The sequence below is a fragment of the Perissodus microlepis genome, chromosome 10 (genome assembly GCF_051167445.1).
Source record: "Perissodus microlepis isolate ML-2025 ecotype Zambia chromosome 10, ASM5116744v1, whole genome shotgun sequence".
NCBI lineage: Eukaryota > Metazoa > Chordata > Actinopteri > Cichliformes > Cichlidae > Perissodus > Perissodus microlepis.
In genome coordinates, this window is record NC_140470.1 from 12,095,040 (window position 1) to 12,206,898 (window position 111,859).

Here is a 111,859-nt window from a genome sequence, read left to right on the forward strand (position 1 = left end):
AGGGTCAACTCTATGTTGTGTTGCAATGCCGCCCGCCCGCAGTAACTACACTCTCCGGGGCTCTGGCTTGCGTTTACAGGGTACAAACAAAGATGGCTTTCTTGATGTAGTATTTTTGACACTGGTAGATTTTCCCACATTTAGAAACTTTGATTTGTCACTAAGCGTATAATTGTGACACTGCTACGTGCGCGCTGTTAGACGCGAAGACAAATGCGTGTGTTTTAATCCTGTAGGTAAAAACTTCCACATAGTTTACCGCCCTCCCTCCAGATGTTCCTCACCGACTGACCCAGCCCTCGACTCACATCTGAAAGGACACAAGTACCTGGCTGTGAATACTCGTGTTTGGCCGTTAATCAGTTGTCATTGTCAGTGCGTAGAAAAAACAATTAAAGTCTTCCTCACCTTTTTTTTCCATATTTAGTTCGAGGTGTGCGACCTTTTTTTTTGTAACAGACTTGTCTGTGGTGCCAAAGTTTTATGTGTGAATGGTGAGCTTCACCCGCACGGTTAAGGACCTCTGTCACCAAGGTAACACAAAGGTTGAATCAGTTTTGTTGTTTTTTTTTTACAAATCAACCAGCCACTTATCAGTCTGTTTTTAATCCTGAGTGGTAAAAATATTTATATATCGATTCAGCACTGCCCACTACTTCTAGCGTTTTTGGCCAATACCGAGAACTTTAACAAATCCATACAAATACTTGTTCCACTTTTATAACTTGTGTTACTCTTTTGGTTGTGGTGATCTTTTATAATCTCTTTGTTATTCCTTCACCACAGCTCGTCTAATTGGGGATTACCGAGATTCTCTGACTGTACCTCATAATCTCATGTCCGAGCAGACGCAACAGTTGGTGGCAAAGCCCCTCGGGGAGTCTGAGAATGGTTCCCGAGGAACACGTAAATAAAAGCTGTAGATTGCGGTAAATATTTGTGTATTCAAAACTACGTCAGCAGCAGTCAGCGGCAACTATTCCTCTCTCATGACACACAGCGGTAGTTACGAAATGTTTCTCATCTGCCAATCATCTAAAATCTGCCAAGTATTCTGTTTTGGTGAATTACGGAGACTCGTGTTGTCTCTTCTGGATATTTTATAAGAACATGCTGATGAAAAGGAGGCACAGAAATTGCTCAACAGAACTCTAAGTGTGGGAAATGATGCTGTATGTACAATCAGGATAGCGATTATAATTACAATGGAAAAGTATTGTATGTATTTTAAATCTATTGATACTACTTTGATAATGATGTAAAATGTACAAAGGCTGAACAGGAACTATAGGTATGTAAAGTATACTGTGTATAGAGGAGTTTGCTCCAGGGGTGGGATGGGCATGGGGTTCATTCTGTTCATGGCGAAATTGTTTAAAACAGAATATTGATGATTCTTGTCTGTGATGTAGACAACGTCAATGTTTTTTGTTTTTTTGATAAAAAACAAAGATATATGGGAAAAAATCTGAAAAATGTGTCTTTTATTGACTGTGTGTCTGAAGTTAAATATCAAAATTTGACGGGCTGTTGTGGTCAACTGAGTCTAGACTGAGTTTTAAAGGATAAGACAGTGGACAGAGGGTGTGTGTATTTAATCCTGGGTGACTCAGTTTAAACAGATGGCATTTTGGCACCAAATAAGTTCATATAGGCAGTGCTTTCTGTTATTTTACTTCTCTAAGAAGAAGAAGAAGAGGGGGAAATGACTGATGGAACTGCTAATGCACATTAACAGCTAAATATCTCAAAAATCTTAATTATCAGTTCAAAGTTCCTCCGTGGAGCCTTCGCCTTTATGAAAAAATACAACAGAGATAAAGAAAATGTTGATTTCATTTTTTAAATTTATACGGGGAATCACACTTAAAGCAAATAATCGTTTGTTGCAGTTTCTGTCAGAGCTCCACAGGTTGTTAATGTTTGATGTAGAAGCATGAAACAGCCAGTAGAGGGCGCATGATGATAAGAACTTGAATTGGCCAGCTGTTTTTTAACCCAACAGCCATAAAAGGCTGATGGGGTATTGTCGTCACGCAGCGTGGACAACCAAGTTTGTGAAAGCGATGTGATACCAAGGGTACATCTTCTAACAATCTAGGATGAGTTTGAATCTCAGTGACCTCAACCTCAAGGTCAAAGGTCAAGTTCTCTGAAAATCTTTTGAACACATAACTCAAAAAGGAAGTCACACAGGATTTCCAAAATCTTGTGCAATAACTGCAATAACTTCAGAACAAGGCAAAGCAGGATTTTGAAACTGATGCTATAGCTGTGTATGCTGGTAGGCTGAGGGATAGCACTGACGGTTGCCAGTATTTTTGTGCCGTTTTGTGGTCAACATAGTGCTGCCACCTTACAGCTTACAGGCCTTCTGTGTGGAGTTTGCATGTTCTCCTTGTACCTGTGTGGACTTCTTTTTACAGCCCCAAAACATACATGTTAGGCTAATTTGTGAATTGAAAATGGCCATGGATGTGAGGTTAATAGCATCAAGTGCTGTGTGAGAATGTATGGTTAAAATGTGTGACTTATAGTTTAAAATGCTTTGAGTGGTCAGTAAGACTAGGAAAACACATTACATTATATAATTATATACATAGGAACCTTTAATTAGCCAAAAATGTAATTCAGCATCATCATGTACAAATCAAATGTGGGATTTAAAAAGTTTCCAGTTTATCAAATTGCACTTACTGAGCATTTCTTAGCTTTGAAAATAATCTCTCATCTTCCTCTCCCGTGCTCTTTCTTAGATCATCCTCCATCTCTCAGTGTCGTACATCAACGTTTCCTTTTCTCTCCCTGGCAAATACACCTGCAGGCATTTAGCTAGCAGACGCATTTTATCACAAATGTTTGTCACAAAGTGTTGCTGAGAGCTAAATATACATATTAGTACATACTCATCCTGTTTGTCCAGCTGTTTGAAAAAAAGAAAGAAAACAACGCCAGGCTGCAGCATACGACAAATGAGCTAATTCGTCAGTAATACTTCATCAGCATTAATCTGCTTATCAGACTTCAATGCTCATTAATTGAAGGTGTGCCGGCCCACTTCAACCCCTGAGCTATAGATGAGGTTTAAACAATACAATTCAATGCAAGCTTGTGTTTAATGGAGACTTTGTAATGTTATGCTTGGGGAAGGGAAGGGACTCCTCTAATGATACAACAGGCATAAGGCAATTATAGAGTTAAGAGCCCAGATCTGCAAGAGCAGCTGTGATTGAGAACACAGTGTTCTGAGACATTCTTTGTTCTGATTTTCTGTACGATTCTTTTGTAGCCAAAAGTGTTTTTCTCTGCTAGATGGTTTTCTGAATCTCTAACATGGTGTGGGAGATTTATTTCTCACTTGCAAAAGAAAAGTGTACAGTGACTTCTAGTTGGAGTTTACAACTAGAAGTCACTGTACAATAGTTACAATAGCGTTACAATAGGTACAATAGTTACCAGCGACTTATTGACACATTGAAACATGTGGAAATGCAGTATGAGAGTTTGCACAATTCTATCAAGCTTGCAAGTCAATATTTGGTATTGCTGACTGACCGATAGTGACTGATCGTGTGTTATTGTATTTTTCTATCCAGGTATACTTTTCCTTCATTGGCATTGTGTTTGGAATCATTATTAAGCTGGAGAATCAAGCTGTTGCCGGTGAGACATTTCCCAGATGGTGGTACTGTTGTACTCCTCTCATGACCTCCTTCATATTGAAATTTTAATTAATCACTCCATTGGACATGTTGTCACAGATTTTCAGTACAGTTCTTGTGTAATTTGGCACACCTCAGCCTTTTCCCCCTGTTTCCATTCATTAAAAATTGCTTCTTGACAGACACCCTTTCTGATAAGGCTTCAGTGAACAGCAAACAGAATGGCCAGAGGTCAGGTCTAGGTGGATTGTTTCACCTTAATGACATTATTTTTATAATCTATCTATCTATCTATCTATCTATCTATCTATCTATCTATCTATCTATCTATCTATCTATCTATCTATCTATCTATCTATCTATCTATCTATCTATCTATCTATCTATCAAATGCACACAACTTCATACAACTAATGAAAGGAGAACAAATGATAAGTTTCAACGACAGTCTGAAAGTATCAAAGTACCTAAAGAAACAAATTAAAATCGGTTCTTTCCTAAGTTGGCTGTTACACAACACTGGTTTATCCCTTATTGCTTTTGCTTGCTTGAAAACAAAACTTTGACAGACCTTGAGAAAGCCTGGTGAAGTATTGCTCAAGAACCATTCCAAAAATACAAGAAACTCTGGCTCACTGGAAGAAAAATACGGAGAAATGATGGATGTTTTAATATTTTCGTATACAAAAATAATAATACAAAAATAATTTCATCATATACAGAAATAAAACCAAAAAACTATTTCTTCAATACTCAGCAACTCGATGGGGTGTTTAAGTTTATTTTGAAAAACACGAAAGCATGTGAACCGGAAGCTTTACCGGTTCTTCTTGTGCCATGCGGCTCCGTGTCAAAGATCCCGAGAAAACTAAGAGGACCACTAAGTATCACTGACGGCTTCTGCATCTTGACATCTATTTAACATTTACGACTATATAATAACCATGTAACGCTACAATGTAATTTTTAAAAAGTCAAATTACAATACAGAATTTGCAAATTCTGCTTAGTAAGACTGCTAATTTTCTGAGCAGAGTCGTTTGGTGACGGCAAGTTTCGTCCCTGGAATTTAGAGCAGAGAGGGCGCTCTCAACTTTTCATTTTCTCCTCCAATGACGCAACCTCTGTACTCTCCTCATCACCTCCCAGGATCGTTGATGAGCAATGCATCGATCATAGTGCAGACAATGAGGACAGGCGCTGCAAATGAGATAGATCAACGTTGAACGGTGGCCTGCTGGAGTAAATTAGCATGATGTTAGCTTTGGTTAGCAGCTCCCTGAATTAACGTATGTCTGACACATAGACTCCCAAGTTAACCTCACCTACAGAGTTTACCTCGAAGCTCTCCAGTAAGGTTTGTATTCTGAAATGACCGTACTCCGTCTATCTGTTCAGCTCTCAGAGTGAACCCACGCTGTAAGGTCATCAAAGCAGTAAGTTTCTTTTGATAATTTCAGCGTGTTGGATTTTATTGATGTTAACAACCTAAGTTATCTCTCATGCCTGTTGGACTTTTGGCTCTACCCGTGGCATACAGCATACATGTGTCATTTTGTTTTAAAGAAGCGGGGGAAAACAGATGTTTAATTTATGCCACAAAAATAACATTTACCAGCCTCTGCTGGTGACGTGTGAGCTGAGATAGGCCAATGACAGTAACGTTGGAGTCATGTTTCATCAGCTGGGGAAGGGTCACCACCGTGTCCTTAAAAGTGGGAATAGATAGTTTAGTAGCAGAGAGGGCAGCTGTGAACCACTCATTTAGTTATAAATGCGCTCTGAGGTTTTAGATTGGCACGCATCGAGACCACACAAGGCTTAAAAGACAGGACTGAACTTGCTTTTGGTAAACAGCAGGTAAAGTCTGCTTTTCCTCTCCACAGGATCCACTTTTTTGCGCTTTTCTTAATTCAAACGTAATGGTTTTGTTGAACAAGCACTATGTTTTAACTCTAACTCAAATGCAGAAGGGATGGCAGTGCTGTAAGAGAGCTGCAACCCAAGCAGGACACTTTTGGTGCCAGTGAACCATGGCAAACCAACCAAGCTAATCTAACCTTGACTTTTCTGGTCATTGATTCTAGTGGTCAATAATTTCCTTCGTGGATAATACTTATAGTCGTCAAGTTATAGAAGGAAATTAAATAAAGTTAGTAGGACAAGGTTGAAATGATTTGGATGTGTTCCAAGGACATGCCAGACAAAGGATGTTGAATATAGAGTAACCAAGCGGGAAGGAAAGAAGACCTTAGAGGAAACTCGTGGACGTAGTGAAGGAGGGATAAAGTACATGCGCACAGCGTGGAGAAGAAGATCATTTGGAGTTTAGAAAAGGAATGCCTATGTAGCACTGAAGTTTGCAGTTGTGCAATTATGGGCTTTGTTTTATTGCTTGATATCGTCTAACAGTCTACAGACAAACTGAATATTTCTTTCACTTTGCATTGTTTTATGTCCCAGGTGTAAAAGATGTTAAATCAATGCATAAATATTGTTAGCTGGCTTGGTAGAAGAGAGTACTGTTTGACTGTTTTGGCATCGAGTTTTTCAAATCACAGGTTCTTTATAACCACACACCACAGAAGGACTTTGAGAAGGATTTTACCTTTTAAACATACCGTCAGATATGCATCTTTATAGCTGTATAGGAGTTTTGGGTGGGAAAAAGTTTTATTTTACACCCCAAAGTGCAAAATCGGATCATTTGTGCCCTATTTTTAACATGCAAGCTCATAGAAAGGTCTACCAGCGTCTTCACATTTTATTTATTTTCACATTTTGAGCAGTTCTGGTTGAAATTACAACTAATTTAGTGTAGTAGTAATGAACCCAGGTGCTCTTTTCTCTCCGGGGGATCTAATCCACACATAATTACAGTGTGAGGGGAACAGGGGAACAATGAACTGATTATATTTTTTACTAAAACACACCATTTATAGGTTTCTATTTTTTCCCAGGTAGCTGAGAGGAGGGGAGACCTTTTCTGAACTACCATGGCTCCACATCCAGTAGTCCAGGCCATCATTGATCTCTCTGCAGGAGCCACAGGTAAATGCAGTAGCCTGTCACTTAAAACTCTTTCTACAGTAGCCAACATAAACGTGCACATGCACTCTTTAATGTCTATGAAGTAATCCTGTTGCTGTTTAGTGCTGACAAAACCTCACCACCTATGTCAGACTGAAGGATGTTTTGATGACTCCTATCTTTTTCTGGCTCATTTGTTTCAGTGTTTCTGTTTCTCGCCCGAGCCCGCTATGATACTAATCTCTTCTCGGCACATATTGGCTGGCTTTTGTCAAAAGTTTGCCTTTCCTGTAGTAACTCTCTATATGTGCCGATTCACATCTGTTATTTACTGTTTTTGTACTTTCGTCCTCGCCAGGGGGAGCTGCGTGCGTCTTCAGCGGGCAGCCTCTAGACACAGTAAAGGTCAAAATGCAGACCTTTCCTAAGCTGTACCGCGGTTTCATCCACTGCTTCATGTCTACCTACAAACAAGTGGGCCTGCGTGGGCTCTACCAGGGCACTAGTCCGGCGCTGATGGCCAATATCGCCGAGAACGCCGTGCTCTTCATGAGTTACGGCTTCTGTCAGCAGGTCATCCGCTTCACAGCCGGCCTGCACAGCGAGGCTGTGCTGAGGTAGCTGTTCTTTATGTTAGCACAAAGCCAGCCCTGAGTTTGTGTGTGTCTGATCTCTAACCGCCTGCTGGTCTTTCTGTCTTTGTTAGTGACGTGCAGAAAGCCTGTGCTGGCTCAGTAGCGTCCATCTTCTCATCGCTGGTGCTCTGCCCCACTGAGCTTGTCAAGTGCCGACTACAAGCCATGCATGAAATGGCATCATCAGGCAAGATTGCCAGTAGCCAGAAGTAAGTAAATAGCCTAACAGTAGGGCGGGTGTTTCTCAAGCGCAGTTTGTTAATGAGCAGTTGTTTTTAAATATTCATCTACTAAAAAGCTATTTTAGTGTCTCGTGTACTGAGCAACCGTTCCCTCTGCTCTGTCTGAAGCACTGTGTGGTCAGTGGTGAGATTCATCATAAGGAATGAGGGACCACTGGGCTTCTTCCAGGGTCTGACCACCACTATAGCCAGAGAGGTCCCCGGTTACTTCTGCTTCTTCGGTGCCTACGAACTCTGCCGCACAACTTTTGCAGACTACATGAAATGTGGCAAGGATGACATAGGTACTGCTGTAAATGTTTCCCTATGTTATTAAAAGGTGTTCTGGTAAAATGTGGATGTTAAATAAAGTGAAAAAAGAGTAGACACAAATTATATACTTTATTAACTTACATATGTTATTAAATGTTACTTCTTATAATATAATGTGCTTATATTTGACTTGTGAAGTGAAGAAAATTTTAATCCGGTCCACATCTGTGAACGAGATTTCTGCCTATGTCACCTTCGATATATTGACGGAAGTGATGAAGCTAACTACTACCCTCCTTTCAGTGTCATCAAACTACAAATATGTCTCTGTTAGGATATTTCTCTCAGTACATTTCCATTAGTACACCATGTAAACTGCATACCTGCTTGGTGCATACATGTTAAAGGTGTTGCAAGTCAAACAGAGTAGGCTGCATGCTCAGTTACAGCAGGTACAACATTTGACTGTGGCTGCTGGAATAACCTTTTCTTTTTCAGCTTTCTGTTGTACATTTGCTGGCATGCTTGGAAAAACGGTCCTGTTACATGACTCTGTTTCGATTGCTTCACATTTGAATCTATAATATTTTCATATACAGAGGAGTTAATGGTTGACTTAATGACTGCAACCTACCTAGGTCATGTGGCGGTATATTAAGCCCAAATCATCACCCCTCCTCCACCGTGCTTGACAGTTGTTATGACGTTGGTCGACTTTGGTCTCCTCCTATTGGTCCAGACGTAGTTCATTCAGATGCATTTTTGATAACCTATGATCTTTTTAGATAGAGCACGTTTTCTCCTGGCAGCCCTTCAAAGCAAGCGTTCTGTTTTTTTATTGTACTGTCAGGAACTTTAATATTTAATATGCTGTGTATTTTGGAGGTGTGGCTCCAATTGTGTTCAGCGGCGGTTTTGGAGGGGCGTGTCTGTGGTTGGTGGTCTACCCTATGGATTGCGTCAAATCTCGTATTCAAGTCATGTCTATGACGGGAAAACAGGCGGGCTTTTTCAAGACCTTCATGACCATCACTCGCACTGAAGGTAAGCAGATGAAGGGTTTTATAGTATTTTCTATAACATGTTTAGAAAAGCAGTCTTGGTGTAAAAGACTAAAGCTTTCAGCAGTTTCAGTTTTCACACTGTAAGCTCAGCTGTTTCTTGTGTTTAGGTGTGAGGGCGCTCTACTCTGGTCTTACCCCCACCATGATCCGCACCTTCCCTGCTAATGGAGCTCTGTTTCTGGGTTACGAGGCCAGCCGGAAGCTCATGATGAGGCAGTTTGACAGCTAAAACGGTCCACATCCTTAACACAAATGAAGAAACGGCGAACTGAAAGTGAAATATTATAGCCATATGACCTTATACGTGGGCTCTGAAAACTGCCACACTCCATCTCCTTTGAGACTGAAGCAACTCGCTTTTGACGCAGCGTTTGCATCACAGTATTACTCTGGTTCTTACATAGAAGAATTTTTAGTTTTAGTTTTTTTAATACTTCGGCCACTTTGTTAGGTACACCTGTTCTGCTGCTCATAAACCAGCCAATCGGATGATCTGATGTCGTCGTGTTGGTGTTGTTCCCAGATCATCATGAAAATGTTGTTCCAGGTTCAACATTGCAAGTGACCAATCACATTGTTGTGACGTTATTGTTTTGCGCGCCAAGCCATTCGTGCATTTATGAAATTCCAATGTTGCAAGGACAATATCAGTTCTGCTTACCGTTTATTAAAGGGTTAGGGTCAGGGTCCGTTGATCGGAGGACAGAGGCGGTTTCTCGCAGTTTAAGTACAGTTGTTTGTTTTACGGCGGTTTTTCCCGAAGTCGCAAAAGTATGACGTCACAACATTCTGATTGGTCACTTGCAATGTTGATCCTGGAACAACATTTAGTATGATGATCTGGGAACAACACCAACACGACGATATCAGATCGTGCCCAGCGAATCACATTCATAGTTCAAACTGCGCATCAGAAGACGCATGATTTTGGTAAGTGTGAACACGGCGTGGTTGTTGGAGTATTTCAGAAACTGCTGATCTGCTGGGATTTTACTAGCAGGAATTTGCAAGGTGTACCTAATAAAATGTCTAAGTATAGCACAGTATTGAGCAAACAGCCTCTTTACAAGGTACTGCCAGTTTTCTCTTCCGTTTATTTTACCTCTACCTCAACAAGGTTATCGTCACATGTAACGATTCTTTCACATGGGATCGGTTACCCAGTTAAAGAGGAGAGTTGTTGTGAAAGCCCCCTGTGGTCATACAAGCAACGCTCGGGGCTCTTATCCACTCCACCTGCACTACTTGAAGGCACAAATACATTCCTGTCTCGTCAAGTTGTGCAGAGACATGAATAAAACAGCTCCTTTAGGTTTTGAGATTATATTTAGGGCAAAACTTACTATGACTATGTTAAAGATAGTAAAGTGGCATATGCCATTTCATTAAATTTTATTAACTATTTTTAAATTTTATTAACTATTTTTAAATTTCATTAACTCATTATAGAATCATTGGCAGCTATGTGGACACCTTAATTTGGGATCTCACCTGGGTTTGTCTGTATGGGTAGTTCTGCTCATAAATTCTGCTGCTTTCAAAAGGAACATCGATATGTTTTAAATCATAGGCTGATTTTTCTTTGTCGTGGTTGCCTTACTGTACTCCACTCCGTGCTGTGATTCTTCAGTATGTTGAGACCCAGCATTAATCTTTTTTTTTCTTGTGTAACCTTTGCCTGATTATGTGCCATTTCCCATATTTTTCCCCTTTCAATGCTGAGTTTGCAGTTCAGAATTCTCAATCCTGTTCTCTTCAGTTTTATTCAGAAGTGTAGATATTTTATCCTGGAAATGCTAACAAAAGATGGTGAACTGTTTGTACATCAAACCTGATATTTATTGTACTAATGCAGCTTACATTAAAAGTAAGATTTATTTTATTTTCCTCTGACTGTAATTACTTTATTACTTTGACTGTAAAGCACAATTATTCAAACGTCACATACAACAAAATGCAGTACTGAAACTGTAGCTGCAGCGTTTTAAACCAGATTATCTAAAACTGGCCATCTAATTGGTGTAAATCATTTCTACTGTTAAATATTAAAACGCACAACAATAATTTTAAGTTTTCTGTTAATATATGAAGCATTAAATACATAAAAAGTTATTTTATTAAACAGTGCAACTTCAAAGAGAATGTTTTATGCAGATGCAGACATGAAGTTTATCGTCATTCATCCAGCAGGGGGCGCCCATCAACTGTCAAACTCTCAGTTTATGTGAATTAATGAATACATAAAAAAAATAACCACATAATAATCCAGAGAGGAGAGGTGAAGTCTGAATTGTCTCTACATAAATCTGAGAAGTAAATCATTTTTACCTTTTATAAATTTTTTAGGCGATCTGAGCTTCCTTATTGCAGGTTCCACACAGACAGCCGAAGAGCCCGTTGATCATCTGTATGGCACAGAGGATCACCTGCAGGCAGCTTGTGGCCAGCAGAGTGCCGAACAGTCCAAGGTTGAACTCCACAATGTTCTTAGGCTCTGTGCATAAGCTCCATAATGTCTTGTCCGTCAGGTAGTGGCTGTCACTGTGCAAGAGAGGAGAATTATAAATGACTAAGAGTTGAGAAACGTATGAAATGTGTCACGAGGAAGTCACTCCTGTGCTTTACCCTGTGAGTTCTTTAAAAGGCGTTGTCCAGACCAGTCCGGTTTTGCAGAGAGGCCCATTCTGCAAGCCAAGTACTGCAACAATTATACTGTACAGGCCTCCTGCAACACCCACTGCAGCAAATGCAATTGATAAGAACATCTGCAGAGAGAGTAAATGATAAAGGTCAAATGCAATCATGATACAGTTTAAAGACACATTTTTTTTTCCATCCTGTTGATAAATAAATGGGTAGTTGTAGGTGCTCACTAAGCATCTGGTGACATTTTTCTTTCAGTGTTTGCTTTTCCCATAAACTGTAGATTCATCAAGATTAACTACAAGCCAAACTAAACATACTAAAACAGGTCTGTTACTCCCTCCACAGAGTTTTTTGCTAGTGTTTATTTCACTCTGTATGTAAACATGATACCTTAAAAGGTTTGAAATGAATTCTGATAAAACCTAGCGTCAGGTCATGTTAGCAATCCATTAAAATTTGGCTTTAAGGTCTACAAGGTTGACTTAATGTTTTATTGGCTGAAAATTAGGGGAAACCTTTATAATTTAGAAACCACCTTTCTTACAATTGTGCTGTGTATTGTCAGCATATAGAAAATACAGTATAAAGATTTAAAATATTTCATGTTTGACCTCTGACCTCTCCTTCAGGTCACAGGTCACAGTGATAGTAATCGTATAAATACATAACAAGTTGAATACATGTCCATGTTCGTGAACGGAACAAAACTAGTGATCAAAAACGTTTTCAATTAATATTTATTGCTAAAAATTTTAATGAAATGAATGCTACACTTGTAATCTAACCAGATTAAAAATAATATAGTCAAAATTATCTAAAAAAAAAGCTTGTAACAAGGCAGATGACAAAGGCTTGGACTTTTCACTTGTTTTTAATGTGCAAAGAAAACAATATGAATATATAGAAAATACAATACTGTTTCCCTTAAATGTAAATATTACCCAGAGAACAAGCTAACTCAGGTGCTACTGGTTGGTGCTGTGTTAGGTCACCTTTTTAATTTCTGTAGCAGACTCACATTTCACAGTGTAATCGTAGCTTAACTTTAGAAACAACGGTTCATTAACAGGACTACTTTAAGTTTTGATTTTATTCAAATCTATTAATAAAATGTGTTAGTCTATTATAATATTAAAATCTCTCAACCAGTCGCAGAAGATGGCCACTCCTCCCTGAGCCTGGCTCTGCCGGAGGTTTCTTCCTGTTAAAAGGGAGTTTTTCCCTGTTGGGTTTTTCTGTGTGTTTGTTGTTGTAGGGTCTACCTTACAATATAAAGCGCCTTGAGGTGACTGTTGTTGTGATTTGGTGCTATATAAATAAAACTGAATTGAATTACATGGATCAGTCCATTCAGTGTCAAGACAGTAAGATCATCTAAAAAAGTAGCTCAGCTGAAACTGGACTTGTTCAAATATTAGAAAACTGGTCAGCCTCAGGATATTATGATATAACAATTTTGTCTTAATTCTCCACACGCGATGTGCGTCAAATATCACATCTCTATAAGTGTTTTAAATGTACAATCACTTTCATATTTACATTTTCTGAGAGCTTAGATGTCTATGACTTTACTCTGCAAATATATTTAAAGAGTGTGTTTATTAACACAAAGTATTATCAAAGAAAAGGCATTATGCATTTTGAAATATGATGTAGTTTCAATCAATATCTTTTATAATAAAAATAAATTTGGTCCAGTGTTCTGATTTTTCCTTTTTGTCTATTTACTCCATTTAACAATCCATTGAGATATTTGTAATATTGTTTTATTTCGTTTAGTTAATTTTGAAAAACAAAACAAACAAACAAAAAAACACAGGTAACATATCCTGTACCAAACCAGTGAGAACTTGCAGTTTTAATTTGTTTTCACAGTCTTAGCAATGACAAAAATAAAGAACATTTTTAATTTCATGAAGTGAAATTGTATCTTTTCACTTCAGCTATTTTCCATTTAAACAGGTTGTATATGGACAATTACTACTGGGTTTGGGGTTTGGTACCAAAAGTCTACATATAATAATCTTTAAATGAAATAAACATATTATGTTAAGTAAATATCTGCATATGCATAAGGGAGGCTGCAGGGAATTCAGAGACACAACTTGTTAAGATTTTCAGCGTTACAAATATAAAATGATAAAATATAATTTATAATAAGAGAAAAACAACATTGGGTGTAGATTATTATAAGTAAGGCAAAGCAACAGAAATGAAAAATGTCAACTTTTCTAACTTACATGGGTAACGAAACTTGAACAGAGATGATTCGGGTCATGGCTTTTTTAGGATACTTGTAATAAAATCATCAGTGATCATTGTAAAAAAAATAGGTAATTTGGGATTCATATAATTGTATTATGCGGTAGAGTGGGGTGAATAATGTAAGAGAATTATATGTCATGTGTATTTTTTTTTTTATATATATATACATACAGGGAGTGCAGAATTATTAGGCAAGTTGTATTTTTGAGGAATAATTTTATTATTGAACAACAACCATGTTCTCAATGAACCCAAAAAACTCATTAATATCAAAGCTGAATGTTTTTGGAAGTAGTTTTTAGTTTGTTTTCAGTTTTAGCTATTTTAGGGGGATATCTGTGTGTGCAGGTGACTATTACTGTGCATAATTATTAGGCAACTTAACAAAAAACAAATATATACCCATTTCTATTATTTATTTTTACCAGTGACACCAATAAAACATCTCCACATACACAAATATACATTTCTGACATTCAAAACCAAAACAAAAACAAATCAGCGACCAATATAGCCACCTTTCTTTGCAAGGACACTCAAAAGCCTGCCATCCATGGATTCTGTCAGTGTTTTGATCTGTTCACCATCAACATTGCGTGCAGCAGCAACCACAGCCTCCCAGACACTGTTCAGAGAGGTGTACTGTTTTCCCTCCTTGTAAATCTCACATTTGATGATGGACCACAGGTTCTCAATGGGGTTCAGATCAGGTGAACAAGGAGGCCATGTCATTAGTTTTTCTTCTTTTATACCCTTTCTTGCCAGCCACGCTGTGGAGTACTTGGACGCGTGTGATGGAGCATTGTCCTGCATGAAAATCATGTTTTTCTTGAAGGATGCAGACTTCTTCCTGTACCACTGCTTGAAGAAGGTGTCTTCCAGAAACTGGCAGTAGGACTGGGAGTTGAGCTTGACTCCATCCTCAACCCGAAAAGGCCCCACAAGCTCATCTTTGATGATACCAGCCCAAACCAGTACTCCACCTCCACCTTGCTGGCATCTGAGTCGGACTGGAGCTCTCTGCCCTTTACCAATCCAGCCACGGGCCCATCCATCTGGCCCATCAAGACTCACTCTCGTTTCATCAGTCCATAAAACCTTAGAAAAATCAGTCTTGAGATATTTCTTGGCCCAGTCTTGACGTTTCAGCTTGTGTGTCTTGTTCAGTGGTGGTCGTCTTTCAGCCTTTCTTACCTTGGCCATGTCTCTGAGTATTGCACACCTTGTGCTTTTGGGCACTCCAGTGATGTTGCAGCTCTGAAATATGGCCAAACTGGTGGCAAGTGGCATCTTGGCAGCTGCACGCTTGACTTTTCTCAGTTCATGGGCAGTTATTTTGCGCCTTGGTTTTTCCACACGCTTCTTGCGACCCTGTTGACTATTTTGAATGAAACGCCTGATTGTTCGATGATCACGCATCAGAAGCTTTGCAATTTTGAGACTGCTGCATCCCTCTGCAAGATATCTCACTATTTTTGACTTTTCTGTGCCTGTCAAGTCCTTCTTTTGACCCATTTTGCCAAAGGAAAGGAAGTTGCCTAATAATTATGCACACCTGATATAGGGTGTTGATGTCATTAGACCACACCCCTTCTCATTACAGAGATGCACATCACCTAATATGCTTAATTGGTAGTAGGCTTTCGAGCCTATACAGCTTGGAGTAAGACAACATGCATGAAGAGGATGATGTGGACAAAATACTCATTTGCCTAATAATTCTGCACTCCCTGTATATGTTTCTATCTATCCATACCTACGTATATACACATACGCACATATACACATTTTCAATAACCCCATTAACACCTCAAGGATACACAACCTACAAATATATATATATACCCATACCAACATACCCGTGCACCCGCACACACATGAAAATATTAGACGAGAACACCCTATCAAATCTCTACCTTTTCCCTGTACCCTGTAAAAACCATATCCTTAAACCGCTTTTTAAACTGCGCCATGCTTGGACATTGCTTCATATCTTTACTTAGTCTGTTCCACAGCTTCACTCCACACACAGAGATGCAAAAACTTTTTAATGTTGTACGGATACGAGGATGTTTTAAATTTAATTCCCCCCTCAAATTGTATCCCCGTTCCCTTTTAGAAAACATTTTTAGAATATTGTCAGGAAGCAGGTTATTTATTGCTTTATATATAATTTGTGCAGTGAGAAAATGAACCAGATCTGGGAATTTTAGAATTTTTGATTTTAAGAATAGTCTTATTAATGAGCAATAATAAATATTCAAAAGAGAAAACAGAGGCATCTTAAAATGAACTGCTCATTTTCCATTTTAGAAATTGCAACATTTTTAATAATTTAAATAAATAAAATTTCAAAAAATTAAACCTTCCCATAGTATTCACATGTAATTTTTTTTAAAGAAATTTGTAAAGAAAAACATTTCTTAATGCAAAAATAATTAAATGATCTCAAGTATAGTAAAGTAAAATAAAATAAAGGTATACTTACAATTTAAACCAGGCCATAAAGTAAAATGACCTATAATGTGTCTTCTTGAAAGGCTTTCAAAGGCAAAAAAAGGTCTGACAGTGTTGTATCGCCTGATGAAGTAGATTTTGTGTGTGTGTGTTCATGTGTATTTATTTTTGTGCCTTTCCTTTTTTTAATCTGAGTGTTTAAGTGAATGAGTGAGTTTGTGTCTGTACGCCTTTAAAGGAGCGTGTGGTAGTTGTTCTGAACAAAAGTGAGCATGTCAGCATTGTGAAGTTTGCCCTGTGGGTTCATGAAAAATTTTGTGCTGCTTAAAATAAGATGTTATGATGGTGTAGATGTTAATAATTAATGTTAATAATAATTAAATATCCAACCTAACAGCCCTACATCAAGTTGTATTGACCCAGTAGAGGTTTTATGGCGATTACAAAAAAAAAAGCGCTCCTGTTTTGGATGCTAGAAACATGTTTTTATGATCGAGTTTTTCAAATTACTCATTGCTGCAGCCGTATAGCATTGACCCATTTTTATTCAAAATACATTATTTTAGTCACAATGACTCAAACTGTACCAAATCCCAGGAATGATCCACATAAGTTGCAGTAAGAGTGGGAGTCCAAACACTTTTCCTGACATTTACAGGATTCAAATCTCCTTTCAGTCGAGACGTGTGTGTATATGCATATTGATGCTTTACATTTAATGTGTTAATCATTAAACTTAATCAAGCCTGTCTAACCTGAAGCATCTTACTGTGCTCATGTCTGACTCACCCCACAGCGATTTCCATAGCAACCCTCTTTACCAGTTAAATGAATGTACAGTGCTGGTAGCAACACCTGTAGAAGGACAAAGGAGGTGATAGGACATAATATTCAGTCTGTCGTTAGTGGAATAAAAGACTCTGTAAACATGTAAACATGAGCCTTCATTCATGTTTTAAGAAACAGTTCGCACCAATGAATTCTGACTTTTGCACCCTGCTCAGTTTAGATGATTCTCATGCGAGTGTCAAACACACTGAAACAAATCTTTAAACACTAAACTAATTCTCAGAAAACGCATGGATTCAATTTAGATATGCGCACAGTTTTAGACTGTATATGTAAGTGTATATTTTTTTCTGAGACTCCAAATTTTCATAAAAGAAATCAGCTCTATCCTTTAGTAAAACACTGAAAAACAGATGACCACTCACCAGTATGCCCCCTCCAATGAGTCCCCCCATGTATTTCACCTCCTCGGTAATATGTCCGTCTTTGTCATAGGTGACGTCCCCATCAGGGAAGAACAGCACGATGTTACAGATGATAGATATGACTACTAGTGGGTACAGAGTAATAGCAATGCAGCGGGAACATTTTCCAGTGCACATGTCTGCAGATGGAGAAAGTTACTAACTTGGTGGCAAAGTTTGCGCTCAGATGCTAATCGCCCTTTATAGAAAGAGGCTCCACTCCAAAGTGACTGGGGATTCATACTGGGAAGATAAATTGATAAGTGGGAGGGAGGTTAGGGTGTGGGAGGTGTGGTGACAGGGCAATAGCAAAGGAAAAAAGGGTCTGGGACAGGCTGCGGAGGTGTGTCTGACTCATGCTTGCTCTGTTCGACAGTTGGAGTCGGCATGATAAGATAACCCCAAATTTCTGTTAATTTCTGTTGGTCACCTTAGTGACACATGGTGGTACTAATGATGCCACAACTAACGAGCTGAGTGATCACACCTCCAAGACTGTTTTAGGATTAAATACAACTGTGTTTCTTGTATGTTGTTGGAATGTAAAACAGCCAAGATTATTAGTGTCAGAGAGAAATTTAAAACCAGTGTAAGACATCCTGGGGATATGCTGTATTGTATGATCAAAGCACAGCTGGACTTTGCTTTGCTGCTGCTATAGCAACACACAAAGTGGAAGAAAGATCAATATGTCACTGGCACGGTCACTTTGTGCTTGGTTAAACACTCATCAAACATTCTGGCGAGCTGAAATATAAAATGAAAGAGAATAAGAAGAGCGCCTCCTGCCCAAAAAGAATCCTCCAAACAACACATAGAGTGAATCAGGCTACTTAACCCTCGTAAAAGTTGTAATTATAAGCTCTGGAGTTACCTCCCTCACCTGAAGAACAGTAATGTTTGTGTGTCCTAGATTGCATTTTGACTGATTATTCTTTTTAGAAGCAGAAGAGAAGCATCAGAAATACATAAAATCATATTAATGCACAATATATTGGTATGTGAAGTGATGAAGTCCCCATCTGTAAACAGGATTTCTCCCTGTGTTACTTTTGATGACTTATCATAAAAAAACTAATGAAGACAACGACTACACTGCTTTACAATGTCATCAAACTATAGATGTGTCTCGGTTTGGATGTTTCTGTCAGTAAATTTCAATTAGTACACCAGGTACACTGCATACCTGCTAAGAAAACTAAGCATTCCCTAGTTTTTTACAGGAATCTGAAAAACTGTTATTTTCCAAATGACTTTATCAGTCTCTCACAATATTATTGTAAAGAGGAGCCACTCTTCTTTAGCTTATTGATGTTTACAGGCATTTATTTATGCACAACTCTTTTTTTAAGGCTAATAACTTTTCCAACACCTCAATTCTTTTTCTTTTTTGCTGGCATGCTTGGAATAATAGCCCTGTTGCATGACTCGGTTTCAGCCGAGCGTTAGCGGGCAGACAGATGGCCTCACGTTTGACTCTAGAATACTTTGGTATACAGAGGACGACCGTGGCTCAGGGAAGCGCATCTGTAACCGGAAGGTTGCCGGTTCGATCCCTGGGCTCTCTGTCCTGGTCGTTGTGTCCTTGGGCAAGACACTTTACCCTACCGCCTACTGGTGTTGGCCAGAGGGGCCGATGGCGCGATATGGCAGCCTCGCTTCTGTCAGTCTGCCCCAGGGCAGCTGTGGCTACAACTTTCTAGCCACAGCTAGCCCAGTGTGTGAATGTGAGAGTGAATGAATAGTGGCATTGTAAAGCGCTTTGGGTGCCTTGAAAAGCGCTGTATAAATCCAATCCATTATTATTAGTTAATGGCCGACTTGATAATCGCAAGGTGCCAAAGTCCATGTGGCAGTAAAAAAAAAATCATCACCCCTCCTCCACTGTTAGTCACAGTTGGCAGAGGTATTTGTGTTGATACGTTGTGTTTGCCATCCATCCATTTTCTGTCACTTATCTGGGTTTTGGTCTCTGGGGCAGCAGTTTCAGCAGAGAAGTCCAGGCTTCCCTCACCACAGCCACCTCCTCTCAACCAGGGGGACACAGATCAGTACAGCATTCTCCTCACTGTAAACGCCGCCCCGATCCATCTGTCATTCTTGCGTTCACTTGTGAACAACACCCTGGGATTCCTAACTCCTCCACTTGGGCCAGTAGCTGGTCCCTATCCCAGAGTGGGCACTCCACTCTCTTCTGGCTGAGAACCACGGTCTCGGACTTGGAGGTGCTAATTTTTCTCTAATTCAATTTTCTCTTTAATCATAGGTGAGGGGCCAGGTAATCTCCCATGGGAAACCCTAATAGGGGGAAACTGCCCTGAACAACATCGCTCCTGGGCTCACTGAGGGACACAAACCTCTCCTTGATAAGGTGGCGATTCATGGAGGGGAGTTGTGTTTGATTTTCATCCAATGTGGGGCTGTGCATTATGGTTAAGCATGTCCACATTACAATTCTAAACCACACTGTAACATTCTTTATAGAGAAAATAGACTTTCTCCCTCCTCTCAACCCCAGACAGTCACAGCAGATGGCTGCCCTTCCCTGAACCTGGTTCTGGTGGAAGTTTCTTCCAAAATTTGAATCTGGATGTAGCGTGTTCAGTGGGAGAAACGTTTCGTCACTCATCCAAGTGACTTCTTTAGTCTCAGCTGACTGTAGGTTTCTCCAATCTTATAAACAGTACATTTGTACAATGACTGAAACTAGCTAACTAAAAGAACAATGGACTGTGAGATCAGTTCCTTGATCATTAATGTGCAGTTTGTCATGGTTGTTGATCAGTGGTCATGACAACCATTAGGGGACTGTTGTTATGATTTGGGGCTATATAAATAAAATTGAATTGAAATGAATGCAATTCAAATGTTAGTCTACTTACCCTCCTCGAGAGGAGAATTCTTATGAAAGCGCCCTCTGGTGGTGTTTGAAAATCATAACAATCCACTTCACATGCGCCACTTGTAGGTCATTGCTTAAAGACTATGTAAAAATAGTAAAGTGGCATATGCTATTTAATTTTAACTTACATAAAACCTGGTGTAGCAACTAAAATAATATTTTCATTATGGAATCATTGGCAGCTATGTGTCCACCTCAGTTTGGGATCACATCTTGGCTTGCTTGGAGAGTTCTGCCCATAAATTCTGCTTGCCACATTGCACTCCACTCTCTGCTGTGATTCTCCAGTCCCCAACATTAATCTTTTTCAATTCTTGTGTAACCTTTTTATTTATTTATTCATGTACGTCAGTGAAACCAAAACTGCCTGATTATGTGTCATTTTATCTAAGACTGGCTAACAATTTGAGATAACACTTTAATATTTGTATATCAAGGCTGGTATTTATTATAATAATAAAAAGGCATTTGTCATGTATTTTATTTTGCTCTGAAGGTTATTACATTAATTATAATAAGATATTAGTAATATAGTACACTACTAATGTAATATTAGTAATAGCCACTAAAACCTATCAATGGTGTAAAACACAATTATTCAAAAGATATACTTTTTAGAATTTTTTAAAAAAAACAACAAAATGCAATAGTAAAACTTTAGCTGCAATGTTTCAAGCCAGATTATATAAAACTGGCCATATAATTAGCATAACTCATTTCTAATGTCGTGGATTTATTATTACTAAAAAAAAGATTGCACAACAGTAAATTAAAATTTTCTGCAATATGTGAAGCATGAAATACAAAAAAGTTCTTCTTCTTTTTTAAATAGTAAAAAATCAAAGAGAATGTTTTATGCAGATGTAGACAAGAGGTTTATCCTCATTCATCCAGCAGGGGGTGCCCATCAATTGTCAGGAACTCTCAGTGTCTGTAGATTAAGGAATGAATAAATAATAAGTATACAGATAAGAGAAGTTAAGTCTGTAAGTTAAGTCTCTCCATATAAATCTGAGAAGCAAATCATTTGAGATGTAATTATTTTTACCTATTATTCTTTTAAGGCAAACTTGGTTTCAAAGCACTTCTTTGTTGCAGGTTCCACACAGACAGCCGAAGAGCCCGTTGATCATCTGTATGGCACAGAGAATCACCTGCAGGCAGCTTGTGGCCAGCAGAGTGCCGAACAGTCCAAGGTTAAACTGCACAATGTTCTTGGGCTCTGTGCATAAGCTCCACAATTTATCGTTCTTCAGGTAGTTGTTGTCACTGTGCAAGACAGGAGATTTATAAATGACTAAGAATTAAGAAACATATCAAAAGTGTCATGAGGAAGTCACTCCTGTGCTTTTTTTTTTACCCTGTGAGTTCTTTAAAAGGCGTTGTCCAGATCAGTACAGTTTTGCAGAGAGGCCCATTCTGCAAACCAAGTGCTGCAACAATTAAACTGTACAGGCCTCCAGCAACACCCACTGCAGCAAATGCAATTGATAAGAACATCTGCAGAGAGAGTAAATGATAAAGGTCAAATGCAATCATGATACAGTTTAAAGACACAACTCCCCCCTGTTGATAAATGAAACATTTAGGGAGGGACAAGCACTCTGTTTAGTTTTCTCATAGACTACAGATCACCTTAAGTTTAAGTACAGGCTGAACCAAACATACCAAAAACAGGTTTGCTGGTATTGTGTTAAGTCACCTTTTCTATTTCTGTTGCAGGCTTAATTTTTACAATGTAATCATAGCTTAACTCTATCAACAAAAAGGCCTTCGCTGTACGTTTGAAGTTTTGTTTTTTATTAAAATGCATTTCTGTACCACTAAGTCCAAAAACATTTCAGTGAGCCTTTTCCTGTGTCTTCAACCTTTAAACATTCTCTCGAGATCAAGAAAGGAGACTCTGCAAACAACATGATGTCTAATTAAATTAGGATGACATCTAAGTAAATTAGGAACCTAAAAAGACATGCTGTTGTGGCTTGCAAATTGCAGCGAATTTGGCTTCTTTTTTTTGGCTTCACTTGAATTTAGCCTCAGTACAAAAGTGGAGAAAATAAAGATTGAACTATACAAGGAATTTTTATAAAATAATCATTACTTTGGGCCAGTTTGTATGACACACATTGGAGTGACCTTGTGGCATATACTTTAACATTTCAGGTCAATAGCTATTTGTATTTCCACTGATCTTACTGATGTTATTTTTAACTATTTACTGACAATTTGCAGAGTTCAAATCTCCTTTCAGTGAAGATTGCATATGATGCATTAATCATTGAACTTAATCAAGCCTCCCTAATCGACCACTTGCAACATCTTACTGTACTCATGTCTGACTCACCCCACAGCGATTTCCACAGCAACCCTGTTTACCAGTTAAATGAATGTACAATGCTGGTAGCAACACCTGTAGAAGGACAAAGGAGGTGATAGGACATAATATTCAGTCGGATATTAGTGGAATATTTAAAAGACTCTGTAAACATGCAAACATGAGCCTTCATTCTTGTTTTGAGAAGCAAAGCCCACCAAGTGCATTCTGACTTTTGAACCTTGCAAATATACAGAATAAAAATGTTTAATTTCTGCCACAGACTGAAAAATAAAAAAGACCACTCACCATTACACCCCCTCCAATGAGTCCCCCCATGTATTTCACCTCCTCGGTAATATGTCCGTCTTTGGCATAAGTGACGTCCCCATCAGGGAAGAACAGCACGATGTTACAGATGATAGATATGACTACTAGTGGGTACAGAGCAACAGCAATAAAACGGGAACATTTTCCAGTGCACATGTCTGCAGATGGAGAAAGTTACTAACTTGATAGCAAAGTTTGAGCTCAGATGATTCTTGCTTGTTGAAAGAGGCTCCACTTAAATGTGACTGGGGAAGAAAAAGTAGCCAGTGGGAGGGAGGTTAGGATGTGGGAGGTGTAGTGAAAACCAGTGACAAAAAAGATATGGGATAGGCTGCGGAAGCATGTGTGACTCACCCTGTGGAATTATAGAGACACAAGCCTTGTGTTGTTCACTCGCTGGCATGATTAGATAACGACGTTGTTTGGTCAACTTTATAACTACACACTGGTCCCCTTATTGACACATGTTGGTGCCGAGCATGTCACTGCTGAGAAATAAGCTGCATGGTCAGAGTTCCAAAATGCTTATTGGGATTAAATACAAGAAAGTTTCTTGTACATTGTTTGAATGCACAACTAGATTAGTGTGAGACACATGTTTATATGTCAGAACCCAGCTCAGAGTATGTGACAAGAAATATGGAGCCCACACATAGACTTAGGCTAACGATACCAAAAATGGCTTAACCTCCTAGGACCTGGTGTCCACATATATGGACGTCACATTTTGGGTTATTTAGACCAAAATACTCAATTTTGCTCTACAAGGCCTGAGATCCACTTACGAGGACGTTATACTGCTACTATTCTATTGAAATTTTAAATGAATATCCTCATATGTGGCTCTCATTTTTCTTAGAAACAAAAATCAGGTAAAAAAAAAAAAAAAAAAAATCTGGTAATTCATTGTTTTTACATTCATTGGGCCCCAATATGCCCAAATATCAAAGAGAAATCAAAAATGCATGCCGTGGGAGAGTTCAGGTCTTCGGAGGTTAAAATAAAATACTGATACCAAAAAATAGTGTGAATGGTTGTCAGCATATCAGTGTATGTCTGGATGAATAGATGGTGTATGAGTCAGTCAACGAGCATCCACGAAGAAGAGAGGAGCAGAAAAAGAGATATTCTGGGCTTTTTATAGTGTACCTGAGTCTGAACTGCTCAGGTGTTCTGCTTCTAAATTTGGGACAGCTCTAACCACCAGTTACATGAAAAAGATAGACGCAGGGCAAATGGGGCTCGTCTGCAAAGTAATCTTGACCTTGTAAGATTTTGAAGTAAGTTACGTAAACGCTTGTTTGTATCACTTCGTAAGGTTTCACTTAGTGCTCTGCGTCTTCCACTTGCATAGAAAAATTTGGCTAGTTGTCTCTTTGGACTTGCCTTTGGAGGAAGTCTGTGATTTCATTAGTCTCAGGCTTGGTCATTTGTGATGAGATCCTATTCTTTGAACTATATTTGCTTAGTAATGGTTTTTAGAGATGGCTTAATATTCTCAGAGTGTTGAATATGACTAGACCACTTGTCTGTGTTTCTCTGCTATGAGTGGTGTTTTTTTCTTTTATTCTTCTGTCCATTGTAAGTTGTTTTTATTGTCTTTATTATTAACAGAAAAAACCCACCACTGAATAAAGCCAGGCTGTTGTGTGACCTTGTGGATGATATCCATGTTGGGGTTCACTGGGGTTCAGTCTGCTTTACCTATCCATGGCATAGAGGTGATTTGGGGAAATGATTTGGCTGGAAATCGGGTCTTGGCTGAAAATTGGTTACCCATTAAGTCTGCTATTCTGAATGACAGATGGGTGTAGAAGTCTGTCAGAGAATACAGGGTTAAGCCCTAATGACTTTTATGATCTTTAGACAAAAGGTATGAGGACCTTTAGCAGTGGGATAAGTGGTTATCAGATGACTCACCTGTGAAATTGATAGACCGTGTTAATGGTTTGCGGCAGACTCTATAGGGCAGGTCAGTTGACAAAACAGAACCTAAAAAAGCCGCAGGTCAAGATGAAACATTTGTGTGACCAGAACTCTGAGAAGTCTCAAGTGGGTGAAAGGGTGACCAGGACACCAACCCCTGGATCTGATGAAATTTGCAGGGTCGTCATTTTAAACTAAATTTGGTGGATCATATGCTAAAGTGCGGCAAGTGTCAGAATAGAATTGTCTGATTGCTACTCAAGACCAACTTTACGAATTGTTAAACGTGTCGAAACCATATAATGTCTTTGCTTTATCTCTGTGTATGTCAAGCTCTGTAGATTCTCCTTCCTCAGCAATGGATCCAGCTTTGATTGCTAACAGTGTGACGGTGCATTCAGACAGTCTTTTTATTTTCTTTATTGTACTTTTTTATTTATATAAGAGCCCCCAAAGTCTATGTGTGATCTATCTTTTCTCGTCACATACACATATTAAAAACGAGTGAGTTTCTTTTGTTGTTGGAATGTATAACAGCCACCACTTCTCAGTGTGAGAGACATGTTCAAAAAGCAGTGTAAGATAACAATGTCATACATCGACACTGTTATTGCATGCTCAACACACAACTTTGTTTTGCCGCTGCTATAGCAACACACCAAGGGAAAGAGAGATCAATATGAAAACCACAGGAAAACAGTGATAATATATATATATATATATATATATATATATATATATATATATATATTAGTATATATCAGTACCTTAGTATATTATCTAGGCACTGTACTGACAACGAGAGAGAGAGAAACTCATGCTGAACAAAACATGTTTGGTGTCTGGGCAACACTTAGGGTGAGGCAAGATTACTCAGCTGCCATAAAGGTTATCATGAGATCTGAAGTTCCCTTCCTCACCTTCCTCACACACAGCAATGTTTTGAGTGCTGTGGATTGTATTTTGATTGATTATTCTTTTTAGAAAAACCGTGAAGTTTGTTAATGCATCTGGAACATGAAATCGCATTTATACAGGATAGATAGACAGAATAAAGTTTGTGTGGAGTGAAACAAAGAGGTGCACTCTCAAATATCACTGCAGTTGTATTAGTATATTTTTTAGTGACTGTAATGACAAAACACAAGACAAATGTGTATCTGTGGACCAGAAGCATTTATTTTCAAGCAGTTTATTTCTATCTGACTCTATGATTAGCGTGAATTATTTGCAATACTGTACTCGTTTCACAGCGGACGCTAATGTGTATATGTAACAGCAGCCTCAAGCATATTAAAATACCCCAACAATACTTTTAGAGCAAGCATACACTACAGATGTACTGAAGGCAGGAACACTTCTTTTAGACTCCTCTTCAGATGCCTCCTGATCAGAAACCTATGCATGCTGTAATTTGAAAGAACAAACATCACTAAAATGAGGGAGCCGCTGGTGAGTGTAACTTATGAGAAACATCAATGTGTGGTCTTTTTACCTCACCTCTTTTTTGTCACAGGTTCCAAACAGAGTGCCGGCAAGGCCATTGATTATCTGCATGGCACAGAGCAACCCCTGCAGGCAGCTGGCTATGAGCAGAGTCATAAACAGCGCAGTATTGAACAGCACCACATTCTTTGGCTCACTGCACTTCGCCCACGACTTATAGTCAGTCAGGTAGGTCATATTGCTGCGTGAAGAAAAGAGGTTTATGAGCAACCAGAACTTATTGAGGATTTTAACAAGTGTCTTTGGAAAACTGCTTCTGCTTGTCACCTGCTTTGGAAATGTCTCTGCCAATCACCGGTTTCAGATTTGCAGAGGGGGCCATTTGTTAAGCCAAGAAATGCTGCAATGAAACTGTAAACGGCACCCGCCGCACCCAGTGCAGCAAACAGAATAGATAGGAACATCTGCCAGAGTTAAATGACAATGACAGGTCATAAAAACATTTCTATTGCAGATTAAGATATTTGGTATTAACAGTGAATTCTGAGCAGCTTTTAATATTTCACCTCTGTTCTTCTAAGATTTGTGTGAAACTATTATTTATAAGTTTAAGAAAGAAAAGCCAAATAACTGTCCAATGTCCTTTCTAGCTCCTATCCTATCACGAACTACAGACTGATGTCCCAACATACCTCTATTATTAAAACAAGATAATAGTTTCTAGTCAAGATTCACAGTTGTGCATGCATGTGCATGTCATAATGGTGCTTTGTTTTGCTTAACTGTCATTGCATTGTTCTAATCTCGATGCAAATCTTTCGTTAAGCTTATTGTTTAATTTGGCATATTGTTTGGCAAAAAATAAGAAGAAATGAATTGAGTTAGTATTTGTGGTAATTTGCTGTCTTATCTCACATGGACTTAAATATTGCGTAATAGTGATACAACACCAAGCATATTTCTTCTTTTTGGAAGTGTCTCTCAGCTTGGTCGCACACCCGTAAACACTTACGTGTGAACTGAATATATCTGCTTTAATGTCCTTCCTCATACTGCCATCCTACCAGTATATCTTGTAGCAAAGCAGTCGCACCACATGATGCTATCGCCACTGTGCTTCACCTCCAGATAATTTTGAATTCCAAGTATCCAAGTGTTCCAAGTAGTACAATCATTTTTCTTCGAACGCGATGATGTTGATAGCGCCCCCATGTGTACTTGCAAACTGTCCCCTGTTGTTGTTGTTGTTTTGTTTGTTGCAGTTTTTGCTTAAAGGCCTTTAAGGTTTTGTGAATACAGGACACTTTTTATCCTTTATATAGAGACTTTGGCAGTTCTTCCTGATCTTGCAAGTGGTCATTTAACAACAATTCCTTTACCAGTTACTGAGATGTACCTGTCACCAGAAATGTGTTCAAAGTTACTCACCCCTAAGCGATTTGCGCAGCACCCGTGCTCTCCAGTCAAGTGAATGGAAAGTGCTGACATGAAAACCTGTGGTGGTACACACAGAGTTAAACTACTCTGCATGCATCATCAACAAGAAACCAGTTCAACAGCACTTAAGAGGTTAGTTAAGTTCAGCCACTCTAAGCCTTTAAATAGCACCAAATTTTCAGTAAGATTTGAAGAGCTTCTAGATTAAACAAATTCCAGGTTGTTGGTTGTTGTTGTTTTTTCTCTCTTTTAACCAACGCACAAAATCTGTACTTGGAGTAAACTAGTCTGTAAAACCATTTATATTCTGTTCAAATTGAGGTTTTACGGGATATTTTAGAGTTTACACCATCTATCAGACCATCTATTAGATGTAATAATAATGATGATGATGATGATAATAATAATAATAATAATAATAATAATAATAATAATAATAAAAATAAAGACTTGGCTCCCACCCTTACAATCAGCACATAAGAGAAGTGAAAACTCACCAATAAACCTCCTCCAATGAGTCCCCCCATGTACATGACCTCTCCAGTGATGTGCTGTTCTTTCACATACTTGGCGCTGAGGTCAGGGAAGAACAGCACGATGTTGCAGATGATGGACAGAAGCACCATCGGGTACAGAGTATAGGCAATGATACGCGAGCATTTTCCAGTACACATGTTGTCACAGAGAAAACTAACCAACTGTGATTAAAGACTTTCTGTTCATCACGTTTTAGTGCACATCCTTCCTGTTTTTTGGGTTTTTTTGGTCTTCTTTTTTGAGAGGAAAGACGTCCTACATGAAAAAAAAAAAGTTTGAAGCATATTTGCATTGGTGGCTTAATTTTATTAAAAATAGGGAGCTGGTAGAGTGGTTTTGAGCCAAACTGAACGTCTTTATCAAACATTCATCCCCTGTGAAAATCGCAGGTTTCTTAATGGTGGCGTCATAATGATGATGGTTCAGTGGTAGGGTTGCTCAAAGTATCCGCTCTGGGGAAAACAAAAGGCCTAACTAATTAAACCTGGGCATAAAACCTCTGGAAATGTGTGATCATTTATGTAAAACCTACAGCCTTTATCTGTTTCAGTGATCTGTTAAACTCACATTTTGTTGATTTAGTTATCAAATTTTCACCAGCGGGAGACTTCCTACTTTTGATACCAAAATAAATTGCTACAAAGACTCAACAAAGAGCGATAATAAAAACTACTACTCGGAAATCTCAGCACCTCCTCATTTAGGACTGTTTTCTATCTGATTTTCTCCCCCACCAAAAATGGGCTACTCTTAAGCGAGAACACCCTGGGATGAAAACCAGATATGATTGTAGTCTGTTTTTTCATACCTGGGGAGTTTTTCTGTGCTATCTTGTAATCTGAATTCCAGATGTGTGGGAGGCTACAAGCAGGATTAGTACGTCACATGTTTTGGTCAACCCTCCAGTACACCCGCAGATAATGCCCTCTCCTACGAAGACACTGTTGTAGCTCAGCTATGAAATGAAAAATGTGAAATTTGTTTCAGAGCTTTAAGCAGAGCATGAGAAGTAGATGTCAGTTAAGTACTTTGCACACAACTGAATTCAGTTATGTTCAAACTGTGCAGTTCTCCAGAAACATCCCATAATTATAATAACCTCTTTACCATTACAACAAAGAATACAAAAGCTGGATAACTTTTTTTTTCTCTTGGAAACTGTGGTTTTATCTCAGAGGTCAAACGTCTGGCTCTTTATCCTCTTTGGACTCCACTGTAAACACTGGGAAACCTTTGGACCACTCCCCCTGTTGCTGATGATCATTCCTGGCTACGGCTGAGCCACCATGGCCACGTCAACCATCAAAGAGTTTCTTGTAACTTATTTAATGCCAGAAAAATGCTACTACGAGCTCTTCCTGAACTTTCACTTTCACGGTGAGGCTTCCGGCTGACACTTTCAACCGACCGGGTGAAATGGAAACTTAATTTTTCCAGATGCTCTATATGAGTGATAGCGGGGGCTGGACGGAGGGTGCGTGGGGACGAGAGAAAGTAAAGATGTTGTTTGTTTTTTTTTGCCTTTTGCCACCTACAGTGCAAACTTATTTGGAGATCTGACGTTGAGGTACATCTTCATTGTCTGAGAGTTTTCTTTTGTGTTACAGTGCCATGCCTAAAGTTCGTACTAAACAAAGCTGCCGGATTCTGGATCATACTGGACACATTCCTGGGTAAGACGCCGTGATTTAATCATGTGTTTCAAAGCAGATCACAGCATACTGTATCAATGACAAACGAGGTTCATTAACAGGGCAGTTTCACATTTAAGAAACAAAACAAGAAAAGACATACTAACGCAATCGCATTTTTCCTCCCTCTAACCCCCCTTTACACGATAATCATGATGGATAATAATCAAATCATCATAACATTTTGTAAGACTCCCTCATTACTGGTGCAGATAACATCTGGCCAAGCGGTTAAGCCACCACATTAGCATGTCGTCTTCATGCAAAATGCAGAAACAAATGACGGCGGGAAACGGATTCATGCCACAGCACAATGCACATGAATATTTGCGTATTTATGTGGTTATTACCATGTGGCTTTTTTTAGGGGGACAGTTCCAAAAATTCTAAATTTGTCACAGGCAGCTCTCAGTACAGATGAGCCAATCAGAATTGCAGGACATTTTCAGTCCCACCCATGAATTTAGAAATAATCCATGCACAAAATTATTAAGCATAAAACACTGCCCTGATGCAAAATGTAAATCTAGCTGAACAAATGGTTCCAGTATACTATTTAAAATGCATATCCCTCTTGCAAACCAAAATGGCATCTTTATCTACTCTCCCAACTTTTTAAAACGAATTCGCATGTTTAATATAAGCCAAAATAAGTTGAGTAAATCCACTTTTTTCTTTGCTTGCTTGTTTTTTGTTTTGATTTTGTTGACATAGGTCCATTTTAGTTAATATAATAATAATTGTGTCCCAGAACGCATGCACAACCTGCTTACTGTAACCTCTTTAGTCTGGGAAATGAAGAGTATGAATAGACATGATCAAGCCCACGTACAAACACCATGGGTACACCAAAGTTCAGTGCCAGTATTTTTCTAGTCTTTTGTGACCACACTGAGTGTGTCCTTTTGACCAATACAACCCTGTTACTCATATTACCAAAAAAGACAAAATATTTTCAGTTTCCCTCCTTTATTTATAGAACTACATTTATCCTTGACTTTCACAGGTCAGTGCATTCCACTTGTGTGGTCCTGGGGATTTTTAAGATTTTAGACTTTCAGGTTTTAATATTCTCTTTGATTCCTAGTTTGTTTAATGTTCATGTTTGGTTTGTGTGTTTTTAGCACATTTAGTCTAGAGTTTAATTTCTCCCTCATTGATCCGCCCTCTTCCCCTCGATTAGTTATCTCACCTAGTTAGTTGTTCCTTATGTTTTGGTTTTAGTTTTGCCTTCCTCGTCTCCTCCTGTGTGATCTGGATCAGTTGTGTCCCCCCCACGTGTCTCCTTTCTGCCTCAATCACACACAGAGAGGTGATTGTCCTTTATCAGAGTTTCTGTTCACTTCCCCCCAGTGTGTGTGTTCAAGCTTTATGATTCACTAGTGTATCGTTTTGAGTTTCCCCATTTTGACTTCGTGTTTTGCTTTCATGACGACCTGCAAACAGTCGATAAGCGGCTCATTTTTTTCTTTATCTCAGTTTACCTCTCTGCGTCTGCATTTTGGCCCAATTTTAGAATGACGCTGACTGACTCAGATGTTTGACTTGCAATGAGTGCTTTCTGTCTTTTTCATGTTGGTCCAGATATGGACCATTAATTTCTCCTCTAACGACCAAATGTCACCTGATTCCCTGTTGTTTCCATGCAGCACAACTGCCTCAGTTGATAAAGATGTTATGGGGAGGAAGTGCAGAGGGTCTGAGTCTTAGCGCCTTCTTCTTGCAGCTTTATGCTTTCTCATGTCCTGTTGTGTACGCTATGGCCAACAACTTCCCTCTCTTGTAAGTAAGCTGATGCGCAGATCACACCATTCGTAGTATTTCCCATTCATGTCATGCTTTACACCACTCAAGTTCAAATTCTCAGTCTGTTCATCATGCATGACTCACTTGCTCAAGCCCTGCATAGGCACACCCCAAATCTTCTCAACTTAAAACACAGTGGGTGACTTTATTTTTTTACCTTTTTTTTCTGTGCTACCTTAAATGTATTTCACTTGAACTGTTCAACAGTGCCTGGGCTGATAGGCTCTTCACGCTTGCCCAGACAGTGGCGATCGTCTTCCTCATCCTCCATTATCGCGGTGATACGGTCCGAGGTGAGCACATGCATCTGCAGATTTTGCAGAGGCAGGTACAAAGAGCAGTCCAACATGACATACTTTCACCGAGGCAGGCAGGTCCCTCCACACTAATACAAATAATTAAGCGGTGACAGTGACAGTTAAGACAGTTAAGACAGTGTCCCCCAGTTTTTACGTTTTCAATTTGATACTGATTTTTGGAGATTTAACACACAGTTGCTTTTTTTTGGCCCTATTTCTCAGGGGTAAAGGATTAATTAAAACAATGCCCGGATCTGGATTGACTCCAGGAGTTAATCAGTGTTGGGCTAAGGAGGAGTATTTACAGCAGCGGGTTAAGGCATGATATTTATGACTTGAATGTGAAACTATTGGAAATCTCCAGCACTTGGCTGCTTCTTCACAGAAATGAACTTTGAGTGACACTTTAAGGAATCAGCTGCGGTCATGCAGGGTCTGAATGCAGCAAAGAACCTCTGTGTTTTTTGTGGTCATGCAGAATCAGCCAGATTCTCCAAGTGTTATATTTGGAGCTGTTATATCTGAACATGGAAAAAACAACACAGTGATGTAGTGATTGTAGGGTTTGAACAAAGTCCCTCAAAGACAGGGTGGCTATGCTTTCAAATAGCGCCACCTTGTGGTGTTGCTGTATTCTTCATATATAATTGTGGTTTCTGTGTCTGTTGCAGGAGTTCTGCTCCTCTTTGCTCTCAGTGGTGTAATGCTCCTCCTGCGCTCCTATGCAGCAGCAGCAGTCATCTCAGTGATACAGGCCTCCAGTTTGGCGGCTTTCATTGCAAGCAAGGTAGCAACTTATCAACTTGCCTCATTTATGAGCTGTTCTATGATAAATGTGATCACTGAACTGTATTTTTTCTTTTTTAAGTGCACGGTGAACATATTTAGTGGATTTGTTATTTACAGGTTCTCCAGGCTACAACAAACTATCACAACAGCCACACAGGTCAGCTATCCACTCTGTCAGTGTTGCTTTCATTTGCAGGGTCTCTGGGTGTGGCCTTTGTTTCTTTACAGGTATGCAGTTAAGAATTACTAGCAGACATATGTGTACAACTGCATAGTTGTGGTTATACTAACTGGAACAACTTGAAACTTTTTTTTTATAGGAAAATGGAAACTCTCCTGTGAGTTTGTCACACATACTGTCAGCCTGTCTCAGCTGTGTCCTCCTGGCTCAGATCCTCTGCTACAAGGCCGGCGCTGTCAGCACTACAAAGAAGACAGTGTAGAGCACGGTGATGATGCTGCCTGTTATTATATTGTGCCTGAGGTTGGCCTGTCAAGTACGGAGCCAAAGTAGCAGTAAATGTTTACAGATTTTTCCTTTTTAATATGTCCAAATGCCACTGTCACGTGTTTTGTGTGAAATATTATGTCTGTTTTAGGTTATTGTGTCCTAAGGGGATAAAAAAAATACTTTGTTGACCACCAGGGATTCAAATAAAATGACTTTATTCTCACAGAAACAATTTTCACTGTGTCTGCAGCTATGACAAAATATTTTTAAGTAATCTGGCAGCTCTGTGTCTTTCTGTTGAGCCATTTCAAATTTGCATCAACATCAAACTAAAGTTTACCAGATTAAACTCGCTGAGTAAACCGTAAACCATTTCAAAGTGGGCTGAAGAGAACAAATACAGAAGCTTTTGCTGGAATATCACTTATTAGTCCCTACTTTGAGATTACAGGAATATTCATATGGTCATACTTTTATTTTTTTAGTTTTATTTTTTACAAAATAGAAAAACATTACTTTTGTGATAGATTTTGCTCTTCCTGTTGGTATCACATATTGATCATATTTTCATTATTTTGTATTGTAATTTGAGCGTCTCCAAAAATTTATACCCTTTACCCGAGGCACTCGCACAGTAAGCTCACAGTCAGAGTGCTTAAGTTCATATCTGCAGGATATTTACAGTCTAGTGTGTTCAGTAATCTAACTTGATCTTCAGGTATTTTTAGCCACCAGTGTTTGTTTTTGTTCAGGTAGTTATTTCCTAACTTTACTATTTTACAACAGAACACAAAAACCTATTATATAAACAATTTAATAACTATAATTTATGAGGTTCCTTATTTCAGTATGGATTTAAATGTAGTGCAAATTGAATTTTATTTACACTTGAGCCACTCATCCTTTTTTTATATTTTACCTCCAAGGAGGAAGACTTTCTTTTGGCTGAGGTATCTGAAACTACAGCAAAAATTTCTGGCACAACTTCACCTACTTCCAAGGTGCATGGAGAGGATGTAAGAATTCACAATGCAGGAACTCCAGCAACACTTAAGGGAAGATGAACAACTTTAATAATTGACCAACGCGTTTCGGCTTGTGGCCTTCATCAGGGTCATAGTAAAACATTGTAGAAAATTGCTTAAATACAAGACAGGAAACAGAAAAAAAATTAAAATTAACCAATCAAAACTTCATAGATAGATCAGATGACATATAACAGGTAGGTAATGATTAATTGGTTAAGTCACGCAAAAGTAAATACTGGACTAGATCATTAATGATGAGAAGGGGAGGAGACATAATCCCCACCTGTCTCAAAATAACACATGTGAAATACATAAGAAGAATACTATGAATATACAAAAAAAAAAAAAAGGGACAAGGCAGTATTTAATAATAAAAGGAGGTTCGTCCAGCAGTTGAATTAAAAAACAAGAGGACATCATCCCATAGGAACACATTTGTTAAAAGGTCCTAATTTATGTCTCTAAAATGTAAAATCTCTAAAATGTAGAGTTAAAATGTAGACTTAAGATGAGATGTCTAGAATGCTCCTTTGGCTGAAAAAATAAATAAAATTAATTAAATAAACATTACCCATGTGAGAATAATTTAACTGATAAACTTAGAATAAAAACGTAAAAAAGGTTCAGTTCACAAAAACTCATTGATAGATTCATACCTCTGGGGTGCAGACTCTTAAAGCGGAATATCCAAAATGCTTCTTTTTTTCTGGATAAAATTAATATTACCACCTCTTTGGTTTAGTTTAATGGCTTCAATGCATAGAAACAATAATGGTGAATTTGGATGTTTATCATTGAAGTGTCTTGCAACAGGGCTGGTTAGATCAATCCTTTCGATCAAACATCTGCGTTCATTAATTCGATCTTTCAGAGGGCGGGATGTTTCTCCTATATTTATTTTATTGCATGCGCACTGTATCATGTAGATTACATTTTTAGTTCTGCATGTGATAAGTATCTGAAACTACACAAGGACTGGACTAAAAATCAGTGGCAGCAGGTCTTATGAAGAGATGAAATCAAATTCGATATTCTATTTAGTTCAGATCATCAATATGTATGGACGAGGTTAGAATTGTACAAACTCTATTTTTGCTTTTTACACTGGATTTTCATGCGAGTTCCTGATTTTCACTAGCAAAATATGAAGAAATAAGGGTTGTCGTGAACTTTTGCACAATATTGTGTAACTGTGAAATATTGGTCAACTGTTTTTCTCAGTCATTTTTTGTAAACGTGTACAGTATTAAAGACACGCCACCTTCAGTCATCCTTATGCCAAAGGCCCTTTTCATATGTGTACACATAATTATCTCTACTTCCTGCAGTAGGAGTCATGTTGCAGGTTGACACAGGTGATTTTCATAACTATGATATCAGGCATTCACAGAACAGTTAACCTTAACTTCCAGTTGGAGGTGCAACTAACATCCAGTCATGCACAAAGGAAGTCACGCAGAAAAAAATATCCAGTAATAACTACTGTAACATTACCAATTAGAAAACGTTAGCATACTTCTTCATAAGTCCTCTTAAGTCACCTGCCAAGCAGGGCGATATTGTCATTTAAGAAATTTTGTCCAGCACTTTCTGTTCTCTACCAGCTGATGAGAAACGTCATCACTTTACCAGTTCTTCAATGTAGCGGTGAGAAGACGGCCTCATGAGTTCATCTCTTTTAAGGAAAAGAAACTCCAGCTAGCTGCTGCTCAACGGTGGGAAATCATGAAAATGAAATAAATGTACTACAAGACATATGCAGTAAAGTTTGAGAATAACACACAGGAAATTTTACATTTTCAACACTGTTGAACAAAGTGAGAAACCACCACACTGTCGGACAATAAAAGTCTGAGTTTATTTGCTCTTCACTTCCATTCCACATATCAAAGAACCATGTTGGAAAATTATTTTCTAACATTCATGAAATGGAACCAAGCTGCTCCATGAAATGACCGATAACACATAACTTTTAGAACTGTCATGAGGTTTAAACTTTGGCAAATATTGTATAATGGAGACACAGAGAAATGAGCTGAAAGATTTCCAAACAAAAGTGTTGATACATATACGTTTTTTTTGCATTTATAGTGTTTGAGCATCAACTTTCGCTCCCTTTCCAAGGCCTCTGTATCAATTCTAAAGTTTTTATTCCTAAAACTATCAACTAATCTTTCTATTTACTGAGACTGTAGAGAAAAGTCCAAACACAGGTTTGCATTCAAACAGCTCAGTTTGCTGTAATCTGACTTTATCATAACTAAAAGCTAAGGTATTGAACTGCAGTGTAATAAAATCGAGCTGGATTGGTGATTGTTAATGACACAACTTTTGTTTGACAGAAGTCTCATGAAACCACTGAAGTGACAGATGTGGAAGAATCCATATTCCCTTTGGGCTCCATGCAAAGACCACAGCACCATTATATTTTGATCCACCCTAAAATTGTTCCATCAGTATTTGGATATGCCGCACTGCTGCCTAGTACACCTATCACTACCACCTTAACAATTAAAATTTAAAGAAAAAATCATGTTCCCTTACAAAAAAAACCAAACTCCATAAGGAACCATATACAAAGAACAAATGAGCATAATTATATCAAGAAAAACACATTTAAAAACAGAAAAATTGCCAAAACTCAATTCTTTTAAAGTTCAAAACTTCATAATATTTAATAAACTTAAATAACAGTTTCCTGCCTTCTGTCACAAACTTCAGGGAACTCTATTCGTAGAGCTACAGTACATTTGTTACATGTCACATTGTGCTGTTGCATTCAAAGGTGGTCGGGAATAACTAATAATGCTCATATAAATAAATTCATGGGCATCCTACACTTATTAAGAAAGCATCAAAATCCACAAAGTTTTGTGGAACTTCAAAATGTTACCAACAGTTTCCATTTCATGGTAATCTGACTGTTGGGCTAAATTATGAACGCTTCATAGAACCAAAACTCAAGCAGATGGAGTCAGTGGACGAGCCTATAAACGTCACGTCGGTAACATATTAAAATGGACCGCTTTTATTCCTAAAGGTTTATTAAGGCACACTATTCACCAACTAGCTTCACCAACAGATTATGGCTTAACCAAGACATTTTAGCAGAGCAGCAGTAAGGTTTCTAACTCATGGCAATAATTAATTGAATGTTTGAATGTTTTGTCAACTTTAAATGTCACAAATAAATTAATATGACAGTGAAATACTTTAACTCGCGCTTGCACACTCAACAAATGTACCAGTGCAGTTATAGAATAAAACTCCAATAAATCCATTTACATTTAGAAAAAAGGGGCCAGTTCCCATCAGTGTTTAAACACAACACTTTTTATGAAATGTGTCATGTATGGCAATGAAAAATGTGCAGTTTTTTGTTGTTGTTTGTCTAATTTAATGGAGGAAGCCGCTTTGATGTGTATATTAAGAGTAACGGCTCCTGTTATTGTACAGTACCACATGCTTAGGGAGGGCATTGGCTTTCACATCCTTTTTTTTGGCAGATCCACTGGATACTCGCTTTGGTTTATGAGGCCTAAAATATTTCATGTTAGTGGAGTTTTCTTTCTTCACCCAAAGAGGAAATCTGTCTGCTGCAGAAGTCATTTTGAAACAAAGCCTTTGTCTTAGAGTTGCCTTTAACCACATTACATATTTATCCTTTTGTAAGGCTGGGAAACATTTTTCTCCACATACTGTTTGACAGTAACTATATTCTAGGATGCATTTGACCTACTCAAACTCAAGGCTCAATTATATACAGTTCACAAAACTTGAGCCTGGCATGTTTGCAGTCTTTAGAAAGTTTAGGAAACTCCACATAGACCTAAAAAAAAAGTTTAAAGAAGTTTTGGTTTTGCAACCAGCTGACTCACTGGTGAGTGAGTTATCAACTGGTTTTCATTGGCTTTAATGAGTCAAAGGCAAAGTTGTTTGAGGGAAATTGCTAAAGGCCAAAATGATTAACTATGTTGCTACAGTATAGAATACTCTTCATCACCTGAAAACAAGCACAAGGCTGCTGCAGGGAATTTGTATCACGATCAGATTTTCCTAATTCCCAGACACACAGAATAAAAATAGGACATTGACCTCGTATCCTCAGTACACAGGAGTTTAAGAGCTAGAGAAAAGGTGCAGTGTTGAATTTCCTCTGGAGGACATACAGCATACTGTATGGTTCTATGTGACAAGTGCAGTTAATATATCCTTCAGCAGCTCAATAATTTAACATTTTTACCTTCATTCTTGACACATTTGACTCTAAAGTGTTTTTTTAACTGGAGTGTAAAACATTACCTTTGCTCTAAAACACCTTCAGGTGTTTCCATCCACCGGATAATCATAAACTCATTAAACGACGATTCATTTAACCTTCTGCACTCAGAACATAATGAGTTACCCATTTTCCAGTGTCTTCGTCCCGGGTGTTATCTGAACGGCTGGTAGAATTTGCGCAGTTCATCCCAGAAAAACAACGAAAGAATGGTGTGTGGACCGAGTCGGAAATAAGACGCTCCCAGGCCTTTGTAAAGCCCCGTCAATCCCTCCTTCTTCAGGGTTTTGGAAAAGCAGTCAGTAAATCCTTTATAGAGATGACCCTAAAAAACAAGAGAATGATTGTTCTTGTTCTACACCCACCTTGTTTTTTTGTTCAAGCAATCTTTCTTGTCTAAACCTGGAGCCAAGCGACCAACAATTTCTCCCACACAAATGGGAGATGACACAATGAGGGATTCACAGAGGATGAATACAATGAAAACATATCAACCACGCCATGAGCTAGGATCTTCCCTTCACTTCATACTTCCCCAGTCTGGCCCCTGTGCTCACCTTGCCCAAATGATCCACGGGCTGGTTGTAGAGCCGCGTGCTCACCACATCAAAAGGAGTCATAGCCAGCATCACCACCACACTACTGATCATGCCGGCGCTGAGGGCCACCAGCCAGCTGTTTGCTGGAAACACCTTGGCAACAGAAGAAAATAATATTACAGGATGGACAGGTTTAGAGAGCGTGCACACGTGGGCCTGCGGTTGCAGTAGAAGTAGAGTAGAAGTAGAGGGATAAGTCATTATCAAGATAGCAGCACCTGTGCAGCCACTTCTAATTTTAACTCCTCATAATTGCACGGTTACGTGCAGCGAACCAGAGGAAGGAGGCTCTATTATTATCGAGGTCATTCCATCTCAAGTTACCGTGCACCTTCCGATTCACCTGCTAATACAGCCCAACGTTTGGATATATGAAATTTTATTTGTTTAACACATATTGTAATTTAAAAATCGTCCGTCGATACATTTCAAAGTTTTGTCACACTTTGAAATCTGAGGCAATCTTTAACACGAGTTTCTCAAAAACAGTTAAAGACAAAAGCCTGACATTTTCACTTGTCTTTCTTACCATCCAATATAATAAAGCTATTCTTTACAGTCCCATATTTAAGCACACCCTTTAAACAAATATCTAGAAACTATTTGATGTTTCAAGCTGAAATTTCTGGACTCCCCAAAGATATCCCCTTATTTGGTATTTGATGATGATGGAAGAGAGAGCTGTCTAATGCATAGTGTCAGCCCAGCTATAGCACAACCCATATGATGGAGGGAGCTTTGCACAACACCTTGCAATGTTCTGACTCAAAATCTAGCATGTCAGCATTTTTTTTTTTAACTCTACAGCAATAATTTTGTCTCTTCTATTTTTTGACAAAACCAAAACCGCATGTACCGCTTCGGTTCCCATCATCTGTTTGAAATCATTAGCCAGTTTGTCCATCCTTATGAAGCACACTGTGAAAGACGGAAAGCATGACTCACTGACGAGGACAGGAAAGAAAGACAATATATTGCCCAATGACCACAATAACACCCAAAAATAGTCATAGTCTGGACTGTCATAGAAGTTCAGCTATCGCTCTTGATTTTATACATTTTTCCAGTTTTTTCCATTTTTAGTTATTTTATTCTGGCACAGTTAGCGTGGACCACCCACAATTTTGCTGTACATGTACAATGACAACAAAGGGCAATTTTATTCTTTTCTATTCTAAATACAAAGTTCTTCTTCTTTGGTTTAATAAAGCTAATTATGCATGAGGTAATGGCTGAGATGATGGGAGGTATGTTCAAGTCCACCTCCATCCTTACTCACACAACCAACCAGTTGGGACAGCGTAAAGTAAGTCAGCCAAATCAAGGAAGTAGTAAATTAAAAGTATACACAAATGTAAGGATTTTTGCTAATATCATTTTTTGGGAATTTCTTATTAAGGAACTCTTTTTTTAAACTAGAGCTGGGTCACTGATTTACATCATGCAGACTGATACTCTAGTTACGCAAGCCTCGTGTTTTCAACAGGGGGCCAATAAAAGGTGTCGAATTTCCATTCCAGAGGAGTGGAATACAGAGCGCTTTGTCAGTGTTACAGTGGGTGCTTTAGGAGCCTGTAAACAGCTACTGACTGTAAATCACCTTCTCAAGCCTCTAGTTCTGATTTGGTCTTGTAATTAGACAAGAATGTAAATAAGGAGTGTTCAGATGTGTTACCCAACTGACACTCACTATACAAGCAGACTCTAAAAAACAGTCATGTTTATTTTAAACAGTGTGGACATATGGAAAATATGCACACATGGTGGAGTAGTGAAGAAACAAAACTCCCTCTGTGAGCCGCCTTCTACCTCATTTTCATGTCAAAAGCAAATTGAACCACACACCAACCTGCAGGTCAATGACGAGCTCCTTGGAGGAGGAGAAGGTGGAGAGCTGAGCGGCCGACCCCACGCTGACCCTCGGCACTGCAGCGCTAGAGCCCCTCCACAGTCCCAGAATGCCATGATTTTTGTAGATGGCAACCAGGGCGTGGGTCATCCCCTGTGGTGAAGAGGAGCAGCATTTTAGGACACTGTTGATGCCTCCCACTCATATTCGCACATTCACTTTCTCAGGTTACCTGGTGCTTGTACTGATGACCAACCGCGATAGAGGAGGTGGCCTGGCTCTGCAGGTGAGTCTTCACCTGTCAGTGGAGACAATTTAAGTTTACCATTGACCACAGGTGAAAGTCACAGTTCACTTTAAGGTCACGCCTGAATAACTTTTCACAAGGCAAGTGGGCAAAGCCAGCTACTGACCAAGTATATGGGGCTGCCCATCACAGCTCCCACCACTCCAGCCATAGCCCCTGCTACTGTGGTTTTGACAGCGTTGACCCTTCCATTGGTGTGGATGTAACCCGAGGACTCTATGATGGCGTACGACCCGAGCCTGACTCCATTCATAAAAAACTGATAGCATAGCCCGGGTACTAATCCTTTCTGTAATCCCACTAGTCCTTCCACTTTGCCGATAGTATAAAAAGCGTGGAAGACGTTGCGATAATAAACATGATAGGATCCGCGGCTCTTTAGCTCTCCCTGAAGCTGCATGCGAGTTTTGACGACCTCCAGCGGGTTGGTGAACACACAAGCGCCGCATGCCGCCACTCCGCTCAGCACGAAATCCATCGCGACAGACCGACCGAGTGACCACCGACGGGACGACAGATGTACGCTTGAGACCGGCCTCCAGTCTGTCTCGTCCTTCACATCCCTGGACTTTTGCTAAGCAGCTACTCCCTCCCACATACAGTACATCCGTACAAACCACGACTGCTGAGTACAATACAAAGAAGACATAAGAGTACTTCAATGCGCCTCGTAATCTCAAAATTTAGATACACGAAATAAGAAAAATCGCTCATCTGCTGAAGGCAGCAACAAAGCAGACATATCCAATTGCGGTATTTAGAGAATTTCAACTTATGCGTGATTTCATTTTATTTCTCTGTTCCGTGAAATCATGTTCACCCGTGCTACCAATTATTTTTTTATACACGACAACAACCATTTGGAGATTTATAAATGCGCAGTGAAATTAAAATAAAATAAATGGACATTAAAAAATATAAACAGAATGTCTCTGATGGATAGTTAAATATCTATCCATCAGTTGCATGTTGCTGCCTTGACATTTCATCGTACACTTTTTCTGGCCCCTAAACATCTCACGTTAGAGATTCTACTGGTGCGTGCTACGTAGTTCATGTAACGCGTCTCTGCTCAGCCACTGAATTTGGTCCTTAATCTTTGTGCTCGGTTAACAACAGTCACAATAGACAGACGTGATTGGATCAACGATTGCTGGCGCTAGACTGGATCGACCAGATGACCAGTTCACCCATTGTTTTGAATTACCTGATGTGATAGTTTTTGGATAAATCCTATCAGAGCTACTTGCATCCAGCCACAATTAAAAGGAAAAAATAGGAACTATTACCTAAGACAGTGTTTCTAAACCTTTTGGAGCCACGGCACATATTTCACATTAGAAAAATCACAAGGCACACCACCAAACAAAAATGTCACAAAAAGCATATTGATAATTTTTTCCCGCACACGAGGTATAGCGGAACTGGCTCGGTTTGTCCCCACAGTATACCTTTTTGCTTTCTTCTGAACACTACTCGTGCAAGGGCCTTCATCTGGGTCGGAATTTTCTCCAGGACCCAGGTCAGACGGACTACTTTTTCCTACTTTATCTATTGCTATTATGCACTGCGTCATCTCAGAATGACTTTTTAATTCTTCGTCTTCTTCTGTTTTACTGCAAGTTGCCAACCCATTTAATTAGAGAAGGTAGTTACACTGCCCTCTAGTGGAAGAGAATGTAATTGTTCTGCCCGTTATTCACGCCGATTGCTTACAGTACTAAGGTGGAACCAGATAATCTTCCACGGCATACCTGATCATTTCGCGGCAAGGTGGTTGGGAAACACTGACCTAATACACAGTTAACTTCAGATTTTTTTGTTCAATATGTTGTTGAAGCATCAATTACTTTTTTTTTTAAATAGTATGATGCTACAAGCTTGGCAGTTTCTCCCATTCTTCTTTGCAGAACCTCTCAAGCTCCATCATGTTTGATGGGGAGTGTTGTTCCACAGCTATTTTGAGATCTCTTCAAAGATGTTCAGTCGGGTTCAAATCTGGGCTCTGGTTGCAAAGCCACTCCTTTGTTATTATTTCTGTGTGTTTAAGGTGGTTTGAAGATGAACTTTGACCCACTCTGTGGTCTTTTTCCTTCCTTTTTCCAACCTTGACATTTTTCTCACAGTTCCTGTGGCTAAAAAACAAAACAAAAACATACCCATAGAATGATGCTGCCATCACTGTAGATGGAGATGTGGTGCTGGGATGATATTGGCCAGGAAAAAGAATTTGATCCTTGTTTCGTCCGACCAGATTTTGTTTATTGTGGTCTGAGAGTCCATCATTTGCCTTGCAAGGTTCTCCACAGAGCAATGCTGGAGCTCTGTGAGAGTGACCATGAGGTTCTTAGTTGCCTTCCCAATACAGGTCCTTCTTAAAGTCAAAGTCAGCTTTACTGTTAAAAACCATATGTACAGGTCATACACAGGAATTTGAAACTGCAGTGCTCCCACAGCCCCCAGTGTTACACTAAAACAACAGAAATCAATCTCAGAGCAATCTACCTCAATTGCTCAGTTTGGCTGGGAGGCCAGTTCTAGAAAAAGACCTAGTGGTTCCAAATTTCTTTCATTTGTGGATGATAGAGGCTACTGTGCTCATTGGGACTTTCAGTGCTGCAGATTTTTTTTTCATACAGTTCCCCAGATTAATGCCTCTATACAATCTTGTCTCTGAGGTCTACAGGCAATTCCTTGGACGTCATGGCTTGGTTGGTGCTCTAACGTACACTGTCAACGATAGGACCCTATATAGACAGGTATGTGCATTTACCAACTAATGTTCAACCAACTGAATTTACCACAAGTGGACTCCAGTTAGCTTGTAGAAATAATTGTCAGATGATCCGTATAAACAGGATACACCTGAGTATCGTGGCAAAGGCTGTGAACACTTGTGTACGTGTTATATTATTGGCAATAAATCTGTAAGAACTTCAAGCCAACTTTTTTGACTTTATCTTAATGCTTCTTCAAATAGTGTCTATAACTAAGGTCATTGCTCTGGTTAATATCCATGTCTTCAGAACTCAGAAGGTTTATGATACTATAGTATGTCAGATACACCAAACTGAAAGCTGTTTCCCTGAACAGCTACACTGAGGTACCCCTGAGCAAGGTACCGTCCCTACACACTGCTCCCTGGGCGCCCAGTGGCTGCCCACTGCTTCACTGAGTGAATAGGTTAAATGCAGAGAGGAATTTCCCCATGGGGATCAATAAAGTATATATATAAAAAAAAAAACTAAAAGAAAGGTTTCCATCCATTCTAAATGTACTCTATATTTCCAAAAGTACTTGCTTGTCTCCCTTCACATGCATATAAACTTGAGTGGCATCCCATTGTTAATCTATAGGTTCTATAGGGTTTAATAAGATGTGCCCCACCCTTTGCAGGCATAACAGCTTCAAGTCTTTCTTTCACAAGGTTTAGGAGTGTGTTTATGGGAATTTTTCTGGGAGCATGAAATTATCCAAAATGTCTTGTGAAAGAGTTCCTTTCACTAAAACTAAGGGGCTGAGCCCAACTCCTGAAAAACAATCCTACACCATAATCTCCCCTCCACCAAACTTTACACTCGGCACAATGCATTCTGACAAGTACCGTTCTTATTGCAAACGCCAAACACAGACCTATCCATCAGATTGCTAGACGAAGAAGCATGATTAATCACTCCAGAGAACACATCTCCACTGCTCTAGAGGCCTTTGGCGGCATGCTTTACACCACTGCATCTGAAACATTGTGCTTGGTGATGTAGCTGCTTCACTATATCACCAGATCTCTTAGATCAAGTGATCTTTTGCTTTTAGCCATACCAAGGTCGAGGCTGGTTCATAGGGACGATCAAGCATTTGCAGTTGTAGCGCCTAAGCTGTGGAATAATTTACCCCTACACATCAGACAGGCTCCTACTGTCAATCTTTTTAAATCTTATCTTAAAACACATTTGTATTTACTGGCTTTTAATACAGCATCAGAGTTATTTGTTAATTCATATTTGATGTTTGGTATCAATATTATAGGTTATTTTACTAGGTATTTTGTATTCTTGTACAGCACTTTGGTCAACGTTCCTGTTGTAATTAAATGTGCTATATAAATAAATAAATACTAATGGAAACAGACTCCATGAAGCTCTCTATGCACTGTTCTTGAGCTCATCTGAAGGTTACATAAAGTTTGAAGGTCTGTAGTGATTGACTCTTCAGAAAGTTAGTGACTTCTACACACTATGCACCTCAGCATTCACTGATCCTGCACTGTGATTTTACATGGCCTACCACTTTGTGGCTGAGTTGACAGTTGACTGTGGAATATTTAGTAGTGAGGAAATTTTACAACTGGACTTGTTGGACATGTGGCATCCTGTCATGGTATCCCCGCTGGAATTCACTGAGGTCCTGAGAGTGACCCATTTTTTTTAACAAATGCTTTCAGGAGCAGTCTGCACGCCTACGTGACTGATGGAAGAGATTGGAACTCCTGAATTCAATGATTTGAATGGCTGAGTGAACACTTTAGGCAACATATTTAATGACATTAAAGGATGTAAATCCTCTTTTGACTTATATGTTTACATTTTAGAATTTTTGCAGCAAACACAGATTTACCTTTCTGTTAAGGACACTGACCTCACTGTAAAATGTGTGTCATTGAGTTAAAGTTAGAAACACCAGGTAACCAGGGCAGCTCCGCTGAGCTCAATTAGAGATTACTGCGTGAGATAGAACAGTGACTTCCACTGCTGTTTTTAATCACATCTCTGTTTAATCAGATGAAGAACACTTACTGCTCAGCTGCGTGAGGATCATGAATATTCTAACAGCTCCAAAGCGTGTGCACTGCAAATATAATGAGATCTTAACACAAAATTAATTAAATGGTCTTATTGTAGTATTGAATATTGAATATATTGTAGTTGATCAAATTGTCTCGTGACAGGACAATGGAAGAATGAGCATAAAACCCGGATAAGACGGATGTTTTTCCAGACGATTATCATTTCTGTGACATCAACTTTGATTTCACAGATGAAAACATAGTGGTCAGATCCTCTAGACTGTCACGGTCTTTGGACTAATTTGATTAACCTCCCCGTCTGGGTCGGTGGGTTTGTTTGTTTTTCATCACAGAGCTGGATTAGACGTGACAGTAAAAACGGTTTCACCTCAAACCCTTTTAAATAGGATTTGTGCCGAGGGCGTTTTGATGCACACAGTGAGACTTAAAACAGCCAAACAGGCCCAGAATTTCTGTTATTACTGTTATTTCTTTATCGAGCCACTATATAGTCGTACAGAACTAGTGCTGTGGTGGCTGCACTATGCCACCACATCAGATCGTGAACTGTAAAAATTCCTCTCTGCTTATCTTATCAAATAAAGGGATGAAGGGCCACTCCCATATAATGCAAAAAATTAACAATTAAAAAATTAAGCTTTTGTAAGGCTGAATGCATTTATTTGTTCTTGGCACAAAGATCAATAGGGTAACAGTTTTTATATTGATATTAAATACTTTTGTAATAAAAGAAATGCAATTTCTTGCAGTCCCATAATGTAGTGAATGTGTAGTTAAGTCAACATTACAAGAATAGTATTACAACACACTAACTTTTCTGCTCAATCAAAGGCAATATTCCCAACAGCTACACTGTGCAAGCAACTCATTGTTTATTCTGTCCTCTTTAGGTAGATGATCTAAATCCTTCTTCTCCATTTCCCCAACAACCTGCCAAATCCTATCACCTGCCATGTGCCCACATAATCTCTTTCTCACCTGTTCAAGCGCATTAAAATGCTTCTGCAAAGATCTGAATTCAAATACATAATGAGTATAAATCCCGTTTACTGATGAAGCTAAGGTCATACAGAAATAACATTCCTCAAAGTTTGCATTAACAAATGCTGCGGTGTTTTGCTCTCGCATACACCCCGAGGAGATAATCCATTTTCTTTCTCTCCAGCCTGCTTCTTCTGCCAATCAATACACCGTGTTGTTGTTGTGGAATTTGTAATGATGATATTCACTAATTCTCATTGGTGTGATTCACATATGAAAATGTACCTTGGACAAGGAAAATAGGACAGTTATAAATAACAATATAGTCTGAAATGCTCACCCCAATACTCACCAGTGGCTTCTGCCAAGTTGCTCACTCCAATAATGTCAGGGTGTAATCCTCACCAGCAAGGAGGATTTCAGGTGCAAAGTAAACCTTAACCTGAAACACTGACCTGTCCAACACATCACACAGTGACGAGAGGAGGAGAGAGCAGGTTTATTCAAGACACCGACAGGCCAGAGCTGTACATTAGTGCTTATATTCTAATTAATAGAAGGCAAACAGGTAAAATAGTAGGAAAATATAAGTTGGATGCCGTTCAATTGGATTTAATTTGTTGGCCTCAAGCTCTGATTTAATTTGCTGCTTTAAAACAAGGTAAGTTGGAGTTCATCATGTACCTAGGTATAAAGTAAAATCTTTTTTTAAATAACCATTGTGCATTTTTTGATTGTGACAATAGTTATTGCTTTTAACGCAAAATGTAGCCTAATGAGATTTGCTCAACTGTCACATGATACATTAAAATTACTTTCTTCCAGTTGTTTGCTTCTACAAGCTAAGTTGCGGCGTACATCTGTGTCGGTTCAAGAAATTTACCAGGTAAGCACCAAATATTTGTAACATCAATTCAACTTTTAACCAAATTTGAAATACTGTCATGACTTCCTCTCCCGTCTCTGAGTTATCACGTTAATACATTTGCTTTTGCAGTACATTAAAAAGTCAGTGCTGGTGACACTTAAGCATAAAAATAATTAAAACCTGAAAAGTAATTATAAATAGCACTGAAAGAGTTACATTCAAAATTAAATGGGCCAGAAATATTATTCAGTGGCTGTATAGAACCATCAGATAAAAATTTGTATTGGCACTCATTCAATTCAATTCAATTCAATTTTATTTATATAGCGCCAAATCACAACAAAAGTCGCCTCAAGGCGCTTCATAGATACAGAGAAAAACCCAACAATCATATGACCCCCTATGAGCAAGCACTTTGGCGACAGTGGGAAGGAAAAACTCCCTTTTAACAGGAAGAAACCTCCGGCAGAACCAGGCTCAGGGAGGCGCGGCCATCTGCTGCGACCGGTTGGGGTGAGAGAAGGAAGACAGGATAAAAGACATGCTGTGGAAGAGAGACAGAGGTTAATAACAGATATGATTCAATGCAGAGAGGTCTATTAATACATAGTGAGTGAGAAAGGTGACTGGAAAGGAAAAACTCAATGCATCTTGGGAATCCCCCGGCAGCCTACGTCTATTGCAGCATAACTAAGGGAGGATTCAGGGTCACCTGGTCCAGCCCTAACTATATGCTTTAGCAAAAAGGAAAGTTTTAAGCCTAATCTTAAAAGTAGAGATAGTTTCTGTCTCCCGAATCCAAACTGGAAGCTGGTTCCACAGAAGAGGGGCCTGAAAACTGAAGGCTCTGCCTCCCATTCTACTTTTAAATACTCTAGGAACAACAAGTAGGCCTGCAGAGCGAGAGCGAAGTGCTCTAATAGGGTGATATGGTACTACAAGGTCATTAAGATAAGATGGGGCCTGATTATTTAAGACCTTGTATGTGAGGAGCAGGATTTTGAATTCAATTCTGGATTTAACAGGAAGCCAATGAAGGGAAGCCAAAACAGGAGAAATATGCTCTCTCCTTCTAGTCCCTGTCAGTACTCTTGCTGCAGCATTTTGGATTAGCTGAAGGCTTTTCAGTGAGTTTTTTGGACATCCTAATAATAATGAATTACAGTAGTCCAGCCTGGAAGTAATAAATGCATGAACTAGTTTTTCAGCGTCACTCTGAGACAGGATATTTCTAATTTTAGAGATGTTGCGCAAATGGAAGAAAGCAGTCTTACATATTTGTTTAATATGTGTGTTGAAGGACATGTCCTGGTCAAAAATGATTCCAAGGTTCCTCACAGCGTTACTGGAGGCCAAGGTAATGCCATCCAGAGTATGAATCTGGTTAGATACCATATTTCTAAGATTTTCAGGGCCGAGTACAATAACCTCAGTTTTATCTGAATTAAGAAGCAGAAAGTTAGCGGCCATCCAGGTCTTTATGTCTTTAAGACATTCCTGCAGTTTAACTAATTGGTGTGTGTTATCTGGCTTCATGGACAGATAGAGCTGGGTGTCATCTGCATAGCAGTGAAAATGTATGCTATGTCTTCTAATGATGCTGCCTAAGGGAAGCATGTATAATGTAAACAGAATTGGTCCTAGCACTGAACCCTGTGGAACTCCATAATTAACCTCAGTGTGTGAAGAGGACTCTCCATTTACATGCACAAATTGGAGTCTATTAGATAGATATGATACAAACCACTGCAGTGCAGTACCTGTAATACCTACAGCATGTTCTAATCGCTCTAATAGGATATTATGGTCGACATATGCATAGCTACATACATTTACTTAACAGAACTGTTTAAGAGCAAGGAGGTCATGTATAAGTAAATCCCCTGTATCAACAACCAAGATTAATTAAATTATGGAGGGTGTTGATACCTACGACACAGCCAGCAGTATCACATCAGTGTTACAGTATTTGTGAAGTGTACCAGGTCAAGCCAAATCCAGTCATGCCTTTTTTATTTCCTGTCCCATTTAGCTGCAGGGGCAAATTTTCCTAGTTTTGTTATATATTTCAGTAGAAATAAAATCAGACCGTCCGACGTTACAGTTTAATGAATTAATCTTATCTTTAGTCTTTGATGGTGAACAATCAAAGGGTTTTGGACGAACACTTAGCAATAGAGGAAGCTTAATTCAAAGGACAAATAAATCGCATGAACTGTAGAGTAAATACATCTAATACATTTAGAGCTCAATTTATTAACAAGCTGATATTACTGATTGATGTTAGCTATCTGCCGCCGATGTACTGTTATCAGCATTTATGATAGCCGTTAAATAAAAAATAATAAAGGAAGAAAGGCCCTGCGACAGACTGGCGGCTTGTCCAGGGTGTACCCCGCCTCTCGCCCTATGACAGCTGGGATAGGCTCCAGCGCCCCCCGCGACCCTGGAAAGGATAGGCGGAAGCGAATGGATGGATGGATGAAAGGAAGAAAGGGAAGAAGAAACATGCTTCAACCGTGTTATGAGTGTTGATGTTTTATAGTTTGTCCACCAGAGGGCATAAATGTTTGCAACGCCACAAGCATAAGAATGAGTTAATCTGAGCAGCCAGTCAGAGCATAAATGAGTAAATAAATAAGAACCCATACCAAATGTTAGCAAAATCTGTTTTTGCTTCATGTGTGTGAAAGAAAACCGGTGTACAAAATTGGATTTTTAAATCACCAAATATCTGTGTCGTTCTCAAAACTCATATTTCAGTTGAGCATAGATTTATTCGTTGATAGAGTAAAAAAATCTATTGAATGTTTGGAATAATAATGTCATACTTTTAATATGAAATTTTAATATCTGCATCCGTAAAGCATATTTTGCAGTTCATGTTACCCCTAACATAAATCTAAACCATCTACATCACTCTATAATATATAGAGATTTATGTCTATATAAAATGCAGGTCCCCGAAATCCTTTGCCTGTGTGACTGTATCGTCATGCAGCTGTAGCGCCCGAAGTTTAGCACTGTCAGAAGTCCTCATCATTCACTTTTGTCATTTTAACAGCAGGGTGCAGAATATATAACAGCATTTTAATATTTTCACCATCAATGATTCTTACCTACATACAACATACCTAAATGGATATAGAAACAGATAATACATTTTTAGGATCATTGTTTAGCGTTTACTTAAATTTAAGATGGCACACAGCTACTCCGACACTAAGATAACTTATTCTGATTCACTTCAACCTTATCGTGATGAGTTAGGACGAGAACAACAAAATGCTGAAACATTAAGTGGTAGTAAAAAGAAACAGCTGACTAAACACTGAAAAACTAATTAGGTTAACTGGCAACAGGTCAGTAACTTGATTGGATATAAAAAGTACATCTTAGGCAGAGTTTTTCAGAAGTAAAGATGGACATAGGTTCCAAGATTTGCAAAAGACTGCAGATTGTGTAACAATTTCAGAATAATGTTCCTCAATGAAAAATTGTGAAGATTCAAAATCTAGAGATATCTCTGTATGCCAGGAACAAGGCCAAAAACAAATATTGGATTACTGTGATCTGCAGGCCCTTAGCAGCATTGCATTAAAAAAAAAAGGCATTAGCACTGACTGGGTTCAGAAACACTTTCAGAGATCACTGTCTGTGAACACACTTCAAGTTAAAGCTCCATCACTCAAAAAAGAAGCCATTTGTGAACATGATCCAGAAAAGTAACCTTCTTCTCTGAGCCAATGCTCATTTAAAATGGACCAAGGAAAATGCAAAACTGTTCTGTGGTCAGAGAAATTGAAATTTGAAATTCTCTTTTGGAAAACATGGATGTCACATTCTCTGGAGTAAACAGGAGAGGCACCATCCAGCTTGTCTTCAGCTCTCAGTTTGAAGGCGAGCACTTCTGATGGTCTGGGGTGCATTAGTGCTTATGGAATTAACAGCTTGAAAATCTGGAAAGGCACCACAAATGCTTCCATCCAAACGGTGTCCTTTCAGGGGAAGGTCTTGCATATTTCAGTAGGACAGTCCTAAACTGCATACTGCATCTATTACAGCATTACAATAGAGATGTGCCATCAAATCTATATCTGCCTCAGTTTTTTTTTTTCTTAAACTGTACATTTTCTCAGTTTAAACATTTGATGTTTTATTTGGTCTATTGTGAATGCATATTGGTTTATGAATGTATGAAAATCATTGCATTGTTTTATTTGTATTTTAAACATTGTTGCAACTTGCAATATGGGTTCTATTTTTTTGTTAGAATATTTATTTAAAATTGTGCAGAATTGTAATATAGTCTAGTGAATGATATGAGAGTTTTCAAGACAGTGTTACAAAAGAGACTGATCTTCATTAGCTACCCCTTTAATGTAATAAAATCTTATTATCAGCACTTTTAATGACATTTTTGGTTTCATTTGCCAGACAAAGGTGTAGCCATGGACATCGGTGGCTTGGAGACTGTAGTGGCAAACTCTGCCTATGTGTCAGCCCGTGGCAGCGTGGATGGAGCTTCAGCAGCTGCGCTGCGTGACAAAAAGATGCGTGCCAGACTGAAACTCCCACATATCAGAAATTGTGAACACATGAAAACAACACTAGACACCACCTTTGACAGCATGTGTGTCAAGCAACCCATCGGCAAGCGTCTCTTCCAGCAATATCTGGAGAGTGATGCAACCCATAAAAATGCTGGAGAGTTGTGGAAAGACATTGAAGAATATGTCGTGTGCCAAGAGAAGGACAGACTGCAGAAGGCTCAAACGATAGGCAATAAATACTATCAATCAGCTTCAAAGAATTTTTGCACTTTCCTAGAGGAAAAGGCCATCATTCGAGTTAAAGAAGACCTCAAGAATGTCCGTGGTGACTTATTTAAGGAGAGTGAACAACAGCTGCTCAAGCACTTGGAAAAAGTGGCCGTAGATGGCTTTAAGAACAGCATGTACTTCCTGCGTTTTGCTCAATTCAAATGGATGGAGAGCCAGCCGTTTGATGAAGAGTGGTTCATGGACTTCCGGGTACTGGGTAAAGGAGGTTTTGGCGAAGTGTTTGCTTGTCAGGCAAAGGCAACAGGCAAAATGTATGCGAACAAGAAGCTAGACAAAAAGAGGCTGAAGAAACGCAAAGGCTATGAGGTAAAATGCTAAGACTTCACAAAGTGGCTCATTATGTCAAGAAAGCATTCAGAGTTGTAATGAACATATACAGCTAAACAGGTGTTTTCAGCAATGGTTGATTTGCTCTCAGCACAGGCTGCACATGCACATAGCTTTATGTACTTTACCTGCAACGTGTCAAGAAATCAGAATCAGAAAGTTAACCTTCAAAGCGTCCTTTGAAGTGTACAAAAGCCATTATGAATAGTATTCGTTGCTTCTCTAGGTTTCCTGCAGTAGTAAGACAGAATGTCATATAAGGGGAAAAAGGGGCAATGGATCTCTCTGGCTTACATGGACCTGTGTATAACAATCTATTATTAATTTATAGAAGTAAAATAATACAAATTATCTGTTTGGCTTGACATTAGATGTAGGGCCTCCTGACATTGCACATTCTTGATTTTGTTGCGTTAATCATGTTTGCTAATGTTTATTTTCTCTTTAGGGAGCAATTGTGGAGAAGCGCATCCTTGCAAAAGTTCACAGTCGGTTCATTGTGACGCTGGCTTATGCTTTCCAGACCAAGACAGACCTTTGCCTGGTTATGACCATCATGAATGGTGGTGATTTAAGGTGCTAGATCAAAATCAGTTACAGCAAAAATATGCACACATCAACCTAAACACTATGACTTGCTATGACGTGCTAGTTTCTGTAGTTAACATGGGTGAAGGATCCGCTCCCCTCATCTCGACAAATAAGTTTGTAAAAAAAAAGTCAATATTATTTCCTTTCTTGCAGGTTTCACATGTACAACGTCGATGAAAAAAATCCTGGTTTTGATGAGAAGAGAGCATGTTTCTATACAGCTCAGATCATCTGTGGGCTGGAACACCTTCATCAGCACAGAATCGTATACCGAGATCTGAAGCCAGAAAATGTACTTCTTGATGATGCAGGTAAGGAATTAAGTCTGCAACACTTAATCTGTTTTCCATTTGTCTGTTTATATTGTCAATTCACTGCCAAAATCTTTTAATCTCTGTCCAAACCTGTCCTGAGATTAGGGTTGTTTTTTTTGTTGTTTTGTTTTTTAAAGAGAAATCACATGCAGGTAGCGCCCAATCACAAAGCCCTAAATGACCAGCGTGTCTTACTGTAGTAGGTAAATGATGTCCAAACTCGTGTCCATATGCTACTGCTGTAATCAAAGCCTTTTTACTTAGGACATGTCCGCCTGTCAGATTTGGGTCTGGCTGTTGAACTTCCACCAGGAAAAGATACAACTTCTGGATATGCTGGGACTCCAGGTAAGTCATTTAACTCCTGTTATACCTGAAGATAAAGTTGCACTTATCAGCCTCCTTAGATACACCTTTGATATCAATTTAAAAATCTTATGTTCCCTTGTTCTCGGGTTTGTGCATTCACAAACTTGGGTGAATGCCCATCTGCCCACATAAGCCTTTCAGGGCTGAGTGGTAAAAACTATCATATTGGAGAAAAAAGTGTAGCCTTAAGGTTAATGCTGCCAGCTCAAACATCTTTACCAATATGCATTTCTGGACTATTGTGTGTGAAACTGTGTTACATGTTAATACAGGTTTCATGGCACCAGAGCTGCTTCAGAAGAAGCAGTATGATTACTCTGTGGACTACTTTACTCTGGGAGTCACGGTGTATGAGATGATTGCTGCCAAAGGACCTTTTAGAGTACGAGGAGAAAAGGTGCTTTACATACATCCTCTCTTCTCCTGCTTGTCCTTCTTGACGGTTCTCTGTGCCTAATAAAATGTATATAATGTTGTTTCTTCAGGTCGAGAATGAAGAGGTAGCTCGCAGAATTCTAAATGATCCAGTTTCTTACACACCAAAATTCAGCAAAGAATGCAAAGACATCTGCGAGGGCCTGATGGAGAAGGACCCGACTAAACGACTGGGCTTCAAAAATAACGAGTGCGCAGAGCTCAAGAATCAACCATTTTTCAAAGACATTAACTGGGGACGTCTAGAAGCAGGTGATGAAAAAATATCATCGACAAGCGCACGTATTTCCTAATTACATGTCTATCGAAAACGATGCAACAAAAAGATGCTCATTTGTTTATCTCTTGTGTTTCATCTAAAGGAATGCTACCTCCACCATTTGTCCCCGATCCTAAAATGGTCTATGCCAAAGATATTGATGATGTGGGGGCCTTCAGCACAATCAAAGGGGTGGTCCTGGATGACAAGGACGCTGAGTTCTACAATGACTTTTCATCTGGCAACGTCCCAATACCCTGGCAGGAGGAAATGATTGAGACTGGTGTGTTTGGAGAGCTGAATATCTGGGGAGAGAAGGGGAAGTTGCCCAATGACCTTGACCCTAATTATGTGGAAGCCAAAGGAGGGGGATGTGTACTGCTTTGAATTTAGATGGATGCAAAACAGATATACTTCTAATTTTTAAGATCAGTAATTTGTACAACAATCTGTTATTGATGTATTTAATTTATATTATATTGTTATTATTTATGTAGAATTTGCATGCAAATATTTTATCTACTTATGATGTAATATCTATAGTATTTATAGAATATATAGAAAAGTACAGCATGGTGAAATAACACATAGCTGAAATATAATGTTGTCAAAACATATGTTGCACTAATTGCATTGGTAAGATTTTTATTCAGTAATTATAGAAAAGCTAACTGTATAGAAATCACATGCAATGTAATCTGTATTGACACTGTAGTAATATGTTTTTATTCTTTATGTATTTATTATTAAGAAACAGGATTTAAGTAATTATTACAGGAAACATTTTAGATGGAAGAGTTAAAAGCAATCAATAAAACCTTCGGAAGGGCAAGAGTTGGTTCTTTTCATTTGTAACTTTCTGGCCTGCATTTGAATTTATATGAATATATACGGTGACAAAATATATAGCAAATGTCCAGCTTGTGCTTATGACAAAATGTGGAAGAGCCAAAAAAATTACTTTATTTGCCAATGTGAATGCAAGACCAAATCTTCCATCCATCAGTGTCTTTGGACTGTGGGAGGGAAGCCGGAGCATCCAGAGTGAACCCATCTAGTCAGAGGTAGAAGGTGCAAACTCCACAAAGAAAAGCCCCAGCCTGCAATCAAACCCAGGACCTTCCTTCTCTAAGGTTACATTGTTAACCAACACAACAGGACTGCCCGAGACCAAATCAGCAGATTAAATTTCATTACACGTTTACCAGCTGCAGCAAAACTGTGTTGACATTTCACTGATTATTTACTCGCTTCTACAAAGAGGGGGCTTGTTCTTACTGAGAAAAGAAAGACAAGGATTTTCTAGAATAGTTTTTTTCTAGAAAAAATGAATGACTCACTGTCGGTCAGAACAGTATGTTATTGAAGGACATTTGTCTTGTTTGTCTCGAGTGGAACACGTTTCTTACTGATACTGACCTTAATTACACCATTCTGGGTAATTATTGAAATAAATTATTAACCATCTGATAATGATGAAAATCATGATACAAATTTGATGACGTGTTCCCCGAACAAACCTGCAATAAATCTGTTTTCTTTTTGATGTTTTAACCAAACCCTACATCAATAGATTATCAATTATTTTATCTACTCAAATAATTTTCTCTGTTGCATTTACCTTGATTAACGCAGGATACGAATAACTGATTTTCCTTCAAATGAAAATCCATGCTTATCCATCCAATTAACCAAACTCGCATGTTTTCGGTCAAGAGGACACCGATGAAGATGAAGAAGAAAAAAAACAAAACACAAAACACAGAGAGAACATGCAAACGCTAACAGTTAATGCAGCTTACCATTTATTGAGGACAAGTAACTATCAAAAATGTAAAAAAAAAAAAAACAATTGTTTGTGAACAATTCAATATAAAAGAGAAAGACCAGAAGTACTCAGAGAGTGCAGCTCTTCACCAGAGCCGCTCATTGTCTGGGCAGTACTTTTAAGGCAATAGTACTGTATTTGTATCTCAGTTTTTCTTTGTTCTTTATAAACTATTTAACTATGTTACTTTAAAATTTCACAACTGGAACATTCTATTCTTTTGTACAAAATTAAAAACTATGGTATTGAGAAGGTATATTTTAAAAACCACTGCCATAACTTTCCTTTCTAATTAAGCTTCATGAAAAGTTCTTGTTTCATTAAAAAACAAAAACAAACAAACAAACAAACAGGTATGTTCAGCTTTTGGTTACTTCAACTATGTGATATTTTACAAGATAATTGGAAATTCCATCCATCCATCCATCCATTCGCTTCCGCTTATCCTTTTCAGGGTCGCGGGGGGCGCTGGAGCCTATCCCAGCTGTCATAGGGCGAAAGGCGGGGTACACCCTGGACAGGTCGCCAGTCTGTCGCAGGGCTAACACATAGGGACAGACAACCATTCACACTCACATTCACTCGCACATTCACACCTAGTGGCAATTTGGATTATCCAATTAACCTATCCCCATAAGCTTATGGGGTAATTGGAAATTCATGTATTATTAATTGTTGTTCTATCTTGCAGTGTAATGCTCCTGAAATGGATTGCGTGTTACCTTAACATGCAAATTTTCCACAATTTTTGCTATAAGTTTTGGAATATACGTGTTTCAGAGGAAATTTAACCTTGTACAGAGAAAGAAATTTAAAATCAATCACCCTGTAACTTTAATTTTACATAGCAAATGTTGCTTGACAGGACGATGAACCTACCACTATGTTGGAAGTTTTGTGCTGTCATAAGTTTAGCAAGTAATCAACAAACAAGTGCACCCGCACGCAGACACACATGCTGTCTGGTTATGGTGATTGCCTGTGGAAAAAAATAATAATGTGCGAGAGAGAAAGAGAGAGATGGGGAAATGTCGAGTACCGTACTAGTAAAACCAGTACTGACGCAGTTACTTCATCAAAATTCTGGTACCTTCAGCACACAAAACCTGACCGAGGTTTAAATATGCTGCATTGTTAAATGGCTTTTGCAGAATTTACTAGATTACCAAACCACATATGAATCATCCTCTAAATTTGAAACAGGGGATATTTTCAAAAGTTTTGTTCAGTTAAGTAATATTTTCAATTATGAAAGTCATTTAAATAGACAACCAAAGAAAATCACTTCAGATAGTCTCAAGCTACACATGCGAATTTTGTGCAGAAGCTACTGTTACAGTCACATCTTCTATGCAAAATTTCTTTATAAATGAATTTACTTCCTTACCTACTAGTTTACTTGAAGCAAAGCAAACCGTTTCAGAGCAAATTCATCCATATGTCAGTATATTACGAATAGTAGATGGTGGCTGGCACGGCTAGCTATGGAGAAGCATGGAACAATCTGTGCAATGCAGCTTATTAATTACAGGTCAATTAATCATTAGATGACCTCAATGCACCTGATAGAAATCACCACACACCCATACACAAGTCAGAAACAATGACTATGCTTTGATTTTGGCTATATTTAGATGTAAAATAATCATCCAGAAATAAAGTTAAGGAATGTCTCATTTACACCTTATCAGCAGTTTTGTCATTAACTGAGTGGTTGTGTTGCTCCTCATTGACTGCTTCTTTATGACATTTATAGATCTCTTCTAGGAACGGTGTGGAATAGGAAACCCTGCCTAGAAGCTAACTTGGATTTAAATACATTGACAGTGAAACAATATTTGGAGCAGAGTTGAAAGCCAGGGGTACAAAAGCATGGCACATATCCAGTAATTACAGCTGAAATGTGAAAGGGATATGCAACGCTTGCAGTAGCCGCACAGCAAGAAGGTCCTGAGTTCAATTCCACCATCAGGCCGGGGTCTTTCTGTGTGGAGTTTGCATGTTCTCCCCGTGTCTGCGTGGGTTCCCTCCGGGTACTCTGGCTTCCTCCCACCGTCCAAAGACATGCAGTTTGTGGGGATAGGTTAATTGGATAATCCAAATTGCCACTAGGTGTGAATGTGCGAGTGAATGTGAGTGTGAATGGTTGTCTGTCCTTGTGTGTTAGCCCTGCGACAGACTGGCGACCTGTCCAGGGTGTACCCCACCTCTCGCCCTATGACAGCTGGGATTGGCTCCAGCACCCCCCGCGACCCTGAAAAGGATAAGCGGTAGCGAATGGATGGATGGATGGAACGCTTGCAGTAAATTAACTTGCTATAACTAGGTGAAATTTAACACCTTCACTTAAAATCATTGAAATAATAAAAATAAAATTGTATCTTGAATTATTTTGTCTTGAATAAGAAAATGAAGGGATTAGAGTTAGGGTTGATTTTAAACATCAAGTCCGGCTACTTGTCTAATTCAGTTCAATTTTCCCTTTAAGCAAAGAGGTCAGTGCGGACACAAGTAAATCAGTATTAAAATTTATAGAGAGGAGGGCAGGGAGATAAAACATTAACAAAACATTAAAAGTGTAATTCCTCTTCAGTACTGTAAGTATATGACAGTACTTTGAACTATGCTTTTGATTGCTGGCAGCAAAAGAGAATTCCCATTTGATAAGATACAGACTTTAAGGGGTGATTTGAAGTTTCTTAGAACCTAAGAATTGCTTGAGTCAAAGATGGTAAACACATCACCATTCATTCTGAGGGACAGTCGGGGAGATTTGAACGTGCAAAAAATTAATTTAAAACAAACATACATTTCATATATATTATACAGTATAGATAAATTCTGGACTTTTTTATATTTCCATACATTTTTTCCTCATGTGTAGACACTAACGAATTACAAGGTTGAGTTGTAGCAGCCAGGCCTTTGTGCAGATTCTTTTAGGTGACAGCTCTGCACTTTTTCAAGCTAATGTTTCAACAGAACAGACATTGTTAGATCGATTTGCTGTATCACTTAAAAAAAGTATTTACAAATGTTAGGAATTTAAACGGGTCTTTTTTCCTGCTGCAAAATTGTCAATGTTTAACTAGTGCCGCAAAAAGATACTTTTCTGTCCTTTATAAATCACCTAAGCAGCTTCAAGTGTTTGCTTTACTGTTAATTCAGCATTTCCCCAATGAGTATTTGCCCATGGAACTTGAAATAGCCTCATTAAAATTAAAAGTTACCAACTCCTCAGAAACAGGACACAGACAGAAGGACAAGATTCAGAGATTAACAAAAAACTGGAACTGCTGCAAAACATTCTTAATAATACAAACAGTTAATGTTTTATGAACATGCTCCTTGTTTACTTACATTTCTATGGCAACTTGCCCACCATGTGTAATGTCATGTATTTTGGGCGGGATTAGCACACTTATATTGTAGCTACAGGCTATAAAGCAATGCGGATATTAGTCCAGGTACCAGTGCATGAGAAAAAAAATCCTGAGTCAGTTCTCACATTCCCAAAATGTGTATCAGATACTGAAGTCGCAACTAGAGCTCCTCCAATTATTATTACTTCTACTAATTATTAATAAAAATTACTGCCAAGATGAACACGCTCATTGAAGTTGTAGCACTTTTTCTAGGTTTTGTTAGTTGGATATTGACTCTTATAACACTAGAAGATCAGCACTGGAGGGAATCCAGTCAAGACGGGAGTGTTATATTAACTTCTAATCTCTATGAGAACCTATGGATGTCTTGTGCAAGTGACTCAACGGGGAACTATAACTGTCGTGACTTTCCATCCCTTTTTGCTCTTCCGGGTAAGTAAAGTTTTAATTTTTTACATAATATTTTTTTCATCTTCCAAAATACGCCATTTACAATTATTTAATTAGGTAACTAATATAAAAGTACTTGGGATTATATGCATAGCTTACATATTCTCATATATGTATTTTTATTCTCTTGATGATTTAGCAAATTTTACAATCATACTGAAAGAAATGCTTTAAACTTAATATGAAATAATAATCAAATAATCTTCATAAAAGCCATCTGTAATCTGAAGGGGGTCACAGAAAAAATAAACAGCATCTGTCCAATCTAAACAAACCTTTTGCCAAATTTCTCATGTAAGTTTATTTTTGTCATGTGTGTAAACGCAATGTTCAAAACCATTTTAGGGTTGGTGGTACTTCACTCCATTACAGAACGAGTAAAACTTGTTTTTAGCAATGCTCAGAGATAACATGTTCATTTTAGGCAATTTAGTTTAAAACTGTTTGGAAGAGAGAACATTTTGAAGTTAAATGCTTCTTTTATTGATTACCAAACGCTGGGATCCTAAAAGACTAATAATGAATTACTGAACTTCAATAACTTAGTGAAAACTTAAAAGAGTGTGTTTAATATATAAAGTCTTACACTCCCTTGCTCCACCACCACTAAAGCAGTTCATTAGGCATAAAGAAAGCTCAGACAGGACCACTCGAGCTACAATCCGAGGAGACTTGTTTATACCCCACAGACGGACAGCATTTGGGCAGAACGTCCTCTCTGTTAAGGGTGGCCATCTGTGGAACAGTCTTCCTCAACCCATTAGAGAATGCTCTACACTCAATTTGTTTAAGGCAAAGGTTAAAAACTGGTTATGGACAAATCAAGTGTGTGATCATGTATGAGTTGTATAGTTTTAATGGGGAACAGAATGGTGTGTATGTGTAAGTTTGGTGATGGAGTTTTTATTATGAATGAATGATGAATTTTTATTAATTATTATGTCTATTTTTTTATGTTTAAGGACAACAGATGGAAATTAGCCTTTGGCTAAAATCTGGCATGTTTACATTCATGTAATTTTTTTTTTTTTTTACATTTATGTTCATTAACATGCACTGTCCTAAATAAAAAAATAAAAAAATCTGTCTGATTTGCAGACAGGCAAGCAGACTTGACTTAGGATCATAATGCAACTATGCATCCTCATCACCTATTACCACAGCTGTTACCATCATCCCTTGTAGAGAGAGTGAAATGAGGAGCCAAAGCATGGCTTGAATCCCATCAATAAATATTTATTAACATTGGCACAGGACTTAAAGCAAATGGCACAAGGTGACATGTAGCTTTAAATCTATAGACATTGGTAAGCACCTTTCTGTGGCCCCGTAAGTTGGGTAACATTCTGAGTCTTTGAAAAGTTTGAATAGAACTCAGAATAAAGGGAATGTTGAGTGGGTGAGCTGGAATTAATCATTAATTTGTACTTTTTGTAGTATCTTAGCAGGAAAATTTTCTGACACATTGAGGCTCGGTGGCTAACAACTTCAAGATTGTGTGGGAACATAGTTTGGAGATGAACGTTTACGTCTATTTTTCGTTATAAACCCAATAGTGGAGGCTTTTGCTTCATTTCTGGGCTTTCACAGTTGGACAATGATCAGGGTCGCCTTCCAAATCGATACTGGAAGGAATTTACAGTGGATGGTAATGTTATCTCACCCCATCAACAATAAAAACCTCTGGATGTCCTGCGCAACTGACTCTACAGGAGTTAATTATTGCCGTGATGTCCCATCTTTGCTTGCGCTTAGTGGTATGTGGTCAACACATAAATGTTCTTGTTTTGTTTTTTAGTTTTATTAAGTTAAGTACTTATTAATTAATCAATTGAGGATTCATCTGGCTTAGCTACTCAAGCCCAAGACTTTCCAAGTAAGATTTTATCTGAAACCATCTTAAACTATGTTGTAAAAATCAGCTCTTGTAACAGAGGACTTTAAAAAAATCCTTAATAACAAATAATTAAACAGTCTGACATTAAATGATACACAACGGTAAAAAAGGTTGATCCTTTTTATGAATGTTTTCATCAACATTTTACTTGTTCAGGGTGTGTCTGTCATTTACTTGTCTGGAAATGTCTACTGTAAGTACTGGTGAACAGAGGAACTGCAATAGAAAATCCAGAAAAAAACAAATGCAATAAAAACTTTGACTGAATTATAATTAATCAATGCCCATTTAGCAATTAGCATCTACTTTGGTTTGTATTTCTAAGTCACTGTTTAAGAATCAAGTTATACGAAGTGACATATAAATATTCACCATATCAAAGTGATCCAAAGAGAAAGAGTTTTGTAGTACTCAAACAGTTATCAGTCTTGCCTACAATCCTGAGGCACACATTTCTATACTATGTATTCTGGTTGATTGGTACTAAAAAAAGAACCAAGATGGGCTGTACAGCCCGGTCACAAGATCTGCCTAGACCTGAAAGGATAAACATTTCCTGTTCTCTGAAACAACAGATACTTTTACAATTTGCTGACTATTTTATCAGTTGTGAAATGTGGAATAATTTACATTGAAAATATTTGTGGTCTGCCGGAACTTAATCAACTCATATCATTGTGTCTGTCCTGTGAGATTCAAGGTGGAGCTTCTCACTGAAATGTGAAACAAATGAAAATCTGAGGGCAAGAATTTTTTATATGAAGCTTAATAGAAACAAACAAAAAAAGCTTTTTCTAAAGTTCTTACCAACTTACTGCTTAAATCTTTGTTACTTATTTATATATAACCATACAGTACACAAACGTATAAATCAATATGTTATTCTGTCTTTTATTTGCACACAGGCTACATTCAGGCCTCCCGAGCACTGATGATTGCTTCAATTGTGTTTGGGTCATTTGGCCTGGTGGCTACGCTTGTAGGAATGAAGTGCTCGAAAATAGGTGGAGAAAACTATGTTCTAAAGGGGAAGATTGCTGCAGTTGGAGGAGTGTTTTTTTTACTGCAAGGTAAAGACTTGGGGGTGGATGCAAGATCTATGAAAAAAGGAATGGAAAAAAAAACCCTTTCATTTAAAACAAGCATTTTAGTGTTTGCATGTGAAATTTTTGCCTGATTATTTGAACCAGACTTACAACTTGAGAAATGCAACCTAGCCTCCATAAAGTCATGTGACAGATTAAAGACAGTTCACACTCCCAACTGAATCTTTGCACAGAACACCTGGTTAAATATAAGCATGCCTGGTTCTTCGATTTCTACTTTTCACAAGACAAGCTATCATATCACCATTATATAATGGTTTACTAGTTCAAAAGGTTATCCTTACGCAAACCTGCTGATATAGGACTGTCATTAATAAGAGTTTATGCATTTCAACAGCACTATTGGTTACCCCATTTAAAAAACAGTGTGTGAACCCAGTTATAGGATCATCTCATTGACCAAAAAGTATTTTCCCCTGTATTTGAAAAAGCTATATTTCATATATACGTTTTTCATTTAACAACATATTTTTAATTTACATAATTAATATAATTTACTGAACTACAACTTGTAAAGTTTTTAAAAAGGAATAGTCCTTTAAAAAAATCTTATACAATATTTAGGTGGCATCTTTGTTGCACAACTGGCCTAATGTTTTTAAACTTGACTTTTTTTATATAAAGATATGTGCACTATTTGTGAATTTAACTTGTTTTTGCATTTTGTAGGGCTTTGCACCATGATTGCCGTGTCTTGGTACGCAGCAAACATCACCCAGCAGTTCTTTGACATTCTCTACCAAGGGACAAAGTAAGTCAATATAATCTGCATCAGCTGAAAGCACATAACATAGATTAAAAATTGTTATTATTAAATAAATATTACAATCAAAATGTCATATAAATAAATATTATTGTCTTGCAGGTATGAGCTTGGAGAGGCGCTTTATATTGGCTGGGCTTCAGCCACGCTTGCCATTTGTGGAGGCTCGTGCCTGCTGTGTTCCTACGGAATTATGACTGACAGTGAAAAAATGTGAGTAACTGTTGCTGAAAAGTTTAATTTGCCAGATATTATACATATAACAGGTGTATAATTAATATAATAAAATTAAACGTGCCTTTTGTATTTTAGACCGTATCCACTCCAACCATCCTCCAGAGGACACGTGCGATCAACTGTGGCACCCTCTCAGTCTGTCAACTATGACAGAAACGCATATGTCTAAGAAGTTAATGTGTAGATGGAAAAGTAAGAATCTTTTCAGAATCTTTCTGGAAGAGACAATAATGAGTAAAAAAAATTAATCTGGTATCATTTATACTGGAAAACACTAATTCTGAATGGAATTTTGTTTATTATTGGCTTTATGATATCAGTCTTTAAATTACGTGTTTTTAATCCTTTAACTACATGTCTACTGTACATGAACTTGGAATTGTTTTGTATTAATATTGTAAAAATCCCCTTATTATTCTAAACATAACTACTTAGTTACATTTCAGTCATGACTTACATAATGAAAACTGTGACAGTATAATATCAATTACGGTCATAGGTTCCAGGACAAAATCTGTTACAGTAAGTAAATTTTGATGCAAAAGTCGCACTTCCAACTAAGCACACAGTTGGTGTATTTTGTTTTCTAATGGTCCCATGCATAATTTATCACAATAACAGGACACGTGTGGTTTCAGCCAGTGGGGTTTTTGTGTTTTGGGTTTGTTTGTTTTTTTGCAGGAGCCACTTGAGTAAAAGGAATGAAACAATCATAAGCACAGAGTCTATATTTACATGTCACTTTGTTGATTTTATACATTTCTCAAGATTTTTGCATGGTTTTTTACTATATATTTACCAGTTATTTACCATTTCACAGTAATCGAATGCCCTAAATTATGAGAATGTTAACACGTTTATGATTTCTGCTAGTGATGCTCAGTGGTGTTTAGCACAGGTGACACTGTTGTCGTCATTATTAACTACTTTGCACAGTCAAATAAAGGAACATTCACAGAACTTGCTTGCACAGCAGCTTTTCGTTTGAATGTTTAAATTAACAAAAAAAAAAGAAGCTCAGAGCTCAAATCTTGTCATATAACCCACTTAAGAACAGTACTTTCTCAGGGCCCACTTTATTCTTTAATGCCCATTTTAGTTTGGCGACACATTGTGTTTTACATTCTCACATAATATAGATTCAACACTTTAAAAATGCCATCTTCCAGGAACAAAAAGTCACCTTTGGAGTATCTCACAGTTGCAACCTGCTGGAAAGCTGTGATGTCACATCTGGGATTTGGTTTACCCAATGAGAGTCAAGAAACATTTTGCTGATTGGTGATAAATAATTAAAATGTAAGGAAGAGTTTAAAATATAACATTTATAGCATAAAGTCATATAGAGCACTTTAAAAATTCTCATTCTTAACATTCTTAAAAGCCTCATTCTTAACAGGTTGTTTCAATATCTCTTCCTTTTTATTACTTAATTGGTCACGGTAGCTGCATCACTGTAAGAGTGAAAGTAATACACTGGGTTTTCAGTTCCTCAGAAACGTACATGAAAACATAAAAATGTACCGAACCATTGATTTATGCTACTCAGTGTTTTATTTAGCAGGGGTCTGTGTTTATGGGACTTTGAGCGATACTATTTCAGGTCTATAGAAGAAGAAATCAAAAGGGATAGCCATATCACATCAAAAATACTAAATTCATATGTATTTCACATCCTTCGCCCCCTGTAAATTAATTTGTTAAATCAAGGACACACACAAGATATAATTAAGGCTGTTTTATGGAGAAAAACACCAAAAACGTTTTAAAACAAGCACCATTTTGCACAGAAGGGTAAAGAGCATAGTTTTCTTGTCAATCTTTAGGTGCTTCATTTGCTAAATTGTCCAGGTTCTGTCCATCAAAGCGGATAGCGTGCCAGCCTTCAGTGACAGTGAGGTCCTGAGCTCCTTTAGCAGCATAAAAGTCTCGAGAGGGAGTGCTCCAGTTTAACACAGACAACTGCAGCCGCACACACTGCTTCTTTTTCCCAATCTGAACAAATAAAAAAAATTGTCCTGCTCTTAATCATGCACTATTACCTCGCTATAACACAAAACAGCTGATATTAACCAAAACAGAAGAAAAAAATCAAAAGCGTCCAAATGCAACAAATCAAATTAAAAAAATATGTTTTCCATACAACAACAAAAACAGTCTTACCTCTGCAACTTTGCTCAATAAAGCTGTACCAATGCCATTTCCTACAAAGGAAATCATTATAAACATGATAAAGTAACAAATACATATACATATATATATATATATATATATATATATATATATATATATATATATATATATATATATATATACATACCACACCACAAGAAATATTGTACCTCTGAATTCTGACATCACATACAGGTCCTCCAAATATACTGCCCGTCCCTTCCATGTACTGTAAGTGTAAAAGTAAAGGGCGAACCCGATAACTGTGAATCCTATATGAACAAAAAGAGGCAAATATTTCAAAGGGAAGTAAACATTACGACAAATATCATGGAAAAACCTCTCTCTTCCTTATACTAAACTACACTTTTATGTGGACTGCTAATGTAAAAGACCGCTATTGCTAATAAGGACTAAAGATATAAAATTTAAACTAAAATAATCTAATGCTGACTGTGCAGCTGTGGTGACGTGAGCTGGGAAGTTCCTAATTACTTAGCAGCATTGCTTTGTCTGAGCAAGATTTGTGTTTGTTTCTAATACGTGAAAGAACAATGCTTATCTTAATTTTAGGAAGAATAGCCTCATGTGCCACTGTTGATTTATGAGGTAACACTTGTTCAGTCATAATTTGTCAGTCATGTATATCTAAACAGCAAGGCCAGAAGCCTTTTATTATACTGATAAGATCAAGTGTGGCAGACAAGGAAGACTACAATAAAAACAAAAGGCCATGATTGAACATTTACCCTCATTAGACTTATGCTCTTCCGGTACTTCTGCAATGAGGCATTCAAAGAGGGGGTTCTGGCAGAAACCATCGCGCTCTAACTCTAAATTGCACAAGAAAAAATTATTCATATAGACATGTTTAATCTCTATTTTAACAGCAATAAAAAGCTCTCAAACAAGAAGAAACATCAAAAACATACATTTGAGAAACTGAATTCTCTTTAAAATTGTCTCTTCGTTAATAGTAAGTAGTGACAATGACATCAATTATTCTGAGTAGGAGAAGCATCAGGGTCTCTATTAAGCCAGTTGTGAATGACAGTCCTCTACTGTAAATTTTTCCAAAGGTATTAGCAGGCTTTTACTTAAAAGGATGCTTTTGTGTCAAGCTTGGGGTCACAGTGTGTCGTCAACTTATGAGCACAATAGAAAAACACAAGATATCAAAACAATCTGGTTGTATTTGTTTTTTTAAAGACACTTAGTAATCCAGCTATCTTTATCTTATAATAAAAGAGCGATTGGATGTATTTCAAAAGAAGCTGCATGACAGTTGATAGGGAAAAGTACACGAAGAATTGCAGTTGACCGTATACACCTACATCTAAGGGACCTAATCTTATTCAGTTAATCATTGTTGGACTAATTACCACTCCTTCTCACTGAGCTGCAGTTATTGTTTCAGCTAATAACTGCATCTAATGTATGAATTTTATAGTTATATATAAATTCATCCTTCAAGGCAGCTAAAACACATTTTAAATACCAACTTAACTAAAGGTAAAGAAGCTCATTTCATTTTTTTACGTTATTTAACAGCAAAAAAGAAGAAAAAAAAGATTAATGTTGTACTCATGAATAAATACTGTTTAGTGTGTTATTACATCTTCTAACGAACTAATGTTTGCTGGAAGATTAATTCCAAGTTCAATTCTAAGCCTGGAATTCATCAGCTAAAAGTACATCAGAACAGGCTTCAGAACAGGTTTGGTGAAGCCACCATGCTGCCCGGCCATCTTGAATACAGTGACTGGCAAGGAAATTCTTTGAGACCAGCCCCTGTTTATCAGAGGGAAAGTGTTATTTTTAGGACACTCTAACCTAACGTTAGCTGCTATAATGTTAGTTTTTTTGTTTGTTTGTTTTTAGATGTTCACCTGCTGTGGAGGCAAGTTTCAAAATCAAGATATGATGGATCATACCTATAGTGTTTTCATCAGAGAAAGGAAAGAGACACCACTACCAGCATCTCAGAGGCATTTCAGAGGCTAACAGCAGCATCAACTGCTCTACAACTCAACTCTCACTGTCATCGGACAAATGTTTCACTCACTCATTGACTCATCTTAAACTCCTTTCACCAAGTTCTACAACCTTCTCCAGCATAAATAAATGTGGAAACATATTGACAGTTGAGGTAACAACAGAGATGAACTACAGCAGAACTACAGCAAGAGTTGTTTCATATGCTGCCCTTGAACTGGGAAGCATATGAAAACAACTCAACTGATGAAGTCTGCTATCTATTGACATCTAGTGGTGAGCTGTACCTTTAAAAGGTTAAATTCTGCCAGGTTCTATGTCATTAATCTCTCTGGTATGGCTTCATGAGAAAAGTAAAATGGGACACAGACACTGTGAAAATAATTAAATTCACCCAAGTTATTTTTGCTGGAAAGGTCTGTTTGGAGCTGGGAATGTTTATACCTTATTCCATTTCTTTCATATAACATAAACATGACACGTGACAGTTACTGTCATTTGCATTATTGTTGTGTGTCCCTAAACTGTTGAGGCAACAAATGAAAATAAAAGTTTTCTCTACAACAATCTCAGAAAACCTTCTTTCATATTCTGCCATAAACAATTTAACTGTTCTCTCTCTTTTTGTTATTTGTGTTGTTTGATGTGTGGACATACTGCAAATCGATTTCCCATTGGGGGCAATGAAGTTACCACTGACCACTGACTATATAATTATAAAAAGAATAAATACACAACTTTGATATTTATGTTTAATGATATTAAAGTGCTTACTTTTTAATAGTGGGGTTTATAATGATGATTGATTATGATAATCTGATTGTTGGGAGTTTAACCCTTGCCAGTTACTTATTAAGTGTAAATATGGCTACACTCGATTTAAGGACTGTGGTCTGACTGCCAGTCATTATATAACAAAATTATATAACAATGGTTCATCATATTATACATATGCTTTTGCAGTCGGTTTAAAAAGTCATCATTAAAAGTTATACAGAAAAAAACCGGTATGCTTTTAGACAAATAAATCTTTACTTTCTGTAACATTTAACTAATGGGAGAATTACCTTCATGCGAAATCTTCACTTGGTCAGGCATCTTTTCATAAATCGCCAAATCCTGAAAAACGCCGTTTTACCGTTATGTCAACTGAGAAACACACTCTGGAGAATTATTAGGAAACAAAATCTAACATTTCAGATATTGAGCTAACGTTTAACAGAGCCCTATAAAAGTACTGTGAAGTGGGAAAAACAGAGATAAGTTAACTATAATTCACCATTATCATCCTCGATATGTCTTTGCAGTCTTCCTTCGCAGCACGCCGTATTTTGAAATTCATGTCTACAGTAATTGCAGAGTTTCAGGTTTTTTTGCCAGTTTTTAGCTCTAAAAAAGCTACGCGTTAAAAAAAAAAAAAAAAAAAGTCTGTACAGGAAGCGGCTACGCCTTGATACTTTCGCCTTCAAAATAAAGGTCAAAATAATTTTGGAACTTTAAAAAATGTATTATTTATTTATTTATTTTTATTATTATTACCGTTTTGTATGCCTTTCGATTTGGATAAGGCAATAAGTCTTTATATGAGACCCATTTTACAACTACCAACAACAAAATTTCGCACAATTAGGAGCACTTACGTGCATTTAAAATAGTACAAGTACAAAGTACAAAAATATCCGCCTGCTCCTTTTCAAACAAACCGCACACAAAGACAGTAAAAAGTAAACCTCCAAAGTAAAAGTTGCAGTAAGTGTTGAACCACATAAATGAGCAAATTGCTTAAATATAAACAAATTTCATAAGTTCGTACTTATATTTTTGTTTGTTTGTTTTTAGGGTGCTTAGTCATTTTTCTTGAATATCATTTTTAAAAAGTTAAACTACTGGTTTTTCTTGTTCTTTAGTTGACAGATATTGGATTTTTAACCTGTCAATTTATATGACAAGTCAGAACACAACAGGCTTTATGGGGCCCTAAAAAAACAAACAAACAAACAAAAAAAAACCCTGAAATTAAAAGTTTGTGAAAACAGCTAATGGGAGTGAGCTCCCACTATTTTTTCTATATACACTGAGCCCCCTTTAAAGGCTCAACAAAAAGGTTATGGATAACCCATGGACAATTACAACCATTCAGCCATACATGGCTTTCCAACTAAACTCAAGATGAAAACAAATGTTAATGTTCTTATTTTATTTATGGTATAGTCAAAAGCTTCAAGAAATTTAAATATTGAAATTTTTCTCCTATTGTGATAATAGTCACCCGAAGTGACAAGTGAGCTCAGTCAAAAACATTTAAAAAAAACCCCAAAAACAAACAAAAAAAGATTATGTAAATGTACACGTGAATCACAACCCTCATCACACAACACAGGAGACTAGCTGTGTGAAAGTAATAGAAAGATATGAAAAGTGTCCAGTATTTAAACTACTGTATTTGCTTGTGTATGTGGTTCAGCTCTTAAATTTGCTGAAAGAATTCCAATAGGTGCAGCTTTTACTTTGGAGGTGAACTGCCTCAACGTTTCATTTTCACTGTATTTGAAAACTTTAACAGCTGCAAAAGAATTGTACTTCTTTCACCGTTTTTACTTTCAAAGGTCTAATAAAAGTAAAACAACGCAGTTGTGGCCTCTATTTTTCTTTATTGACTTAAGCAAAGAAAAACCTTTAAAATTCATATTTACCACAAAGTAACACTATATGTCATCTCTATAAATATTGCAGTATATAAAACAAAAGGCATTATTCTGCAGTTTTCACTTGCTGACAGAAATCATTCTGCATTCAGTGACCTTTCGCTCAACATTTCAAATGCAGGATTGTATATTATTTTAAAAACTTTTTTATGGGTACTTTGAATTCAAACTAAGTTTTGTTGAGGCTGAGTCTTTTTTTGCAGGTTATTTTATAACCTTTGGGCTTAAAGCTTCCTTTCATTACACATTAGACCCATTTACACACAACAATGTAGCAGCAAACTTGATTTATACAAATTCATACATATTTTCCTCAAATTTAATGCAAGTTTGGAGTTATATATTTAAATTTCATCTGAAAATATAAAGAGTACAAAAAAAATTGGCAAGCTGTAATTAAAATAGCCAAGTTTTTATGTGACTAGAGAAGAATCCCTCTATTGTAGCCTTTCTGTTGTTTGTCCTCACTGTACTGCACCTTTTTCATTTATTGCACTGACTTGATGCCCATGTGGATTGTTTTGCAAGCTCAGATATTGGCTGTTGGCAGCAATTTACAAACTCTGAGAGCCACCCATACCAAAAATGACAATACCAAAGAATCACTTAAAATGACAACAGAAATGTAAAAATCACATACAGTTGAAAGATTTCATAAAAAATCATTTATTTTAGGGTAAAAAAGAAACATGAAATCAATTTGAATATAAGCTGAAACAGTGAAGATGTCACAGATTGGTCGGTTTTCATCGGGCATCAACATATTTACCTCTGGTCACATTTGCTCTCAATCAGTCAAGAGTTCAGATATTGCCCCCTCATACCACCTCAGAGGTTGCCCCATTAAGTTCAGCCCAAACAAATCTCCTTGTGTGCTCAGGTGCTCCAACTTGATAGGAATCTCCACTACTCATACAAGTCTCAGTGTGGCGACTGTGTGCTTGCTCCAGGAGACTCGGACCGTTCCAGCTTCATCCCTCCATCTAGTGAACTTGAGGAGATTGAGGTGGGTAGCACAGAGCTCTTAGTCTCCAAAGACGAAGAGGCAGACGAGGGAAGAGACACGACTATGTACTTCTGCAGAGGTCGTGAAGCTGTCAGTCCAGGGCCACTGCCAGGCTCCAGTTTTACCAAAGGCTGCAAGGTAGATGTAGCACTGGGAACAGTACTAGTTACTGGTGAAGCTGACTGTGAAGAGCTGAGAGTTATGACCTGATGATAGACAAAAAACATGCAAGCAGTTGTAGATTTTATTAAAGTCACAATCATCAACAGCAATCTTTATTCAGTAAGTTTTGTCACTGCGTTTCCATTTTGTAACACTAAGCATTTATAAAATGTCAAATCTGGCACATTATCATGCCAATATGAAGGTCAAGTATATGAGAAAGGCTTTGTGCCTTTATGGAAAAACAGTTTATAAAGATTTCCTGTAGTGGTGGTAAAAAACTAAAATCACCTGCTGAGTTGAGGCAGCTCCTGCACTGGTTGCCATAACAATGTACTTAGTAGCTGGAGGAGATGGCTGTGATGGGGTACCAGGTCGTGGCGACATCAGTGTGAGGGAGCTTGGGACCTTAATGATGCTGGGAGTGCGAGGACCTGATGACCCACTTAGCCCGCTTTGTGAGACTGAAAGGGTGGGACGCGGCTGAAAGAAAGTGTCATTGTTCATTATTAAACGAAGGCAAACGTACTAGTTACCAATAGCACTTGTAATAATCTTAATATGCCATTTTAATTTTGAATTCTCTTATTACAGATAAGTATTTTTAAATATACATTCATTTACATTTTAACAGCCACGTGAATGGAGTGGTGAAAATCTTCATTCTATTACCTCAGACGTCTGTCAAAGCTTAAGCCTTTTTTTCCCCAGGCATGACTTGGAAACTGCCATCATGCTTTTATAACCTCACGCTTGGTTTACTCTAACTCCCTTTTAATAGGGGTTAGCCAGGGAACTCTGGTGCAACTGGTGCAAAATGCTGCCGCACGTATTTTAACTGGTGAAAGAAAATTTGAGCATTTTACTCCAGTTCTGGCCTCCTTACACTGGCTTCCAATTGAATTTAGGATCCATTTTAAAACCCTTTTACTGTTTTTTAAATCCTTAAATGGTCTGGCGCCCGTATATGTGTCCGACCTGCCAATGCCCTATGTCCCCCCTCGTACACTCCGGTTAGCCTGAGCAGCTGTTGCTCTCAGTCTTGGCTGAAACTTAGAGGAGACTGAGCATTCTCTATTGTTGCCCCGAAGCTTTGGAATTATCTTCCTCTTCACATCAGGCAATCTTCTTCAGTGGTGGTCTTTAAATCCAGAATCAAAACTTATTTTCATTCCCTCACTTTTGAATTAGCGGGTAACTGACACTGTTATTTTGTTGTTAATTGTAAATTAAAAATAATAATAATTATTCATATAGTATACTTTTAGTATTTCTGCTGTACAGCACTTTGGTCGGCCGTGTGTCGTTTTTAAATTGCTATATAAATAAATGATGGTATGGTATAGGATACTTTGGTGATAACTGGGTGTAAGTTATACCTGAGTGATTGTTAATGTAGTTCTGTTGACTTGCTGAGCTTGCAGTGCTGCTTGAGTCCTGGCCTTCATTACATGGGAGCAAAGCATGGGTCCGAGATAACCATATTCTGTGCGATACTGCTCCACGTTGTCAGGCTGAGATCGCAATTTGGCAATAACACTGGCACAATGTTTCTTTGTAAAAGGAGAAGGGAAAACAAAACACTTTAATAACAATCTCAGGGTTTATGTAATCTGTTTGGACTGCTCTAGTTTACAAACTAATGTATGAGACTCAGAAAAGTTCATATATTACCAGTAGGAGGCTTTGAACATGTTCAGCTCCTATCTTATCGATATTAGAGACCACAGGTCCTTCCATCACTGCTTTGATCCGAGCACCTTCTACAGCAAGCCGAGGAATTATCAATGTCTTTATCACCTACAGAGGAGAAAAGATAAAAACAGCAGGTTGGTTTCACTGCAACAGACAGAACAAGAAGAAGAGGAAACAAAACCCCACTCACATCTGGTCCCAGTTCTGCAAGTCCAGCGATGCAGCCGTACCGTGTCGTCCACTGCGTTTTATCATCCAGCCAACTCTGGAAGAAGAAAAAAAAGTGGATTCATGTGTTTTGCTGTGTTTTCCTACTTGGTGTTTGATTGCCTGTTCTGAATCAGTCCAAAAAAGCTACAAAGCCTCCCTGTGAATCACATGAGAATTTTCAACTGTTGTGTCCTGGACTAGAGGATACATTTGTGAGGTAAAGGTTTATTATCGAACTGTTACTACGTAAGAATGCAAAGCACAAAGAAAAGCTTCAGAGCGCTTCAGTCACAACAGGAGATTACCAAGTTCACACCTGCTTAAACAACGCTCACAAAACAGGGCCAGTAAGATTCCATCAGACTAAAGAGCAAAGGGGTAGATACACCCTTAAACAACGTTAAAATACAACTAGAGTTTGTTTGTTTTTTTACAAATTGGAAATGACATATTTGGTTACTGATTATTATTAATAATTTTAAGACATACTTGCACAACACAGCTTGATGCATACCTGCATTTTTACACTGTCATCAATTAGATTTTGAGAAAATGTGAAGCTATTTAGTTTAACTTCTGACAGACAAATTAACACCGCCTACACTACACCATGTGCACTTCACAGTACTATTTGGGAAAATGAAAGAGAAAAAGAACAGAGATAAATGGAATAGTTGCTGAAAGAAGAGAATTATTTTGTCATTTTAAAAGTATTACAGCCAAAATTATGAAATACATCCAGAGAGCCTGTTTAATACTTGAGTGATAGAGAGTTAAACAAATTTATACTCTGCATGATTCCCTCCATCCCCCCTTTTCCACATGTCCAATTTAGTCTCTTATGAAGTCTATTCCAGCCATCATAAGATGCAAGTTGGTGCTCATTCTGGACAGGTCGCAAATCTCTCGTAAGGACAACAGAGCAACAGACACCCATTCACACCTATAGCCAATTTATTACTGCCAATCACCCTAACTGCTCTGTGCATTTCACTATATATATATATATATATAAAATATCAAAACATCTTCAATATGGGAACAACATATTTATTACCAAAAAAAAAAAACTTCACCTTGGTAAAAGTCTTGGTAATACGAGACTGAATGTTGTTGGTTGTTGTACTGAAGGTTTTACAACTTTGGGCCATAAGACGAGCAGCAAAGTCCCGTAAAGCCCAGTGGTTGTCAACATCCGGTCGCAAACACAGCTGCTTACTCACAATACAGGTGACCACAGCCGGGATGAGCTCATGGAGCTGTAGATGGAGAGAAAAAGAGAAAAAAAAATTGAATATCACATTGAAAGTATGTTTTGGGTTACAAGCTTCATAAAATAATACAGCATTGTATTTGTTTCCATCACTTACATATTTTTCCAGATACAGGGTGGGGTTGTCCATCAGAGCTTTGACCATCCGCATCAGATAAATCAGAAGAGCCAAGTTGTTTTGCACCACGTTTACACGCACCTTTGAAGAGAGCCTAAGGTCAGCACTTTGAACACAAATATGTTCAGGGCTTTTTTGTGAGGTAAAGAAATGTTTGAGAAGAGAAGATGTTGGAAATGTGCTTACGCCCTCAGAAATAAATGTGCTGAATCTTGGAAGCATCTGATAAAGTCCAGGATCGGTAGCAATACTCTGTAAGGCTTCCTGTGCGAAATATATAGAAACGTTTTTAAAAAGAGAAGTCAGGTGACAAACTGGCCTGAAATAACTTTTTGATAGTATGACAGAATTAGACTGCACTACTTTATAACAACAACCCGTTTTAGAATAAGTAACACAAACAACTAAATAAAAATTTAAAAAATCCCAGATGAAATTTTTTTGTTTTAATGCTTTTACAATTCCGTGACTCTGTAGGACTCAACTATCACCATGTTAGTAGTTTAATGTGGGGCCCCAGTCTGTACACACACACACACACAAAGTGCACAGAGGCTGCGCCATTAGATTTTCTAGGCATCCAAAACAGCAGCACATGTTTCTGTGTTTACCATTAAAAGCTTCACTGGGAAAAGTTAGCTTTAGTCCTTCATCAAACCACCTGATCAACAAGCTCAAACATGAAGAAAAGAGAGCTCTGTAGCTGCTCCATCCACCGCTGTCAGTTTTGGACAGCGAATTGTAAATAAAATCGAATGTGTGCAGATGACCTGTTAACTTAGTCTGGCATGAAGAATTAGGCAGTTTGCTGAAAGCTGACAGCAGAGAATGTGGATATGTTCGCTTTTCTTCTTTGCAATCACCACATACTCCTTTAAAGCTTACGTAAACACATACTCAGTCATTCACTAGCACACTTAAACTCAGACAGAACTCTTTTTTTGGCCTTCCAAGAAAAAACAGTAAAGGGCATTTTGTTTTATGCCCAAGTTTAAGTTATATTATACAATTTATTGTATAATACATTTGTAGTTTTCATTAACAAAACAAAACCATTACTAAAATATTCAATAATACAAAATACTAATATAAAGCAGAGGCAGAACTTACAGCTCTCTTAGCTTCACAGGATCCAACACATGCTTCTGTGATTTCCTTGTAGTAGAGCTGCTGTTCAACAGAAAGCTCATGAGTGCTGCGTGGTTTCAACCTTATTAGACCCTTTTCCTTTCCTGAACAAGACGGATACAGATAAACATTATCAACAAGCACTGTGAAGGCAAAACTGAAATGAACTAAAGCAGGGAAATGTAAGAGAAAAATTAGAAAGTTAAATAGAAAACAAGACACTGACCTTTACCGTCAGGAGTTGTTGTGCCCTGACCCTTGCCTTGAATCGTACCTTCCTCCTCCTGACCAGGTTTGACTACTTTGAGAGGCTCTGTAGATTCAACTTTCTGTTGCTCTTTTGTTGCTAAAAAGGAAACAAAACATATCTAATGTGTCTACGTTTCTTCTCCAGATATTTAACTCTGTGCTTTAATAGAAAAAAATCTGGTCAGAGCTAACCTGGTGGTGGATTTTCTGGAATAGCTGGTTGCATCCCCTCAATACTTAACCAGTGAGCTGGTGATGAACAAACAAGCACAGAGTACAAGTTAAATATACTATTGGACAAAAATATACAAAAAAATTTGACTCTCTGCCTACCTTTAAGAGACACATCTAGTGGGACTCTGGGAAGAGGCGTGTTTATAATGTCACTGAGGTCAACTTCCTTTTCCTCGTAGAAATGAAGCTCTCTTCCACCGCCACTCGCAAAACGAAAAGGGATAAACTCTTGCGACTGGAAGCCATACAGGGGCTGTACCGAAAGGAATTAATTGAGACTTGCTTGCCTTCAAACTGCATCCATCAAATCACTTAATAAGCCAGCAAAAAGTACTTCATTTAAAAACACACAAGTTCTCACTTACTTCCACATTTTTTAATTTGAGAGCATTGTCTATATCGCTGGTGGTTAATTTACGTCTTTTCCCATGGTGCATAAATTTCAAAGCATCCTATGTAAAAGGAGAAAAAAAAACACCAAAGAGGATTTAAATATGAATCTGGATTTTCCAGTAACTGTTTTTTGAGCATTTTTCTTCCACATAAATAAAAGGCAATATTTTCTCTGATAATTCATACTTTACCTGTGCAATTTCTTTTATTCTGTAGCTGACCTCTTCACTTAGGGCTACACAGCTGTCCTCCTGTAACTGCCCCACTCCCACAGACTCTGCCATGGCCTTCATTGACTCTGTAGGCAGGACGACCGAACAGTGCTTCTGCCGACGTTCTTCCGCCATGGCTGACATAAGAAAGCACACAGGGTCTATAAATATAACCTCTCGTAGACACACACACAAAGTCAAGATCACACTTAGAACTAAAACACAAAATTCTAATAGTTCATAGCCAATTGTAGATACTCAAATGGACTTAAAGTAACAATCACAGTGTGATACTATGTTGTTGACAGAGTTCTGATTATAAATAGCTTATAATCAAGTCTTAAACCCTTCCTTTGAAGGCAAGTGGACTTGTTCTTGTAGGGTCTTGGGAGACATTTCAGCTCTCATTGAAAAGGCTTCTTCAGTTCTAAAGGCTGATGAGGATTCCCAGGTATTTAACTTCTAATGTGTTGCCACCTTGAAGGTGGTCCTGAATGTCACTGACCCACTCTGTCTTCGTGTCATCAGGGTCACAAGTTTCAGGGTGTGACACACTAAGGTCACATGCCATGCTGTCAATTCTCTGTAACATGTCAGCTAAGCCTGCCCATCATGTGAGCCATTAAGATGACATGGGTCAAGGTGTGAGTGCGAATTGATCTCAAGAATGCATTATAGCTGACTGGTTATATAGTCCACCACCTCAGTTGCTATAGGTGCACATAGGAAGCATCCTTTACTCATATTTCAAACTTTGTGGCTTCTCTGTCCAAAATGTGTCTTCTCTGTCCAAAACATTAGTATCTTCAAAAGAGTGTACTTTTTCCTTTAAGTGCAGGTGTACAGCTGAGTCTTATTCTGATAACCCAGCTCCCTTACATTGGTTTTATGTGTGATTACTGTGGTTATTGTTGGGCCTGAAGTATATTGGGAATGTTAGAGGTGCTTAGTGAATATTCCTCAGAATACCTGAACAGATCTAAGTACAATGTTCTTTCCTCTTTGTTTACATACCCACCAAACCAGGACATTTAGGCTAAATTCACTTACTATAGATATTTCCTTTTGTAGATAATTTTTGTTGTGCTTTTAGTTTCCGAGACTCAATGCAATAACTACACAGATTGTCCTATTGCTGTTCACCATAAAAAAAACCCTCACAGCTATACATCTCCAAGAAGACCCTCATCCAAAACCCTTTTCATTAATGATGGGCAGTCCCTAAGACAAAACCATTAAGGTGGATAATCACACAAAAGGAACCCCTTCAAGACACTGCATACAATAACGGCTTATTATATAGTAGAGATGTGCAACAATGACCCAAACACTGATCTAAAACCTCGTCTGGTGATTGGCAGGGGTTATAAGAGAATCTCAAATACATGAAAAACTATTTGGAGGTTTGCTGAGACAACAGTAACTTTCTGGTCAGCAACAAATGTTAAAGCACAACAAAACTTATAATAGATCCTGTGGTAGCAACAGCATATTTGCTGTCAGACACATTCTCTAAGTTTCGCATGTATTTGTTAACGTAAATGCAACGATAACAGACCGAACAAAACCTCAACGGGAGAGAAGTCGTGTTTTAAAACTACACCAATTACGTCTTTGGAGCTTGTTCTTAAGATGATATACAACGTTATCATGAAAACAAGTCCACGGTATTTCACAGGACTGGAGGTATTGCAAAGCTAGCGCGTTGTAATTACACCCATCAAATAAAATCTAAAATCTTAAAAAAAAGACTGTGAAACTTAATGTGGAGGCGAAGACTACACATTTAATATAATGTTAAGTGATTTTAAAGATTGTCCAAGTTCCTCTTTTCCAAATACTTTGTAGGTAAACAAACACACTGAGCTCCAAGGAGCGGGTTTGTTCACACTGACGGAACAACAGCGAACTACAACATGTAACACACAAGCCACACTTTATATATATTCACTGGAACCTAAGATCAGCGAAAAATAAAGAAATTATGGTAACTTTACGCTTCTGAATAAATATATACTTATATCACACTAACTTGCGGTAAGCTAATTTTTAAGCATGTTAGCTTGCATGCTAATAACTTAGCTTCCGTTGATGTTTTACCTGTGTGAAGTTGCTTTCTCCTCTCTGAATATAAGCAGGAACTTATGCGAATAAAAACAATCAATGTTTACAAAAATGCTGATTTTGCGAAGCTATTTCTTCTCTCTGAATATCCATCTCTTGATGCAAATAAGAAACTAATTCGCGGACTGCAGCTGAGACCTCAGTTCGTGAATGAGCGGTTGTGTTTCGTCGCCATTTTGACTCACGTTCCGGTTGCGGTCTCGCGAGACTATACTACTGACAGTAACCGCCTAAAGTTTATTTAAAAATCAAATCAACTAAAATGTTAAATTAATTAAATTTACTTTAATATTGAGATTGCCAATGTTACAAATAAATCCAGACTAAATTAAAACTCGGCACTCTTACGTTGAAGAGCAAACATCGAGTCTTTGCACATCCTGGAACGGAACTGTTATTCTCTTAAAGTTTACAGGGGTGACCTTATGTGGTAACAACGGAGGTAAACGACAGGAGCGTGGAAGGACATTACAACAAGCCACAATGTACAGAATTATATTTCGGACTTTGTTGGCGCCTCGAAGTTCTTCAGTCAATGTCTACGACTCGTGTGTTTTAGCAGCTAAATGTGACAAGACGGTTTTCAGGTGAGGTAACGATGTGACTTAGCTGTGATTGAACGGGCCACACTGTGAAACAGAGTAACTAATGACCGTGAGACTCAGCTGCCGAGCTTCTTAATGTCAAAGAACAGGTTGCCACAGTACAAACGAAATATGCTGAGTTTTGCTTGTTTCGTTAAACAAGAGTGGCATGTGGCTAGCAACTAGCTTATTCTAGCCTAAAGAGGGGGATGGACGTCTTGACTGACAGCTCTTCAGGCGATTGTTTCCATGGTAACGTGTATGTGAAGTTAATCGCACGGACCTGAAAAAAAAAGTTTGATTCACGTATAGATGCACAGACTTATATGTATATAATATAAGTATATAAGATATATGCAAAGCATCACAAGTTGTCATGTTGTCTTTAAGCGGTATGCTTGTAAATGGTGTAGATTAAAACTGCATGGAATTGCATACAAATCTATAATGTATAATAATGTTATTTTTTCCAGACACTGTTGCCCCCTCCTTAACATTTATTACGTTCAATATTGATGATATTGTGTTAATGTAATAATTATCAAAAGTCTGAATCGTGACCTTTTCAGATTTGGCTCCTTCTGATGCACAAATCTGTTTATCTCTCGACACAGGGTTACAAATAAATGTGGGGTAAAAACCTTCAGCACAAGTTCAAGCTCGCTCTGTGAAAAGAAGAATAACCAAGACCAGAAAACACAGGCAGTTAAAGAGGGTGGCCAAGCGGAGGTGGTCGAATTGAAGGAGGAGCCAGCGGTGTTGAAGGCAGATGATGGAGACGCCACAGAGCAGCAGACAGATGTTAAAACTGAACAGGTTGCATCAAAGCAGCCAGCGAAAATGAACAATGATGCAGCTAAGAGTGGGAAGGAGAGTCTCCTGAATCTTCTTGGAGCCATGAAAGTAGAAGTCACCAACAAAAGGAAGCTCAAAAACCTGAAGGCAAAGCAAAGTTATGAGTCAGTTACACAATATAAGCCGAAGGCGGCACCTATGGAGAGCACCATCAGTATGTTTCAGAAGGCTACAGGGGATGATTCATCACAGAGGTGAGAGAAGGTGGAGAAGGGTTGTATTGCCTTATTGAAGTTTTTTGTGTTATTCACACCATTGCCCATAAAGTTGTAAGATGACAACAGCAGTCACTCCACATGATTCTCTTTCAAGTTTATTTCATCTATAGTTACTTACATCATATGGAAAGTACTGGGCTACCTAGATGTTAGACCTACACAAGCTGCTCAACTATGGAAACCTATGCCATCCAGCTCCCAGCACACAGTTTTTGTGCTGATTGTAATGGTTTAGTCTGTGCTATGCACTGTGCGCCTCAGTACTTGGTGACTCAGCTCATGGCTAAGTTGCTGTAGTTCCAAAATGTTTCTCCCTTGCAACAATACCACATACAGCTGAGTGTGGAATCTCTAGAAGGGAAGAAACTCCACTAATGTGACTTGTTGCATATTATTACAGCTACTTGATTTCAGTGAACTCCTTAGAATGACTCATTCATTCACAAATGTTTGTAAAGGTATACTGCATGGCTCAGTGGTTGATTGGAGATGAAAACACCTGAATTCAGAGTAGCCCAATACTTATGTCCATACAATTAAAAACCAAACCTTAGGAGCTATACTTTTGTCACATTTCATTCACTCATTTGTGCCTCCCTGGGTTGTGTTTTTAGTGATACTTTGGACCCTGATCTGGTTGCTGCAGCATCTTCTGCTGCCTCCACTCTGCCTAACCGCAGCCAGGCTGAATCTGAGCTGCTCAGGCAGCTGAGGCAGCACGAGGCAATCACTGAGGCTCAGAAGAAAGGCGACATTAACAACCTCGGGTATGTCCCCAATAACTGTAGTTAATGAGATTGTTGCTTCCCCCCCCCCCCCTTTTCTTTTCTGAAAAGCTTATTTAACAAAAAAATAATCAAACAATATTTTCTCAGAGTGATTATCGCTGAAATGAAAGTAGGCAAGAATCCTAACCGGCAGAACGCCTGGCCAGCCGATCAGATCCGGTTTGATGACGACGGGCGAGGATATACACATTACAGAGGAATCACTTCCGAGCTGTCCGGTGTTCGGAAACGGTAATATTTTTATTAGCTCTTCACACTAATTACTGTGTAGTCTGTGTTTTTGTTGTTGTTGTTGTTTTTAATGGATCTTGTGTCTAATGTCTTTCTTTTTTTAAGGAGGAACTTGTTGCTAGGGAAAAGACTTAACATCTTCACCTCTGCTGCTGATGAAGATGGAATTGAACCAGCAGCAGGTATTGATGGATTTAGATTTTCTTTTCTTTCTTTTTTTTCTTTCAATTTGAAGCTTACTGTTCATTTCATATGTTTGCTCACAGAGGCCACTTTTTGGTGTTACTTGTCTCATTGTTAACGCCTAAAAATAAACATTTTTAAAGTTTGTCTTCAAAATGTATGCACCACACCAGAAGATCACTGACTTAACAGTGGTCTTCCTCATGAAGACTTCTAGTAAGCAAGTCATGAGTGACAGTTGATTTTTCAAGCTTAAACTGATGAAACATGACACAGTATCAAACATGTTAAGCATGGCGCTTTAATAATGCTTGTCAAGACTGTGATGCTTTTAATGCCTGTCACTCCGTAAACATATTTCATGTCACATTGCAAAATCTTTTGCTTTTAATGTCATTGTATCATATTTTCAGCTAAGCCGACTCTGTGGGACATGGACTTTGCAAATCAGTTGTCTCTATCGACCAATCAGATGCCTCGAAATGAGTTTGAGGAAATGATCCAGTGGACCAAAGAAGGAAAACTATGGCAGTACCCAGTAGACAATGAAGCTGGTGAGTAACGAAGGTTGACTTCATTATTTTTAAAAGAGGGGAAAATACATTTTTCTGAGAGAGAAACTGACTATTCATTCTTGCTGTGTTAGGCCTCGAAGAGGAAGCCAAGGTCCCATTCCATGAGCACATCTTCTTAGAGAAGCACTTGGAGGAGGGCTTCCCTCGTGAGGGGCCAGTGCGTCACTTCATGGAGCTAGTAGTGACCGGCCTGTCCAGAAACCCCTACCTGACTGTGCAGCAGAAGAAGGAGCATATATCCTGGTTTAGGGACTACTTCCATCAAAAAGAGGAAGTGCTTAAGGAGGCTGATGTTTACCTTGAATAAACTTAACACGGTTTAATATGTCTGCATTTGTTCTTTGTGGTCACATAAAAACAACACTTTAAAGCGAGACTTTGCCACCGTGATCATTACTCAATACAGTTTATGCGGCAGTCAAAACCTTCCTGGTTTCTCGACTCTTGCAGGAGAGAACTTAGTGGAGATATTGGATGTCACACTATTGAGAAAAATGCCCTGAAAGGAAGTGAAATGTTGCTGCACACACAGTCAATGCAATATTTTTGTGATTCACAAGTGGTATTAAGTGATGTAAATAAAATGGTTGTGTTGATTTATTCTTGTTACACTGAAATATTGTTATAAAAGGTTTCCTTTTGTATCTAATTAGAGTAACTGACTTTAAAAACAAGTAACACTAGCTGAATGGATTGTTAATGACCTTTGTGTGACAAAGAAAATGTGCAGATGAAAATATTTTTGTATTCTTTAAGTGTCACAGGTCATACAAACACCTTGCAGTCATGAGTGATTGTGTTTTCCCAGACCGGTTGCAAGAACTATAACCTGTGAGCAGTATTGAGGATCTGAGATCAAGTTTACAGTAGAAAACACAATCAGACCGTGAACCCTGTACCCCTTCTCAGGGGAAGTGCTTTTAAAGTTAAACAACCTGTTTAACAACGTGCCACACGGATCCTTTCAGGTCTAAAAACACCCTGCTCCATCTATTGTCTGAGAAAGTGGAAACTGACAGGTTGATGTTTCAAAGTGCCCCACTTCCACATTTTGTTCACTTTTCCTTAAACAGAATGATTGGCATGATAAGATGTTGGCAACACTTCCTGGTTTCTGTTTGTCTGGGCCATACAGTGCAGAGGGGGGGGGGGGGGGGAGGGAGGAACTCGTGTAGACTTGTTAAGGCTTGCCCACTAGATGGCGCTACTGAACGTTGTGGTTGCGCATTAAATTAGGATTTCCCACAGTTTTAAAGATGGCACCCAGATACTTCAACTAAAAAAAAGTTTAGGAGTACATTAACATTTTTTGCTATATTTGTATAGAAGTAAAAAAAAAAAAAAAAACCTGTACAAATGGCCCTAATATATTTCTTTTTTTTAAGCTTAGGGCAGTGTTTTGAATCAGCTGAGCCCCCCCCTCAAAACGTTTTGAAACTAAAAACATGCCCTCTCAGCTTGTATGGTGCATTCAAGTCCCGCCAAAATGTGTTTGAATGACAAGCGAACTGAAAGAGATAGCTGACTAACCAACCCTTTCACTATATATTTTTAAAACTGGTATTGAGTAACGACAACTTTTTATTTTTGTCGAGATGACTGTCACTCATAGCACCAAGCACAGAAAATCGTGGAATAAGATTTTAAACTCAAGTGCACCAATAAATACATAGATACGATGCTATGAGAAAGTGTGCCCAAACTATTAACTGTAGCATTAAATAGGCAGTTAAATCACCCTTGATGTGGATTTGCAAATTTGAGGGTCCATTTGGTGTGCTTTGTCAACAGGACAGCACTTGAACGCACCTTCAAGTTGCAAAGCTCGGAGGATGGAGCCTGTGAGTAAGCCGTGAAGGCAGCACCGGAGTGTGGTACTGTCTACCACTTGTTAGAGCGGCAGACTTGAGAGTTGCTGCTGACACAGTATGGTGTGAACTTCAGTTTTAGATATCTCTTTATTTTACATTACAAACGACTCTTTCTCTTTTAGGGTTTGTTTTCGGTCTTGATGACTCGTTATTAGCCTCTCGATCTTTATGTCACCGTTTTATATTTTTTACTAACAATTTGGCGAATTCTTTTTAAGTGAACATCTATGTGACAGAGGATCGGTGTTACCCTGACATGGCTGAGTTACTGCCACAACAGCCGCAGCCGGGCGATATAGACCCGGACTTCGAGCCTCTCTCTCGCCCGCGGTCCTGCACCTGGCCGCTGCCCCGGCCGGAGCTCATCGACCCGGCCAGCTCCAACACATCCTCCCCAGCACCGTCTGTGCAGCAGGAGCCAGCAGCAAACGCCGAGTTCATCAGAAACCTCGACCTGGTGGAGGAGGACTATAAAGAATACTCAGAGCAGAAGCCGCTTTGCAATGCTTTTCAGTGCCGGGACAGCAACTGTGTGCATCATTACCCCCACCAACATCATCATCAACACCATCATCATCAGCTCCAACAGCAGCACCAGGTCCCGGGTCCACAGCTGTCGTCCCAGCAACAGGTGCCAAATCCTGGGGTCCCACCTTTGGGTGGACCCGGGCAAAGGAAGAGCAGCTCGTCCCGGCGAAACGCCTGGGGGAACATGTCGTACGCAGACCTGATCACCAAAGCCATAGACAGCTCACCTGAGAAGCGGCTGACCCTTTCTCAGATTTACGACTGGATGGTTAAGAGCGTGCCTTACTTCAAAGACAAAGGAGACAGCACCAGCTCCGCGGGCTGGAAGGTGAGTGTGTGCGTGCACGTGAACATTCGCTGTCAGTAGGATGTGTGCGCGTGAGCTGAGATGCATATATGCGCTGTAACCATCTTTACCACCACAGCACAGCAAGCAGCACCAATGAAAAAAGTGCCGCCAGCAGCAAAGCTGGACAAAATCATGAGACCAAGAAAAGTTAGGGAGTGACATTTGAACGTGCTAGACTTTATATGCAGACAGTGGAAACTTGCACAAAACATATCAAGGCCACATCCTCATTAGCGTCTTATTGCACCGATTACCACTGTAAGGCGTTTTGCACAATCTGCTGAGCAGGAAATGCAAAGGTTTGATGTGCAATTAATTGCCTTTGTAATTTAAAAAAAACCCCAGCCCTGTTTCACTCGCATATAGAGACGTGGTAGCAGGATATTTACACCTTAAATTCTTAAACCTGTGATTTTATTTTATCTAGACAACTTGGTTTGCTTCAGGAAAGTGACAGTATTCACTTTCACTGTGTGCACATAGTGCAATGCATTTGGTTTAGTATCTTCACTCAGCACTCACATTTGTGCTATGCAAAGCAACCCGTCACATTTTTTAAATATGATTATAACTTTTAATTCAGGATTTATTAGCAGTTAAGTAATAACACGAGTAACCCATTCCTTTTCTCTTTTAACACCATGGTGGGATTTCAAACCTGTCCGATGGTTAGCTTTTAGAGGGGCTGCTGACTTCTGGCTTCTGAGTAACCTTTGAAGTTTTGGAGTGGTTTCCTCTGTCAGTGGTAGCGCATGCCTCTCTGCTTTGTCACTGAGGACACATGCAGCTCTAAAGCGGCAGAGGACAAACCAGCTGGTCTGACTGTAAACATCCCATAGAGATGCCACCAAGACTGCTTTTCTCTATATAAAGCAGAAACAAACTTCAGGTTTGTTTGAGAAAAACACCTGACTGAGCGATGTGAAATTTGACTGAGGATAAAGATGTGTAGGTATGCTCTGTGGATTCCCCCACCCCCACCCCCACCCGCAAACACACCTATGTGGGAGCCAACCTGTATTATCACAAAACACATTGACTTGCGTAGCATTTCCACAGTCATGGAAACCCTGCTACCTCCCTGAAAACTGCAATTTGAATGTGCAGACCTGGAAATATTTAGTACAGGGGACGAGCTGTGAAAACATTTGCCTAATGCCTGCACAAACATGCTGATCCGGCCAGTGAGGATGTCACTCCACTCGCGATGGACAGAAGCCCGCAGACAAAGCCAAAGGTGGACCAACAGAAGACGCCAATTAAAGCCCGCACACACCCAACAAAATGTACTCTGCTTGAGTTTTCAGTGTCGCAGCCTTTTCTGTAACCCCCTGCATTCTCTTGAGAGGTGATTTGAAAGTTGTCAGGAAATGCCTTTGGGAAACCTCAGTCATATATAGCTCCCATTGTTTTAACCCCCCACCACCACCCTACTTGAAAAGCTTTGTCACAGATTATTATATATACAGACTTTGTTAAACCTACTTCTTTTAAAAATCTGCACACTCTTGAATGTACAGGCACTGACGAATCGGCCTGTTTTTGTTTGAAATAACTGGAAGCTACATAAACAGCTCAATCAGTGCTGGCGAGTGTTTTCGAGGGGAAGGGACTGGCAGAAGGGGATGCTGGGAACTACGTCAAACATCCTCCATTCCTGAGTTGTGTGCTCATATCTTTGTGTCCCTGTCTTCTAGAGTTTCCTTAGCGGATGCTACGGCCTGGAGAAAGGGATCGCTGCTCTTCATCCTATCTCTTTCTTCTGCTCTCTCTCTCTCTTTGGGTTTCTTGTTCAATAGGACCTTGAGATTTCTTTTACTAAAGGGCTTTGCTTTTTTTGTTTGGGGGGGGGGTGTCTTTAAGACACAAATTCTGGAAATAAATAATTGTATTGGTGCACTTTGGCTTTATGAAGAATGTCTTTCCCTTCCTTAGTCATAGAGATAAAGACAAAGAGCAAAGAGAAAGGTTCTGTTACCCTTCAGCGAGGCAGCGAACGCTTCTCAGTTCTCTATCAAGAGCAAAAGCTCATGATCATTCACATATTTTACGTATAATCAACACATCTTTGCTTCAGCCTCGCCATTCCTGAATGCTGGCATGCCCACCAGGCCTTGGAACCGCCGGCTTATAGTTATTTTTACACTTTCCTGTTAAAAAAACACGGCGGTTCCCCCACAATGAACTATGATGCATTTCCTGCCCGGTGGATGGAAAACAGTGCCATGTGTTAACATCCCCACCCTGCAAAACATGAGGGTCAGGGCAGGGGAAAAAAAGAGGATGAATCAATAAGAGATCATATACACAGCATTTTTGTGAATCCAATTCTATGCAAAATCACTTTTATATCATTTCAACATTTGTGCCACATATAAACGTAATTGCTGGTCTACTTGTTATGATTGTGCTTTTTGGCATTTTTATTAACAAAGCAGTTTCGTCTCTTGCTGTAGTGATGCACAAAGATAAGCCAGGGATCTAATAGTGGGTGGAGGGCATTGCGCTTGATTGTAGCAGTACACCTAAAAAAGTATAGATAGGTGGAGCGCAGGGTAAGGGGAAAGGCACTGCCTCAGCATCTTTCTGTCTACTGTATGTCATGGAGATTCTTTTGGTTTCCCCTCTAAATATTGTGTGGCAGCTCAGTGATCATGATGCCTTTGGGACAACAGAGGGCCCCTCAGTTAACTCGGGGAGGACTGGTTTCCCCTGGGATACTGGTGGGTCTGTGAGTAGCAGTGAACAGCTTGCAACGTACTTTTAGCGTTTTACTGGCAGTGCCACTGTTTTTCTCAATGAACTGTGACATTAGATAATGGAACAGGAAGTGACGCTCTTGAGTTTAACTGCCGCTGAAGTTCCGAGGTGTCACCCAAAAACATGTTGATTACAAAAAAGCGTTTCCCCCCCTCCGTTTTTTGAAGTTTTTAAAAACATTGCCCTGCAAATGAAAGAATATTTTGTTGGGTTGCTTTGGTGATAGCCTGCAGAGTTGAGTCTAGTTACTTTCTCCTGTGAAGAGGTTTATCGCACTATATTATCTAGCGCGGGGGTCAAAAGGTCACCAAGCCTACAGATCTGCAATGTGTTGATTTGCCTGTCTCACGCCTGATGTATGCATATGACCATTCTGGAAACCAGTGACAAACAAGACTGAAGGTATCAGGATGAGCCAAATGGCACAGTGGAAAAGGTCATTGTCCCTCAACTTACAGCCGATAAGAGCCAATAGCGGGACTGGAGTGATGGCAAAACCCAAACCAAAGTTCTTGGCAGGTTTTGCTGTGACCTATACACTTGCTTGAGTGCTATAACAAGATTTGTTCGATATGTTTCCCAGTTTGAGCAGTGGATCTCCTTTTTCCAGCTTCTGTGACTAGAACTGTCCTGAATGAAAAGCTAGAGCCACGCTAATTTAAGACATTTTTTTTAGACATTATAAATTTAAATCTCTTTCCCACTGGCTTCAGTTTTTAACCAAGTTTGTAATATTCTCTATTAGTGGATCACATAGTAAGGCCACAAAAATGGCTGCGTAGTAAAACCTTTTTACATTTATTGTAGAGATTAAAACAAAAAGAAATGGAAATTTTCATCCAGAACAAACATTGGTTGGTTTTGTCCACGACAGAATCTACTGGATGGGTTGCTATGAGAGATTTGACTCTGTGAGTGATAACAGGAGGTTTACATTTGTGGTTTTGAGTGAAATGTTTATTGAACTATTGGATGGAAATGCTGTGGTCAGCGGGCATTCACAGTTCTGCAGTTAAGAAAAAACATCCCTGATGGCCCCAAAAATTATTTCTTCATATACAAACATTAAAGATTAAAATGTTGCTAAACACTGAGATATGAAACCTGGAACTGCAAACAACATCCTTTGTAAGTGAAACTGAGTAGAAACTTTCACCTGCTGCTTAAAACAACCCAATACTGCTTTCATAGGAATCAGGAGGAAAAGTAGCAGCCAGGTTCTGATAATCAGTGAATTTGACTAACTGAGCATCAGCAACTGTGAGCACTTCTGTAAAAGCAGTTGCTTTGACAGTTTGCTATTTGCATTCAGGTGTTTTTTAGCATGTCAGGAGTGGACGTCCCAGCAAATTCACACCAAGATCAGACTGTGCAATGTTCAGAGAAATTGCACAAAACCCAGAGCTACATCTCAGACTCTACAGGCCTCAGTTAGAATGTTAAATGTTAAAACTCTTGACAGAAAAAGCCTCTTCTCTGTAAAATGAAAATAGCAACATACCTTAGTTTTGCAAAGTTGCATCTGATTAAACCACAAGACTTTTGGAATAAAGTCCTTAGGACAGAGGAGACCAAAGTGGACATGTTTGGCCATAATGCAGTACCACATGTGGCAAAAACCAAACACAGCATACCAGCACAAGCACCTCATATGAACTGTCAAGCACGGTGGTGGAGGGGTGATGATTTGGACTAGTTTTGCAGCCACAGTGCCTAGGCACATTGTAGTCATGAAGTTGACCACAAAGTTCTCTGTATACCAAGTATTCTAAGGTCAAACGTGAGGGTGTCTGTCTGAAAGTGGGTCATGAAACAGTACTATGATCCCAAGCACAACGGCAAATCTACAATAGAGTGACCAAAGAAAAAAAGGTAAGAATCAAGATGTTGTAATGTCCCAGTTAAAGTCCAGACCTCAACCTGACTAACATTCTGTGGTGAGATATTAATAGTGCTGTGCATAAACAAATGACCGCAAACCTGAAAGAACTGAAGCAACACTGTAAAGAAGAGTGAGCCAGAAATTCTCCACAGTGAGGTGAGAAGACTGACAAAGTCATACAGAAATTTTTACTTCCAGTTATTGCTGCCAAAGCTGGTTCCACAATCTACTAATTTATGGGGTGTACTTAGTTTTACTTTCTTTTTCACATGACTCTATGTGGGCTGCACAAAAACAAACAACATAATCACAACAAGGAGCATTCATTGCATTAGATGCTAATGGATCATCTCATTTATTAATCAACCTTTGTTTCATTGTTGCCTTGTGAACTTTGTTAAGGACACTGACCTGAAAACTGGTAGCAACTATTAAAAGAAGCGAGAGAGAAAGAGTAACTGCCAGCTATTTGTCTCGGGATCACAAGGTTAAAAAGGGATGTCTGCCTCAAACTTAAGAGGCCCACTAAAAGCTTCAAGTAACCCCATGAAGAAAAGGAGGCTTGAGGCAGGGGCTTTCAAAGAGGAACGGCCATAGCTTAAGGGAAGGAGGGGAGCAATCAGCTGACTGGTTTGCTGGGGGCTGAGGCCTGTGTACTGTCTGCTGTCTACACGTGTGAGCCGCTGGAATCTGTGGCATGTGGATCTTTGCATTGTCCTCCAGCTTGTGCAGGATAATAATCAGCTCCAAATATATTATGTTCACAAAATGTACTTGGCATCTAATCCATTATGCAAAATACAAAAGACGGGGTCAGAGGATGACAGAAATACATTTTTTAAAAAAAGGTGACCTTTTCACCCGATGAAGTGTGCAAAGAATGCGGTTCATTCACAATAATTGGCTGAGATAGTCTTGTTATTTCTGAATATTCAAATATGATTGAAGTGCAGTGTTTGTGCTTAAATTATTTAATTGCAGATCTCTCCATTCGTCTTCATGATGCCATTGCAGAAACAGGTCACTTCCTTTGATGCTCACTGTTAATTCAGTAGTCTGCATACTGTATGTGGAGCTGTAAAGAGTTGCACTCTCTGCACCAGGCTCGCATGCTCTTCTTCTTCTGCAGGCTTTCTCACCTTTTTGCCGCCTTGTTAAAGCAAACCCGGGCCCTATGCTCACAGCTTTGTGCATCATAGGTCATAAGAGAAAGGGGGAGGGGTGCACAGGAAGGCAGCACAGGAAGACTGTAATCTCTGCAAGTGCTCGTTTTTCCTATTCTCTTATTTCTACCAGATAACTAACTGCTTTGTAGTGGTAGTTACATGTTAGCAGAAAATCACTTCGATTTAGTCAAGTACAATTTTAGATCTGGACTTTAATGTAAATTAAAGAAGCAGGGTGTTGGCTATGCTCATGAAGTCAAGCAGTATCAAATACATTTTCCAGTAACTTACCCTTTTAGCCTGTATTACCTAAAATCCTGCTTTGAAATGAAGTTTGACAGCAGTAAAATGGCTTTGCTGAGCTCTTTGTAGTCACTGGCAGCTACATAGATTAGCACACTTCCTAATTTCCCTGCTAATGTGATCTTGATTAATAGACAATTGTTCTTCCAGTTTCCTCATTCTCTACAACTTTGTTTGAAAACCTTTTGGCAGACACAGCACAAGCACTTTGTTTGAGTGCAGTGGAATCTATCACTGAGGTCAGTAAAATGTTGAAACGTATGCCTTAAAAAGACAAAAACATGAGGTACACCTTATGCTGATCCCCTCCCTTTTGCCTTCAAGCTTTTTATAGAATAGATTTAACAAGCTGTTGAAAACGTTTCTTTAGAGATTTTGGTTCATATTGACATGTCAGCATCACACAATTGCTGCACATCCATAATGCGACACTCCCATCTTACCACAATTCAAAGGTGCTCCAGTGGATTGCTGTCTTGTGACTGTGTAGGTTATCTGAGAACAGCTGAGCTTCTGCTGGTATAACCAAGTATTTCTGCTGGAATAACCATCAGTAGATGGGTGCACTGTGGTCATAAGGTGACGGAAATATTCAACAATATTCAGGTGTTCCAAAAAATACCACCACCAGCAGGCTGAAGTCAACTGAATCCATGTTTTAATGTTGTTTATCTTAAATTCTGACCAAACCATCCAAAAACTGAGACACATCAGACCAGGCAATGTTTTTTCAATCTTCTGTTGTTCAATTTTGCTCAACCTCTATAACTACTCTATAACAACTATAGCTTCAGACTCCTGTTCTTAGCTGAAAGGAGTGGTTCCTGATGTGGTCTTCTGCTGCTATAGCCTGTCTTCTTCAAGGTTCACTGTTGTCCATTTAGAGATGCTGTTCTGCATACCTTGATTGTAGCGAAAAATCATTGGAGCTACTATTCCCTTTCGATCAGATCAAAGCAAGCTGGCCTCTTTTCTGCTGCTCAGTGAATATTTTCTCTTTCTCTGACCATTTTCTGTAAACCCAAGAAATGGTAGTGTGGGAAAATCCCAGCAGAGCAGCATTTTATGAATCACTTCGACCAGCCTGTCTCGTACAAACAGCCATACAATTTTACTAAATCACTTAAATCAGCTTTCTTCCCCATGCTCAGTTTAAACTCAGCTGGTCATCTTGACCATATCGACATCACTAAATGCATTGAGTTGTGGCCATTTGATTAGCTGCTTAGTCAGTCACATTAATGAGCAGTTGAACAGGTGTGACTAACAGCATTTATATTTGGTTGAATATATAAAAACAGTTGAATTCGTGAGCAACAAATTGCACCATTATTTACCCGGGCATTTTTGCAGCTTATCGTGGCTAGCGTTAGCGAATGTTAGCAAAGATTAGGACAGTACCTCTCGGCTCTCTTACTGGGAAATCAAGCAATCCAATGAGAAGGACTGAATAACTGTCAGCTATTAGCAAAAAACTGCACTATTTTCCATTTATAGGTTTTGCTGCTAACTGTGTAAAAGATAATGACAAAATATAGCAGTGGCACAAATACAAACACAAATGCTTATCTACAGGGTTGCAATATCTAAAGGTTGAAAACCTAAGCTAACATTTAACATCAAAAGTCACAGTACACTTTAACTTTTAAAGCCTTCAAAGAAAAAAATGATATTTATATTTTCTCACGTTTTCCTGCCTGGGAAATTTACTGATGGGAAGACAAGGTCATTCTCCCTGTCCCCCTCCCCATCACTAACTACATGTAAGCTTTCATCATTGAGATAAAAACCAAGTTACTGATTTGAGAAGCAGCTGGTCTCCAGCAGTCAGCCTCCTGGGAGATCCTCTGTCCTGTCTGTGGTTGTAGCTGGCGCTGTATGTAAAATGCATAGACCGATTGCAACTGAGGCCACTTTCACTGAGGCCGCACCTGTTCTTGCAACCGAGCCCTGTTTGTTTACTTACCCTGCGACCGTTACTGCAAGCCTCATGCTTCACTACACAAGAAACAGCAGCTGCGTCAATTAGATTGTTTTGAAGTCCAGTAGGAGGAGTCATTTCATGCTGCATTATGGATGATGGATGACTCTCCTTACTCCAGCTCAGGTGTTCTACCGGGTATCTCACCTGAGTTGTGGCAGGTGCTGTCTTCTCCTTTCATGTGGGAAGCCTAATGACCCGTTTCTGAGGACGAACTGAAAGTAGATTTTGTCCCAACTCGGTCTTTCCTGATTTCAGGATTTCTTGCATAAGCTGTCTGTCTCTTCCATGCTGCACCGGTTTGTTTCAGGGGCAGCACTACTAAATGTCCTCAAGTGTAGAGCAGAAAATGTTGCAGATTTCTTTGTAATACTCTTCTGCAGACTTGTGTGGCATCACTTCTCTAAGAGGATCTTTGCTCTTAAACATTTATGTCAATTAAGTTCCTCTGTAATCTGGACCTCGTCACTTCCCTGGTTGCCAAAGCAGGTCAGCGGAGGAAAAAATAGATTTCTCATGAAATGTTTTGCAACCACAAAAGCACACATTTTACTACTACAAAATATGCCATAACGCAACAGAAAAAAAAGAAAGACTGGACCTGAGGCGGCTCTTTCAAAGAAATAATGATTGAGTGGGGCACCTCCTGAACTAAAAGGAAGGGGTATTTTTGTTGTCTTTGAGTTGAGTTGAGGTTTGTCAAAGATAAGGCAGAGAAGAAAATTTCCCTTTCCACAGCACTGCCTTGCAGTGCACGATCTATAGTAGGTGCTAATCAAAGGCTGTAGAGATTTGCATATCAGCAGTGATCTCTGCCATGCGTGAGAGAGACTTCACATTTGTTTAGTGAAATAAATGTTGGTTTGCAGGCTTGAGTCTGTGCAGCACACTGCTAAGATGTCCGGTCCCGTCTTCAGTTACAGGAGATCATTTAAAAAAAGGAAAATGGGGAGAAAAGGGTCATAAATCAAATGAGATTAAAATGCTATGATTGAATTGCATTTTGAAATCATACAACCTCAGGTCTCTTCAGTCTACATGTGCAGGATGTCCTCTGACACAGGAAGCTTCATTTAAAAGTCACTGGAGGAGAAGGGAGGAGTCTGGTTTTGGTGGTGGGGTGCAGTCCAAAGAAGCTGTTTTGGTGAGTCTCACGAAGCGGGTCTTACCCAGCGTGTCACATCTGATGATTCTCCTCCTCGCTCTTCCTTTGCCATCCAACCTGTTTGCATGTCCCCGTCAGCTCGTATGAGCAGCTCGTGTTTAGCACACAGTGAACTCATTGACCCCGGCTCTGCCGGCAATAACATCCTACAGTGTCGCCCTCCCCAACTTAGCTTCGAACTCTGTGACCTCCTCTTAGTTTCTGTTTAACAAAACAAAAAAACATCTAACTTGTGTACCACTCTCTGTTTTCACTCTGTCAGTTTACAGCTTGAGGTTGAACTCATCTTTCAGCACCTTCTTATGACGACGGCACAAAAAATAATACTTGAAAAGCGTCAAAGTTGTTCCAATTTTGCAGTTTTTTCTGGTTTTATTCCTTGAATCTACTTTGATAATTTCCACTTTGAAATAATACTTTCACTGAGAGTAGTTTTATAGATTAGAAGTCATATTGTTGCCAGAAGCTTAACTTTAACCCCAAAATGTCAGAGACACACTGAGACAATCCATCTATTGTTTTGGATGAGAACATCTTTATCTCAGTGCTTTGTATATCCCTGCTGAATCCTGCGGTTGGGAACATCTGGGTTTACTAACTGCAGGGAGCTGCTTTCTTATTCACATGGGTGTTTAGGGGGAAATTCCATACTTGCACGTATTGTGTTACACTTTAGTCTTTCATTGTCCCCCCCATCAAGCTCAGCAAGTTGCATATTAGGGTCACAGAAAGACCAGTCTGTACAGTGTGTCTGTGCCATGTCTAACGGTCTTCATGACCTCCCGACCGACACTGGTTTTCTTCCTGAGAGCATTACCACAGGAGGCGCCTACTGCATCCTTTTTGGGATACATAACATGGCATTAAAAATCTACTGAATAAGGCTTTAGGTGTGTGCATATTTGGACGAGGACAAATTTGACCACATACAAAAAAAGAGAGCAGCTCAGTGATCTCAATGAGCTCTTTCAGAGGTGTAATTTTCGATGATGGGCACAGGCAAGATTAAGCAGTGATGTTTTTTTTCTGTAACGTGTCTTCCAAATTACCCTGTTTTTTGTTGTTGTTTTTTTCCTTGTTTTTTCACTGTTGTTTTTCACTTTGGATCCAAAGCGAACAGTGTTGTTGCTGCTGCTGCTGGGCTGCGCTGATTAAAGTCAGTGGAAATCACAGGAAACATGATTATAGTCCGCAGTGAGGAGAGATGGACACCCTAGTAAGCTCTCTCGTGGGCCTTCAAAACAATACAAGCAGTTAAAGCATGAGAAAAACTGATGAATACAACGTAAAAGTCAGAATGTATTCAGGAACAGGAAAAATGTAAGAAAAAAAAAAAGCAGACCGAGTGAAGAAACTAACGAGAAATGTTTCTTTGGTCAAATTTTGCACTATTATACTATAGTGTAATATGAATTATCATCTATCTTTGTCACACTTGTGTCCAACATTGATCACCACTTCCCTCTTTCATTGAATAGGTCCTGTATTTCTGGAGAAAAGAGTCTCTTAAGTTATGTTGCTGACGATACTTTATTTTGTTCAGTATCATATTCAGTGACAGGCACTGATTTATTAAACTGACCATGATATTTGTGTGAGGGAAAACTTACAAATGAATCACTTTTCTCCCATTCAGAACTCCATCAGACACAACCTGTCCCTGCACAGTCGCTTTGTGCGCATACAGAACGAGGGAACAGGAAAAAGCTCCTGGTGGATGCTGAACCCAGAGGGAGGAAAGAATGGAAAGTCACCCCGACGCAGAGCTACCTCCATGGACAACAGCAATAAGTTTGTCAAGAGTAGAGGAAGAGCCGCAAAGAAAAAGGTCTCTGCTCCTGAACTGAACCTTCATAGATATTTCAGCCAAATGTTTGTTTTTTAAATTCTGTTGAATCTAGATTACATGTACTCAGTGTTCTTGTGTTCTACTATCTCTAGATGGCTCTACAGGAAGGGCTTGAAGGAGGAGCAGGCAGCCCCAGTTCCCAGTACTCTACCTGGCTTGGAAGTCCAAACTCCCACAGCAACGAAGAGTTTGACACCTGGAAAACCTTTAGGACGCGTACCAGCTCTGATGCCAGTACTCTGAGTGGTCGCCGTTCACCTTTCCCTTCTGAACAGGATGATCTGGGCGAGTCCGATGGCCACATAATGTATCCTGGAGTTGCTGGTGCTAAGATAACCTCTACCCTGCCCAGCCTGTCTGAGGTGTCTGGATCCATGGGCCAGCATCGCTCAGAAAAGGTCATGGATCTGCTGGATAACCTTAACTTGCTGTCTCCTAAACCCTCCCAGCTCAGCTCTGACTCCTCACACTCCCCGCGCTCCTCAAACGCCGGCATGCTTCAGAGTAGCCCCTATAACTCCACTGGACTGACCCCACACCAGCAGCAGGACTACCAGAAGTGCTTGTATAGTCAGGTGAGAATGCACTCCCTGTCCCCTGCTCCTATGCAGACACTTCCAGAGACTAAGCCCAGCTTTGGGGCTTACGAGAACCAGTATATCTTCCCTTCTGGGCTGCTGACAGGAGAACCAGACACCAGAAGGGACATGATGCACTCTGAAGTTGGCAGGGCAAGTTGTCCAATACCTACTTATAGCAGCCAAAGCCATGTGGGTGGTCATAATGGGGTAAAAATGATGAATCCCTCTCAGAGTCACCCACTTCCTCGTGTAAATCCACATACTCTGCATAGCCAGGGTCCAGCTGCCTCACAAGACTTGAATAGCTGTAACATGATACGCCTGACTAGCCATTCAGGGCCCTCTCTTCGAATGGCTGGTCCAAGGTCGTGCATGCAGCTCCCCCTCGGACTCCCTCCACACACTAATGATGCCTCAGTGACCTACGGCAGCAGCAACAGCTACAGAGAACTCAACTCTGTGCACCCACACAGTCATCATCATCAAGAGCACCTACCCAGTGATCTGGACAGTGTGCCTACTGAAAGGTTTGAATGTGACTTGGAGTCCGTCCTCCATGACACACTCATGGATGGTGGGGGGCTGGACTTTAATTTTGATCCAGCAGCTGGGCCTCGTGGGTTTTCCCAGAGGGTGAAGACGACCACACACAACTGGGTGTCAGGGTAGCATCGCAGAGAGGTGAGACTGATCATTAGTCTGCCCTTAATTTCTTATACATATTACATTTTATTACAGATAACAAACATAAACACCCTCAGAGTGTTTGTCATCCCTGAACATTTTCCATTTCATTCACCCCCGCAGGTTTTTCTCCACATCACTCTACTGCTCACCTTCATTCAGAGAGTGGAATCCAAAGAAGCTTTCACCATCATTATCCACAGATCAGAAGAGGTTTATCAGTCATGTCCTGACGCAGAAATAAGACGCAACAATCACTGCAGTGAATATAAAACATAGAGACAAGCCTGCATAAGTGAACTAGCGTTGCTCTCAGCTACCTATCAAAAACTGTATGTATGTTCAAAAGTATGTATGTTATAATACATAAGAAGGAACCAGCGTAACACGAATTTGTCTTTGTGCTACAATCACACACGGGAAAACAATGACTGGAGAATGCAGAATGACCAAGATTACTGCAACTGTGTACAACGAACGCGTGAATAAGTTCAAGTTTGAATTTGTTGCTTCAGAGACAGGCACCAGGTCTGCAACCACTTGCAGCCAATAGCCGTAAATGGCAATAAGATGGAGTCAGTTTGCTATCAGGTTGGATGAGGTCAAGCTGGCAATTACATGCAATTTGTCTGCGAGAATATGGTAATTAACTGTGATAAATCTGTTGCTGTCTACATTAAACAGATTTTTACACAAACTACTTACATTCAGAGTCGAGCCAGAAGCTCGTAGATTTGAAACAGAAATTGTGATGTAGCTGCTGCAATTTAATTGCAAAATGACATAGGTGCTTGTCAACCTTGCTGTTATATAGGAACATAACGAGAATAGAACCAGTTGGGTTTAGTCCTCTTTTGCAAAGAAACTGATTTGTGTCTCATCAGTGCAGACTGACTCAAACTGATTATGATATGTTGTCAGTGTGTCTGCATTTATAAATCAGATGACAATTATTTGCAAACCTTCTGCAATCTGTGAGAGTAATAGCAGTTAGTCAGAGTCCGACAATGGTTGTTTGGTGACAGATTTCATCCCACCAGGCAAACTGCAAGCACCGAGAGGTTGAGTGCTGAACCTCTGAGCAGCCACTTAGTTACCACAAGTACTTGCAATTGGTTTTCAACAGTAAAAAAAAATAAATCTGTGTGATCACCAGGTAATTACCATTCCTTTCTAGTTGCAATGAGGTTGCAGTCTTATTTTTACTCTAGCATGATTAGTGTAAAAGCTGTTTAGAGGCATTTTGTTAAAAGGTACACTGGGAACACAATTCTATTTTCCAACACACATTACTTTGTAGATCTTGAAAGATGATTTAAAAATAGTTTACCCTGTGGTGCAAGGAGACAGCATCATGTAGGGTAGCTATGAGGGCAAGACAAACAAAGAGGCATCTTCACCAAGATGAATCTTTCCACATTGAAAATAAGTTACATTATCAAGTAGTGGCATTTGATCAATTTTTTGAAATTACAAGAACAATTTGGAAAATTAGCACCAGATTCTTCAAAAGAGGACTTGGTAGCATGTAATCAGTATAGTATATGATTATGACCCAAATTAGTAAAGTATTTCAGCTTTTAGGGATTATATTTAGAAATGTGTTTTAGGAACCAGCCATCAACAGCAAAACAATTACACTGTCAACCAGGAGAAATCATTACGGTTAACTGATAATCAATAGATAAAGTAGTGTATTGTCTGATCAGTAATACCAATTACATTATAGAGGAAAAGCTGTGTATTGGAAAAAAGTGTATATGCACAAAAATATACCTCTGCATAATCACCACATACAAGTTTATGAATCAAATGATGTTGTGAAGAACTTCAGTTGAGTATCAGCTATATGTTCTCACTATCAGATGTGATTAGAGACCTTGAAACATGAGCTACACCAAAATTGTTGCAGACCTACATTTTGGTAGTTGACCAATCTGCAAATTTTATTTTTTTGATTAGTCAGCAATTATTTCAATAACTCTCAACTTCAATTCAAGTATGCCCACCTGTGAATATCACCCTGTTGTCTCTACCCAAAGAAAATGAAAGTAATGACACAGAAAACATATGAATATGAAAATAATCCAATTTATTTTTAACATTACTCAGTAGGACAGAATAAAAATGAAGTAAATAAAAATAAAGCAATACAAATTAAAGTGCTAGTAGTATTTAAACAAAAAAAAAAAAAAAAAACCAATGTGCAAACTAAAAACGTCTCTCCGTAAGTTCAAATAAAGCTTCAAATTAAATCAAAAAGATTTTATTTTCCAGTCCAAAATAAATTCTAGAAGAGGTTTACTATTCGAAATAAACGCTAATATTAATGTTAAAGAAAAAAGGGAGAGTATTGCTACTCCAGTTTAATGTTTTTACCATCGTATTTCACTCATTAGCTAACACAACTGAAATGGTGTTTGCTTAGCAAGCATCTTCCATGAGAAATTTCCGACAGGCAAGCTAACACAAACATTAACATAAACATAAACGAGGTATCAACGCGACGCACTAACGTAACTCTCTAAAACTGACCCGTTCAGAGTTGACGTCACCGCACCAGGGTGCTGACGGATATGCTCTTGCGCTGCAGTAGTGCTGTCGTGAAAGGTTTTGCACAGTCTGCAATTAACTTTCACATTTTTTTGCATTTTCTCCCCTCTTCCCCACGCCAGCTGTTTTACTTTTCGCGCTACGTTCTTCGTCGTTAGTACTGAATGCCGTATTGGCAGCCCATATAGGCGACACTGCCCCCATAAATTCCTATAGTGTATTGCAGTTGCAAAAACATATTTACGTGGTTCTAGATTATGACCGTCGACGAATTTTTATAGTCGATGTTATCGATTATGTCATCGAATCGTTGTAGCCCCACCTGAAACTATAAATAGGAAATTTATATACTGCATGTTTTGCTTTTTATTGTAATCTGTTAATTCTCGATTTTGAACTTCGTGAATCATATGTTTTGTATAATATCCTGTATGTATTGTATTGAGATGGCTGCAGTTTCTTAATCTAAATCTAAGAGAAGGCTCATATAGATCTCCACCAATGCAAATGTTCTATTTTATGTTAATGTTGTTTTAATGCAGTTTTTAACAGCAGTCTAGAGAATTTTAGTGTTTGGAAATACCTCTAAATACTAATGCTTCTTAAGTTTATTTGGCCTCTTGGGGGGAAAGGTTATCAGTGTAACAATCACTGCAACATATATTCAGTTTTTTACAGGATTACATGGACACTGTAAATTCTACCATGCGTTAAACATTTCTGCAAAAACTGTACTGGATAATTTAAAGAGTGAAATGTGTTTTTCATGACTTTCTCAGATCAAAAGGATATTTTTGGGAATGTGAGGTCGATTAAAAGGCCGGTAGTAGTGAAATCCTAAAATAGCTGGAAACATGTAATGGTTGATGAAACTTAACCAACATAGGCAAGTGTTTGCTGCTTACTTCCAGGCAGCTTCATATGTCACCAAAAACACATTGTAAAAAAAAGTGCCAATTTATTGTGTCAACATCATCTCGCAAACTTCTGTTGTACATATTTTATTTAGTATTACATTTTTTTTTTTTTTTCGTATTTTGACCTCTTAATTGTTGTAGTACTGAACCCTTATACAGCATGTATGATTGTGTTAGACGTGGTTGTTTACATATCACAGTGCAAACAATATCAGTGGCTATATGAACACTCATACCTCAAAATTTTACCTCTGAAGTGTTGAAGGAACATTTCCTTCCAATTTTCTTCACTGAGTATTGTGTATTTGATTTGTCTTCATCTCAGAGTTTTGATTTTGTACATATTTTTTCATATTTCATTATTTCTGCAACAAGTTATATAAATGGGGACCTCTTTACGGATCTCTCTATATAACATCAGGATTAATTAAACCTAAGTCATTTGAAAGATTTATCATTGACAAAACTCGCTGAAAAGTATTCTATCACATTAATTTAATTATGTTGTTGTATAAGAGGTCTCTTATCATTTTTCTGTCATATCAAAATAAGTATGTCCCAGGACTAGTTTAACATAGTTTAAATAGTTTAACATTACCTTATGAAGATTTTTTGTAGAAATGTTTTGAGCCTGCTATATTTAATTAGGAAATTGGTATTATTTCTTTTCATGTGTAACACAAATTAATGTGCACATTTCTGTGCAAATGTGTTTTTTTGAGGATAAATAAAATTCAGCATTATTTTTTCAATTAATTGATTTAGTTGTTGTGTTAGCTCAAACATGTAAATACAAATATATTATAGAAATATAAACATCGTATATGGATATCTTTGGTATTCATGTCCAGATATTTTTCAAAGAATGCTGTTTTTTTCTACGTAATCCATTAAATGCATACATCACCAAAGGCAGGACTGAAATGATGTCTTTTTTTTTTTGCATTAGTGCGTCACTTGATTCTTAAGTGTGAATGTTTGTTATTTTATACATGCAATGAGTAGATTTAATGGGGTCGACCATCCAAAGCAATGGGCAGCATGCAAAAGAGGTGAAGAAGAGAGTGTAGTGGATGGAAATGAGTGCCCAGGTGGCTTGTGACAGAATGACAGCAGCAAGAGTAAAAGACAAAAAGACAGGAGGAGGAGCTGGAGTTCACACAAGTAAAGATGCTAAGATCTTCACTGGGACGGACCAAAATGGACAGAAATAGAAATGAGTAAATCAGAGGGACAGCTCAGGTTGGGCAGTTTTGAGACAGAGTGTTGCAGAGTGTTTGTGTGACAGACCAGGATACTAGAGACAGGGCAAGATGATTACAGTGAGAGATAGATGATCTGCTGAGGTGTCCCCTTAAAAAGAGCAGCCAAAAGAGTAAGATTTGTCATTTCATAGATGTATTAGATTATTTCACTTATTATTATTATTATCACTCCTGCCATTGTTACGCCCCTCTGCAACCTCTATTCTCTTTGCAGTGGCAGTGCAAAGAGTTGTCAATTGAGTCTTCAATTGCCAATTGACCACACATGGCATGTGGATAAAGGCATGCTTGAGGCAGGCTGTGGAGGCACACCAGTTTTGGTTTTATGATCTTTGTGGTACCAACTGTTTGGCTTTTGAGCCGGGTCATAAAATAAATGGGGGCTCGTCCGGGATATTTTGGACTCTATTTTGGATATTTTTGTGGAGACTAAACATCAGAGGGTTTTTTTAGTGGGTGAGTGATGGTTAAGGTGTTTACTGTGATTGAGCTAACTCTCTTTAGTACGTTTCAGCAGGGTGGCTGTGCTGCCCCATATCTCTTGTCTGCTGCCCGCTCTCGAGTTTGCGTTTAAAGTTGCCTCGAGCCTAGCATGTCACCGAAGACAAGGTAGGTAAACTTAGGTTTCTCTTGTTAGTATATGATGCTGGGAGTTGCTCAAAGTAAACCAGTGGCACCGAAATCTACAGGAAATTGAGATCAGGTTGAGACCATTGATTGGTTATGGTTTTATGTTTGAAGCAGGTAAGCCTTTTGTTGAATTGGCGTATAATGTATAGTCATAGCTGTGTGTACATCTAGTAGATCTATGTTTATTGGTGCCAGATGATGAGGTTCCTGTTGTTTTCATCAAGATTCATAAGAAGATGCAACATTTTCCAATCTCCTGTTGTCTAGTTTTTGTGAGCCTGTGTCATTTGTAGCCTCAGTTTGCTGTTCTTAGCTTAAAGCAATGGCACCTGGTGTGGTCTTCCGCGGCTGTAGCCCATCTGCTTCAAGGTTGTGCGTTGTGCATTCGGAGGTGCTGAAATATTCAGACCAGTCTTTCTGGAACCAACAACCATGCCACGTTAAAAGAAAACTCACTTAAGTCACACTTTCTTTCCCATTGGATGCTCAGTTTAAACTTCAGCAGGCTGTTTTGACCATGTCTACACGCCTAAATGTATTGAAATGCTGCCACTTCACTGACTGATGAGATATTCACATTAATGATGTCATGGTCCTGGGCCATGTTGGCCCAGCAGTCTTAGTTTTCTTGTATTTTTGTATTTTGTTCCTTATGCCGTGGTTCCTAGGTTCTGTTAAAGATGTTCCTTATTTGATTACCCCCTGTGTGCCCCTCTGTGTATCTGTGAGCCCTCGTTTCCCCTCCTTGTGTTTCATTCAATGTTTTCCCCAGCCCGTTATGTCTGTGCTCTCTCTCCTCCTGTCTGAACCTCTGTGTACTTCCTGTTTTACTTTGACAGTCTCTCGTCAGTATGTGTCATGTTGTGTTCACTCCTGCCCTGTCTCGTTACGATTATCTGTGTCAGCTGTGTTCCCCGTGTGCTCCCACTTCCCTCGTTAACCCTCTGTGTATTTATGTGCATGTCTCCCTCAGTTCAGGGTCGCGTCGTCAATGTCTCCTCCCCGAACCTGTGTGCCTCTCTGTGTTCCCTCGGTCCTCAGTTAGCGTTCCTAGTTTAGTTCTGTTTCTTTGTGAAGCCTGCAATAAAGCAGTGATTTTGAGTTCAGCTTTTTGTCTCCGTGAGTTTTGCGTTTGGGTCCTCATCTGCCTCCACACAGCCAGCTCATGACAGTACGACGTGACCAGTCATAGACCCAGCAAACTCCCTATGGAATCGGCAGCGTGCAGACTCCGCCTTTCCTAACGGGAGGAGAAGGCAGGAGGCTCGGCATGCCCGGGAGCGCGAGTCTGCCTTTTATGGGACTCGATTGGCTCTAGGTGGGCCGCGCAGCCTCCAAACTGCAAACGCTACTGCCTTTTCTCCACCTCGTCCCCCGGTGATAAGAGTTGGAGGATTCAGCCTATCGCCTGCCACAACTCTTCCGGCCTTCTCCACTTCCAGTTCACCTCCCCAATCGCCGTCCACGTCCCGCGCAAAGAAGAGGGTTTCTCGGCGGCCGAGGAGAGATTTTGTGCCTCCTACAAGCAGCTTATCTCCGCTGCAGTCCTTTGCGCTCTTCCTGGGACTCGCTCGCTCTGAGCTGCACAAGCTCCCTGTCCCTTCGACACAGCTCGACCCGTCATCGGCGCAGTCAGCTGACGTCTCAGAGGTGCCTGCGTCTACAGCCCCGGTAACTCACGGCACAGTTCCCAGGAAAAACCGACGCTCACGCCGTCGCCACCCTAAAGTTACTGAGCAAACTCCGGTGGTGAGTGAATCTGTCTCTTCCATGCTCCTCCTGAGCCGGACCGAATCGGACAATATTCTGTTCCTGAGTCCGCGGTTTTTTGTCTGTAACTCATCAAAGGGGATTAGTAAGTTTAAAGATGACTGTGTTTGCAAGTCACACAATGTTTCTAAGTTCACCTGTGCACCCACTAAACATGAGACTGATTTCATTGTCCCCCAAGAGACCGCTGTTCAGGCTGAACTAAATAATTCTGACGCACTAAACACTGTGTGCGTCATCCCAGAGACCGTTAACTCTGACTGGTAACTCTGGGTCAGTTAATCCAGAGTCTGCATTACCTACCCTCACGCCCATGTTTGAGAATGGCTGTTTTTCCTTTGCTCCTCCCAGGTCAGCAGTAATTAAAACACAGACTGATAATCTCACCTTAGAAAAGCAAAAGACTATTTTTGAGTTGCATACTTGTGAACTAAATATTAAAACCAACAGTCCTGAGGTTCCTGTTCCTGCTGAAACCGGAGGGGACCCCCTGGAAAATGACCTGTGTGTCTTCCAACCTTCAAAGGCTGCACTTTCTGTTCTTCAGGTTGCTTTTGACCCTCTGTCACATTTAGATTTCCCTGCCTTGTCTGTTAGCTCTGACTCTGTTTCTCCAGGGATAAAGAATGTTGCTCCTCCCGAGTTAACAATGGCTGATGCGAAGTCTGTTAACTCAGGTTTTGAAAACACTAAGACTGTGCATTCAATCACAGTTGTTAAGGGCAACAAGTTACCGTCCGTCATGTGTAAACTGCTAGGGGAGCTCAGGTTGACTATTCCTGAGTTAGTTTCGCACCCAGTTGCCTCAGACACCACCTGTGTTAACTCCCGTACCTGCTGAGTATAAGACTGTGGATGGTGTTTCTTCACTCCTGGGCTATGCTGCTCTCCAACCAGCGTATTTAGAAACAGTCTATGAGAATGCTTCTATTTCTATAACCGCTCCTTCTGAGCCAAGCATTACAGACTCTAACTTTGCTAAGCCTGGATCCTTCTGTACAATGACTGTTTTAAAGACTGCTACCTCTAACATGGACAGCTTAAGAACAGCAGAGATGCTAAGATTGTCCTGCCATAAGTCTCTGTTTGCTGAAACTGTGTTTGGCTCCACTAACTTGGTTTTCCCAGTGTCCGTTACTGCTCCTGAGCTCAGGTCTCCAACTCCAGTTCCTGTACCCAGGGCAGCGCGGGCCCAGCTTCCCCCTTGCACCCGTATCAGTTCCTCGGGTGAGAGTGGCTGAGGTCCGGCTGGGCCCTGCTCCTGTCTCCAGCCTGGCAAAGGCTCCGTTCATCCCGGCACCCGTACCAGCTCCTCGGGTGGGGTTGATGGACACCCAGCCGTTGCCTGCGCCTGTTCCAGTTCCCCGGGTGAGGTCAGCTGTGACCCTGCCGACTCCTGCACCCGTCTCAGTTCCTCGGGTGGGAGCGGCAGAGGTCCAGCTAGCCCCTGCACCTACACCGGCCCCCAGGGTCAAGGCAGCCAGAGCCCAGCTCGTCCCTGCACCCATATCTGTTCCTTGGGTGGGGATGGCTGGTGTTTGGCCAGGCCCAGTACCCGGTCCTGTTCCCCGGAGGGGAGCAGCCAAGAGTGCCCACCAAGCCTCTACCAGTACGCCCGACGCTGGAGAGCCGCCGCCTTCCCCGCGGCCGGCCTCCGGAACAGCCGAACTGAACTTTTGTGCTGTCGCCCCTCCAGGTTGACCTTCTGACCTCTTTGGACATTTGCCTCCCTGTTTTGAACTGTTTTTGTGTATTTGTGGACTCAGTTTTGGTCTCATGCTCCTTGTGTTTCGTTTGGTTTCAGTCCCTCCGTCCTGGTCCCCCGCCTCCCGCCCTGGGTGGGTAGTTTTCGGTTTTCTTGTCTTTTGGTTCTCGGGTTTCGGCTGTCGGGAGCCAGCCCTTGAGGGGAGGGGGGGTGATGTCATGGTCCTGGGCCATGTTGGCCCAGCATTCTTAGTTTTCTTGTATTTTTGTATTTTGTTCCTTATGCCGTGGTTCCTAGGTTCTGTTAAAGATGTTCCTTATTTGATTACCCCCTGTGTGCCCCTCTGTGTATCTGTGAGCCCTCGTTTCCCCTCCTTGTGTTTCATTCAATGTTTTCCCCAGCCCGTTATGTCTGTGCTCTCTCTCCTCCTGTCTGAACCTCTGTGTACTTCCTGTTTTACTTTGACAGTCTCTCGTCAGTATGTGTCATGTTGTGTTCACTCCTGCCCTGTCTCGTTACGATTATGTGTCAGCTGTGTTCCCCGTGTGCTCCCACTTCCCTCGTTAACCCTCTGTGTATTTATGTGCATGTCTCCCTCAGTTCAGGGTCGCGTCGTCAATGTCTCCTCCCCGAACCTGTGTGCCTCTCTGTTCCCTCGGTCCTCAGTTAGCATTCCCAGTTTAGTTCTTTCTTTGTGAAGCCTGCAATAAAGCAGTGATTTTGAGTTCAGCTTTTTGTCTCTGAGTTTTGCGTTTGGGTCCTCATCTGCCTCCACACAGCCAGTTCATGACAAATGAGCAATGTTAAAATATATTGTGTCCTTTGTAATCATGTTTTGTAACCCTCAAAGTGTAAAGTATGGGCAACTGTTCTTTTTCAATTTAAAGCTACAGAAAATGAAATGGCTCATTCGATACTGAGCCGCAAACCAGGAGAATACTGACATGAAACAAAAAATGAACTGTGTGGTATTTGGGGCTGAAACCCAAAATATACTGTCTGGGGAGACATGTAAGACCAATGTGAGCATGTGCTAAACTGGTACAAAATGGGACCTTTAATGCTCTCATTTTCTGTGATAGCTTTCGTCACATTCATTTTTAATCTTAGTTTATGCTGCTGTCTATAGACGGCTCTTACTGTGGTCTGAAACCTTAGTTTGATTTTCTTAATAAACTACAAACTTTGCGACCTTAAAAAGTCTTTAGAAAGAAGTGAGGTATCTATGAGTCATAAAATTAGTTTGTCTCTCAGGAAATTAAATACACTTAGTTTTAACCATACTTCTGCCAAAGAAAAGCTAATTTGGGGCTGATAATTATTTTGATTCTTTGAAGTAGTGAGTAATATTTGACTTTTATTACTTAAAGTGTGTATGTCCATATATCTTCCTGTAACACCAGCAGACCTTTGAGTCATGTACTCAGAAAAGATGTTGAGTATTTACTCATGGAAAGTGCAATAAATGGTATTGTTGCTCTCGTCACACTAGCTAACAAAAGCATAGTGTAAGCAAAATAGTTTCAAGGTGACAAACTCGGGGCATGGCTTCACTTTAAAGATCTTTGGTTTTTCCAAAACTTTTGATCACAATCAGGGAATATAAGTAGGTAACTAAAAATTTCCCAGATACCATTAGTTTGAACAAACCGAAACTCCCCCAAGGCCTCAGAATGGCACAAATGCAGTCTGTACAACATGGAGTCTCATACAACAGTTTATAATATCCAAGATCTGTGGACAAGCTTTCTGTGAAGGCACTCACAAGCTGTTATGTGAAAACTGATAAAGTTTCAAACTGGCACTCTTTCTCACTTCCACACACATAGTACTAATGACTACTAGACTGTCAGTTTCAGAAAGTTATTGACTGTAGCTCCCCATATCCAGTGCTGACCAGGCAGGTACTTCCTCTGACTCATACCGAGGCTTTTACAGTCCTCTCACTCTCTGTGGGAACTGTGTTTGGTTGGCTTTACAGCTCGCACTGTGTGATGAGTGACTGGAATGGCAAACATTTTGCCAGCTTTAAGAACAAAAGGGAACTATAAATATAGAAGCTAAATAGTTCTGAAAAGAGATGTATGTAGACACCAGAGGTGTTTACATTGTTATAAATTACTTTGTGTATGTATACAATACACCTAACAGGGCATTTCTGCCTGGAAACTGATAAGAGAGACCATATATATATCCAGGCCCAGTTAAAAGTTTCTTATAAAAATATCTATAGTTTCATATGAGTTTGGCAAATACTGATATACAAATATTTTCACTTTGAGTTTTCCATTTTCTCCAAAGCAAAGTGGCCTATGAGAGCTGCTGTTTGCTGGCATCTCCAGCTTGAATGATCTGTTTAAATGTAGCAGAGTCACTAAAAATCAGTAATGAAGCTGTTTAGTTCATTTCTCACAAATGCACATACATTCATCGGCCACTTTGTTAGGTACGCCTGTTCAACCGCTTGTTAATGCAAACATCTTATTAGCCAATCACATTGCAGCAACTCAGTGCACTTAGGCATGCAGACATGGTCATGATGACTTGTTGAAATTCAAACAGATGGAGAATAAATGAGGAAGAAAGGTGATTTGGTTGACTGAATGTGGCATTGGGGTTTTTTTGTGCCGTACAGACTGGTCTGAGTATTTCAGAAACTGGCCATCTGCTGGGATTTTCCCACACAAGCATTTCTAGTTAAGAGAATAGTCTGGAAAAACAACATATCCAGTAAGTGGGAATTCTCTAGGTAACAATGCCAGAATGCTTTGAGCTGATAGGAAGGCACAGTAACTCAAATGACAATTTGTTACAACAAAGTTACTGTGTGCCTGTATACCTTTGACGGAGAAGATGTATGCCCCTTAACTCTAAGTCTTCTATGTTTGTGGCTGAAATCACAGACAAAACTGTAGCTTGTTAGCTACATCTTATTGGAACATTGCAGGCGCCCATAAGAATGTCATCCTGGCTGAAGATTGAGCCCTGAGGTACAGGTAACCACAGGCGTGCTTTACACTTATGTGATCCAACTGATTTCCATTGTGCCCTCTTTAAACGTTATGTGATGGGACTGATCAGCAGGCAGCTACCAGGTTAATCTCATCATGAATTAATATTTATTTTGGCCTCCTCCCGAGAGATCTCGACATGCGCTGCGTCTCTGACGCTGGGTGTGCGTGTGCATATTGTGTTTTATATTAGCCGAAGTCCCAAATCCCAAACCACCTAATTTCCTGGCTTTGTGCCTGCACTGCACAGATAAATTAGCCAAGCCCCAGCCCCCTGTGTCGCCCCTCCATGCCACCCACTCCCCCCTTTGAGAGAAACTATCACCAAAGGTCCATCTTATTTATACAGGCAAGGGAGGAATAAACTCTATCAGCTCTGAGGTACATTATATAAACATTCATCTTCCACTCGGTGCAGATATTAATAGAAGTTGTACTGCTTTTTCAATGAGGCAATTACCAACCTCAACCGGGAGAAGTCGGGGGTAGTGGAACACATCTGTGTCATGAGATAAATCTGGTTTGTGATGTGTTGTGCTACAGCCTTTACAAAGGTTTGTATTTAGGCTTCTCACTGACTAAGAGTCCTGTACTGCAGGATGAGGGTGGTGGCTGGGAATTCATTATGTGTATACTTATCTTATTTAACCCATGAGTACTCAGTGTCAGTGAGATCTACAAACCTGTCCTTCATTTTAAACACAACTATATGACCTCATGTTAAACATGATATTATACAACAAAAGGCCTAGGAGCTATGCTGGAGTTACTAGTTAAAATTTCCCTTTGGATATTCCTCACTTTGGATAATAGTCTGTTGAAAT

At 39.2% G+C, this 111,859-nt stretch overlaps 12 protein-coding genes across 16 annotated transcripts; 6 read left to right on the top strand and 6 right to left on the bottom strand.

The window, feature by feature from the left end:
• Positions 1-4,687: 4,687 nt before the first annotated feature.
• On the top strand, positions 4,688-10,767 carry slc25a15b (solute carrier family 25 member 15b). 2 transcript variants are annotated; one of them, XM_084942056.1, is made up of 7 exons: positions 4,688-5,098; positions 6,623-6,713; positions 7,051-7,309; positions 7,399-7,536; positions 7,678-7,853; positions 8,707-8,865; positions 8,993-10,767. In XM_084942056.1, the coding sequence occupies exons 2-7, from the start codon at positions 6,659-6,661 to the stop codon at positions 9,112-9,114; spliced, it is 909 nt and encodes a 302-aa protein (XP_084798182.1). In that variant the 5' UTR covers positions 4,688-5,098; positions 6,623-6,658; the 3' UTR covers positions 9,115-10,767. The 2 variants fall into 2 exon arrangements, with proteins under 2 accessions (XP_084798182.1, XP_084798183.1); XM_084942057.1 differs by having other exon boundaries at positions 4,689-5,019.
• Positions 10,768-10,834: 67 nt separating this feature from the next.
• LOC146378906 (transmembrane 4 L6 family member 4-like) lies at positions 10,835-17,748 on the bottom strand. Its single transcript, XM_084942058.1, has 4 exons — positions 17,468-17,748; positions 17,043-17,108; positions 11,511-11,650; positions 10,835-11,426 (listed from the first exon to the last, which is right to left on the bottom strand). The coding sequence occupies exons 1-4, from the start codon at positions 17,642-17,644 to the stop codon at positions 11,228-11,230; spliced, it is 582 nt and encodes a 193-aa protein (XP_084798184.1). The 5' UTR covers positions 17,645-17,748; the 3' UTR covers positions 10,835-11,227.
• A 2,673-nt stretch (positions 17,749-20,421) lies between these two features.
• LOC146378907 (transmembrane 4 L6 family member 5-like) lies at positions 20,422-23,434 on the bottom strand. The gene is made up of 5 exons (XM_084942060.1): positions 23,032-23,434; positions 22,753-22,818; positions 21,769-21,908; positions 21,457-21,677; positions 20,422-21,339 (listed from the first exon to the last, which is right to left on the bottom strand). The coding sequence occupies exons 1-4, from the start codon at positions 23,206-23,208 to the stop codon at positions 21,485-21,487; spliced, it is 576 nt and encodes a 191-aa protein (XP_084798186.1). The 5' UTR covers positions 23,209-23,434; the 3' UTR covers positions 20,422-21,339; positions 21,457-21,484.
• A 2,710-nt stretch (positions 23,435-26,144) lies between these two features.
• LOC146378908 (transmembrane 4 L6 family member 1-like) lies at positions 26,145-28,546 on the bottom strand. Its single transcript, XM_084942067.1, has 5 exons — positions 28,359-28,546; positions 27,853-27,918; positions 26,752-26,888; positions 26,479-26,665; positions 26,145-26,385 (listed from the first exon to the last, which is right to left on the bottom strand). Exons 1-5 carry the CDS (start codon positions 28,533-28,535, stop codon positions 26,377-26,379), a joined length of 576 nt encoding a protein of 191 aa, XP_084798193.1. The 5' UTR covers positions 28,536-28,546; the 3' UTR covers positions 26,145-26,376.
• On the top strand, positions 28,283-36,207 carry LOC146378909 (mannose-P-dolichol utilization defect 1 protein-like). Of its 2 annotated transcripts, XM_084942066.1 has the most exons (8): positions 28,283-29,775; positions 30,006-30,071; positions 31,739-31,871; positions 32,103-32,188; positions 32,866-32,981; positions 33,101-33,211; positions 33,304-33,432; positions 34,361-36,207. In XM_084942066.1, exons 1-7 carry the CDS (start codon positions 29,685-29,687, stop codon positions 33,424-33,426), a joined length of 726 nt encoding a protein of 241 aa, XP_084798192.1. In that variant the 5' UTR covers positions 28,283-29,684; the 3' UTR covers positions 33,427-33,432; positions 34,361-36,207. The 2 variants fall into 2 exon arrangements, with proteins under 2 accessions (XP_084798192.1, XP_084798191.1); XM_084942065.1 differs by lacking the exon at positions 34,361-36,207 and having other exon boundaries at positions 28,428-29,775; positions 33,304-33,660.
• Positions 36,208-36,301: 94 nt separating this feature from the next.
• Positions 36,302-42,214, bottom strand: slc25a35 (solute carrier family 25 member 35). The gene is made up of 5 exons (XM_084942064.1): positions 41,603-42,214; positions 41,422-41,487; positions 41,190-41,342; positions 39,299-39,433; positions 36,302-39,066 (listed from the first exon to the last, which is right to left on the bottom strand). Exons 1-5 carry the CDS (start codon positions 41,972-41,974, stop codon positions 38,896-38,898), a joined length of 897 nt encoding a protein of 298 aa, XP_084798190.1. The 5' UTR covers positions 41,975-42,214; the 3' UTR covers positions 36,302-38,895.
• Positions 42,215-42,437: 223 nt separating this feature from the next.
• On the top strand, positions 42,438-56,112 carry grk1b (G protein-coupled receptor kinase 1 b). Of its 3 annotated transcripts, XM_084942063.1 has the most exons (10): positions 42,438-43,018; positions 44,183-44,255; positions 48,107-48,167; positions 52,587-53,299; positions 53,769-53,896; positions 54,065-54,222; positions 54,490-54,573; positions 54,867-54,991; positions 55,080-55,281; positions 55,392-56,112. In XM_084942063.1, the coding sequence occupies exons 4-10, from the start codon at positions 52,601-52,603 to the stop codon at positions 55,673-55,675; spliced, it is 1,680 nt and encodes a 559-aa protein (XP_084798189.1). In that variant the 5' UTR covers positions 42,438-43,018; positions 44,183-44,255; positions 48,107-48,167; positions 52,587-52,600; the 3' UTR covers positions 55,676-56,112. The 3 variants fall into 3 exon arrangements, with proteins under 3 accessions (XP_084798189.1, XP_084798188.1, XP_084798187.1); XM_084942062.1 differs by having other exon boundaries at positions 42,438-44,255; XM_084942061.1 differs by lacking the exons at positions 42,438-43,018; positions 44,183-44,255; positions 48,107-48,167 and adding an exon at positions 48,194-49,506.
• Positions 56,113-60,705: 4,593 nt separating this feature from the next.
• On the top strand, positions 60,706-65,303 carry LOC146378912 (claudin-15-like). Its single transcript, XM_084942069.1, has 5 exons — positions 60,706-60,934; positions 63,755-63,919; positions 64,625-64,706; positions 64,821-64,931; positions 65,031-65,303. The coding sequence occupies exons 1-5, from the start codon at positions 60,718-60,720 to the stop codon at positions 65,122-65,124; spliced, it is 669 nt and encodes a 222-aa protein (XP_084798195.1). The 5' UTR covers positions 60,706-60,717; the 3' UTR covers positions 65,125-65,303.
• A 681-nt stretch (positions 65,304-65,984) lies between these two features.
• Positions 65,985-70,540, bottom strand: LOC146378913 (thialysine N-epsilon-acetyltransferase-like). The gene is made up of 6 exons (XM_084942068.1): positions 70,402-70,540; positions 70,190-70,241; positions 67,877-67,960; positions 67,298-67,399; positions 67,119-67,159; positions 65,985-66,950 (listed from the first exon to the last, which is right to left on the bottom strand). Exons 1-6 carry the CDS (start codon positions 70,462-70,464, stop codon positions 66,771-66,773), a joined length of 522 nt encoding a protein of 173 aa, XP_084798194.1. The 5' UTR covers positions 70,465-70,540; the 3' UTR covers positions 65,985-66,770.
• A 1,929-nt stretch (positions 70,541-72,469) lies between these two features.
• On the bottom strand, positions 72,470-80,822 carry taf6 (TAF6 RNA polymerase II, TATA box binding protein (TBP)-associated factor). The gene is made up of 15 exons (XM_084942070.1): positions 80,608-80,822; positions 78,487-78,644; positions 78,268-78,354; positions 78,002-78,155; positions 77,861-77,917; positions 77,646-77,765; positions 77,402-77,523; positions 76,478-76,555; positions 76,271-76,372; positions 75,977-76,159; positions 74,881-74,955; positions 74,670-74,795; positions 74,375-74,548; positions 73,287-73,478; positions 72,470-73,039 (listed from the first exon to the last, which is right to left on the bottom strand). Exons 2-15 carry the CDS (start codon positions 78,640-78,642, stop codon positions 72,749-72,751), a joined length of 1,917 nt encoding a protein of 638 aa, XP_084798196.1. The 5' UTR covers positions 78,643-78,644; positions 80,608-80,822; the 3' UTR covers positions 72,470-72,748.
• A 208-nt stretch (positions 80,823-81,030) lies between these two features.
• mrps31 (mitochondrial ribosomal protein S31) lies at positions 81,031-84,665 on the top strand. The gene is made up of 7 exons (XM_084942072.1): positions 81,031-81,218; positions 81,830-82,264; positions 82,903-83,055; positions 83,164-83,307; positions 83,413-83,489; positions 83,904-84,044; positions 84,137-84,665. The coding sequence occupies exons 1-7, from the start codon at positions 81,115-81,117 to the stop codon at positions 84,370-84,372; spliced, it is 1,290 nt and encodes a 429-aa protein (XP_084798198.1). The 5' UTR covers positions 81,031-81,114; the 3' UTR covers positions 84,373-84,665.
• Positions 84,666-85,969: 1,304 nt separating this feature from the next.
• LOC146378916 (forkhead box protein O1-A-like) lies at positions 85,970-104,279 on the top strand. The gene is made up of 4 exons (XM_084942073.1): positions 85,970-86,792; positions 97,707-97,898; positions 98,012-99,181; positions 99,308-104,279. Exons 1-3 carry the CDS (start codon positions 86,193-86,195, stop codon positions 99,167-99,169), a joined length of 1,950 nt encoding a protein of 649 aa, XP_084798199.1. The 5' UTR covers positions 85,970-86,192; the 3' UTR covers positions 99,170-99,181; positions 99,308-104,279.
• Positions 104,280-111,859: the final 7,580 nt, after the last annotated feature.

Bases quoted from the DNA above. Each gene is read 5' to 3' on its own strand.
- slc25a15b (XM_084942056.1), top strand. From the start codon at position 6,659: ATGGCTCCACATCCAGTAGTCCAGGCCATCATTGATCTCTCTGCAGGA. The intron at 7,310-7,398 runs GTAGCTGTTCTT...TGTCTTTGTTAG, and splicing joins CACAGCGAGGCTGTGCTGAG to TGACGTGCAGAAAGCCTGTG. The intron at 8,866-8,992 runs GTAAGCAGATGA...TCTTGTGTTTAG, and splicing joins GACCATCACTCGCACTGAAG to GTGTGAGGGCGCTCTACTCT.
- LOC146378906 (XM_084942058.1), bottom strand. From the start codon at position 17,644: ATGTGCACTGGAAAATGTTCCCGCTGCATTGCTATTACTCTGTACCCA. The intron at 17,109-17,467 runs GTGAGTGGTCAT...GTCCTTCTACAG, and splicing joins TCATTGGAGGGGGCATACTG to GTGTTGCTACCAGCACTGTA. The intron at 11,427-11,510 runs GTAAAGCACAGG...TCTCTTGCACAG, and splicing joins CCTTTTAAAGAACTCACAGG to TGACAGCCACTACCTGACGG.
- LOC146378907 (XM_084942060.1), bottom strand. From the start codon at position 23,208: ATGTGCACTGGAAAATGTTCCCGTTTTATTGCTGTTGCTCTGTACCCA. The intron at 22,819-23,031 runs GTGAGTGGTCTT...GTCCTTCTACAG, and splicing joins TCATTGGAGGGGGTGTAATG to GTGTTGCTACCAGCATTGTA. The intron at 21,909-22,752 runs GTGAGTCAGACA...CTCTCTCTGCAG, and splicing joins GCTGTGGAAATCGCTGTGGG to ATGTTCTTATCAATTGCATT.
- LOC146378908 (XM_084942067.1), bottom strand. From the start codon at position 28,535: ATGTGTACTGGAAAATGCTCGCGTATCATTGCCTATACTCTGTACCCG. The intron at 27,919-28,358 runs GTGAGTTTTCAC...GTACCACCACAG, and splicing joins TCATTGGAGGAGGTTTATTG to GTTTTCATGTCAGCACTTTC. The intron at 26,666-26,751 runs GTGACAAGCAGA...TTCTTCACGCAG, and splicing joins CAGAGACATTTCCAAAGCAG to CAATATGACCTACCTGACTG.
- LOC146378909 (XM_084942066.1), top strand. From the start codon at position 29,685: ATGGCCACGTCAACCATCAAAGAGTTTCTTGTAACTTATTTAATGCCA. The intron at 31,872-32,102 runs GTAAGTAAGCTG...ACTGTTCAACAG, and splicing joins GCCAACAACTTCCCTCTCTT to TGCCTGGGCTGATAGGCTCT. The intron at 33,212-33,303 runs GTATGCAGTTAA...TTTTTTTTATAG, and splicing joins TGGCCTTTGTTTCTTTACAG to GAAAATGGAAACTCTCCTGT.
- slc25a35 (XM_084942064.1), bottom strand. From the start codon at position 41,974: ATGGATTTCGTGCTGAGCGGAGTGGCGGCATGCGGCGCTTGTGTGTTC. The intron at 41,343-41,421 runs GTAACCTGAGAA...TCTTCACCACAG, and splicing joins GTCATCAGTACAAGCACCAG to GGGATGACCCACGCCCTGGT. The intron at 39,067-39,298 runs GTGAGCACAGGG...CTTGTTTTTTAG, and splicing joins CCGTGGATCATTTGGGCAAG to GGTCATCTCTATAAAGGATT.
- grk1b (XM_084942061.1), top strand. From the start codon at position 49,404: ATGGAAGAAAGCAGTCTTACATATTTGTTTAATATGTGTGTTGAAGGA. The intron at 53,300-53,768 runs GTAAAATGCTAA...TTTTCTCTTTAG, and splicing joins AGAAACGCAAAGGCTATGAG to GGAGCAATTGTGGAGAAGCG. The intron at 54,223-54,489 runs GTAAGGAATTAA...CTTTTTACTTAG, and splicing joins TGTACTTCTTGATGATGCAG to GACATGTCCGCCTGTCAGAT.
- LOC146378912 (XM_084942069.1), top strand. From the start codon at position 60,718: ATGAACACGCTCATTGAAGTTGTAGCACTTTTTCTAGGTTTTGTTAGT. The intron at 60,935-63,754 runs GTAAGTAAAGTT...ATTTGCACACAG, and splicing joins ATCCCTTTTTGCTCTTCCGG to GCTACATTCAGGCCTCCCGA. The intron at 64,932-65,030 runs GTGAGTAACTGT...TTTGTATTTTAG, and splicing joins ATGACTGACAGTGAAAAAAT to ACCGTATCCACTCCAACCAT.
- LOC146378913 (XM_084942068.1), bottom strand. From the start codon at position 70,464: ATGAATTTCAAAATACGGCGTGCTGCGAAGGAAGACTGCAAAGACATA. The intron at 70,242-70,401 runs GTGAATTATAGT...GGCGTTTTTCAG, and splicing joins ACATATCGAGGATGATAATG to GATTTGGCGATTTATGAAAA. The intron at 66,951-67,118 runs GTAAGACTGTTT...TTATTTGTTCAG, and splicing joins TATTGAGCAAAGTTGCAGAG to ATTGGGAAAAAGAAGCAGTG.
- taf6 (XM_084942070.1), bottom strand. From the start codon at position 78,642: ATGGCGGAAGAACGTCGGCAGAAGCACTGTTCGGTCGTCCTGCCTACA. The intron at 78,156-78,267 runs GTAAGTGAGAAC...CTTTCGGTACAG, and splicing joins TCAAATTAAAAAATGTGGAA to CCCCTGTATGGCTTCCAGTC. The intron at 76,556-77,401 runs GTAAGTTCTGCC...TATTTCGCACAG, and splicing joins CCTGTGAAGCTAAGAGAGCT to GAAGCCTTACAGAGTATTGC.
- mrps31 (XM_084942072.1), top strand. From the start codon at position 81,115: ATGTACAGAATTATATTTCGGACTTTGTTGGCGCCTCGAAGTTCTTCA. The intron at 83,308-83,412 runs GTAATATTTTTA...TCTTTTTTTAAG, and splicing joins CTGTCCGGTGTTCGGAAACG to GAGGAACTTGTTGCTAGGGA. The intron at 83,490-83,903 runs GTATTGATGGAT...TCATATTTTCAG, and splicing joins TGGAATTGAACCAGCAGCAG to CTAAGCCGACTCTGTGGGAC.
- LOC146378916 (XM_084942073.1), top strand. From the start codon at position 86,193: ATGGCTGAGTTACTGCCACAACAGCCGCAGCCGGGCGATATAGACCCG. The intron at 86,793-97,706 runs GTGAGTGTGTGC...TCTCCCATTCAG, and splicing joins CCAGCTCCGCGGGCTGGAAG to AACTCCATCAGACACAACCT. The intron at 97,899-98,011 runs GTCTCTGCTCCT...TACTATCTCTAG, and splicing joins GAAGAGCCGCAAAGAAAAAG to ATGGCTCTACAGGAAGGGCT.